Source organism: Coturnix japonica, chromosome 4 (genome assembly GCF_054131305.1).
Source record: "Coturnix japonica strain WE chromosome 4, WE-NBRP24, whole genome shotgun sequence".
Classification (NCBI taxonomy): domain Eukaryota; kingdom Metazoa; phylum Chordata; class Aves; order Galliformes; family Phasianidae; genus Coturnix; species Coturnix japonica.
In genome coordinates, this window is record NC_140666.1 from 74,341,290 (window position 1) to 74,485,468 (window position 144,179).

General features: G+C 36.5%; 1 long non-coding RNA gene across 1 annotated transcript; it reads right to left on the minus strand.

Moving 5' to 3' along the window:
* Window positions 1-29,434: 29,434 nt before the first annotated feature.
* LOC107313890 (uncharacterized) lies at window positions 29,435-79,772 on the minus strand. Its single transcript, XR_001555247.3, has 4 exons — window positions 79,722-79,772; window positions 33,413-33,519; window positions 32,505-32,583; window positions 29,435-29,496 (listed from the first exon to the last, which is right to left on the minus strand). It is a non-coding gene; the product is annotated as an uncharacterized LOC107313890 (long non-coding RNA).
* Window positions 79,773-144,179: the final 64,407 nt, after the last annotated feature.

Here is a 144,179-nt window from a genome sequence, read left to right on the forward strand (position 1 = left end):
AAAGGCACCTATCATCTGAATTAGGCTTTCAATTCTTAGTTACTGACACTTCGCTTTAGAGCTCTTTCTCTGCTTTGTTGTTCAACTTCTACACCTTGCTTTCTAATACACCCGTTCTTATCTTCCCCTTCACTCTTCCCAGTTCAAAACAGGAAAAACAGTACAGGAATTACCATGTTCAAAAGCAGCAGGAACTCTCTTTCAGAAGTAAATAAATAAATAATAAATAATGGGGAAATTTAAATGAATGAAATTATTACCTAATGTGAAATGTGCACTGTACTCCTAAGACCAGTGGTTTTTTTTTACATATGTTCTTTATTATTGAGATTAAAGTTAATAATACAAAATTTTACCATTAAATTACTGTTCACAAGAAATATATTAATTTTCCTCCATCAACCAAAATCCAGAATATGGGTAACTGATAAAGCCAGCAAATGAAGTCATTTTGTCCATAACTGTTGTTTTTTCCTTCTGCAATTTCTTCTGCAATGAAGGAAATCCAATTTCCTTCTGCAGTTCATGATTGGTCAACTACTCTCATTGTTTTGTTTCTTATGTTTGCTGAGTGATTCAATGAATAGTGAATAGCAGATATTTTTCTTTATGCATAAATGCTCTTGTTCTAGTTCAAATCTAAGAAACTCGCAGGTGTTTATGCAATCAAAATCCATTAGTGTTAACTTACATAAACAACTATGACAAAATAATAGGGACATGATCATTTCAAAGAGCTGATTGCAGATCGTTCACTTAGAATTCATGAACACACTGTTGGAGATATTTCAGCATTCCTGACAAGATGTATGGCTGACAGGATTAGATAATCCAGAAAATAAACATTATATGTACCTTGCACTATTGAAGTTGATGAGTGCATTAGCACAATGGTCTAGATTTTCATACATAACTCGAAGACATCATTATGGAATGTGGAATTAAAAATACTGTAGGATCAAGCTTTAATTGGACAGACATTTAGACCAGGATTTAGGATGACTTCTGGAAGAAACATGCTTTTATCTGCTATTTTTAATAACAATACTATTTCTCTGCTAAATAAAAGAAAGTAAGTTTGTTACAACTAGTTAGTTATGGCAGCAAGTGTTTTCATTAATCTGCAGAAAGTCCAAGACAGAAATCTCTAACATTGTTCATATGGAGTCAGTTAATGAGAAAGCATCCAGTTGCAGGCCTGATGAGAATATTCAGCACAAAGCACATCCATTAAATCTATTTTTTTTCTGTCAGTATACGTGGCTTTTCAGACTGCAAGAGGTATTTATTTTTTTTTGTCCGGAAACCCCTCACCTAAGTTACACAGCTTACCTAATACTTCTTTGGCTATTTGTTCTGGTGTGGACTCCCTCAGCCTGGGTCCTTGCCGTAAATGTCAATTCAGGCACTCCCAACAACATGAGTACAGCCAGAAAATCATTACAAGAACTAAATCCAGCAACCTTATCTAATTGCATCACCCCAGTGAACCTTTTCTGTACCCTCAGGTGTATCTAATCTGGTCCAAGGTTTTGAACATATCCAGTTTCTCTAAGCAGTCCCTAACATGTTGTTCCCCTACTCCTTGTTCCTCTTCTCCCTCAACTGTGCTTATATGCAGAAAATTTTGCTTCTGAAAACAGGATCAAAAACAGTATGGAGTGATTCAACCTTTTGTTTGCCATCTGTTTCTCTGATTCTAGCATATTCTCTCATAACTCCTTATGCTCATCACTACTTTTATCAGCAGCTGTGCTCTGGTCATTCTGATTTTGCTCCAAATACTCATGCAGTTCTATGTGTATTCCTCCTTTCTTTCATAGTTTCTGCTTCTTGTGTTCTTGTGTTTCTGTTCATCCAGAGGCTTTCTGCCCAGTCAAGCAACTCTTCTGCCAGAAATTCTCATCTTTTTGCACAAATGAAGTTTATTCTGAACTCTTTGTAAGTTTTCTTTAAAGATAAACCATCTTCTTTATGCAATTTTTTTTCCCTCATGACAGCTTCCAGGGGGAATTCTTCCTAAGAAAGATGAATTTTGGTCAAAGATATTACCTAAACAAAAAAGAAATTTGCTTTTCTGAAGGCCAGAGCCTGACTCTGCTGCTCATCTTTCCTCTTTCCTTCTGACCTTTACCTGAGTCATCTGTGAACAACTGGTCGTGTATACCGTCAGAGTGCTTGACCTCCTCCAGTAGCCAACAGACAATGTAATAGTTTCTAGGATTCTTGCAACATGCCACTATTGTCATTCTAGAAACTGTCTGGGTTTTTCAAATCCCGTGTAAAGCAGCAAGCTTCTCATAGCTCTTTCAAGAAATCTCATCTCCTCTTGGTGAGATGGCCTATAGCATAATATCCCCAGCTCTTGACAAACACATTTCTAGTTACACATGAGGTTCCTAACACAAAATACAAATTCCCTTTCTCCCTTTCCAATCTTCCTGGACTGGCTGCATCCACTAACATTAGCATCCAAATTGTGTATGCTGTTGCACACAGCTTTCATTATTTTGAACTTATTGTGGGTTTATGACTTTGTATGAACCACCAGGCCCTACAACTCAGCACATGGGAGTATAGGTACTTGAGTACAGTCACATATTGGCCTATTTTACACCATTCCTACCCAGAAATGCCTTTGTTTCCTACAACATGATAAAAAATAAAAATAAAATAAAATAAAATAAAATAAAATAAAATAAAATAAAATAAAATAAAATAAAATAAATAAAAAGTCTCCTAAGCCACTTAGATATCTCTCATTCACTTGACTCACCTTTGTCAATATCTGCAGCAATGCATTTCTTCTAGATTTCCCTTTACACTGGATCTCAGTTTATGCTGTCAGATTAGGAGCCAATAGAGAAAAAAGACAAAACAAAAAAGGGAAACCACACCAGTGATGTAAAAAAGTGGTTTACAGGGAAGAAGTAGGATGAAAACAAAGCTTAGACAGCATAAGCATCAAACCACAGCACTATAGCACAGCATTTTGCCCTTAAGTTGTCTTATGTTCTTTAAAAAAAATTAGCAGCTGCTTTGTTGAGTTCAACACAGAAAAAAACAGTTGAAATAACACAGGAAAATGAACTATGTCCCAGTGATGAAGTATTATTCCCTCTGTTAAAAAAGCAAAGGTGATTAAAAAGATTCCAAAAGAAAACTACCAACAGTGAGACATCTGAATATATATAAGTATATATATATTTATGGCTTTAAATGGCTTTAAAATAAGCCATTTCCTTTAAAGCCAACTGACTAGCTAAAGCAGCCTCTTTCTACAGTGTCCCCTTAGGATACAGAAAGGCTAGAAGAAATATTGATTTTTAGATTTGTCCAGAGTACCTCATTTTTGTTTTACTCAATAATAGGAAAACAGCACATACAAAAAATAAAATAAAATAAAAAAATAAAATAAAATAAAATAAAATAAAATAAAATAAAATAAAATAAAATAAAATAAAATAAAATAAAATAAAATAAAAGAGAGAGGGAGGGAGAGGTAAAGAGGAAACTATTTTTTTTTATATTTCCCATGAGAAAATTGAAATATGTCCAGACTGGATGCTACAGTAAGTCTAGTTCAAAGAGACATATATGTCTCAGCCTAATAAGATCCATTTTATTTGACAGTGAAGAAACTTCTGCATCATGTGAGACATAGAAATACCATAATTTGCTCTCCAGAAACTGCTAGCATTATTTTTGGTGCATATTAATGCAGCTCAGTGCTGTCAATGAGGTGATTATTTGCTCCCTAGAGAGCTCATCTCACAGAGTTTTCATTTCATGTGGTGCAAGGCATAAGTTCTGTTCTACAGCTGATTCCAGTAATTCAGTCCCTCAGAGAAACCATCTCCAGTTCTGCTCTTATAATGGTGCAAAAATAACATTTGCATAATTCTTATCTTTTTAGAGGTTAAATCAAATACTTCTGCTTCCTCTACCTGTGAAGTCCTTTTATTCCTGTAGAGATTCATTTGCTATACATACAGGCACTCTTACACTTTTCTGGATACCAAAAGCAGACCACAGTACTGACTTAAGCAGTCAGATCCTCTATGTGAAAAGGGTCCTGGTGCATTTGTGTAAGCAAGTTTACCTACTTTGGCACCCAAATCAGAGCGGTTGAACTTAGCTGAAGTGTGCTTAAACTGGCTTTGATCACATATAATTTTTTTTTTAAACACTGGGATGAATTGAGTTGCTGTATTGACTGGTGGCAATGGGAACATATCTACATTATTGCTTTAATTCAGGAGAATGCATAGAAAGGTTTACAGCCTGTGCTTCAGCTTAAATCACAGAGGAGGCTTGGAGCACACAATCTGGATGTCCTTTGGAAGGAACTGGGATATGTACTCCAAGAGCTCATCTTACACTTCAAACATTAAATTCACCAAGACAAACTATCACTAGCTGAAAAAATCCTTCTGAAATTCATAATGTGAAGACACCAGACACAGCATTGATCAGATCACTCTAAAATCTCACTTTTGTTGGCATGTTGGCATGTATTGCATCTTAATGTAAACATAGCTAAACTGCAGTGAATTTCACAGCTTCTTCTGTTATGAATAAATAATGTTACAGACATTATTCTTTTATTTTGCGCTACTGCAAGATTTTATTGTGTAGCTAATAGCTAGATAAAGCTAGATAAAGCTTTCAACAACTTAAACACTTAAAATATAATGAAATCTAATTTTTTATATTTACATCCCATTTAAGTCCTTCAAATTCTTTTTGTAATCATAACTTGTATTATGAGTGCACTCAGGCCAACATGAAGTTACCTATGACATTTTACCAGCAGTTTTTCTGCTACTCAACAACTGACAGCAGTATTTCCTTTCTGCATACAATGTAAATGCATTGTGACATCTTCCAAAGCCAGCAACCTGTTCTGGAACTGTGTCTGGAGTAAATGTGACAGATCCTGAGGATCCAGTCCTGGACTGCCAAAGCTGGAAGGAAGTACACTTTGCCATGCTATCAGATGTTTTAAAAGGAGCTCAAAGAGGATGTGAAGGCAGTCAGAAAAGCGGTGACCAGGAAGAGCCTTTTTCTTTTCTGCATTTAAGAGATTCTTTTGCAGATAGGATGCCAGATCATTTTCACAGACCCTCTTTTACATACTGCAAAACTAGTAAGATTGGCTACTTACATAACAAGCATTTTGGTAGAGGTATTAGTTCTTATAGATCTAAACTTTGGTAAGTTTGTTTTAATGTTCTGAGGACTAAGAATACAATAAATAAATATTTTTGTCTTAGTTTTCTACCTTGTTAAAGTGAAAAAGCCATTGTGAACATGGTCCCTAGCACAGTTCCAAAGAACTTTCCCGAAGTGATGACAAAGAACAACTAGGATCTGAGAAATTGTGCACAGATGATTATGTTCTTGTGCCATTTTTAAAGAGAGCACTTCTGCGCAAAGGTTGAGTTTTCAGCTTGTTACGGAGCATTTTCATCACTCGAGTTATTAAAATGAAACTGAAATATTGTACCTTAAAATGGCTTTTCTGGAGGCTTTTCATGATTTAGATAAAATATTTTTTTCCTTTTTTTGTCTCCAGACCACTTAATAAGTAGTTTCCACTTTATATTCCATAACAGTAACTTTGTAGTACTATTTCCTCTCAGAGGCATAAGATGCTGCAGTAGTTATGGAAATTAGCTCTGTGTCCCCACTGGTACACATTTTAAAACAGCATTATCACCACAGCTTTGTGGCATATCATTTACAGCCAGTGTTTGTATACCGCTCTGTAAACAGTCCCTTTTAGTCTTCTGCATGCAGAATCTGTAAACACCTTCAGCAAAAGAAACAGTAAAAGTGCCTGGTCACAATGTCATATATACAAATGTGTACATGTCTGCATGTAGCCATTAAACAAATCCTCTATACCTAATTCACATAACTTTGCTTGGTCTCAAGAATGGAACTGATATTTAATATTACAGTCCATTTACAGTAGCTAAGTGTCTTCTTTAGGTATCTTGTTATTTCTGTAGACTTGCACATTAGAGCATCCCATTTGAAGTCATTAGATACAGAAAATACTGCCTGTTCATAAAAGCATTTAAATGAAAGGGCAAACTTGATTCCAGTACATGCTGTATAAATTTAGAACTAGTGCTGTTTGTCTCCATCAGCAAGCACAAAAGATTTACCAAAGAACATTAATCCTAGATCACGAGCACACAAAAATCAACGACACACAAATGGTTTGCTAGCTTTTTGTTGCACAAATCAGATCTCACATAGATGTCAGGGAAAAGTCCTCCCCCTTCACCCTAAAAGCCTCTTTAGAACTAACCCCTTTGAATAATTATCTCCCCATTGTAACACTTAACATAAATGCTATATGGTGATTACTTGTGTGTATATTTCTTCCACTCTCAGAAAAAAAAAGAAAGAAAAGGAGAAAGAAAAAAAAAGGAAACAAAACAGAGTACTTCAAACATTTTATCTTTATTACCTAAAATCCTTGGACAAAAACGCTATGCCCATTATCCTAGTCTGTATTAGTCATAGGGAAAATCTGCTTGGGTTTTTTATCATGCTCATCACTACAGCAGTTTAAGTGACCTGATTAACATGTGTACTCTTGTCACAACAGACAATGTACACGAGCAGTTCATTTAATAGGATTCTCAAAGTACTTTTAATGTATAAATATAAGTACATTGCCATCTATTTATTTCGGGGAGGAAAGGTCACAGAGATATACGGTCTTCACTTACAAACATGAATTAGTCAGTATAGTAAGTACTTTGTGCCATTTGACAGCAGGGATCGTGCACATTAATTTATTTGTTGCCCAGCTACCTCCCAGCTGAGATGGACTTTCTGATGATCTGTATTTGTAGGAAATTCATGGCATAGTTTTAGGCTCAGGTTTCTGAACAGATATGCTTAATTCTACCATGGAAGTATATTGTGTCAGCGTGTAGTTGTCTAAGCCCAGTAGTGCTTCCCAGCTTCTGGTCCTGAGACATGCTCTGGCCACATCCAGCTCACAGGAGCCCCAGTCTCTTGCTTTGTTTCCCATTAGAAGAACTTATATCTGTATTTGTCAGAAGTAAACATCAAGTATAACCTAGCCTGACTGTGGTTCGGACAGTTAAGAGAACACTGCCACAGAACAAAACCTAGAATAGTGCTGCCTGCACTGCGAGCACAAAGTATCCTTATCCCAGCATTCTGTGGAAAATCTACACAGAGTGAAGAGAAAGTTATTTAAGAAAGCAAATAGATTCAAAGTGCACTCTAAGCTCACTGGCTTTCCAAAGCTTACTGTTCAAGGTGTCATAGTCCATGTGAGCCCAAACAAAGACACGGCAATGCAGGAAGATAAGATAGAGTCTCCTAGCTAATCAAAGGCAAGATAGAGCAAAACCAAATGTATGAGTGGCCTCAGTATTCACAAGTCATTGCTATGGAAATTAACTGCTCACGTATTGTGCAAAGAGTGCTATACTCCTCCTAACTAGCAAAAATAGAGTGCAATACCTACAGATGTAGCATACAAATTCTCTGAAATGCAGCTATTCCTCAGTGCTCTGTTGAGACAGTATAATTGGATCTGATGAAAGACTGCCTAAATAATATCCTTGTTATAGAGTTAAATAATATATTACAATGGACTAAGAAAAAATAAATCAAGATAAGGCAAAGCCATTTTCCTTACACCAGCAAAGTTCAGGTGTTTCTGTGCAAACATGCTCATTGTTAAACAGTGTCAGCACATTTGGTTCTGCAAGTTTTTTTTTTTTACTTTGGCTTCTTCTAGTTAGCTCATTAGCGAACAGCTCATATAATCAATAAATTGCCAACTGGGAAGCTAAGAGTTTCTTATCCACAGCTTTGCATGTTTCACCGCTCTCAGAAATATTGATGAAACTGCATCATGTTTTCCTTAAAACAGCATCTCTCTTTTTGCTTCATTTTAGCTTGTGTAACACAGCAATTGGAATATTCTTAATGCTGTAAATAGTCTTACTGTGCCCGAAGTATTTTCTCTACATGCTGAGAAAGCTGAAATAGATTTGCTATCCATTTTATTTTGTTTTTCTAGAAAAATTAATTATCTCTCCTCAGTGCCCTCAAATTAAAGCTGTGGACATACAAGAAAAGTACTTGAAAAAGTCAAGGACTCGAACATGTAGCATGCATATTATTCCAGCAGAATTTTCTGGCCAAGTATATCTTCTCATGCTGAGAAATTCCTCATAAAAGCAAAGCATCCCTCCATTTTTACTGAGGGGTGGGCAAACAGGCACTGTACTGTACAAGTTTTAACACATCCTCCTTTCACATCCTAGCTTACTCAGCACTAATTTGTCCACATCTGAGCTTTCAGAAAGTAGAATGTTTTATTTTTATTTAAAACAAAAGTGAAACAAATTCTATGGCATGTCTCTTAATAAACACCTTTCCCTGTTTCTTTTCCACGTGGTTTTCTCAAATTTTAGAGCAGTCATGATGTAGCTTTACTCAGTTTATTACCAACTACTCATCCAGTGATCACACTTCTCCAAGAACTGAGCTACTAAGAGATTCTCATGCAGAGTACTCCATGCTATAGTATTAATGTATAGAATTTGCCAGAGAAGATTTAGATTAGACATAAGGAAAAAGTTTTTCTCTCAGAGAGTGGTCAGGCACTGGAACGGCTGCCCAGGGAGGTGGTGGAGTTGCCGTCCCTGGCAGTGTTCAAGAGGCATCTGGATGAGGAGCCACCAGATATGGTTTATTAGCTTGTGGTAGCAATGCTAATGGGAGGACAATTGGACTAGATGTAGGTCCTTTCCAACCTAGTGATTCTATGATTCTATCATTCAATGAATGAAGCTCCAGAATTTCCCACACATGTTTGTCCTTCTTTGACTGGAGAATTGTTTGTAACTGTATATAGTTCAATTCTAATTGAATTATAATATAATTTTTATACCAGAGTCTAGCAGCATACTTGCCAAGGTACTCTGAAACCACCAAATAGGAAGCAAAATTAAAACTTACTTCACTTAAAACATTTTGGATAGCCTGTATGACTATGATTGGAAAATGTGAAATAAAACTTTGAGTTCTCTGATAAGTCTCTACAGTCAGTTCAAGACGTTTCACTGTACAAAAGTCCAGAGTGGATCTGGCTAAAATCCCTTACCATCAGGAATGTCCATATGCATATTTTAAAGCAATTTGGCTTTCTCATGGTACAAGCTTAATACCCAGAGCATCTTTCCTCATAATAATTCTGCTTTTCCAGAGGTAGATGCCAAGATCATTACTAATATAGAAGCAGAAGAATCAAAATATTCAATCACATCAAGGTTGATCAAGTCTTAATGATCTCTAAGAGCAACCAATAAAATTGTTTCAGAGGAGAGTATAAAAATGTTACAGACTGGAAATTATTCTCTACAGCTTGTACCTAGTTTCATCCTGGTCTCACATCATTAGAGACAAGTTTAAGCTACAAAACATGAGATATGATGTGACTTACAAAGCTCTTAGAATTAACTGTAGTAACTCTAGATATCCTGCTTATCATTAAAAACATGCAATTTCCCTTTAGTATTGCTAAATTTGTGGTCTCATCATTTTCTGTTGCACTACAGTTCTACCATTTAATTACAGTAAATGTCAACAAGAATTATCAGTTTTCAATTTACTATCTTTTATTACACATGCTTCTGCACTGCTGTCTGTACTGTATGTAGATGATCGTCCTAGTCCTTGTGGAATAGGTTATCCTAATGCTGCTTAGGTTTTCTGTAAAGATATTTATTGTGTAATTATGTAAGAAAGCTTAGTGTCTTGGACAAGACATCTCTATGATTCTAAATATAAGTAAACAAAATAAATGTTTTCATTAATGCTCCTTTTGTTTTTGTATTATAAAGGAGAAGGAAAAGTTCTTAATCTTTCTATGGTAGTCAGAATTTTGCAATTTTATTGTGTCCCCAGTTCCTTTCTAAGGAAAACACACAGCCTCTCAATTTTCTTATGTGATAGCTGTTCCAGATTCACTATAAATGATATTGTCCTTCTCTGAACCCCCTTAAAGTTCTTTAATACCCCTCTGAGATGGGGTGATCAACCCCACACACAGTATTATACAAGAACTCCTATTACTGACTCACAGAAGCATTATAATAATCTCTGTTTTTATTCTTCATCCTACTCCATATGCATACCAATATCTTGCTAACTTTAGTGACTGTAGATGTGCACTGAACTGCCTGTGATTATTATTTCTCTCCTTTTTCTTCATGCAATACTCTTAGCTTAGAATGTTGTAAAGTGCACCAGTAGCTTTAATTTTTAACTTCAATATACATTACTTTGTATTTCTTAATACTAAATTTCATCAGTTACTGAGCATTTTTAAGATGCCTGAAATTTTCCAGTGTCTTCTCTGGTCAAGCAAATTGCTTTCATTTGGCAGAGATAAAGTGACTATTGGGCCAGTTCTGACACACCAGTGATTATGAATAGGATGACAGAACAGTCGCAGTGAAAAGGAATGGACTTTGGTAATAACCTCTCAGTTGTCAGTTAATTAAAAAAAAATGCAACCAACAACAAAAAAGAGTAGTTTCTAAGAAATGCGGGTAAATATATAAATACTTTTCTGGTTATAAAACATAAATGTCACAAATTACCATGTCCCACCTCTGGATATGCTTTCATTTAGCAATATTCAGATCCTTTTTCTTTCTGCCTCTTTGTAATGGCCTTTGCTGAGCTTAGGCATTTTGATCAATTAAAATAGGGGTTTTTTTTAATTTATTTTACTTGGGGAAGTTTAATCTCAAAATGCCACTTTTAGGTAAAGCTTAACACCTCATATTTCTTATTTTGTGAGAGGGAATGAAAGATGTTTGTTTTGTTGGATCATGCTGTTTGCTTTTATTTTTTCTGAAGCTATTTATCACATTCATTATGATAATACATCAATATGCATTGTAGTTTTAAAAACCATTCTCCTGAATTGTTTTTGCTTGGTCTAAGTATGGCATTGTTTAGTTTTGTCTAGAGCTATAGTGCTCAAACTAATTGCATTTACCCTCAAAGATAACTTCTTTCTTTTTCCATCATTCCCTCCTCTAATTTTATGGCTTTTTTTCATGAATGTGTGTGAAGATAGCACTAAACAGCTGGGAATATTAAATTCGAAACTAATTTTGAATACCTTCAGTTTTCACAAGTTTCAGCATAGTGAGATACCTTGCTACATAATCCTTCCTCCAGTAAAACTATGACCATGATTAACTATGGCTTTCAATCACACCAGAATTTCATTCTTGACTTCAGCACAATGTTAAAATATTGAAGCAAAAAGAATTTCAACAAAATCAGTTTGGGTACTGTTATGGAGAAGAGAGAAAAATACAAGTTTTCCAATTATAAAATAATTTTTTCAGCATTTGAAAAGCTCTAAAATAAAACAGAGTGTAGCAGTGATCTAAAAATCTTACAAAAAAATGTAAACAGTGACCCAAATCAAAATTTATTTTCACTCCACTCATTTTCTACGCTCTTTCAAAATCTTATATATAACATACTTCACATACGATTCTTTTGCTGGTAAATAGCTGTAGAATATGAAATATCAGAGACCATAGTATTTATAAAAATACTACTAGTGTAGCCTCTAAAAATATTTTAAAATATATTAAAATAGCAAGAAACAAAGAGCAATGCACAGACAGAGGTGTTAAAATGGGAGACATTTACTATGAAATCTTTTAAAGAAACCATTTTTTTCTTTTTTTTATTATTATTTTGATGTATATTATCTTCTTATGTTTTGTATTAACAGAGAACATATTTTTTCTAACTGCAAATATTTTATAGTATTTATGAAAAGCTTTATTAAAATTTCTTTCATTATTAATAAGCATATATGAACAAACAATCCATGTCAAATGTATTTTGCAAACTGAAAAACCTGTGTCTTACTTCCCATGGTAGACAAACATCACAGCATCTTGCACCTCTGACCCAGTGAATGGCAATAGAGTTAGACTGAGGATGATTTAGCTCCATTGTATGATTATATCAATTTAGTGATTTTAGTGTGGGAAATTAGTTACTTTCAATGACAAAATTTTGCCAGGTGTGTTTGAATGAGAAGGGGACTAGGAATACAAAGCACAGGGAATAAACTTACAAAACTTACAAAAATGAGGGGAGGACGCCTAGAAGCCTGGAAGATACAAATAAATACATCTCCATTTCTCCTGCTGTATTCACCTGATCTGTACACACTGAAAACCTGCACACAAATGAAAACAAGTTCTTAATTATCATTTTGTATAGAGGGATCATGGAGCAGCTCTTAGAAAAGAGGCCTGGTAGATCAGCCAGTTTTTAATTCATATCTTTCATTAGTAAGTACTCTCAGTGGAAGATGGAAGGAAAATCATTACTGACTCTTGAGTACTCTGCACAGGAAAACCTATTTTTTTTCTTACTCAAAATCATGGTCAGTTGAAGTTATTCCTGTATATTCACTTTGATACTTACAAAGACATTAAATGATTATAGGATAAAAGTGCTGTCAGCAAGACAGTCCAGCATTTTCAAGTTCTTTCCCATCTGAGATGAAGCAGTTAGTCTTTTCAATAAGCATAAAAGTTAAGAAAAAAACTACAGCCAGAATGATTTTCCAAGTGAGAGCTGATTAAAATTCAGTACAAACTCACAAAACATGAGCAGCTTATACTGACAGAACAAGTGTTCATCATGGGAGGATACAATGGGATTTCAATGGATCATGGCTTGAATTAGGAAAGACCAACAGGAGCCTGAAGGATGTGGGTTATACCCTACATCAAATGTCACAATGCAATTTCAAAATACTAATGCTGAACTGTCACTGTCAAACATGGTGTCCATATGTGTTTTAAAGCAACTTGTTCCAAAGGAGCATACGTACACTTTATTATTGCTTGCTAATAGATCTCTAGGCTTTTACTCAGAGAAAATATTTGTGGTTTTCTTTCATAAATTCACTGAGATCTCCTGTCATTGTTTTGGCATTCAAGTTTTTTCAGTACTGTTCAGTGCATATTTTTGCCAAATACCTCCCTCATCTCCCTACCCCTGCTGTCCCAATTGCCCTGCAACGGCTCTTATAAAAATTCACTAACTTTAACATATAATTTTAAGTGAGAGATCCAGTGTACAAGAGGTATCCAGAAACTACAGACTGCAAGGAAAATATCCATTTGTGCCATCTTGGAAGTTCCTATATTACGACTGAAGTTGAATATTATAATTTTCTCTAAATAAATAGCTGAGAGATGTCTTAAAAGCTCTCATGACACATGCATACATGTACACCGAGAAGGAAATTTGGCAAGTGTTTCATTAAACTAATAGCAACTTTAAAATGCTTACTACTCCAGAATATATTTATTCCCTTCCTTTTGCTCTGTCCTCTCATTTTAATTTGCTTATTATCCTTTGCCTTCTTCATCTCCTTACTTCACCTCACTGTATTTTCATTTTTCTTCAGTTCATCCTTTTTCCTAAACTTCACATCATTTTGATTACCCCAGTGTGATTTGGCAACATTGCCCCTTAGTGTCTAGAGGATCAGTGGAGGGGAAAAAAAAAAAGAAAGAAAGAAAAAAGAAAAAAAAAAAAAAAAAGATCTGTTGATAAACAGATCAGTAAAGGAAGAAGAATAAATTTTTAGCTAGAAGGGAGTAATTAAAGGAAACATCACTATAAAAGCATTTATAATCTTTCCTTTTTTTTATGTGTTCACTGATAAAAATTCCTCTCCAAAACATGGAAGAAAATTTCTCCATTCCTGTGTCCTTCAAATCTATTTTGAACATATCAGGGTATATTCTTTTCTTAGTTACCTCAAATTTCACTTGTATAGAGTCTCCTGTTTACCAAAAACTGAATTTGGAAAGCTATACTTGTAGAGTCTATTGCCATTATATCATATGCCCACTGCAAGTGGTTCAGCAGCAGTAAAACAGAATGCACAGCTGTGTTTCAATACAAGGGGAATCCATCAACTGGAGACAGTTTTTGCTTTTTACAGTGCTGAAAGCAAAGTCTTTGTGCCAGGCTGACCCTGTCTGGGTGCCTGAGTTCCTACTCAGCTGTTCTCCCCTTTCTCAGTAGGACAGGAGGAGAAATAACAGGGATGCACTCACAGACAAAGGTGAAAAAGATTACTTAACACTTTACCATAAACCAAACAGACCTGACTTGGAGAAGATCAATCCAATATACTGATTACTTAACTAGAGCAGAATGGCAAGAACTGAAGGCAAAACTAGAAACCCCTTCTCCTCACTCTTCTCCTTACTCCCAGCCTCAACTTCAGTCCTCAGTTCCCAGCTCTTCTACCTCCTCCCATCACACGCAGTGCAGAAGGAACAGGGAGTCAGGGCTGAGGTCAGTCCCTAACTTAACTATGCCAATCCTTCCTCCTCACACTTTTCACCTGCTCCACCATAGCATTCTTCCACAGGACAGTCTTTCTTGAACTGAATTCTCTCTAAAGTCACTGGGAACATCTAATTGATTTCTCAGCTTCTGTTTCTATGGAAGCAGTTACTGAAAAAAGTGGTAGCAACCAAAATATGGTGATAATTTTATTAAAATGAGGAAGAAAATGAGAGACCTGTAGGATAAACAATGAGTTCTTTTTTTCCTCTTTTTTTTTTTCCCCCCTGTAACTAAGACACTAGGAAAAGAAAACGTTATATTTTTGACAGGCCTTGACAAGTGTGAATCTTGCTAATAATGAATGAAAGATGGAGTATATAGAAATGTGGGAAAGATTTCCTGGTAAAAGGTCCTCATTTGGTACTGACATTTTATCAACAATATAAGAGTATTAAGTAGGCATTTTCTGCAAATACCTTATGCATCAATAATTGCATTTAATTTGATAGTTATCTGAGTATGAGAGCTTAGGAAAAAAAAGGTATTCACTAGAAAAATATATAATATCCTTAGGGGTCTTTGTGGATAAACAGCTGGACATGAGCCAGCAGTGTGTACTTGCAGCATTGAAGGACAACAGTATCCTGGGCTGCATCAAAAGAGAGGTGGTGGAAGGAGATTGTCCTTCCTTACCCTGCTCTCTACTCTGTCCCTCTGGTGTGAGGTTCCCCACCTGGAGCAGAGCATCCAGGTCTGGGGCCTCCAGCACAAGAAATGTGGAGCTTTTGGAGCAGATCCAGAGGAGGGTCAGGAAGATTACAAGAGTGCTGGAGTACCACTCCCATGAGTACAGGCTGAGGTAATAAGGCTTGTCTAGCCTGGAGAAGGGAAAGTACCTGGAAGACCTTCCAGCATTTGAATGGAGCTTATAAACAGGAGACTGACTTTTTACGCTGTCTGACAGCAATAGGAAAAGGAGGAATAGCACTAAAAGAGGAGAAATTTAGGTTGGGGAAAAAAAAACCTCTTTACTCAAAGAGTAGTGAGAAACCAGAGTAGGCTGCCCAGATTGATTGCAAATGTCCCAGTCCTGGAGACATTTAAGACAAGTTTAGATGGACTTCTGTGCAGACCAATCCAGTGACTGGCAATACTATTCACCACAGGGAGGATATTTAAGGTTTCTTCAAACTTAAGCCATTCTACAACTCTATAGTGAAAAGATCTTAAAATAGCTAGCTGCCTTCTGTCTAGAGGCCATATTCCTCTTCCTTTGGTTTCCCCAATACTCTGAAAAAGAAGTGTCCTATCATCATATAATCAGAGTCTGAATCTTGCCACTCCAGCACAGCACCAGGATGTGTTTTGCCAGGGAGTAGCATTACAGGAGCCTTTTATTCTGAGATGACACAACAAAGTGGGTAACAGAAGAATAAAGTGACGGTTTAGGACAAAGAAGACAGAATGCAGGTTACCTGGCAGAGAAGAAAATGTAGCTCCTATGTAATCTCAATGACAAGGTATTGAGAGATGCCATAGAGGACAAAGGAACGCAAATTACACTGTGTATTTTTCAAAGGTTTTAATTTACAAAGCTCACAAAGTAGGCAAGAAAAACACATTTCTTGTACTTGTCATGATGGAAGCTGGACCTGAGGCAGGATTAACATTGCAAACTAATATCAAAAACCCATAAAAAATCATGAATATTTATTATAACGTATTTCATAAACACACAGAGCCAATAACAGCAATCCTAAATAATCTAATGCTGTTAAATCTACCAACAAGAAATTTACAGAGAGAATGATGCAGCATTTCTATGTAAAATACCCAAATGACATATTCAAATAGGCTGTAAGAATTATTATATTAGGAATAGAGAACAAATGAAATAAATGTCATCCATAACAAAAGACTTGCTAATGTTTCAGCACCAGTGTGCTGCATCCTCTCAGGAAAAAATATTTTAAAAATAAAATAAATTATATTGAGGCATGGAAGAAAGCCCTAATTTAGTCAAAACCTTTATGTAATAAGCAGAAAGCAGACATAGACACGTCATCAAATAATCACCAGATAGATAAACCAAAACAAATCACTTACCAAAGAAAATCCAATAAAGACAGAACTTCTATACAGTGAGGGTTTATCAGGGAAAATACAAGAATGGAAGCAGAACTCTAAAGAAAGAGTTAGTCAGAAAGGGAATGAGAAGGGGATGAGAGCTGAGTTCTGATGAGCTCATGGCACTTTGGAGATCAATTGAAGCAATCAGACCTTCAAAAGGATTCCACCCAGTTATTTGGAGTGGTTACCAAATATTCACCACTTTGGAAAATTTAATCCACAGGGAGGAATAAGAAAATGTCAAAATGTCAAAAGTAGACAGTGCTTTTAATTTCACATTAGCCCAAAAAAAAAAGAAAAATCTAATGAGAGCTCTGACTCTGCACAGAAGGGCCTGTTATACTGTTCAACACTGCTCCAGGAGGGCAAACTCAGATAAGAAAACAAAAATTATTCATTAAGCAGTGAAAGAAACTATCAGCAAGCATATACATAAAAATTTACTCCCTAGAACAGAGAAAAAGATCTAAAATAAAGAAACAAAAGCACCTAATACAACATACAAATGCACGTTGTCCCATGATTTCAGTTTTATATTCCTCTAGATACGCCTACTAGAATATCTGCTTTCTCTGTTCAAAGTCACAGCTTGGATATATCAAAAAAAAACCTAAAATTCAAAATTATCTGTAGTTCTTTTTAATCACAGCATGAAATTATCTGACATCTCTGCTGTTCAAAGAGGTGATTTTTGTTGTGATTTTTTTTCTACAGCTGCATCCTGTTTATTTTGTATTTTGTTCTGCATGACCACCATCCAAAAAAAATATCTGCAGTAAAATTTCTCTGCATGTTAGCTAGTTCAACTTTCAAAGTATTTAAACACATCAGGAAGGAATAAATCTTCACTCATCAGAATCACTGTGTTTTAGCACTTAGAACATAAAGCAAGAAATTGTTTGTGTTACATAACGGATGACTGTTAGATGAATTCGCCTGCAATTGCTGACCAACTGTGTCAAGCCTTTGGAATGGAATTTCTATAAGGAGAAAACTTATTATGCAACTTTAGTATGGTCTATGAACAAACTTCCTATGGAAAGGAAGTCTCAGTTATCTAAACCCTTTGACTGCATCTATGGTTTATATGAATACAGGGAATGAATTATTCTATAGTACATTTCATACTTGTCAGTATATACTTGAACATGTACATATGGTGAAACAGATTCTACATAAACAGTAAATCAATGTGACAAAGCTATTTTGAATTAATATACATTACAGAAAAACTAAGCTGAACTTAGAAGCTAGCTAAGATTTCAGTCAGTGATACATAAGAATATGCATCCTGACATGCCTTTGATTAAGTAACTTCAGCATATTTAGCTGCAGTTCTGAACAAAGAGTCAAATGAAAACTTGCAGTTTTACAGCAATTTAATCTATTCCCAAGACTGCATGAGTGTAATGTGGCAGTTGCCATAGTAACCACATTTTTCCTTGGAACTCGGAGTAGATATAAGCGTGATTTCTCCATCTCAGGGTCTAAGCTATTGTTGTGTTATGATGTTGCAGCAGTAACTCACAGTTGATAGTTTAAAATATATTCACAATTTTCCAAAATATCCCCTTTTTCAATGTTTAATTCTGCCTTGTGTTAGTCTGAATTTGTTTCTTTTCATACATTCATTAAGAGGCATTTCAAAGAAAGAAAAGAAGTTAGACAATTGCAAAAAAAAAAATGGTGAACAAATCCACTTATAATGAATTATACTTAAATTATAATTATACTTTTATAATATACTTTAAACTGTCAACATATTATCATTAAATTTTCATCTCAAAATGTTCTTTGAATTATAGTTTGTGGCAAAGTATCTCAAAAGAGTTGAAATTCTGCTAAAAATCATTACTTATTGATGGTAACTGCAAAGTATTTTCATTTGGTGTCACATTTTCCATGAATTCACTCAATCACAATAGTCTAGAACTGAAGCCATCTTGATAACTTACGCTTCTGTAAGTGCACTGGCAGGCTCTGATGTTCTATTGCCTGTCTTTCTGAATAACTCATATCTATAAAAGGTGCAAATACCATTCTACTCACATAATTGCAAAAGACCAAACGTTCTATGTTTACAAAGGTACAGTAGTACAGGAACAAGAAAATGTGCATTTTTACATTAGCCAATATATCAGTATTTTAATCAGTCAAATTGTAGGGAAATCTGCCATCAGAAGTGTGATGAAATAAATGGAACTGAAACTGAATACATGGTTTCAAGGACTTCAGGAGTGCTAAGTTATCTACATATCCAAGTGAAAAGAACAGGAATTGACGTCAATGGAATTATACCAGCTTTCAGCAGCTGTGAATTTGGCCTCAAGGTGACCTAATATGTCTTTTCCATCTTTCATTTCTGTTTGACAGCTCTCAGCACAACCAAAATATTTACTCTTCTCCACAATTAAACTAAGCAAATACAGAACAAATCGTTCTATATACTGAGGCACTTTTATTTGTAAGAATTGACAAAACAACTTGTGGTTTTCTTGCCTATCATTATTCAATTTCTACCAATAACATTTTTCTAATAAAAATTCCTATAAACTCCTCTAAAGCTAATAGGAATCAATTTAAAATTCTGACAATGTATAATTGTTTAGATTGGACAGAATTACCAGTTCATATCTTACATCTGTGTGAAGTTAATACTTCAACTGTACCTTTTGTCCCTATATATCCAATTGGAAATTCAGTGTTTGAATTTTGCAAAGGATCTTCTTATTTTAAGTTCGTCAGACAGTACTAATCTTACCCACTAGATTTCTATTAGCAAGGAACCAGAAACTGGGGGTTAAAATATGAGTACCACATTCAAACAGGTCTCAGTGGGATCTGTTGATGTAGCTTTAGGGAGGCTTGGACAAATCCTCAGAGTCCCAAGTTGTTTCAAGAGCTTCACTTCTGAAAGCTGGCCATGCCTTCCAAAATACTAATGTACATTTTATGCTGGCTGTGACTGCCTGTTACAAAACACTGCCTCTGAAACAAGCAATACCTTCTTTTATATAACAGGCTACCTGAGGATGCCAGGAGCTGCCAAGGAGGGGAGAATTGGCTTAATGTTTTCTTTGGTCTCATATTATACTCATCACTGGCAGAACTCTTCTAGAAGAGAAATGGACATTTTACCACTCCTGTTTAAACCAAACCATCCCACAGGGAATAGTTGAAGATGTTCTGGTAAACAGAAAGGACAAAAATATCATTCTTTACCTCATGTTTACATATCCCATGCACAATCCAGCTGGGCTGGTCGTGAAAACAGGTTACTCTGGTGCCACCATGGACTATTGTGCTGGATGCTCCAAATAAAGCCATGCACAGGGGCGAAAGTTCTCCACGTCTCATCCTGACTTGCAGCCAGGAGAAGATGAATTGGCAGAGGCACTGCAGAGCCTGCCAGGCTTGATGCATAGACACATCTGCATGTTTTGTCATACATACCACGTGCTTTAACTATACTAGTGTATGCAGAAGATCCAAATGTGCATTCTTATAATGCATGTGTCACAGTGCTTAGTGAAATAATGTTTATATGCCTGTGAAAGTTTTTATCTTTCAGTTTTACCACCTACAAAAATAATGGCATGAATTATGTTGAAAATAATGAACTATTTCATAGATTTATGGCAAGGATTATTTCGCTAAATTTTATGAGTTATCTCAGAGATAACAAGTAGTGCTGGTAGGATACATGATTAAGTTTGGAGCAAATATGAAGACTCGAGAAAGTTTCCTCGCTTTTGGAAAATGAGGATATACTGATCTTGTGCAATGTGACAAAACACTGTTCCCAGTGAGTGATGGATTAGACAGATGTCTTTTCCTGCAAGGAAGGCTGGTGGTGTGCCCTTCCCTAGTTACCATACAAAATTGCATTTTGTAATCTACTCATATGTGCAGTTCAAAGGTCAGACATTTCTTATGTTTCTCAACCAAAGCAAACCACCTGTCATCTTCTTTTTCTATTTGATTTTCTACATAACAGCTTATAACTGCAACAGACCTTGTGACAATTTCCTTCAAGCAAATTTGCTATTTCTTATCTAATCCAAATAGCAGTAATTGTTTACTGTACCAATCCTGTCAAATTTAAAATATGAAGCTACTATTGTCAACAGCATTTTGATTTCCATGTAGACGGAACTGTTTCTTGGTATAAAATTTTCATTCAGCAAGCTGCCTGTTTCCATTACTCAAAGTTAAAGTCCAGATTACATTTTGCTACTACTTTGCTTTACCTCATTCAGGGGGTTTTCCCCTGTTTCTCCTCTTGATTCTTCCTCCTACTCCTAGTATACAATCAAGATTAGGAATGAGAAAACAGAAAATAAAAATACCCTTGTTTCATGCAAAGATCTCTGGGATACTGACAGGTGAGTTAAACTTAAGTTGTCAGAACATTTGTTTTCAGCTTGAACCCATGTCAGTTTTTCTCTAAACTTAAAATGGTATTTCTATAACTCAGGTCATAGTAGTAAATCCTTAGAATATATTCATGAAACCACAACCAATGTCCTAACATAGCTTAATTACTAGTAAATTGATTTCTTCTGTGTCCTTACTAAATGAAATTGAAGTGCAATGATTTATAGTATTACCGTGCGACAACACTTAGTACATTAAATATTACATTATCCATTAAGCTGAGAAGATTTTATTTATACTGCTTTGTTTTTCAGAGATGCGTAATGACCCCCACCAGTAAATAAGTATTATGTCACTCTAATGGATTCCTCATGTAAATTGCAACTCCATCTATAACACAGCTTTCCCCAGCCTGCCCAGTTTTAGTCAAATAAATATTCTTACCAAAGCAAGTAGTCTGTTGTTCCCATTAATCTGTAAAATGGATTAGAGAATCAGATTCCTTGAATGTTAATCTTTTTGCCACATTCTGCTAATATTTTCTGAAGTGTTCAGAGCCCACATATATTAAAGTATTTAGGCTCCCACATGAAATCAAGGGAGTTGTATGATTCCAGCTTACAGGATTTAGGCTTTTATCTCATTTCAAATGTGAGTCAGACACATGGATCAGATTCATGGAACTTTAAGAGAAAATTTTTTGGTCCTGTCTTCTTTCCAATTTGTAGAAATACAAAACAAGTCAATTTCTAAATATTTAAAAGCCATGGTAACAGTAATGTAGAGCTACAACTGGGAAATCAAGAAGTTTGCAAAGAGATAATTTCATATTTTAGCAGAAAGAAGAAAGATTAAGAACAAAACGAAAAGAAGGGCAGGACTGATAATACTATACATAATAATCATACTGTCACTGATATTATTTTGTAGTGAGAATACATTTTCATCAAGTTCTTCACTGTGCGTTTAGTCTGCTGTATTTATCTCTGTTTTCAAGCATAGACAATGTAGACATAATAAAGATGAATCTGTTCTAGAGTCCAGGACAAGTCAAGATTAAATGATATTAATTTGTCTTTCTCATCAGAATGAATACCATATGCTGGTAACTCAAAACAAAGCCTAGTGTAGTCAGTCATGTATTTCATAAGGCCATAAACAGTTATTATGAAAATGGGAGTGAGACTGAATCCCACTCCTTTAGTTTAACCTTTTTATCTTTTTATTAACAGAAAATATATTGGTTTTTTGTTTATGATGCTTTTGCAAAAATATCACTTTACTTACAGAGATATCTATTTGAAATATTAAAAGTATTAACTGCCTCACAACTGAAGCCATCTTCTATGGTATCGTGCTGAGCTATGAGTAACACCCAATATCTTAGAACAAGCACAGTCTAACCATTTTGCTGTACTCGAGGATTACAACAGTTTTGATTGTCACCATACTTAATATACCCTTTTGAATTATCTATTTGCCACTTAGTGATCCTTAATATTCTAATTTAATTTATATAATCTTTACACCGTGAATCAAACAGAAATGTTTAAGCCATTTTACAGTCACAGAGTATTAAGAACAGCAACTCTTATTCTGATGCAGCTGCATCTATTTCCATGTAGCTCATGACATATATTTCAATAGATTTAGTCCCAGCATGACTTTGCTTAGATGATATAAGAATCCAGTCTTAACATAACAAGTGAAAGCATTTATTTTTAATGACTTTTTTTCCAGTATGGACACAAAATGATAATGAGCATCTACACAACAATTAAAAATTACACCGTTTTTTAAACTGATGTAAGATTTACCTTCGGGTTGATGTTTACAGACTACATTGACCTAAACCTTATCTCTTTAAGAGCTTGTTAAAATTCTCTGGCTAGTGCTTTCCTCCTTTTTGTTACCACAGGTTTTCTAATTTCTCAGTCCAATTTCTCAATTTTTTATTCAGCAGGTTTCTAATTTTCCTCCATCACCCATTTAGTTAATACCCAAATACCCAACACAATGTTTCATATATTGGGAGGAAAAAAAAAAAACAAAAAAAAAACAAGAGTGGAAAAGAAAGAGAACTGGACACTCATCTCCTTAATCCACCTGGGAGACTTGGCAGACTTTGGAGCCATAAGAAAACCACCACAGTACCCATTCTTCTGGTTAAATACGACCACTCCTATTCAACCAAATTCTGCTTATATTAGTAACATTTCTTTGATTTTGAGGGACAATTGTCTAGTAAAATCAGATTATATTAGGGAATAATAGGCACAATGCATATTTATGCAATATTATACAACAGCAGTGTATCATGCAATAGACCAAGGAAAAACAATGATTACAACTGAAAGTAACTGTTACATCATAATCCAATAACAGTACACAGACAGACTTCCTTATTAAAATAATCCACAGCCCTGGAAGACACCACATAGTTTGGTTACCTGACTGTCAGGGCTGTGATCACCAGTTTTGCTCTTTGCAGTGAAAGAAGTCTACCTGATATAGTCTGAGAATAGAATAATCTGCTTATCATTAACTAGTACCAATCAACAGTTCTCAATTCTTTCTGTTTGTGAAAGGAAGAGTCCAAATTCTTTACTACTTCATCTTTCTAGCTTATGCTAATAAATAGTAAAATTTACTTATGAAAAACTACTAGACAGAATACCTGCAAATGAACTGGCAGTATGAACAGAGGAGACTGCAACATCAAACACATCAAAAAGAAACTCTTACCTGGCAGTGGTTTTCAAACCTTCTAAAATGCAGGAGGCAAGAGGCAGATACGGAGGAACAAATCCAAGCCCGTTCTGAAGAACCACTTCTTATGGAAAACTGTTGAGAAAAACAAAAAGATTAACAAACATGAATCAGGGATAAAGAGCACAGGAATATTTCTCATTCAGCTTTAATCCATGAATTGCATGCAAACATAAAAAGCTTTGTAGCCAGATATAAGATTAAATTTCCCATATAATTGCATTCCAGATTACTTTTTTCCTCTTTCTCAGGTATTCATCTACAAACTAGGCCTAGGAAGATGACTAAACATTTTTATTTCTATTATTATGCATGCAGTATCCAAGTGCATGCTGTTAATCACAGACCTTGTCAGATCCATACTACACCAAAACTGTAGATCACACATACTCTGATCTACCTATTATTTCACTTTACGTTATTTGATGGAACTTAGTGTTTTGAAAAATATCCATATCCATTCATTTTACAGAAGCAAATCTAAGACTAAATGTATAGACAATGACAATTTGTATGTTGTGTCATAATCCAGATGCCATGTGCAAATTGTCATTATCTATACATTTAGTCTTAAAGCCTACTTCCTATGCTATAAAATAACCAAAAATAATCTGCATGTACTTGTTAGAAATAGTATTAAAAAATACAAAATCCATAGGAAATTGCTATAACTGGAAACTATTTCAGCTTTTTCGTGTTTCTTTCTGTAATAAGTTTTACTGGGGAAATTCAACTTTCCCAAGAAAAGCAGCAGGGAAATAAGGGAAAGGCAGGATTTTTCAATCAAAAAGTCAGGTTTAATATCACTAACCAACATCTCCCTTTTCCTCACATACTTCACATTATCAGTTTACATGAGGACCGTCGTTCAGCCATATTTGCATCTTGTGTAAATTTTGGATATTCCTTTTTTTCTGCACAGCCGCATATATACACAAATACACACACAAACATATCAACCAAAAATACCCAGAAATCAAGGATGTATGTAAACAGGCTTTTTAAATTCTAAAATTATCAGTAGAGTAGATTTCTGATGCATTTCATATGGTTATATTTATATTTGGACAGAGCATTTACAAAATATATATTGTATACTGAATTTTCCACAGATCTATTGAAGTTAGAATGCACTTTTTTATTAACTTACAGTATTAATTGTAAATACTGCAAATATACTGTTTTCTTTCTGTTTATATATTACCAATGAAGAGACACATTACACCACTTGAGCCTAGTGTATATAAGCACTTGTGATGGCAGCAATTCACTGCTGAGACACAGCAGGCATCTTCTAAGAGGCAGATCTTTAGAACTCAGAGCAGGACCTTGCAGAAAGGCTCAGCTAGCATAGAAACAAACACAGTACTGCTGTTTATTAGTGTACTCACTAATAAACAGTGCCCATGCAGAAGCACTCATTACCTCTGACAGAGGGCCACACTAACACAATTATATTGCTTCCAAGAGCCTTGATAGTTACATTCAAGCCTAATTGTAGCATCCCTGTGTGTGCTGGTGCCATGCAAACAATCTAGATGGGAACTTCACCAATTTTGGATACTTATATTCATTAACTTGGAAGAGCAAACCTCATCTATGTCAACAGATGCCACTCACTCCTGTATATCAGTCTACTTACCCCTAGAATTAAATAACCCTACAAATGATCTCAAATATTTCTTTTAATATTGTATTGAGGAACTTCGGCAACCATCACCTTTCTCAGGGAAATTAGCTGATCTTCAGAATTATGTCTATTTGAGTGAAATAGAGTCAATAGGCCACTCTCTATGTGCAAGATAATCCCCCCAAGTATTAGAATTCCTCTCAAACACTTAATTATTGCTTTAAAGATCTCTTGAAGAGTCAGGTGAATTCTGAAGTGTTCTGTTTGCAGAAAAAGATTCATTTTAACTATTTTCTGAATTATTTAAATAATCCTCAGCATAAACCACCACAGTATCTCATCTCATATATCCAGTTTATCATACAATCCTTTCCACACTTTCAAAAAAGGTCTGATAATACCTATGCAGTGCTGTTCAGTGCATGTTCATCAGTCACTGTTTTTCTCCTTTAACTTACCTTTAACTGTAACAAGCATGACCAAGAATCCAAGGTGTCAGAGTCTTAACTTCTGCTTAACTTCTATGAAACCATGCAGCAGGGTAGAGAACAGACTTTGCAATAATTTCCTCGTTTATGAAAAGACTGTAGCGTGAATGCCTATTCATGGACACTGATGATTATATAGTCCCTCATGCCCATTTGCCATCAGAGTTGTAGTACAAACTCATCCTCCCTCAGACACAGGGATGTTTATTCTTAATCTATAAAACTCTAAGAGCTACATCTCCTTATTTCCACTGTTCACTGATTTACTTGTTTCATACTAATATATAACAAATTCTATGTTATGTTGAATATTCTTAATGTACTATGCTACTCATAACACTGCAAGAGGTATGAACCTAGAATTGTAGCATATTAATATGGGAGGAATCACAAAACAAAACAATTTTCCCAAAACTAGTACATCTGATGAAAGATATATGGTGAAGTGCCAGTACAGACAAATTGCAGGCTGACAAGCAACATATTTGCTTCTTTTTCTTGCTTTGTGGCCTCTAGGCAATATATGAATGCAACATCACCAGTCAAGAGAGCAAAATCTGCTGATTACAGACTGTGGCAACATAAGGCATTCAAACATTTCAGCATCTGCTGTTTCTGTATGGTTGCTGAGAGTGATGCATTAGGCTGCATCTCCCCCTTGCTTACCTCTAAACCTAAATGAGTCAGCAGTGACATCTGTGCAGGACATCAAGGAAGTTTCCCTGGATGCCACCTCTACTGAAATCTGAAAAGCAGGTCACAAAGTCACAGTTGAACAATTGCACTGAGTTTCTGTTATATTCAAAATCTGCTCATCTTACTGAACTTACAAGCAGCAGCTACTGCTGAGATATATGGGACAAAAAAAATAAAGGAGGAGGAGGGGGAAATTCAGTGTCATCTGCAGACAGTTCAAGCACTGCTTGGAGATCCTCTCTTGGATTCCCTGTTGCTCTCTCTGTACACAAGGAGAAAAGCTTCTCCCTCTTGGCAAACCACAGAACATTTTGCAATGATTTTTGTTGTTTTGCAGATCTGGAAGTTGGAAGAAAAATCTCTACCCTGCTAGTTTTCACTGATATATGAAAAGCACTGTCACATTAAGTTGACTTGGACTCTGGAGCCTCACAGAAAAAATATCAAGGTCTGGGAAACAGGGTCCCTTGGAAAGAATAACATGTCAGTGGGAAAAGTCTGTCAGGTGGAGACTGATAATTACAGATTGTCAAGGCTATCCAAAGGAACACTATCTAAACACTTCAGCATAGTAATAATTCAGGGAGTAACACTGTTGTACTGATTCAAATGTCCTCATGATAAAACATTTATACCCTATTTACAGTAGTTAGGGGAAAAAAAAGCTTACACTTCTGACTTTTCCTATGGTTTCCAAAAGTTACTGCTCCCAAGGAAGGAAAGTCATTCTAGGAATATCAGCAACATCAGATTTTGTCATATATTTTCTCATGACCTATTACAAAATAAATAAATATGCTAACACCAAGTTCTCTTTCATTTCTCTTTTTCTTGCCTAATTTGACAAGGGGTTAGATGGGCTTCTCTTGTCACAGAGAGAAAGGTAAACTTGAATCCAAATCAAATTTGCGTCAAATAATCAGATCCAAAATTTACCAAAATAACAAAAAATACATAAATATTTTTCACTATCTTTAGTTTCTGTTTACCAGAATATTTTTCTTTTTTTTTAGTAAATTATATTTACACAATCCAAACATTGTTATGTGACTTTGAATAACTTTTCATAGCAGTGATTGATTGAAGGCAATAATATAATCAGGATTTGAAATATATTTTCCCCTATTGATACAACTTATGGATTCTGTCCTTGCTGAACTTTTTGGTCATTCTTTATTCAGGTCACATCAAAGGAAAGAGCAAAATGGACCAGTGAGTAAAAGCACTTTAACAAGCTAAGATAGGACACTCCGTCATTTTGTAATGAAATATTCAAACACACTGCCCACTGGTATCAGCGTATTCATGACTGATTTAAATGATACACTGAAAAATTTGCTTTAATCTTCTGTATAATAAGTCTTAAAAAATTAAAACTGAAATCACAGTTTAAAGAAAAAATATCTAGCAGACATTTCAATCATCTACTTGACTGTGCATTTTCTGATATTAAAGCGGTTGGTTTCAGTATAAAACAGTACAGCTGCAAGTGTAATGCAGTTTATGATCTAGAGTCAATAACTTGTAAGCTACTGAATGACTTCATGGGTATTGAAGTTACTACCTTTCACAGTAAAAAAAATAATGTTCTTAACAATTTTTCACCTGTGAAGAACTTGCTAACAAAATGGGAAAGAATATATTCTGCATATTCTGTCCTTATCCTGTTGTCTACCACTTTAAGCATCATTGTTTAAAATTCAAATGAGAATATTTGGAATATTTACTCATCCAAAATAATGTACCTGACTTTGAATACCCTTCTGCCACTTAATTATTTCTTCTGTAATATACATTTGGCAAACAGAAAGACTTCCGTACCACAGGTTTAACCAATAAAAATATATGAGCATAAAGGACTAAATAGCACATGGACAAAAGAACTACATACAGAACTGATAGCTCAGTCTTTTTCTCTATGAAATATGCCCATTTTAATGAGAATTTTGGACTTCTGTATTTTAATAAATTATTTTCCACTTGAACTACAACTGAAACAGAAAGAAATTATCTATGAAATTTACTATGACCCAGAGAGAATGTGGGTAGACACTTCTTTCCAGTCAGTACATTTCTGAAAGTATTAATTTCTGGGGACAACACAGTCAAACAATTAGCATTTACCTGCATAAATTATATCACTGATATGTATTCATTGTTCCTCCTTTGCTCTAAATTAGAAGTTTTCTGCATGAATGGTTCAAATGGCAATCATTAATAGATATTCAAACATGGAGCTGAAAGACAGAAAGTTATGACTCCATTCAACTAGTCTAATTTGCTCATTTATTTATTAAAATTTAATGGAAGTGAAAACAAATTCTGAGGCCCACAAGCTTAAACTGTCTTCCTCAGAAAATTAATCACATTCAGCTACTTAGTATTTAGTAGAATGTGTGGTTTTTTTTCAAATACAAGAAAGAAGATTACATCAAAAGTAGAGAGAAAAGTATTTCAGAAACAGATTAAAAGTGAGTTAAAACCAAAGGAATCCTATTGGGATACAGAGCTTTTCACTTCTGCATTTGCCAGCTAGCTCAGGGGCAGCCTTGGCTGAAAGCTGTTTACCCAAAGCAATTGCTTCCAACATGAAGTCAGCCAGCAGTGTCTTTCAGTTCTCCTTCTAACACTAACAAAATCTGCTATGTAGTCAGCATCCATGCTAGTAACAGATACAAACACAGAAATCAAGGTCTGAACAGGTAAGAGACAAACCTGACTGATTCCTGACGATGATCTCCACAGATTCAAACAGGGCAAGTGAAAAAGTTGGAATAACTTTTTCAAGCAGCTTTGCAGATGACATACTAAGTCTTTTTCAAGTTTAAAATACAAAACCTGATGAAAGGCTCTGGTACTAAAGCTTTCAATTTCTCAGATTATATGAGATTACTTTTTAAAAAAGATACTGTACCTGTACATAAATCTTCCATCATTTATAGCTCCAAATCATTACATTTCTGATAATAGTACTACCTGAAATAGATGAAAAGAGCGTTATCAGAATGTATAATCAATTATTTGCCTTGGCAATGCAATATTCCATTGAGTAGAATGAGCTTCATTTTCCAAATCTCAAATAATCTTATCTTTAATTTGATTAAAGCATGACTAGGAAAAAGCAGCTCTACATCCTTACATAACTTGGTGGATTTAGGCATATTTTCTGTCTTGGTAACAATGACGTGAACATCTTGTGAAAGAAAGAATGATTACAATAGAAATATTATACGTGTGCCTTTCTGAAAAATTCATTGCAGATCTGAAACAAAGGTTTTAGCTTTCTCATTTTATCTGGCAGTGTGTATTCTTTGTGCACTAAATGCTCAATTATACTTAAAACTATGTTTTCAATTATGTGATTAACTTTATGCATTTGCGTAGCCCCATTTAGCTTCATAGGATTATTCAAGCAGAGAAAAGTTTGCAGAATTATAGAATTACTTGTCGATAAGGGTTGGGTTTTTTTTCAAGGGGGAAAAAATAAAAGAGCCTTTGTTTCACAGTTATTCATTCATTGAGGAATATGTAGTAGCAAGTATTTCAGTTATTTTAATTGCAGCATGTTATAAAATAATGAAGATAATAATTCCCTGGAAACTGTTTATCTCCATTCTGTAATTTTACAAGCTTAGAAATGAAACTGTCTCTTCTAGAATAGTGACATTTCTGAATTGGTTTCTATGAAAGTCATCACTGAATATTACTCTGAATCACAATAAATTGAAGTAAATTATCTGTTAGAATGACAAAGCCCCAAAGTTTCTCAGAAACTGCTACAGAAATACATGGTGATTTTACAGTTTCTGGAGAAACAAAAAGACTTTCAATTTCAGGAATAACATTTGCTTTCTCTTGGACAAAATGTACACTTTCAATGAAAAGAGCAATCTTGGCCAATCAATTTAAATTCAGTCTTTTCTTTACTTTAAAATTTGTGCAGTCATTTTTTTAAAACAGTTTTAAAACAGAAATAAGTCAGTAAGTCTCACAAGGGACTGAATTTTAGTGTTTTCTAATTTACTCTTGTAACATGGATGTATACAACAAAGTATAAGAGGCAATAACATAGATATGAGCAGTAAGAAAAAGCTGACACAAAATGAATATTCCATACTATCTTCATAGCTTCAAACTAATTTATGAGGCTGGGTAAATTTTTACCACATGATTTTTTTTCAAATTTCTTTTCAAAGTGAGGTCATATCCTATTCTTTCATGCAACTGTGCAGTTTAAACTGATGTGGAAACGCTGCCATTTCTTTGAGCTAAACTGTCTCAAGATGTTAGGGAGAATGATTTTGTGTCCATATATTATTTTTTTATCTGCTATTTGCAGTTTTATTCACTCAAGTTCTGTTGTAAACTCTGACTGAGACAACCGTCTTTATATTTTTAAAATATGCTACAAATAATTACAGCTGGAAATCACACACTCACCCATGAAGAAAGCATGGATAAAAATGTGAAAAGGTTGCAGTTAAAACTCAACAGAAAACTAGAAGATCTGTGTTCATTGCTGGTTCTAATGAACATCTTTTCAGACATTTAATCTTTCTATAACTCAACTATAATACATATTGTTATAGCTCTTATCTAGAACACAGTGTTCCTTTAATCAAACTTGCTTTGCTCCTTACTTTCTATATGTAAAAATAACTTCTAACTCAAACTCCACTCTGATCTTTCTAGATCTAGATTCTAGAAAGAAAGCACCATAAGAAAAAGTAGCAGTTTTATTCTCAGAAGCAATGTGCAACAATGTTGTTCTATTTCCCTTCCATATGAATGACATTTTGGACAATGGACAGAACGTTCACCTATCTAAAGTTAATAGTTAAGCTGTTCTTGTCTTCAACACAGAGCATGATTCAACAGAATGTGTCTACAAAGGATCAATTAACTGGATTTTCTGTTTTACTTTTCTTATCTTAATCTTCCTGCAGTAGGTGTAGTAAAATTATTTCTTAATAAGGAGAGTATGAGCTTGAACCTGCTTGCACTGAGCCATACTCCAGGGCTAAGGAGTCCACTGGGAACAGAGCAAAGCCACTGTCAAATTCAAGCTTCAGAATTAATGCCAGAGAGTTATTAAGAGTTAAATGCAAATACACTATCAGGAAAATGCCAAATCTATTTTCAGCCTGATTTGAGGAACTGCACATTTCAAAACTAACTTAATGACTGACAATTCACTGTATCAGTAAAACAAAGAACAATTAAATCAAGAATTATAAGTGATGCTGCTCTTCAGATCAAGACATCTTATTTGGATACATCTCTAAAGTGATTAGGGCCCAAATGGGTTGTGTAATCCCAGTTTTATACTCCTTTATTGACACTTGGCCAAACACTGAATTTTCAGAAAATCAGTCTGTCATTCAAGTATCCAGTTAAAAAATTTCAGTTAGCAATTTATTCATGTCAAGCACATTTTAGTAAGTGCATAATGTGCAGTTCAGTAATACAATGACTTTCATCTTAGTTCTTTTGAAGTTTAATGCATCGTAAACACCTTAATAGAGGTTTTTGATTGGGAAAGGACTAAATGGCCTTCTTATTTCAGCAGCTTCCAATGTGCATATACAGTCTTTCTCTTAGCACTGCTAATGCAAATGATATCACAATCTAATCATTAGAATTGGAAGAAATAGTTTTGTGTAGCAGTAGAATAATGAAGTCAATGTTCATTTCACAAATGGATCTTCAAGTGTTTCACTACAAATTGTGTCATTTTTGCATAAAGACTGACTTTCAAATTAGAGACAGTAACTATTTGTTAACACATACATAATTAAACATACTGTATGTGGGAACTTTAGAGAACGCTGTTGTCAACAATTATACTTGTAAGGAATGCTAATTTTTTTCAACACATCATGAGTATTAATGGATATTTGAGTAATTCTACACACTTTAATGAAAGATTACATGTAGATCTTAATGTAAAGAGAAGCAAATTTGATTGAAGATACGCATCTTACCACTGTCCAACATTCAGACCAAGTGCAACTGTCTGAGAACTAAAACTGTCTCCAAGTCCTCTTCAGCCACACCAGTATACTGCAATGGAAAATATCCTTAGAGATCTGCTGAAGGGCATGAAACTTCCTGTCTAGATAAGAAGTACCAGTACAGCTCATTTTCCACAGTTTCCATCTGATTGGAATCCCCATTAGAAAAGGTCAGGTTTAATTTGAGACAGCTGCTTTCAGAAAGCCTGTAGTACATAGTTCAGGTAAGATAAAGGAAAATGAACGCTGCTTAGCTCACCTGGTAGGAAATCAATCTATTAAACTATGCATATAAAATATGAACTCAAGGGCATGTGGTTTTACTGCATAGCTACTGAATGTTAAGAATATGCAATAAATAAAAGTTGGTCTTAAGTTATGAAAGGAAGAAGATATTTGAAAAATAAGACAGACATTTTTAAGCATATATGAGAGGTCTAGCAAAATTTAACAATAGGTATTATTACTGCAGCTGTCATATCAGGATTTTGAGCTTTTTAATATCCATTTTAAGCAGTTCAAAGATATTTTGCAAAATCCCTGCTATATAATTAGCTTTAAAAATTACACAAGTCAGCATTTTTTCTGTACGGCACAAATGAAGGACAGAACTTTAAAATAATGCCACCTATTATTCACATAATTGAAAATCTCTACCAACATTGTCTTTGTTGTGGAAGCAGCTGCTTGCAAATGCCTTTAGAACAGATTTGGGTCTCTGTGTAAGCTGCTATTGGAATCAGAGCTTTAATAGTATGTGCCCAATGTATACAATTCCTGGGCAGCCCTACCAGAGCAGATAATTTCCTGGCAGCACATTAAGGATGCAATTACCATCATCATCATATCTGCATAGACTTTTCTTCATCCAGACCTACCTTTTTCAGTTTCTATCTGCTCCTTTATTGATCCCAAGTTGTTAGCTGCCTGGGTTTAGCCACACAGATATGATATGTACAATTCCATTGTCTTCTCACAGCTAATGCTGAAAGAAAAGCCCCAGAGAAACTGATTTAGGGGGAAAAAAAAAAAAAAAAAAAAAAAGACAAGGACTAAAAGACTAAAAGACTTCAGGCAAATTTGTATCTGCAGTCTCAGGAAGTTTGGCAGTTCTCTTATGTGCAGAGTGAGTAAGGAAAGACTGTCACCAAACACCTCTGGAATCAATTCTTCATATTCTCTTGGGGATATTCTCAAAATGGATCCTGTTCTTGGGCAATGACCTCAGCACCATAGCACACATCTTGCTTTTGCGGACATCATCAATATTGCCAGGCAGTTTCACTGACATTAGGTCTCAATGAGAATTAGTGACTGTAATTAATACAAAAAGTGTCAGGATGGAGGCCGGCCACAAGCAGTGTCCCTGGGACCGGTGCTCTTCAACATCTTCATCAATGACATAGAAAATGGCATCGAGTTCACCTTCAGCAAGTTTGCAGATAGCCTGGTCTAGTGGTTGGCAACCTTGCACATAGCAGGGGGGTTGAAACTATGAAACAATCATTGTGGCCCTTTTCAACCCAGGTCATTCTGTGATTCTATGATAAGTCCAAGGTGCAGGCATTTGAAACCATCTGACCTATGTTACAGTAGCAGAATGAAGGGAGGTAGGAACAAAGGGCTGTGCGAAGGAATAGCACGCTGCACTTACAATGAATTTCTGCATAAAGCAATCATTCTGCATAAAGGAATTCCTTCTCATTTTTCATTTGTATTGTCACTGATTAAATGATGTTGTTCTACGCATTACTTGAAAGAGGGGAACAATAAGGTAGACAAAAAGACACTGAAAAAAGGCATATAGAAACTGAGGTTTTAAATTTATACTCTGAAAGCATATGTATGCCTACCTAGGATTTGACAGATATTTTTTTCAAATTATATCAAGTATATGTACTTTCTTCACAGGTAGTTCTTTAAAAAACTTACCTATTTAAAGATAACATTTTAAAAAATAAAATATATTGTCCAAGGAAATTTAAGACAAGTAGAAATATTCTTGTCACTCCACACTGGCAGAATGAGAGCAAAATGAAAACTGGGACAGAGGAATAAATCAAGTAATCATTATTTTAAATAAAATGCTGATCTGGTAGAGGAAGCTACTGAAGGTAAATTAGGAGTGAGACAATGTCTCCTGTCTATATGGTCATCCCATTAGCACCAGCAGGAATTTCATTCATGAATGGAGCCTTATTGTCATGGGAATAACAAGAATTAATGATACTGCTTCATACCACTGGTCCATCAAACTACAGCATTTTGCTTTCCAACATATTGAAAGCACCATGTTTCATTATAGGAAAAATTATCCTCTTGATTCAAAGAGCACAGCATTTTATTGAATAGATATTTTCAGTTGTAACACTACCCCTCTCCCCCACCTCATTTCCCACCCCACCCCACCAACCTCCCCCCCCCCCCAAAAAAAAAAAAAAACCCAACAGTATGTTAGTATGAAGCACAAAAGTACCAGCAGCTCTCTGGTGAAGTGATAGTTCCACATGACATCCCCACAAACACTGCAAAACTGCTGACCCTGTACGAGATTTAAAGTCTTATGCTTATAGTCTAAGGATTGAGGTTTAACACATTTTACCTGGATATTGTTTAATATGAGAGACTCAACTATCATATTAGTGAGTACAGTTCTCAGAAATGAAATTGGACTTAGTGGACAAGATTATGAAAAATGCTGAGAGGGATTATGGAAAAAACAGATACAGTCAAATAGAAACATTCACCTACCTCAGCTAAATCAATTGAAGTTAGATGTCCAGTCTACTTTAATGATCTTGAAAATCCTATTAGATACCTCTAAGCATCTAAATATCTTTGCAAACATATCCTTCTGCATATCCATTAATAAGAATCACTGGACTCGAAAGGCTAAATGGACAGCCTCATCTGCAGTACACAGCTGTACTTTTCAAGCAGATTTCATACGATCTGACAATACAGCTGTCCAAGGAAAGATCCCTCTGCCATCAACAGAGGAAGATAGACACCAATCATAAAACCCCACATAAAGTATAAAGCACTCTCTGGAAATACCTTCCTCAGACTTGGTATAAATTGGCCTCTGGAAGACACTTAGAGGGACTTTAAATGACTAGGCTCATAATTCATATCTGCAGTCTGGAAACACAAGGCAGAATTCTTTGTACTGCTCATTTCAGAAGGACTTTTTGTTGTAGCTTTTGCTCTGCCCCAAACAGCAATTAGGTTCATGGCTTAACTGGTACAGTTGTGTAGGCTATCACATTAGAGGAAAAAGATTCAATCGACACATAATTTTAAGGCATCTTCTTTTTTTCTTTTTTCTATTTTACATTGTCTTGCATGCATGAATCCAAGTGAACTGCTACATACCCATGTGTGGAATCACTGGGTGAATGCATCAGGTCACATAAAGGCACAAAGATGCAACCATGCTTTAATATGCATGCTTATTTAGGAAAATATTTTAACATACAGACAGTAAAGTGTTCTCTGTTTCAGAATTACACATTCAGGACAGCTGACTAGTACAATCTGCTATGGAAGTGCACAAGATTTAGTCCCAGATTTGACTAAATTCATGAAATCAAAATATAAAAGAAAAACATATTAATTTGAGGAATGGGCAAATTTCAGATACTACTGGGTGAAAAAACTTCTCAGGTGCTTCTCCAAAATGCTGATTGATGGTGGGAACAGGAAATGTTGAGGTACGTCAGGACAGGGTCAGCAAATTTACAGGCAGAAGGAAATGAAAGGAAATGGTGAATTAGCTTTGAGAAAATGGCAGATATAATGAGGACATGACAGCAATAACAAATAAAATTATTTTTCACAATGTTCCCTATTCTGTGAAGTGCCCAACAATTCATTGTGGAGAGACAAAATGTAGGTGGGAAATGAAGAGCACGCATTCTCATTCTTCCTACAATTTCCATAAAATCTCATTTATTCACTAGTGAACAATTAATGGAGATACCTTTTGCAGCAATTTCATTTCATTGTATCAAGTTTTGCTCAGTTTCTAAGCTTGGAAATGTGACCAACCTGCAAGTAGAATAGCAAGTCAGTTTGTCTGTACTCCACTTGTTTTCTTATCAGTTACTATTACAATAATTATATTTAGCTCCAAAATTAACTTACATGAAATGACCAGTATTTATAATATCAAGATATTTGAATAATGAATGTGCCATTTTTAGTGCAAAAATTAGTTAAATTAGTCTGAAATTACCTGGCAGAAAATAAAAAAAATTCTACAAGTACTGTTTTATAGGTTTTGAAAGCTGCTCATTTTATTTGTAGTATAGGCATTTTTTTTAATTTTTTTTTCCACTCTAGTTGAACCACTTTTAAACACCACAGTGTCCATTAATTTCAAGGGATGTCTAAACAGAGCTATATTATTTATCACTTACTTTTTGGATTTATCAAGACAAATCAGAAAAAGAAAAAGAAAAAAAAAAAAAAAAAAAAATCGAAGGAAAAGCATTCTAATACGAGCTTCCTGAGTGTGTGGAGTAGGAGTTTTTATGCTCACAAAGAAACTCAGGAAACTTTTGATCTGAGAGACTATGAACGTAAATGATCAGAAAGAATGTCATAGAGGATTTGTTTATATTTTTAAAACTGTACGTAAAAATTATTTATAAAGGAAACAAAATGCAGGCAAGAAATGAAAGGCTTTCTTTGATAAATTAAAAATGTTTGCTTTCTGCTATAATATAAGAAAGCTAGATGTAAGAGAAGTGCATTGTGTGTATGTTCAAAGGCTTAACAGCATGAGGTATAGAAGTATTTAAAACGGTAACAGCTCAGAAAATAGTATAGGTCTTGAAATTAAATCATCCTCATAAATAAATCATCAAATAAATATAAAATGACAAATTGGTATTAGTCTAATACAGACTTAGCTGAAGTATTAAGTATTAATATCTTTTTTTTAGATATTTTCCTTTCTTTTTAGAAAGGAAACTTGCTAATAAAAATTGAGTTCAAATAAATGCCCTTAGGTCTAAGTATTTGTGAACCAATTTTCCACTGCTTTTGACCACTAGTAAAAATTCTAGTGATGTCATATCATCCTTAAGATGTCAAGCTACGTTGCAATGCATCTTTGAGGTCTGCTTTACTATTTCTGAAAGGGAAGTGCAGGTTCTATAGCTCTCCATTTACACATTAGCTTTACAGTAGCATCTCAGGGAACGGTTCCCTGTACTCTTAGAAATGGACCTGCACTTTCAGTGGCTGCTGTACATCTCTTCCTTGTCTGGAGGACCATGGGCCATATGACTGTATGCAAAGGTGTGGTCGGCCTGATACATATGAATAAAAGATTGCCTACTTTGCACAATTGGCTGAACCTAAGATTTCACAGGAAATTTTCCTTGAAAGACAGATTAATCTGAGAATATAGGACACTGGATTCAGGAGAATCTCCTCATCATGAAAGTCATATGAATAAGGAAAATCCCAGCTACCTAGTTCTTACCAGAAGAAAATTCTCCTCACAGTATGCTGCTAGAAGGAAATTTTGTATCCTTTGCCTTTTCAACATACTTCATACGAATCATTTTTTCTTCACATACATAGAAATCTTCTGACCCTTCCTGCTACCACTGTCAGGCTTCAAATTGTTTGTTCTGAAACTAGCCTAATTAAGTGGTGAGATTTTTAGGGTGTGAACCTTGTCTAATTGTTGTGTACAGAGTATAAACTACTAATAAAACTAAATTTTATCTCGTGCTTTATTATGACTGAAGCACGGCTGATATGATCAAGGTGAGGCAAATCTCCATGCGTGTTTGTACTTAAAAAATTTCAGACCCTTCTGCCCTCTTTTAGCTACATTTACATTCCCACAAAACAGGAGCAAGCTCAGAGATAATAAATGCCTATCATGTTTAATGAAAATGGACAGGTATATTGAAGATACTACTTCCCTAAGGAAAAAAATACTGCACTGCATTCTCAGCATGTTTGATATATATAGTAGAACAACAGAGAGGGACAGTACTTACAGCTCAAGTCTGTGGGCAGAACAGCTGTCAGAGCTTATATTTTTCCTTTTTCATAATCAAGTATGCATCACATTTATAGGAAGACAGTCTCAACAGTTGTGGTGCTCATACTGCTCCTAAAGATCTTCCAAGTGGATCTTGTGGGTGATACCACAGGTCTAACATCTTATGATCTATAATGGACCCTGAGCCAAAAGCACATATAGAGAGCAGTATTTCCTGAGATTACTGCCTCTAGCAATGTATGGATCAGGGACATCACAAGCCTGGCATTATGTCTATGTGTTAACAGCCCTGGATTTCTTACAAGGTTTTGTTTAATTGCATTTGGCACTTTGGTAACCAATTCACATTCACAATTTCCCGTGAAACTGTCTACCAACTTGCCTACACACTGAACAAAAAAGTCTCCTTTTGCTTGCCTTGTACTGCCACCTATTAGTCTTACATTATACTCCCAGGAGCTTATTAAAAAAATAAATAAATAAAGCTCTCTGTTTTTCCACAAACCACAACCTACAATTCTATTGACCTTGGTCATGTTGTCATGTTCTCTCTCAGTAGCTTTGTCAACAGCTTAGGTCAAAGAATTGGAACTGATTTAAAAGACACTGGATCTTCACTGACTTCAGTGGCCTCTGGACCATCTTGAAAAGAGGTACATGACCCACTAAACATAGGATCATTTACCCTCTGTGCCTAACCCTCTTGAGATACTATATTTCTTGGTAAAAAATGTCAATACATTTCTGAATTTTTAGAGTGATATCAACATGTTAGAGGTAATTCAGATCTTTAAAAATGCTATGAACATTGCAGTAAGACTATTGTTACCAGATTACAATAAGCTTCTGAGATTCACTACCTGAAGAACAGGAGAAAAAAAAAAAAAAAAAGAAAGAGCAAATAACCTGCCTTCACCAGGACATAAGATGTAAGGAAAAGAAAGCACTACAGTAAACAAAATGATGGGGCTGGGGTGGCTCAACACCATTTCCAGGCTAAGTTCCAAGTCATTTCTATAATCAAGTTCCAATCCAAGTACATGTTTGCCTCATTTCCTTTGGATCTGACAAACTTAAGTATAGGAAAGTCAAGGGCTTATTTTTTCATTTTCACTTTGATGAAAGCGTTCTTGCTTTTCATGCAGTTTTCAGATCAGATCAATTGTTTTATTTTTCTAAAATGTCAAAAACAGCATAGCTAGGAGGAAACTTATGTAGGAAAAGAATGAGCTGTTTTTTATATACTTACTGCACAATGTCACTTACTGTTTTCATACGTTCTATTAGTTCTAGTAGATCCCACACTCTGTAAAGCTATATTTCAGAAGGGAAAAACTGCTGTAATTATGGCAAAAGATGTCAGGATATACACCACAACTCTTCTTTGCGCCACAACTCAAGGAGCATGGCAGTACTTTGTCATATACCTCTTAAACATATGTGTTCTGCAGTTTGTCCTACATCAAAAAGCATTCTTAATGCAATGCAAATAGGAATCTAAAAGATAGCATCAGTAGCTGTGAGTCATTTAGTTTGGAAATAAATCCACACTATTCCATCAAAGTAGCACAAACAAAAAAGCACCTTTTGAATTCCAAGGCCAAGTATACAATACTCTATAGGCATGGTGCTTGCTATGCCCTTTACTGGCAGATTGATTTTCGTGTTCTGGCTAAACTAGCAGTTAACAACATTACACTGCTGGTTGGATAGCAATGATGGCCCAATTAGAAAACACAGTCAATGAATAGGTCAGGCAGCTGGGGTCCAGATATTCTAAACAAGACTAGGTCTTTCAGTCTGCAAAACTTTCTGTTGACCTTTTCCTCACCATGAGTGACCCACCACAAAAATATGTCAAGATTTTGTACAGAAACAAAACAGAAAATAAACTGTAGCTTATACAAATAAGTGAACAGCTTAAGAAAATCTGCTGAAGAATTGTTAGCAAAGGAAATAATCAGGTTATATGGAGCTTCCTGATTTCCCAATAAATATGTGCAATGTACTGGTTGTTGGCTTTTGGGGTTGTTTTCAGGCAGGCTGTTCTAATCAGTCATAGAACAATCAGATGTTTTTTTGAATGCTTCTAACTACCAAAACAAGTAAATGGCATGAGTGTGTTATTTAGCTCACTTAGTTTTCCTTATAAGCACAGACCAGTATGATTTTTGGTTTGAAGCTACTTAAGTATTTATAAACATGTATATACAAATAATTCCATATGGATTTGAAATTGTACAGCCTGAAAGCAGTAGAGATTTCTCAACAGATTACACATATAAACCAGATAAATGTAGGGCTCTGGAAAGAGTTATAAAAATCTACAGAGAATGTTGCAAATTACTGTGTTTTTAAACATTAGGAGGGTAGTTCAACTTTTTTCTATCAAATCCAGAGTCCAGTGTTAAAGGTACACTGTTAGCATTAGAGTTGTGAAACACAACATTCACTATGCATAAAGCAAATTTTTTTACAGATAAAGTTTCCACTCCTCCCAAGTCCACACAGATTCCTTAGTATCAAAAGGGCCAACGAATTTCCAGAAAACTAATCTCTTTTACCCAAGGTAAATCTTTTTGTGGTAAACCACAGATTGCCTTAAGCACAGATTTCTAAAACCTCTGTTCTTAACTTTATTGAAAACATTTTTACTATCCCTTTTGTAAAATTTCTCTTATGTTCAGAAGAGCTTCTCCTTACACCTGAAAACCTCACGTGACTGATGTTCCTTCTAACATTATCTAAACCTAACATTGTGTGTAATCTTAAATCTAGGAAGATTTCTTGTTGTGTATGAGCAATAAAAGCTCTCAACATTTATTTTATAGTATCATAGAATCACTAAGGCAGAAAAGACCTCCAAGATCATCCAGTCAAACCACTACCAATATTTCCTCAATAAACCATGTCCCTTGTACCACATATAAATGCTTCTTGAACACAGTCAGGGACAATGATTCAGCCACCCCATAGGGCAGCCCCTTCCAGCCCCTGCCCACTCTTTTGGAGAAGAAATTTTTCCTAATATCTAACCTGAACTTACCATAGCATAACTTGAGTCCATTCTCTCTAGTCCCATCACTAAGTTTTTCGACACCTATTGACTACTTTGTGTGATCTATGCTACGCTGCAGATTTTATAATAGATTGAGTTGTTTTTCTCTTAATTTCCACATTAGTAATAAGGATTGATAACAATAGCAACATTTGTTAATGATCATTAAGTTCCTTCCAAAATTCTGCTAGTGATTTCTGTTGCACATGCAGCAATGTCAGCATGCGAATACAAAATCAAAGCATTAACTGAACTGTACTAATGTATTGAAGATTCTGGTATGCGCGTGACACTGTTCTCTGAACTGCAGTGTGGGCACATCTAAAATCTGCTTGCTCACACTACAGAAACTACTTATTAGCATCTGTTTGTAACACATCATCACCACAGGGAAAGCTAGTTTAAAATCATAAATGTCAAGACATAATTAACTCAAAGGTCAGGTTTAATTACAGTTGTTGAAACTGAAATATACTAATTACCATGACTATGTCAGAAAATGTCTTAAAATGGTTTAAAATGTTTTGTTGATGCTCATACTTTTCTGTAATTGACATCTTTTGTTCTGTGATGGAGATGTTTCAATGAGCATTTCTTACTCTGAATCTGAGAGAGAACAAAACAGAAAATCAAAGAACAAAGCACCACCACAAAGCTCAGCAAAACCTGTTCTCTGCATTATGATATTATTAATTACTTTATTTTAATTGGCACATCAGATAATTATTTAGATAATGAAATTATTTGGAGAGTTTGGTGCATGAATGAAGCAAATTTTACTGTGTGGCTTTAGGTTTAATGACAAAACAAATCAATAAGTGAAACAGACAGTTGAGAAAATAACTCAATAACTGAAAAATTTGCTCTACCTGTAGGCTTTTCCAAGGATTCCACTGGGAATAGTTATTGATTCATGTAAGTATTTTAGTTCTCTCTTTCTCTCAAGGTACAGAAAGTTTGAGTGCTGTGATTTCATTTTCTCTGCAGTTACCTAGAGTTTATTCTCCCTTCCTTGCCACAGCCAGGACCTCCAGCTTACCATTTCTTATGGTTTGTGTACAGTGATAGACATCTTTTTTCCCTAAAGAAACTTCTCCTAGCTTGATAAAATGCAGCTGAGAAAAGGTTAAGGAATACAAAGTTGAAATCCCCACAACAATACAGCTTTTTATTGTAAGGACCCTGTGTAAAAATTCAGAAGAATAAAAGTGAATGTAGCAGACAGCTCTGGACAAAAACATTGCTAGCTGATGAAAAGAGGCTAACAAATGTGCTGATAAAAGAAACAAACTGGTTTATTAAGTTTCCTTCATCCTCCATCTGATTTGCTGAGTCACGACTGGTCCTGTGAATGACCCTGATCCTGTGAAAAGGTGCTGGAACAAACTGCCTAAAATCAGGAAAGGCTTATGCCACTTGGAGGGATATATACCTATAAGTAGGCAGCTCCTTGTCATCTGTCTTTCACAAGTCCCAGTACCTGGAGTTTTGAGTAATGTAGTAGCAAAGAGCTGGAAAGTCTGGCTGTAGTGGAATACACATCAGCTGAAAGACACTGAAGGACAGCCTCAGGCACACTGCATGCATACAGCAGGAAAGTGGTTGGCAGATCAGGAACCATTCACAATTTTTGATATCAAAAAGCAGGAAAAATAAGGAAGTTTGTGCTACCATGCACCTCAGTGAAGGGAACAGAAAACCATTTAATTAAGAGCTCTCTGCCTCCCAGGTACAGACAACATCGAAATCCACATGGACATAATGCATTAAAGCCGGCATCAACCCCACAGAAAATCTCACTTAGGATTTACAGCTGACTCTTAAGAGAAAAGTGAAAATTTACTAAAGGCTTCCATCTGGCAGAATATATCATTAGTATTCAAACTGATCGCAGCAGTGATTTAAATTTAATAATCCAAGTGTAGATACGCATCAAAAAAGAATTCTTCTAAAATATGTCTAATAGCAGTAACTGACTTCTTTATTATAGTCTGCCTGTGAAAAATGCCAGATATCAAAGAACAAGACATCAAATGTTAATTTCAGTGTGTTCTTCTAGCTGAAGCTCACATTAAAATATGCTTGGTGTGATTCAAGGAGAACAGGCTGTACCTGTTTGTACATTTCTTAAAGAAGACTTGGCACATTAGGGCCATAACAAAAAGAGAAGGTTGTATTGGGTGTGAGTGTCCCAGTTTTGGCAGTGGGGGCTGCAGTGGTCTTTGTAAAAAAGGGCCAGAGCTGCCCTGTGTTGGCCACAGCCAATTCCAACCAGGTCCAATGGCACCACAGCATGGCATTGCCAGGTCCTGCAGCCAAGTTGGCAGCACCTCTGTGGAAAATGTATTAGACCATGGAGGACCCATGCTTGAGCAGAGGAAAAGAGTGAGGAGGAAAAATCTGTTAGAAAGATGAGTCTGGGAAAAGGGGGTTGGGGCATGGAGGAATGTGTTTAAGTTTTAGCCTTTGTTTTCCATCCTTATACTCTAACAATATATTATATTTATTTTCCCTAAGTCGAATCTGAGTGAGAGCAGCTTGGTGGGTATCAGCTAAGGTCAACCCACCACAGAAGTGCTACCAAATCTCATAAACTTGTAGGAGACACATCTTCTCAAAGAGTACTTTTGTGTCCCATGTGAGAATTAGACCTAGCAGGCAGCATATCAATCCCTAATTAAAGCATTCCCTTTATTTAATACTATTACAACACCAAGCTTTTTACTATTCTTGTTTAATTAATCTTATGACACAATAGCTTTACTTTCAAGTTACAGTGATGAAGTTTCATGCGGTAGGTAGCATCTGCTTCTCCTTGTCATATTATTATAAAAGCATTTTTGACATGTTTCTCAAATATCAACTTTCATGTGTTAATACTGGATTCAAGAAAAACTCACATAAAGCCAAGGTGACAACACAGTGCACTGGCAGAATAATCATTCTGTTAATTTTTACTAGTGGAAACAAAGAGCAATCCAAAAATCCCATACAAATTCGTGGTTATATCATTCTAGATAAACAAATAGATGCACACAGACAGTAAAAAAAAAATACAGTTTGCTTAGGGAAAAAAAAAATAAACATGAAAATGAAGGCAAAGGGCAAGCATCACTAACTGAAATTGTTGGAGAAAAAGAAAGTTGTATTCATTATAAGAACAAACAGAAATTGACTACTCGCTGCCATACTTGCAGTGCAAATCAACTCTTTTTACACCTTCCTAATAGCAGATTAAGGTGCACCTTGACTCTGCAGATTGGTGATTTGCCACAATGATCTGATTTTTGTCTTTTGTTGTTGTGCTTTTTCTTTTTTCCTTTTTTTCTTTTATCTTTTTTCTAAGTTCAACAGGAAAACGACACTAGAATGCTCTGAATATGCTTTTGGTAAGAAGCCAACTTACTTAGACTGTCTAAATTGTACCAGGTTTTTTAAACGTTCCACAGCCCTGCTGCAGGAAGGAAGACAGTAGCTCTGCATCAGCAGTGTAATAACAAGTGATCAATATCAAGACATTTACTCCTTTGTCACTTCTATCTCAGCAGGGGTGAGCACAGCTTGTGTCTGAAGGAGAAAGGCATTCAGACTCATTAGATGTCTGTACAAAGCATCTTGGATACATCTAATGGAGGGCTGGGGTGGGGGTGCCTGTGTGATGGAGTCTGAGACTCCCTACCTCTACCCCTGCTTCTTCCCCCTAAGTACCTGCAAGTGCTCAGTACAAAAATAAGGAGTACATATTTTCATTTTTAGTATTTTTCCTGAGCCCTCCTTTTTTTTTCCTACCATGGAATATAGTTTTAGTTACACCAGAGGCGTAACTATGAGGAAGATCTACCAGAAAAAACAGGCTTTGACCTTAATTTACAAACTCTGAAGACATAACCAGAAAGTTATGAACTCCTTCCATCTCTCCTTCAAAGTGAAACACTGTGTGAAATGACTACTTCAGAAAGTCTTGATTTTATTTTTAAAATTTCAATTTAAAAGTCATATAAAATGAATTCCTTTTAAAAATTCCTTTTACAACATATTCTTCCAGTTGATACATTCTCAACTCATGAGAAGTTCTAATTTTTATTATAAATGAGAATGATTTGTTGGATTCTTCACGAAAACAACAAACAGGAGTTTGGGTTATTTGGGTTTTTTTAGCTGTATGTCAAAGTCAGAGAAAAAAACTTAGCAATTCTAATTCCTCAGCAGTCACTGTTCTACAATAAAGCAGTCTACAGCAGCACTGATGATGTTCAGACTATTCCACATATATATCTCAGCTTAAAAATCACAAAGTTTCCACACAGACTTTGAACTCAAAAGCTCATTATCTTATACAAAATAGACATTGAAAGCTGAGGCATTGTTAGGGAGATAATGGATGATGTTACAACGGGAAGAGCAAGAGTTTAAAGAACACAGGACTGCCAGGAATACATGGAGAATGCAGTCATTCTAGCTAATAATATCAAGTTCTTAAAGCTACTGAAAATGTTCCTTGCAGTGGCAGATTTCTGCTTTGCACAATTCAGAGCTTCTCTGGCAGACCCACACAGCAGTGCCAGGAGGCCAAACTTCACAGTGAAGACACGCCCTAAATGGCTCTGCAGGAGCTAGTTAAGGTTTGAAGACACTGGGCTATGTTTGAATTAGTAAGCTCATTTGCAATAATATATATATATTATATATATAGATATATATCATTGGAAATGTTTTCCAATTCCCCATAAACTTTAAAAAATCATTATTGGTTTATTAACTCAAGCACAGAACTACATAAATGAAACAATGCTGCTCCATCCAAACTGCAGCTTCTAGAACTACTTCTAATGCAGTACACCTAAATTTATGTTCAAACGTGTGACCACGTATATCTTCCTTTACAAAAACTCATTAAAAGATAAAAGAAAATAAAGAACAATGATAGAAGTTTAGGGGTTTAGGGTTGATTATAAGTAGGCATATGGAGTTCAGCCTTGATAACTGCCATAACTTTTTCACAAATCTTTGTCAGCCCTTTATAAAATCTTATTGCATATATGTACCTTTCCTTAAACTCCCAAAGCTTTTTGAATCAATAAATCTCATATTTCCTTGAAAAAACAGTGTTTATGACTAACCATCAGAGCTATGGGGGAAAATCATCCTTTTGCAGCTTAGAAATTGCAAGACAAATAAACAGAACTGAGCACGCATTGTGTTAAAATAAAATATCAAGGTTTCTTGCCTTCAGTGCAATTATTAGACATGTGGTACCACTCATACAGAGGCAAGGTCTGTTTTTTCTTTTGTAAGATCAGAAATGCAACAATGCTTCGTTTAAAACAACAACAAAAATAAAAAACATTAAAGCAAAGCAATACAGGTGAATGCTTCTGGCATACATATATAAAATTAGAAAAATCTGATACTGGATAAATGGACATAATCTACTTAACCTCAACACCCAGTGACACTTGGTGAAGTAACATAAACATATGCAATACAAGTACCATTTGAAGCCCGCATAGTGTGATACAATGCTGTAATACTAAAATATGCAGTGTAAGGAAACATAACATTGCTCCACTGGAAAAGTCTAAAAGATACAGAAGGCTGTCAACAAACCAACAAAATAACCATCAAGGAGCCAAAACCAACCTTCTTTGGTCTATTTGTTGCAGCTAAATGTCAGTAATCTATACAGGAACACAGAGCCAGATTCATCAGAGCTTATTTTATTGACTCATTAATGTAGCTTTGAATAAATGAGATTTTGTGTGTAGATTTAGTTTGAACGATAATTGTGAGGATCAACAGTGTGAAATACATCTAAACCTGGGACTACTGCCACTGAATAAATGAAGGAATCATCACTAGTCAGTCTTTAAAGGACAGTGTTTTCCTGATCATACCACAAAATACCAGCAATAATTTCTGCCATAGATGGAAAAATTCCATCATTTACAAGCACTAGAAGATTTTGCCATTTTACTGAGCCAAAAAAATTTTAAAAAAATTAAATTTAAATTATTAAATAAAAAAAAAATGGGAGATTTTTTTAAGCTGAAAATAATAGCAGATAATGGATAATGTCAGGAAAGTGTTGTGAAGTGTTCCCATACCATAGGCAACCATGTCTGTATTTTTAGAATAATATAAGTTTTTTAAATTCTTGACATTCATTTGAATGCGAATCACAACCCTAGAGTAAGACTATCTAATACAGGAATGGCTCCTCTGGTCTGGGAGGAAATTAGAAGCTCAAAGAACTTTAGAAGTCCTCTACTCCAGAACATCTTTTTAAAACATATTGTTAAGAAATGTGGGCTAGAATGGCATTTAGTCTTGAATTTGGATGGGTCTCTGCTGTAGATAGCTCCTAATCCGAGCATCTAGATCACAAGATATCAAAACCAATTTGATTAAATAACGCTTTTCTGAAAACAGTTTTCACTACAGGTTGAAAAACAACATAAATTGGAGCTGGGTGGGCTGGGGGCAGTGTGGAAACAGCATAGCACTTGCAGGTCAGTTTTGAATACTGGAAGTTACTGGGTCAACACTGGATTTTCTGATGTGAGACAGAGCAATCCTCTACAGAGAAACCATTAGCCTGGAGAGTACTATCTGGGTAAGGAACTCTCCCCAGGTCAGACTTGAAACACTGAGAGCTTTTACCTGCCCCTCTCGGTCTGAGGTGATTTTCTTTCTGTTGCTGACATGACTCCACTCCATACCAAGAATTTATTGCTCAAGATCTCTGACTTCCCAGATCTTACATGACTTCCTGTCCAGTGGGCTATACAAAAGCCCCCCCCCCTTATTTTTCCCTTTTTCCCCATTGCAAAAGAAATGCTGTTCCAAAACAAAGATTTTCGTTTAGATTCAGTGTGAAGTAAGAAAGCTTTTGTTACCTAGATCCAACAATTATCAGTTTAAAATTTTCTTACTATAATAAAAATTGCAAAGTATCTACATTAAAACATTCTTCAGTAGAATGTTCACCTGTAGATTTTTTCTGATGTCAGTCAGCCAAAAATCATGTGAATAAGGGAGAGACAAAGAAACAATACTAAGCATTCCAAGAAAAAGCCATAAATAATTGAAAAAATCTTATTCTGAATATAATTGTGTTAATAAGCTAGAGAAGATTTTTAATAGGTAACAAAGCTGAATATATATGCATGATTTGTACTTCTGTGAAAGCATCCATTGTCTAAATTAAAATCAGCCTGATTTTACAATTATAATTGTGTCCTGATCTTTGTCATTCCAGTAACATTTTTAATAGCTTCATTGTTTACCTTGGATCACCAAACATACCCAGGTCAAACTTTTGATAGAAGCATTCCCACTAAATGCCTTTAAAGAAATAAATGGTTATTAAAAATACTGAACGCATCAGAATCAGTTGGCTGTGATAAATTTGAAACTACAGCATTTATATTACATGTAAAATTTGATTATAGCAAATAGAATGAAAATACTTTACAACCACCATTGTTGTTTTTTACTGAGAACAAAGTTATAATTTTATATTTGAGTAAATAAAACTGATTAACCTAGCTAGTAAAGCATGTTAGTATGTATCTAATGCCCAAAATATTACACAGGAGACATCATACAGTCACTAATGAATGGTGATTACAGTGGCAAGGAAAATAAACTGAAAAGTGAAATTCTCAGAATGACCTATTCCCTCTCAGTCTCCTGACTTGCTCATACTCAGTTCTGCCCTTTATGAAGAGTGACGCCTGTGCTGCAGTTAATGGAATTGCAAGAGAATTTGCACAAGCTAAGTTGGTATTTAAATTGTAGTCTGCCCAATACAATATTGCATCATCTTCCTCACTCTGTCATGAGTGGTACCATAGACAAGAAACCAACCTTTAAGCCTCTCTCTGTCCCCTTAATATATAACTCACTATTTTGCTGTAAGTGGATACTTATTTGTCAATTTACTTGTACTTGGATTTCTGTTTTTCTATAACAAAGATGGGTTTTTTTGTGATCCCCAAAGAAAAATGAAAATCAGTGAATTCATCTGGACTAATACATGTGTGCACAGATAAGCATATATGTGTGTGTAGCTGAGTTGCAGTTGTGGTTGGACTTAAGATGTAAAAGTATTCTATTATAACTCTATTATTTTAAGAAGCACTACTGGAGTTCCAACATGCTGCCTATGGAAGGAAATGTGGTAATGAATATTATTTTCAAGATTAGATTTGTCTCTTTGTTGCAGTTGTGTTTTTGTTTTTGGTTGGGTTTTTTTTGTTTGTTTGTTTTTGTTTGTTTTGTTGTTGTTGGTTTTTTTTGGCTGTTGTTGGTTTGTTTCTTTGTTGATGATGGGCTTTTTTGTTTTTTGTTTTGTTTTGTTTTTGTTGCATAAAACAAGCGTGTTCATTGTGCTCAGACACAATACATTGAACTGGTGTCTTGCCAGGTACTGTGTTGAATGTGAAAAGCAGGAAATGAGTTTGTGGAGCAATTACGCATGAAATGTCTTTTAAATATATTTGTTCATTACTACTGATAAAAAGGTTAGTCTTTAGATGATTCATTCATTTGTACCAGACACTAATATTTCTAACTGTCCAAAACATAACATCTCCTGTTGAAAATTACATTCTTATGGTTATTTAGAGAAAATGATTTCTGAATATGAAGTTGTGTCATTATGTTTATATAGTTACATGTAATCTCTAAAATAATAACACAATAAACCGTAACATTCATACACTATTTTTTGCTCCAGCCTAATGTTTAGCAATCAATGATGCTAATGAAGTAGACCTTCCAATCACACAGCAAGTATTACTGTTTAACCCATGGGAGTACTGAGGTGAAGAGAAACAAAAAGACAAATAGCTCAAGGGTTTCTTTTCTCTAGGGAAAGAATTCAAAGTTCCTCACCCACTCTCCTGAAGTGAGATACTGAAGCTAAGCGCTTTTCTGTAGCATCCAAATTATTTGCTGATATTTGTCATTGTGAAGTGGAAGGTACCATAAGGAAAGCATGTCCATTACTCCATAGCACTGGATATTCACAGATAAGTAGAACACAATTTAGATGTCATTGAAACCTATTTGAAATCTCTAGTGGTAAAAATACAGCCATTATTAAAAGAGCCAAATTTCATCCTCATAATCCTCAATAAGGTGGTAGCATTTACATGGTTCTGTAAGAGACGCATGCCTGATCTCTCAGAATCACTGGGAACTGGTGACAAACTACAAAGATCCTGATGGAGATGTAGTTACACTTGTAGATTGGTATTGTTACAGTAAATAATACCTATAGATCTACTGCCTGACAGAGTGCCTGATAAGTCTCTCATCTCTCCTAGAACAGCCTCAATACTCTGCAAGATGGTTACCTAGTAATAAATTGCCTCTTCCTCGTAGAGTTCTTTAGGCCAGTTTTTGACTTTACATATTAATTTGTGTTCCTCTGCCTTGTTTTCTCATAGAGAAATAAATATTGATGATTGTGCAATAAATACTGTTTAATAAATACTGATGATTGTTCTTAACTTTCAAAAACTATTTTTATCATTCTTTTATCCAGTAACTGCAATTATTTGGTTTTATTTCTCTTCTCCATATATTCCTAAACTGCAAATATCACCAGATCACATCTCTGTTTTGTGAACACCATAGCTGAAAGCAAAATAATCACATCACAAGTTTGCTGAATTAGTAATCACAGGTATGTAATGAATATCTAAAGTTGCTACACCACTCCAAAATTACTATGGAGAAATAAAATTAAAGCTTCCGTTGACTTTCCACTCTTTATGATCCTTTCTCATTTACCTTAAGAATTAATGGCACCGAGTTCCCAAAACAACTGACCATCTCTCTTTGAAGAGCTAAGCAATTTGCTATTTGTAAGCAAAGTGGAACATTAGTTTCTCCTAATTTTAATTGATACACCACCATGCAGACGATGCTAATGGTAGCTTGATTTCTAGATTAAGATCAACAGACCCAAGCTGAACAGTATTATTTTTTACAACTAAAATGATCAAAAATACATAGAATAATGATTTAAGAATGACAGCATTCAAACCATAAGAGAGTCTGTTTCCTTCTCTTGCTATAACAACAACTAAACATTCATCTGTAACAGGAGTTGGATTGATTTTGTCTGCTTGATATAATGATTTCTGAACAGCTGGCAAATTGGAATGATTTGCCATTTGTGTACAGATACTATTGACAGATCCTGGGATCTTGCTGAAGGGTAGGTTTCCAAATGACTTTGTCAAAACTGATGGAACAGTTTCTAGTGCTGGGAAACAAATATTGGATTTTGTTCTGGAAACTGTCGGTATTTCAAGCAAGTATTTTTCAAGGAACTTTAAAGTTACTTCTTGATTTTTACCCCTCTTGCCAGTGGCAACTCTCATTAAGATACCTTTATAGATACAAATTTCCTTCCAAAGTTTGTAAATCAAATTGATAGGATATGCTTATACAAAATTATATTCCTATGCACTAAAAGAAGGAAACTGTAGGACAAAAGTTCTTTGAGTATTCCCTTGAAGATTTAGTGAATAAATTTGAACCTATAGACTTTAAGGATTGTTTACAATGTCAACTTAAACAATAATCCATTGACTTTATTGAGCATACTACATTTTATACCAATAAGCATGTCAAAATCAAGTCTTACGCTTGACTGTCTGAATAGAGGAATTGGGACAACCAAAACAAAGGCCTTGGTTCAGAAAGTCTCTAACTTCAGTGTCTTCATTTCTAAATTCTAAAAGAATAAAAATCATCCCTTCCTCTTTCCATTTAATTGCATCTCTTCCCCACTAGATTGTCTCCTAAAAAATTAAGTAGTACAAAATACAAGCCAATGTGCTTCTTCAGGTCCTCAATTAATACACAGATACACCTCCCTTCATATCAAATACTCAGTTTTAAAAAGGCACACAGTAAGGAGTCCCTACTGTTTCACCAGACAGGGCACCTTGCAACATACTCACACTCCACATGCACATACACAATGTACTTTTATTCAGGAGAAGAGAATTCCCAAACAGAATGTAATTAATGTTACATGCCAAACCAATTAGTGAAGTGCCATTGGAGGCACAGCCGTTGCATCTACAGCTCCAATCTTCTGGGCCAAGATCCGGAAATTATACCACTTGAAAGCGCTTAACAGGAAATAATGAGCATTTTGATGGTACCAGAGACATAATTCATATCAGCCATGTAATGTGCGAACATAATTAAGCAGTCAATATACTTTGGTGTAATGGCTGTTTTTTAAGCTCTTCTCTCCCACTCTAATCATTACAAAGAGAAGTTAAAGAAATCAAAGGTATTTAAGCATCACAGGGATTAGCAAGCTCCTAGTCAAGCATACAGGAGCATGTTGTGAGGAGGTCAACATTACATAAAGCTTGTTATTCTCATAGAGAAGAATCAAGAGAACAGAGAAGCCACAGCAAAAGTAGGACAGTTTTCAAAGGAAGAGAGTAAAGGAGAAATGGAGAGAAAGAAAAGGAAGAGAGGAAGGAAGAGAGGGAGGAAAAGAGAGAGGGAGAAAGGGAGGGACGAAAGGAAGGAGTATTGGAGGGAGAAAGGGAGGGAGGGAGGAAATAAGGAAAGGTATCTGCAAGATTTCCTTAACACAGAAATGAAAATTAATATTTTTTTTTTGTTTGTTTGTGTGGAAGGCACTAAATTTAAACAATGCCTATAGTATACCTTTAGTGGGATACAGATGATCACTTATATTGCCTCGTAATACAAGCATAAAGAGACAGTGGGTGAAATTAAAAGGAAGTAATATGAGTATAAAGAATAATAGGTTTTATGAACTATATCATTACCATAACTGCCTCTGCCCTTTAAGATATTACTAAAGAAAATAGCTTGGTAAGATTAAATGAATTGCAAAGGTCACCACACCTCATGTTTATAGTATAAATTAATAACTAGCTTAAATAATGAATAAATTATTCTTACTCTGCCCCTTTGTGTACGAAATAAAACTAATAGATAGGATTATGCGTGACTGTGCCTTACCCCCTCTGAAACAACAAAAATAGACTGTTGTTAGAGAAAATTACCCATGCAAACTATTCCTGAGTAGAAATCCCTGCATTCCTAAACTGAAATACAGAATCTATCTCAGTAAGTTAGGGAGCCTTCAGTGCTTGGGTGGTGTCCAGACTGCACTCATTTTGTTGGAGCTGTAATAATTGAGCCAGTCAAGAAAAGTATGATTTTTACACTAGTTCTGCCTGGATAAAAACTACAAAAAGTCTTAAGCTATTTACATATTAAAAGATCATGGCATTAACACTTTTTTAATGCTTTCTGACTTGTGAGGTTTACCATAATGTTTATGACTATACTGCTTTTCAGAAAGCAGATCTAAAAGCAGCTCTATTGTACTCTATGACCTACAGTCTACTTTTCTGAACACTCACACACACTGACTTCTGTAGCTCAATTTACAGGCTTGAGTGTGTTATGTGTAGTTATTCTAAGAGGCCGACTGCTTGACTTGGTTGTCCAGTGTCAATTACAATGCACATCAACATTTCTACAAATAAACTATTCAGATCTGACTGTAACTTTGTCTCTCCTAGTCATAATAAAGGGATAGCAAGACCCACAGCTACTGTAGTGAAACACTACAAAACTCAATTTCTTTCCCCTAAATATATTTCAGACCTCTTTCTAGCAAGGTTGTACCCAACCTGCACTTTAAAATATAGATGTACACTACACATAAAGTTCTTTTCTGTAACAGCATCTTTATTTCAGCAAAGAAAATTAGAGTTACCATTAAAAACTGTTTATATGCTGTTTATGAAGAAATCACTAGACGTTGTCAGCCTAGCATGCTTGCTTTACTGTGCATAGAAATGAGAAGAGTAATCCTGTGAAATATCCTCCTGTACGCCTGAAAGTACTGTAAGATAACAGTCAGCAATGAGCAGTCAGGTGCTCCTGCCTTAGATATTTCTCTCAAGATAAAATTAAGATTGTGAATGTAAGGAAGTTCACTGCAGGAAAAAAACAAAAAAAAAAACCAAAAAACAAAAAAAAAAAAAAAAAAAAAAAAAAACACTGAGGACACTGCATTCAACTACACTCTTAGTTTAACCTATTATTTTTCCTTCAATCCCACTAACATGAACAGTCATATCCTCAGCTTCTTCTTAATAAGAGTTCTTACTTTATTCTTGGTAAATCGAAAACTTCCATATTCCTCTATCTTGAAGTACGTGCAAGTTCATTACAACAAATTGCTAACATTTTCTTTTTTTCTGAACAGACTGAAAAGAGAGGCATCAGACAGTTGGAGAAACAGCAGTTTAAAAAAGAAAAGAAAGAAAAAACAATGAAAGAGCATGATAATTCATTCTTATGTCAAAGACTGCGAGGAAGAGAGAAAATGTGATAAATTAATCCATTCTAATAAGGAGAGATTGTAATAAGAATAGAGACTCATTCAATTAATCCACTCTTAATATAATCCTATAAGAATGATATGGACCTCCCTGGATACCATATCTCAAGATATGACAGTTCTTTCTCTCTTAGCCAGCAGTTCCTGATTATGGAAAAGCAATTAGGCAGAACTGACTAATAGAGTGGTATTTGAGAGATAATCAGAACATAACACAGAAAGGACCAGTCTAAAAATGTACCAGATTAGTATATATGAACTTTTTAAAGAGCTAGGTCTAGTGTAGGACAAGTGTATTGACTCACAGCTTGATTCAGATTCTGATTGAGAAAAGATTCGTTTTTTACACCTTCTGAAAATATTATGGTTGAAAAATGCTCTATTCAGATTAAATGGTCTATCTATGTACAATAAAATTTGTAAGAAATAGGAGAAACTGTTTTTCATGCTCATTAGATATGACTCAAGGCCAATAGCAGAGACATAAGAATGCTCTACAGACTTTTACTACATGTTAGTTTTCCACTGAGCAGTGTGTTGAGAATAAAATGCCTGGACCACTGAAAAATGGCAAAATGCAATAAGTCCAGGTACAGCATATCCTACAGTACTTCCAAAAAAGCAGACTGTAGTGGGATTTTGATATATTCTCCTCAAGACACAATGAAATCCAATTGATTAGCCCACCATTAACCAAAGTACAAAACTGTTGGAATCTGCCTTTTTCTCCCCAGCTGTTGCACTGACTCAGGATTCATTACAGTGTATCATAATTTACAATCTGGCTAATTATCACCTGATTATTTTCCTTTGAAGTTTGATGACATATGATAAGCATGATCTTTTGGAATCCTTTTTCTCAGCACATTTTACACTGTGCAGTATTTAACAATGAGGGACGACATCTCCACTTCCCTTCTTTTTTAATTCACATATTGAAATAAACATCAAATGTGTTGTATCTACTCAAGTTCATCCAGATGAGTTTCTATCACTTCATACAGTGAATACAACATAAGCTGAAATTCTCGATAAAACTTCAGTCTTCTTCATTGTTTGTTTCAGCTGTTCTACAGCCAGTTTTCCCACCTTCTTAGTGGTAATTTCCCCTTTAAAAATATCACAAATTCTGATGCACTCACTGATATTTATGATGGTTATTACTGGAAGGCAATCTTCTATACCATAACAACTTTGTATATACAAACTATTTTTACATAATTTGGTATGCATCTCATACATAAGTTTAACATACACATTTATGTTAAGTCACAGAAGTTTGTTTTTTTTTACTTCGGTACAAGAAAAATAGAAAATCAACAGTGTCAGAGACACTGAAAGAAAGAATAATATTTTGATGATGGCTTGGGGTTTCCTAGAAATTTATTTCCTTGTGATTTTCAGATATTTCACAGCATAGATTACCCTATGGAACATGGCTAACCACCTATTTTCATCACCAACTAGCATTGCTACATTTATTACTGTTCTCACTTAGATCTTTCAGTAGCATTTGACATCAGTTGACATTGCTCGTCATGGGATTTTCCTGGAGCATCTGGAATCTTGTGCTGGCCTAAAAATCATTACTCTACACTGCCCAAAGCAGTCAGTTTTAATCTTTTTAATTTATATGTCTTCAGTGCAGTGGGCTTTGCTACTAAGCTCATTTTTTGTCCCCGGGCTCTTAAAGTCTGCAGACTGCTGTTGGCCATAGTGTTTAAGTAACAGAGGATTTGCCACAGCAATTAGTTAAACAGCAACATCTTAAAAGTGTTCTCTAAAGAATGATAGAAAATCAAATTTAAAATTATAACACAATTTGTATTCAGCAGTATATGAACACATGGATGGCCATTTATTATTTATCTTTCAGTGAATATTGCATGCTTTACTACTATTATTTTCCAGCTATCAATAAATTAATTTTTATTATTGTAATTATATAATAGTTTGTTTTTTTAATTAATGGTGGTTTGGGGAAAAAAAAAAAAGAAAAAAAAAAAGCTTAGCTATGTTATTTGTGCAGTAACTATGATATGTAGTTCATCCATGCATCTCAAAACAGGGAAATTCTGACATATTCTTTACATAATTAAAAATACTTTTGTGAACAATAGAAAACTGTAACAAACAGTTACCCTTATTTGCACATAAAAATTCATGCAGATATAAATGCTAGTATTGTTATGAATTATATCTTGCCAGATACTCCAGAAAACAAAGCCACTGCCTCTTTAACAATTACTTTAGAGTGCACTAATTTGGCAAAAACAGCTGGCTTTGATTCATGTTTGTCATGGTCACTAATTCTGCTTTGGAGATTTAAGCTTAGTGAATCTGTGTTGGAGTTCCAGACATAGCTTTTGATAGTGTCACAGGCAAGAGGTCACTGCAGAAATGGATAAGGATTTGGACTGATAGCTTTTCATATTGTTTATCAATTTAAGAGACACTTTGGTTGAGATTTACATTAAGAGTGGGGAAGTAGCTAGAAAGAGCAGGGCACTGGGATGAAGGTAAGGAAGGTAAATGGGTTTTTGAGCAGAAAGGCTGGAAAACATATTAGGACATGATAGTACAAAAATACTTAATCACACTAAAATAGCACAGCAATGAAGAGAATCAAAGTTACAAGTAAGGCAGCAGCATGATTACAGAGTCTAGAGCTGGATTACCTTTATCTCCCAGTTCCTTTTTCAGTTTTCCTCATTCCTCATTTTAAGAAAATATGGTATTTCCAGCTGGAGAAATTCCCTCTATGTGTAAGTACTACACATCTAAGTACAGAGATCTCTCATACCTTAAAGGTCTTTAAACAAAAGTAGATGTAGATCAAGTCAGAGATCTGTAAAAGGCAGCATTCTGATTTGGGGTAAAATGCCCAAACACAGGATATCAACACACCAAACCATTTCCATTTCAGAAATATGAGCTTGCAATACACCATTTTGCTAGAAAATTACTCTCTACACCTAGCATTTTGTTCTTTCTTCTTTTTAACTAATGTGAAAGCAGGAAGCCTATGGTAGGTATGAATAAGTTACAACTGCTTGCCCCTTGGCATAAACTGTCTAGAGATCTATATTCAGGTTCTTTTCATAAAATACTGATCAATCAGGCTTGAATATAACAGCCCTTAGAAATTATTCACTGTTGAGCATCTTCATTATAGTACCAAGAAATGCTGCTGAACTGAATCAAATCTGTCCACACAAAGATAACTTTTTGCTCTTGATTGCATAACAGATTGATTATTATAATTGTCTGCTTGCTGTTCTTCCTGCCTTCCTGCTGAACAGAGACCAAGTAACTCCAAGCTGCAGCAGAAATGCTGACCTGCAAAAAGTAACCCAGTGTATTAGCTCTTCTCTTAATACCTTGTATTGGCTTCTACTCAAGCGTCTGATTAATGTCATACAACACTATCATCTGCCACAAAAACATCTATGGCTCCAGATTTTGTAGCCAATTAAATGTGTTTTTTCACGTTTCCTGCCAAGCTCTAAGATTTGATGATGTAATTCACCACTCCTGTAATTTCAGATGATTGTTGATTACTCAATTTCTGAAGTTAGCTACTGCAAGGTCTTTTTACATTTATTATGCACCTTTGCAACTCAGCGCCTTTTGACATTAGTAAGATGGATGCAATAAGCAACTTTAAGGCAAAGTTTAATTCATTCTGCCTGAAACAGATTTTAATTAGATATCATTTGAGATTTTTTTTCAATTATTTCTTAGAGCTTCTGGTCATTGAACTCTGTGCTGTGCCCTAGTATGATAATGAGAAGTATGCCTTAGAAGTTGAAATGCTAAAATACTAAGTGTAAAATATTTTCTTAATATTATTCTTAGAACCACGAGAATTCTATCATTTCCCTTTTGGAAATTATTTCATTAAGTTTTATAAAGGCATTGTAATAGGGGAAAAAAAAAAAAAAAAAAAAAAAGTGTGAGCTCTTCAAATCTGAAGACAGAATGTTATTCAAATGGCAGTATAAAACATTTTTCTTTAAGCAGAAGATGCTGGAATCAAAAGATACAAACAGTGGAGGTGACAAATAGATATGAAAATAAAAAATAAAAATAAAAAAGCAAACACAAAAATTGCCAAAGAAAAACAAACAACTAAAAAGAAAAAAGTTGAGTTGTAAAGAAATCTTCCTGCCTATTTCACTAACTTTGTGCATTCCGGAATCAAAGGTCACATAGTTCCTTTTTGTCTAGGACCATCAATGTACAAATTCTGTACATTTTCTCTTGCAATTAGACTAGTGAGAACTGTAGCACAATACAATGAAATTAGAGGATGAGAGGAGGTGTTTTTGAATACCTACTGATCCAAACTTGTCATTTTCAGTACTTATTCTACTTTAAAAATCTTTTTTTGATCACAAGCATGTTACCTTCTCTAGCAATGTTGTGTAACTGAAATCAGAGATTCCATAATGGAAATAAAATCAACCTATTGTAAGGCTACTGTCACTAAGACTTCATTTTAGTAGCTCATTATAACTGCAGAAGCTAAAGAAAGGTGCAGAGAGGTAATGTTGTGATAGACTGTCTTTGCCTTCAGCAGTCTCTCCTATATGAAAGAAGCTGTCCTCAGGAGAGATGAATCTCAATAATAAACAGGTAATAAAAGCAAACAGTTTCATCCAAATAGCTAGAAAAAGAATCTTACTTTATGCAAGAAGTAGGTGTCATCAGTACAATCCTCCCACTGGAAAAACGCACACACACCTCTTTAATGAGCTTCTCACATTGCTGTCACAGGCACCCACAGCTTTCTATGATAAAATATTAACTCTCTACCATGCTCTAGATCATGTGTTCATATACTGTTTTGGTGTCAGTGCTCTGAAAGCAATGAAAGAAAAAATTATTTGCACAGAAATGATCCAGACCAGGAAGACAGACTACAGCATGAAGCAGGACTTCTCCATCTCTGACTTCCATTATTCAGATACAAAATCTTTCCAGCAGTGTTGCTCATTTCTGCTCCCACCATTATGTACAAAAATAGACAGGTATTCAATAAAAACCAGAAAATTGTAAAAAAGCTGCTTTTGTAGTCACTCATAGAAAGAAGGAAAGCAGTGCCTTTCTGGAAATGTTTGTTTTACAGTGTTACTAAGTCCTTTTATGTTAACCTTGCAGATAATGTGCATTTTTGCCTCCATTTGGAATATAATCAGAAGTATAAAATTCACTTCTATAAAGCATACCACAGTGATGGAACATATAGGTAGGCTGAAAACTTTCATTTTTCAAATACAAATTTTCTGTCTCCAAGAATGATTGGAGTACTGTGGTCAAGATGTCAAGGTGTTAAATATTTTGCTGAAGATTTTGTGCCAGAAAAGAGATTAGAGAAAAAAGAATTGTTTTACTGAAAAAACACTGAGAAAATAATATCAATCTTTCTTGTCCAATAAGCATCATATACACAAAAAGAGAACTTGGTCTGTAACCATTATCACTCAATAAGAAAGGAAGGTATTCTTATAAGTGCAGGGAAATCATTTTCAGTGTGTATTTATTTAAGGTTATTTAAGTCCTCCATCCCATTTTTCTTAGCTGTTAGACAAGATGATAACTAAAGCTTTGGGATGTTATATGTAAGAAAAGATACAGAATAAAAGCAGAGTTACTTGGACTTATCAAAAACAAATTGTCAAATTTATGAAAAAAATAAAATTAATATTTCTGATTAAACTCCTTATCAGAAGAAGCAGTTGCTAATTATGATAGCAACAGCAGTTTAATTGACATTGGAGTTTAATATCTTTGATTTCATACTCCTTACAAATAATAAATTGGAAAAAATAAAAAATCAGGCATTTGGTTGGAATTGATTAACATTTAGATGTGATCAATCCAAGACATGAAGTATCATTAATCCAGGTAGTGACCCCTGGTTATATTTCTCAATTGCTCACAGATCCACAAAGCTTGTAGTATTATCAACAGTGGCATAAGTAAAATCAGTGACACAAACATCTTGGAAGACTGAAAAAAACATTTATGCTCAATTTATGATGCACAGTGGGCCAACAGTTTAGCTTTCTCTAGATCAGCTGCATAAGTCTCCCTCATTTGAGAAATCAACTGTCAGAGAACTATCGCAATTAAGAGGTTTTCACACTTGAGTTCAACTACATATTTAGGTTTCTGACATATTTAAAATTAGAGTCCTGCATTTTTTTTACCAGTGTTATGAAAGCAAGTAATCCATTAATCTTTTAACATACAGCTTGCTAAAGATGGATTACTCACACTCTTTCCTGTGAAAGTAATGATATTTGGAAATTCACAGCCAAAATCATTTGTCTATTCAGAAGGAAGTATCCTCAAATGCATCAGTATTTAAAGAAAGATTTCCTTCTCATTATGTAATACTGAGAAACAGCACCAAATTCCTCTACAAACTTCCAGCTGCAGGCATCTAGGTCATGATAGAAAGCTTTAGTAAAAAGTATCAGCACTGCAGCAAGAAAAAACAAACCATGCAAGTCCTAAGAGCTCACTCAACTAAACAACAGTTTCTAAGATTATACTCAGAAAGTACTGGAGAATTTAAAACGCAGATTGAACAGCCAGTGATGAAGACACAAGACAGGCCTTCTATAACAAATTAAAAGGAAACCAAAACACATTATCAAAAAGTTCATTATCCTGAACTCACTACGACCTTGAGAATATTGCCTTTAAAAACAGAACAGAAAAAAATTCAGAATAGTTCACTTTGTTGATAATATTAAGGCTTTTCTTTGAAACTTTATCTATGCTACTTTAGCATATCCCTATAGAGTGGCAAATTCATTCTGTACACTACAGTGCTACTAATGAATTTTGAGTCTCAATCTGATATTGATTCCAATATTTCTTAATAACACTGAGCCATGCAGAGTTTAATTTAAGCTATCTAAAGAATTCATAGCTGAAAAAATACTTGGTGATGAAGACAATAATAAAAGATTTGGATGAACATAAAATTCATTCTATTATTTGCCAGGAATAAATTAATTTGTGTCCAGATCCTTTGTGGGCCAGTACTGCTATGGAAAGATGTCAAAACTTGTCCCGCAATCCCTATAACTAAAAAGAAAATAAAAGGACTTTCTTCTTACCTCACTCAGATACCAGAAGAACGATCACAGTGTGACTAGTCAATGAATTGATGGTCTCACATGTATCACTAACTTGTGTAGCATTAAGATGTATTATGAAAAGAGACTGTTGGAACTCTTCTAATCTTGGGGGAACATATCAAATCTAATGGGGGGAAAAAAGTAGCAAATAAATTCTTTCTCACTCCATAACTCATTTCCCAAAGCAGAGATTGCAAAGATAGTAAAAGATTGTCAGGTCTTGAAAGCATGGAATCAGGCAAGTTCTCTCTGAGAACAGTGTCTGCCCTTCAGTTCAGTTCAGTAAATAAAATGAAGGTTGAAACAGATCATCTTCAAATGTCTTGGAATTATATCCTGCTCCATTGAAGCCAGTCACCCTAAGAACATTAAGATACTTCAAAATCACTAATGAATTTGATGCAATAGCCACTCTGCTCCTGTACTAGTACTTCTGATCCACTTAGAATAAGATAATACTTAGATGACAGTTCAGATAGGGCAGAGTTAAGAAATAATTTTCTTAATAATTTTCTTTCAGAGTAAGGATTTTATTGCCTAAAGCACCACTAAACTCAGAAAAAAAAGTCATAGTCATACCACAGAGCTGCTCTGAAAACAATGCCTCTTATTATAATATTCTGCTACATTTTGTTGCTGTGTGACAGGTGGCAGCGGAGGGGCAGTCTGACTAAGCATCTGATATGTAACTGCCTATGAGGCGAACGCATGTAATTGAATTCCTATATCCAGAAAAAATAGCACCCACCAGCATTCATCAATTCTTGCTGAACATTTATGAAGATCTGGATGTCACTACATGTCAGCGCAGTGAGGTGGTGGTTGGTACATGTCAGCAGTAGCAACGATGTGAAAGGCAAGCCACGCTGCAGACAGACAAGCAGACATTCACAAGTATGGCATGCAGACTCTTGTTCATCGCTGATGGACGCTCATAGGTAACTGTTGTGACTACATCAAAAAAATAGTGTTTTGTAGCTGATAATTGGCTCTACCAAATGGTGTTATCTGTCGCAGTGTCCATGGAAATAAGTATGAGGCATTACTTTCATAGCTTTACTGGAAATACAAGATGTACTATCCAAAGTCTATGTGATTCTCACTCTATAAGGGCACTATTGAGATTTCACCTAACCTTAGAAATGATGGCAACCAGTGCAGCCATTAAGCTTATGCTCTTTTACAGTCTGTAAAAGGGGTTGTTTCACAGCTACTTGGTCCTTTCCCTCTTATCTTTCAGTAGTCAAAAATCTTATACAGTTCATCTTCAGGATACAAGAAACTCCCCCAAAGAATCTGTCATTAAGAGCTACAAAGCATGAACAATTGGATGCAAATTACCTTTTCTATCATCTGCACTTACACATCCCCATTACCACAGTGCCTGAGCACCTCACAATCTTAAATGCACTTATTCTCATAAAACAAGAGAAGCACTACTGTCAGCACTTTCTTCGTAGAAAACAGAGACACAGAAAGTTTGTGGGACCTTCTGAGAAGTCAGTGACAGAAGCTAGCACTCTTCATTTCACTCCGTTGTTTTTGTTGGTTGTTTGGGTTTTTTTGTTTTGTTTTGTTTTGTTTTTTTGTCCCAACAGAAGTATTCAGATAGAAACAGACTAAATATAAAGTTATCTGACATTAATCTGCATATGTGTGTATGTGATGCACAGAGCCTAGTAAAATTGTGCCCTGACCTAGTTAGGGGCTCCAGATGTTTCTGTAGGCTAAATAATTATGATAGCAATTATGTTAATTTAGAATAAAGTTACTGAAGCCAATCAAGTTATTCCAGCGTTACATCAATCCAAGATGAGAACTGAACACTGAGTGACATATCCACTAACGTTTTTGGATCTTTTTAGAGTGTTCATAACCCACACGATGTGTTCAATTGCCTCCTTATATCTAATGTGTGTCGAGAGTAACGGAAAACTGCTGTCCAAGCAGAAAGCTTCTCATTCAATAAACTCTATCCTCTGAAGTACGAGCATTATAAGAGGAGAAAAGCTTCTTTAAGCTTTCTTTTGTTATCTCAAATGTTCTAGAACTGTGTAAAATTGTTTAGAGGTTACAGCGGCATTTCTGCTTTTACAGCTCATTTAACTATGCAATTAGACATTACAATAGATATGGAAGATTTAAAATTAGATATGCTTATCTTCAGTGCATGGGTCAGTACTTTTAACTTTAAAACAAATTAACATTTTTCTTCTCTTTCCCCTACTCTCTCTACCTCAAAATGAGGGTGTTTATCTTAACTCAGCAATTCTCATGACTTCCATCAGGTGGAAGGAGGGAAAGGAATAGGTTTTCTAGATTTAAAATGAAAGCACTGCTGTAGAGCAATTGCAAGATAGCCAGGCCAATAATGCATTTTGTAAATGTGGAGGGAAATATGTATGAATAAAAAATTTCCAAGATAGAAAGGTGAACAGTCTGTCCAATGACTGGTAATTCAATGCTGGAAATTACATCACCCTGAACAGATATACAATATTATATTTCTATTTAAAATAGAGAAACTCAGTGTCAGCACAGTGGGGGACCAAGTAGCAGAGGAATATTGCATCTTTAATAGGATTTTGAATTCAAATGCGCTGAGGAAAACTGCTTAAAATTGTATCTGAATAATAAACAGATAACATTTTCATTTAAAAAACAAACCAGCTGCTGGATCAACACCTAGCTATATAATCCATTCTTTTATGAAGAGGATAAGAAAATAAACCCTGGAAATAGAAATGAAAATTCTCAGCCATAAGGCCTTCTTCAGGCTATGGAAGAAAAATATAACAAGGTTAACTTTGTTCTTTTTGTCTGCAGCCCGAAGAAAGTCTCAAAGCCACACTGTCGCTTCTCATCACAGTATCTATTTCTAGCAGAAAAGAGTGAGGTTTGAGAGTAGGGGAGGGAGAAGTTTAAGCTTTTTTTTATTATTGCTATTTTCATGTGCTCTCAGATTATCATTACTTGTACTTAACAGGGTCTATCATCTTGGATTATCTAATGTGAGAATGTATACTTACTAGTAAACATGAACAGTATAATGGGCCTGGAGAATATCCACGTTTCTGGGAGATTAAGAATTCTACTGAATTCAGAAAGAGCATTTAGAATGACCAACATGAAACATGAGTAAAACAGGATGAAATGTGCCTTTCATCATCTCAAGGCTTGGTCTAAGGCTCATCAAAAATGACAGAAATTGAATGGACTTTTTTTTTAATTCATTGGATGTAGGATCAGTTATTTATCTCTTATTATGAATCATTTCCAATGATCTGTTTTGTCACTAATGAACTCTTTATCCTCATTGGTTTCAGGGCATCATCAGAAACAGATCATCTTTTCTACATGCAAAATGAAAAATAAATCCCTGAAGCATCACTGGTTGTAAAGCAATACAGAAAGCACATTTTTAGGATATTTGAGCTCTTACTGAAAGAATTAGACACAAATTTGCAAATAGCAATGTTTTGATTTTCCAGCCAAATAAAGGGCTGAATTCTCAGCCTTGCCCAGGCCCCATTTCACTTGAAGAATTGAGTCAAAATAAAGTCAAAACCTGGTACTTAAGTTGCAAGTATTGAAATAGATCACAGCTGCTCTCTCAGAGACAGCCAACAGCTAGGTAACAAAGTAAAGATGAGAGATGTATATACAAAATGCCTCTTAGATGGTGATCCACATCTCCATCGGGGATAGTGGCCAGTATCACCAATGGAGTACAAAATTACTCAAGCACTTAACCATCAAACGAAATGGACATCTTAAGACCCAAAACAAGTCCCTTAATGTGATTAGTGGAGTTTGACAGCAGTACTGAAATCAACACAAAGGATCACCAAAGAATCCTTAGAGTCAGAAGGGACCTCTGATGGCCCTTAGTAGTCCAAATCCCCTGCAACGAACAGGGACACCACAGCTAGATCAGGCTGCACTTGCCTTGTCCAGCCTTGCCTTAAAAGTCTCCATCCAGGGGCAGGGCACCCTCCACATCTCTAGGCAACCTGTTCCAGTACCTCACCACCCTTACTCTAAAAGATTTTTTCATTATACCCTCCCTGAGCTTGAAGCCATTTCCATTTGTTCTGTCACTCAGACCCTGCTAAAGAGTCCATTCCCTTTCCTGTAGTTGCCCTTTAAATAGTGAAAGGTTGCTATCAGGTCATCTCCAAACCTTCTCCAGGCTGAAAAGCCCCACTCTCTTTCAGCCCATTCACATAGGAGTGGTGCTCCATTCCATGGATCCATTCAATCATTGCTTAGATTTTCAGCTGTTGTTCTACTTTAACAGGTCTTTCAGGAACTGAATTTATTTGAGTTATTTGGAATCTAATCCATGCTTAAAATCTGAATTAACTTTATTATTATTTGATTAAAAGTAAAAGGAACTATTTTTCCTCTATCAGACCTTATTTGAGCTATGGCTAGTAAAGTGTTAAGAGCTAGAAAATGGGAAATGCAGAGGAAACAGCTTTTTCTCATCATTTCCTTTTCCAATAAACAACCTGATAATTTTTAAAAACTTTTCATTTCAATGAAATATTTTATGTCTGCATCCAGTCAGCTGTGACATCATATCATAGGCTGGTAAGCATATTTGGAAGAAACAGTTTGCAAATACTCTGAAGATAAACACCTAATTGTGAGTGCATTAAACTTCAATCTGCAGCGTTGTAAAAACACAAAATATTTTCATTTTAAGGACTGATATAGCTCTTGGTGTTCTTGCTATCATTGCTCACCTAGCTTTGCTAAGTTGTTGAATTAAAATTTAATGAAGGACCAAGTTTGAAATTCTGCCCCACTGCACAAAGCTTATAAATACCCTACAACTATACTGCATTGTCGTGATAAATTATACATGTAATGGTGCTGAAAGTTATGTAAATTCCAAAAAACTTTAATAAAGTTGTACACTAACTGACATCGACTGGGTAGTGTTGCAGACAAAAATTTGCCAACTGATTCTGAGCTGCAGTAAAAGAGATATATGTATTCTCTTTGTTTGCTTATTTTTTTTTTCCCCTGGAAGAATAAAATGAAAATCACCAAATTATCCTCCCTTCACAACTGTCTGAATATTAATTGCAAGCTTGAAGGGCAACAAAGCATAGAGCATCGACAGGACTAGTAATTAATCTGAAAGTTTCAGACTCTGACCTAGTGTATACACAGTGCTGCAGTGATAACTCAGAGAATATATTCATCTTTATTGCTGATGGTCTATGATCTGGCTTGTAGATACAGTCAGAATCAAATTTTTCAGACTACAGACACATTAGCACACAGACCTTTAAAAGTTATCCCTAAGCCAAAATGTCACTATGAAAAGGAAAATTCTATGCAGTCTGTAAATAATTATGATGCTTAAGTATGAATGAGGAATATTCTTACCTTCTCATCTATTTTTTAAAATAAAATTAAACACTGTGTTTCAACTGTAAAATGAAACTGTATCTTAAGCACCATGCCAGTCACTGTTTTTTTTCAGTGCATTATCCATTGTAACATAAATGAAATTTGGTAACAGGGAGATCACAGAATGCTAACCAAACTCTCTGTCTTTGGAAATTCATTGCACTTGTAATTGCATTTATCTACAGCATCTGATGATAAGAATCATTTTCCGTTACTCTGATTGTTTGCACAAGGTTCAATCCTTTGCTGCACATTGTGTTATGAAAGGAGTTCTGCTGAAATTACTCTCTCAGGAAAGCATTCCCAAAAGGGCTAATAAATGACAATGAGGACAGATACCAAGACTTCTAGTTTTCTTAAGACTAATTTCTTCAGAGAAAAAATGTATTTTCTTGTATAACTGGAAACAAAGCTCAAACTGTTATAAACAACACAGTTACCTTAAAGCATGCAGTGTGTCCGAAATGATGATGGTTAAATATTGGCTGCACTGTGCATGTTGCTGCTTGGGTAGAAAAGAAGAGAAAGATAAGACATGGCTTGAATGTACAATACAAGTCAATAATTTCTCTTTTGCGGATGTTTCTAAAACGTACTAGAGAACTTGATTCTTAATTTACATCATATTCTGAAGAACTGTTCGATTTCCAAAAATTGAGAACTAAACTCTGTAATCAGCTTGATTACACACACACTAAATTTGAATATGTCCATATTTGGTTCACTTCTTCTACCTCATCTGGCTAAATACAACACATACAATTTGGAATCCATAGCTATATCCAAGAAATGCACAGAGGACATAAATCTCTCTCACACACAAAACACACTTTACCTTTTCACAACCTCTCAAAAATTAAAGGGAAAGCTCAGATACACTTAAGAATCAGCAAAACTATTACCACATTAACTGGTTCAAGGTTCAGTTGGGTATTGTATATGTGATTGGATTGAGGCACACAAGAATGAGACTGCTGACTCAAAAATATAGCAGTGAGTGTTAAGCATTCTAAACCCAGCCTTTTGTGTTCCAGGTTATCTAGGGTACAGAGAATTTTGTATTTGCCATCTTAAAAAGTCTGATGTCACCAAAGATCTTCAAAATAACAATCATTAAATGATGAAAAAAATAGATAAAAGAAATGACACAAAAGCACCTGTCAGATCAGTTCAACAAACCAACCACAGATCAGTGATAAGAAGATATAGATCTCAGACTGAAAGCATCCCAGTTTGTTCATATTCAGGCACTACTTAATCTGCCTTATTATAAAACTAGAGAAAAACAGTTCAAGTTCAAAACATAACATTTCCTACAAAAATAATAAGCGGATGCATATTTTTGGGTGGATTCATTTCTCTTGATGGAAAAGAAAAATAGTAAAGATGGCCAAACATCACAGATAGTCCTAAATGAATGATTATATAATTCCTATTAATAGCATTACACACAAACTTCACTTTCAGCAGAATATTCTTTAATGTGATGTGCCAATAGAAAAAATTTCTGTGAAGATCTCCCTTGCTCCTTGTTGGGTAATGGCATATTGAAGCAATTATCCCCTCATTCTCTGTGGTGGCCAGAAGGGAGTTTAAGGCTAAAACCTACAGTTGCCCTTTCTTTGCCCACTCCCATGGGCAAATGAACTATACAAGCCACTAAACCTTTTCATCCCTAACTTCCCACTTCTCTGGGAAAGCTACATTCACCTCACCCTCCCAAGACCTGGAGTTAGGGTGGAGCATTTCAACAGTCCAGGACTGCAAAAACAGAAATTCAAAGAGCATTACTCTCACCTCCTGAAACCCAGCTACAGCTACCAGCAACTCAGTGACCTCCGACCTGAGATACCATATATTAAAGCACCAACAAATCAGTAGGATACCTCAGTACTGTAACACCTCAGGTGATTTTTTCTAAGTTTCAAGACCTGAAGTACAAAAAATAACTTTTGATAACTAAGTGTCAAAAACAATCAGAGTAAGAACTACGCAGTGTAAGTGGTAAATGTTTTTCCATAAATGCTCAACATCTAGCATAAATTCTCAGATGGTTAACAATACCTTAGCCTCCACATCAAGCCAAACAAAATTGTCTCTCTACAGTTAAATACATATTCATTTCTGGAGAGCCCAGGAACTGAATGTAATAATTTTGGTGGATGTAAATATTCTCATTTCTTCTCAGTGACTTCAGTAACTATTTCAGTTTGTTTATAAAATAAAATAAAAAAAAAGCTTCTCTCCCTTTATTTCTTTGACTTGCACATTTATGTGCACCCATTATGACATTAAAGCATTTTATAGAAGCAGGACTAAGAGAAATTTCAGACACTCTAAAGATTTGAGGGATGGCACAGCACAAGAAAAAAAACAGGAGTTAAGCCCCCTTCCAAATACAAAATTAGTGCAATTGAGACCTCTATTGCCATGTAGGAGTAGACTTTAGTGCTTGTTTTGCAAGGAGAAGGTTTTTCCTCTGTCAGCTTTTGACTCATCTTTCATTTTCTTTGCTTTCTCACAAGTGCCTCAGAACAAAATATTTTATTTCACAGTGAATGGAACCTTTTGTGTCAAACCAAATGAAATGTTTCACTCTTTCATTTCAGCAAGATATATTCCATTCATTATTATTTGAATAATTCTCTCCCTTTCCTTTCCTTTCCTTTCCTTTCCTTTCCTTTCCTTTCCTTTCCTTTCCTTTCCTTTCCTTTCCTTTCCTTTCCTTTCCTTTCCTTTCCTTTCCTTTCCTTTCCTTTCCTTTCCTTTCCTTTCCTTTCCTTTCCTTTCCTTTCCTTTCCTTTCCTTTCCTTTCCTTTCCTTTCCTTTCCTTTCCTTTCCCTTTTCCCTCCCCTTAATTTTATAGTCTTATTTGGCAAGGAAATACCTGACACTACTGCACTGGGTATCAGACATTCCTATGTCTTACTGGATGATTTCTATCCAATTTGACAGTCACAAGTTCAAAGCTACTATGTGAGTTTTGTGAATATTTGTCTCATGGGATAGTGGAGACCATATTAGTGTGAAGAAAGGGCAGAGAGGAGCTAGTATTTGACAGCTACCAAGTACTGGACAACACATAATTACTGACTGGTCAGCATTCACACATTGTTCTCCAGACCAGACATGGCAAGTATGCAGAGAATAAGCCTTTCTAGTAGGATGAAACTAAAGGGATCTGACAGCAGGATGGTCCTCAGGACCACAAAAGATATCTAGAAATACCTCATAGAGGAATTTGAAGTACTTGCAGTGACAGCAGGAGACATAAGGCATAAACCCATAATAAAATATGCCTCTGTTACACCCTTTCCTGTAGAACTATTTGTTTTAAATTGACTGCTAAAACAGAATCAGCAATTCAAGTAACATCACTTTCAAACTCCATCCAACTTAATTTTTTTTTTTTAAATGAACAATTATCACCTGGGAAATGTAGGAGTTTGCATTTCAGAGTAATGTCTCAGACTCTGATTTAATCTCTACAGACATTATGGGTAAGACAGATAAGGTCCCCTGCAGGGCTATTGTATTTGCAGAAGCAACAAATAAAATGTGGCATTCCAGAAGTCTATGGCACTGTGCTTCTTCATAAATTCAAATGAGCTTTCAGATCATCCTGATCCTCCTTCCCATTAAGCATTATTGTATTAATTAAGGGATTGGCCTTCATTCAGTAAAATTTCCAACTCTTTATTTATCCATCTCTTAATAAAAAGTTGAGTCTAGCTTTGATTAAGAAGGCCACCAACCGCCAAGTATGAAATACATCTTGAGGGCACAAGGCTAAAGCCAAGTTCATGGCTTGAATCCACCGTATCATACACACCAGATTATTAAAGACAGTTCTCTGTGTATGCCTCTGTATTATCCAACCTACAGAGGAATTATGTAAGAGTGTAGGCTGTCTTTTTGAAAAACATTTTCAGACCCCGTATAGACTGAGGTGTAATTAAGGTCCTGAATCGGTATGTTCTGAAACTGAGAAAAATAAGTAAATAAAAAAATAACCTCTATTCTTCTCTGAAACACAATAAGAATTATTTTTAAATTGTCTTCCTTTTCATGCAGATCCTCCCAAGATGCCACCGTATACCTACAGACTGTAACATCTATAGATTCTTAGCTTAGTTATGAACACAGTTACAATTAAGTATTCTCACACTAGGCAACATATTACATTTCTTTATCAGTACTCTTTATAATATTTAGAGTGCTACTCAATGCAAACAAGGAATGATATGTTGCCACCTGAATATCTCTTTTGAGCTAAAAGCCAAGAACAAAAAATAGCAAATAAATATTTTTCATGATATAAATGTATAAACTCAAGTGACTAATTGAGTGGCTAACATAGAAAAACACACTCCTAAGTTGAAATTGATTGTATTTTTTTCAAACATTGCTGGAGTTTTCCTGGGGTTTAACCTGTCATTTGCATAGGTTAATTTTAAATGGCAGTACAAATTTAGCTTGAAAAGATAATTACAATATTTCACCTCCTTTCATCTCAGGTTATGTAAATGAGACTTTAATCTTTTTGCAGTTCATATTATATTAATAAGAAAAAAAAATCTCGATTTGTGTTATGCTGTCAATCACTTGATCGCAGTGGACACAAATGAACGCAAGTGTACAAATCATGCTAATTTCCAACTACCTTCATATGTCTTTTTTTATATCTATAAGGTTGTGGAACCTATTCCAGATAAGGAACTGAATAAAGGGATAGTTTTAACAGATATCTTGTTAGATTTCTGGGTCGCTTCTATCAGTAATAAACTATTTCATCTATCTGTTAAGCAGGCTATTTCTAAATATGCAGTTATTGTCAAAGGCTCCACAGTTCTGTTCTGTGTCAATCACCTCCCACACATATATTGATAGTTACTACAATTCTTCTTTATGCCATTCCTTTACATTGTCCAGGGTGAGAGTCAGGCACAAACTGTTCCACTCTGGTTTCTCACTTTCCTTTTCATACAGTTTTTTGATGGTATTTCACCACTTTGTGCTCATGTATATTGAACCGTCCTTCACAGATGTTCTAAGAATAGTGCAACTCAACTGGTCTTATACCAAGTACATGAAATGAATGAGAACAGATCCAGTTCCCAAAAAGCACCACCAGGCTTGATGTTTTGCTGTTATATTTTACCTACAGGTAAAACTTTGTTTCTCATTTTGCAAAGAAGAAACGAAAAATTGGTTCTGGTCTTGTGGTCATCAACACATCAGAGCAGGAACCAGTGCCAGGTAGTTAGAGATTTTCTTACTATCAAAACATAGATGAAGCCCAATTACTTCATAAGAAGTATAGTGGAAATTCTTCCTTACAGGAACACTGTAAACAGCCTGCTGTCTTTTCTGCATCACTTCGGAGCAACCCTTATAACTTCAAAACAATTCCAGGCAGTGAAAAAATTGTCTCACTTAGTCCTACCTTTGTGAGTTGCAACTACATGAGGTTCCCTCCAGCCCAACAAGATTTTAAACTAACTCCTGATACTCATTGTCCAGATTTTGAAAACATGGCTTATTGTTAAAAGGAAATGGTGGGCTTTCTAGCAGCTTTGTAAGATAATCAACACTTGAAAAAGAGATCATATTAGGTAAAAGTTGATGTAAATAAAAATAACTTTCATCAGTAGAAAATTTGGCTTATTGTTTATGTATGAATATTCCCTAAGCCAGCCTTCTTCCACTAAACTATCTTCTGCAAATTCTGAGTGTTTTTGTTTTATAGGTTTCAAGGAAAAAAGTAAGAAAAAAAGTGCTGGAATGACAAAAACTTTTTCTACTACCTGATCTGTATTGAAACTAAAGTCACAAAGCACATCCTCACAAGTTTTGAATCAGAAGTTTTAGATTACCATCAGGTATTGTGGTTTACAGATGTCCAAACTCCATCCTTTAATATTTACTTATTACAGTGCTCTTCCAAAGTAAGCTATCTTAAATTCTTCATAGTGGTTTTCTAAGGTAAGTAATGTAATAAGATATAACATGACATTGTGTTTCCTGACAACATAAAAGGAGATTTCACTTAATTATTTTTCTTCAGTTCTCTCCCACACACATACAAATGCATATATTCTTCCTCCCACATTTTCATAAATGTACCAGGTAGAATTACTACACTAACATGAAAAATCAAATAACTAAGTCCTCTGTTTTTCAACTAGATCACCCAGATTCCTGTGCATCACCTTTGGTGTTCTAAATTGTTAGATACTTTACCCCATTAAAATCAATAGGTTTACCACTGATAATACATTTGCAAAAATAAACAACATTCTCCCATTGAGAATCTGTATCACATTATTTATTATCCTGTCTCATTTTCACTGCTACTTGCATGAAAGCAATGACAATTTTGAAAAACTAAGTAGGGTTGTTGTTAGCTGCTACTCAAATAAAACCTTTCTCCTAGAGGCTAAATCATATTTGTGCATTAGATTTTGTCTTTTAGCCCTGCAAAATATCCTAGTTTGTAAAAAACGAAAATTCCACGTAGTCTAAAAATTACCTTTGCCTTCTCCTACAAGGTAAAACAAAGTACAAAAAACTAAAAGTTCAGCTTTGGTAATGACACTAAAATATTCAGGAATGTAAAAAGGAGAGAGAGAGCTAGAACTTAACTTCATGGCTTGCAGTGAAAATGTTTTACAGTAAAAGGTTGTTTTACACTTGGGAATTAATCTGCTCTCTGTTTTTAATGTGTTACATAGTCAGCTCCAGAGCAGTAAAATGGTAATTCTAGTACTGAAAGCATTTTAGTTATTTGTTTTTTCTCCAAAGAACAAATTACCGGTTTTCACCTGGGAAAAGCTCTCAGCTGAAAGACTCGAATTTTCTGTGGATCAGGTTTTGCAAAGCAGCATTCATCCTTAGTTTACCTTTTTTTGTTGTTATTTTCTTAAGAAAAAAAATATTGTTGCTTAAAATTACATCAAAAGGCAATCCTGTAAAGTAAAATCTTTTTTGCAACAGAGAATAAGAAAAAAAATAACAATTTGAACACCTCATTCATATGAGAAGATTCCCTTTTTATAAATAAAAATCTATACATACTTCTAATGTTTATCACATAAGTTCTTTTCTTAAAGCCAATCTGACTGTAGCTAGTGAATTGAATAAATTCACAGTAAGCAGCTGTCACTTCAGTAAACTAATATCCATTAAACAAAATGGTCATAAGCGCATCAATTTAATGTAAATAGCAAGAATGTCATTGAAATAGAAAGTTGTCAGAGGATCAATGTCCCCTGCCTTGAAAATAAACATTGTTGTTTTGACTCAGCACTTATCTAGCAGCAGGAGACCATTATCTTGTGATAACATCCTATCCTATTGACATTATCTGTTAACTAGAGATACTCAGTGAAATATCAGCTTTTTTTCATTTTGGATAAAATGCACACTCACTTTACATCTGCTGCACATAATTATTGGGTATGTGCATTTCCCACAAACCTGAGTGGCTTAAAAAGTACGGCAGTGATTAAAAAAAACAGTTTACAAAATATACTGCTATTCATATGTCCATTGAATATTCCTACATGAGCAAAAGGTAGTGAAGCCATAAGAATTATGTCTATCTCCACATTACTTTCTGCTACTACCAAATATTTTCCTGGCTATTATTCTGCCATTTACTTGTCACATCAAATTGAGATATGGTTTTTCCTTATCTTAACTACCTCCCTAATATCCATTCCAACTGTCATAAAGTCTAGGGTTTTTTTGGCAGAGGAGGGTGGGTAGTGGGGAGTGTTCTTTGTTCTGATGATGCAAGTAAATCGGGTGTGACTAATGCTTTGAATGATAAAGCAAGGATTACTGATCTTAAAATGAAATCTTCCAGCCAGTAAGATATATACACATCCCTTAGAAGTCACTAAATCATTGGAGCACTGTTGGACCTGATGCATTTACTACATCCACTTCCCCTTCACAATTTCATTACTAGCCAATTGAAAGTTCTCTCAGAAAAGGCTACATCACAGAGCCATGCTGACTTATTTATTGCAGTTAACCACACCTGCCTATAGGATTTTGTCCTAGCTCATTCAGTACTATGCAGATTTGAGCTTTTCTGGAATTAACTAACAGTGCAATCTACCAGATTTTGCCTTTTCTTCAAATCACCATGTCTATTTGAGATTTGAGATTTTCTTAAGTTTACACACTCCTTTCTTCTGTCCTTCCCTACTACTTAACCAAATTTTTGATCCACCTTGTTAGCTTTTTCCACTTTATATGGAATTCATAAGCAGTAGTAAGGGTATTAAAAGAAATGTCATTTTAGGAGTATCTTTCAGAACACTGAATTTCCGAAGACTCTAGAACATATGTTCATATTCATGGCAAGTTTTATCAAAAATGCTATGAAGAGGAGTGAAGTAGCATACAGTCCTACACAAATTTTTCACAGGCATAAAAAGATTTCTAATTTTGATGAAAGTTACCTGCAGATTACTGTACTAAACAAAAGGGGAATTAGCAACACAGTAACTGCTTGGAAAATCTATAATGAAATCTCCATTTAGGAGATCTGTTTTTTTATTAACACTCCTGAAGGAAAAAACAATCTAGCTAGCTTCTTACTATTAAAAAATACTAATGAAAGATGTGGCATGTTGTATAAGCTTATTCAACTGTCCCTGATTATTGATTTTATAAAGCGTCCTGTAAAAGTGAGGAGAAAGAAACTACTTGGGTCAGATTCTTAAGCTGAATAACTAAAATTTACTCAAAACCAACATGATAAACTCTCCACTGAGAGATATCCAGAAAACTACTTGCAGAACTCTATATCTCTTCTTCCTTCCTCCAAAGAACAGAACTTTCCTGCCTTTCAAGCTCAGCTGAAATGAGCTATATTGTGATGATCTGAGGTTCCCCATAGCTTAGTGACATTTTATCAATATCACATAACATGAAAGAAGAGGTATAGGCCTACTGGCTGCATCTCACCAACACATCCATGCTTAGACATCTCTTACTTGGACTGATTCAGTTAAAGCTCTCCAAGAATCTTAAAAGAGGGCATGAAAATGGGATAGAGACAAGAATACAAATACTTCCCAGTGTCTGTGAAGGAATGGTACACATTCTGTCTCTTAGAGCCTCCACCAAAGTATTGCTTCTTGGCCAAAATAGAAATCACTGGTAAAAATGAGGTATCCTGTCCATACAGAAATTTCATAGAAAACAACAATTCAAAAAAAAGTTTTATCTTATAAAGGCAAGGGAAAAAGGGTGGGTGGGTGATACTAGAACTGACCCACACTTGATAGTTATACTGCCCTGTTCCAGTGTATCCACTTCTCTCAGCAATGCACTGAGGAAATCAACAAAAGTGAGTGATAAATAAATGTGAGAAGAGCATTTAGATCTTTCCCACTTCACAGAATAACAGAGGGTCTAGAAATGGTAAATTTCCACTGTCCCACACATTAGGATACTTTAAGACTGTAAAAGCTAATTTATTCATTCCTCATGGATCTTACTACCTCAAAGGTATGAAAGAGAAGGAGAAAAATGTAGATTAAATCTATTGCAATTGCATATATGCTAGAAATTAGGGGTAAATTGTATTTGCCATTTGAAAGAGCACACAGTAGCAGCTGCAGATAAGTACGAAAAATAGTCCTTGGCTGTTTTTTGCTGAGTATCTCAGAGCTCACAGCAAAGTTTAGCCAGTGAGTAGTTGTTAACAAGTGCTAATATACTTAGAGAGGTCATGGCTGTATCTTTGGTGCATATAGGGTTTTCATTGCTATTGTTATTTGGTAAATTTATTAGAGCATTATATACTTTAAAAAAAATTTAAAAAAAAAAAAAACAACTGAAAGAAGGAATAAAGACAGAAGTATATATTGCACATATTGGGATTGTAGAGAAAGATTCCTGTAAAAATACTGACATTTGTGTTTGGATGAGAAAGTAAAGGGAAGAAAAAAAAAAATGTTTTGGAGTTACTAGGCTTCATGGTGGGCTCTGAACAAGATTTTTTAATCATGTTATGCTTCCCTCCCAGAGTAATTGCTTCTCAGGAAGCCCAGTTCTACAACAGTCAGTGGTTAAAAGCCTTGGCAATTCATTTGGCTGCAAATATTTTCTGTAGTCTGTTCAGACCAGGGATTTCAGCCAGCACTTTCCACATGAGGTTAATGTCTTTGCCAAATAGGTTGCTACCTACTTAGAGACAGGTATCTCAAAATCTTTCTTGGATTTGTTCTATTCTGTCAAATTAAAAATGTATTTAGCCACATCAAGGGGAAGCCTGAGTTTGTATCACAGTGATTGGAGTACTTTAAGATGTAAGAAATTGAAGTATTTGTTCAATGGAGGTTTGATTAGTTATTCAAGATGGAACAATCCCAAACAGGGAAATGTATCCCTGGAAACAGCGCATGGCAGCACTCAAATGATTGAAGTCTGTAATTAGGATGAATTGAAACAAATTCAGGTAACATCATCCACAGTAAATGCTCTCACTCTGAGTATTTCCTATTTTTGTGTACACATATGGTTCTCCCTGTTTTTTTATGAATGACTTTGAAAGGTCACATTTTGACATTTAAAAGGAACCAAAACAAAGAAAATTCCTCAGCTTATAATCAAGCTCCATTAGTTCCTAAAATCTGCCATAGCTCCAAACCACACTTTCTCAACAGCAAAACTCTCCATCCTGTTTCAGCAAGTTTACGATTTCAGTGGTTCTGCAACATTTCTGTTCAGTAATCAATCACAATTACTAGCTATATACAATAAACATAGCAGAAGAGATTAATATGGGACAACCAGGAGTAGCATGCTAATTAGCGATATGCTGAAACAGCATTTGCACATGGCTCACTGAAACTGTGATTTTTCCATTGGCACAATAGTTTCACACCAAGTACTCCACCTTACAAATGATACACCACTTTATTAACTGGCCTTTTATATCAACATGGTCTGGGAGTCTGGTTTGCCCATCAAGTTTGATTAACTTTATTCTTCGTATTATATGCAGCCTTTCACCACGTTTCTTAAATATCACTAGATACTTACAACTTAGAAATTCAAACGAGGAGATGGTAAGTGTGATTATTATTCCTAATAAGGTAGGATGCACAGTCAAATCCAAGTAGCCTTCTGTTATACTTTATATTAATCATCTCTTCCTCCACTATCAGGACATTTTGAAACATATTTTAGGGAACATTGAATCATTCTTGAGAAAGAAGATCAGAACAACAGTAAATAATCAAAACTCCAGGATCAGTGGCAAATCTTAACCTCTGTCACCCCAGGAAACACTGACAACAATATCCAGTGATGCAAATAAAGTTGAGTATGTGTGGGCTTTTTTTAATTAATCATTTCCCAGGAAAGGAAAAAAAAAAAAAAAAAAAAAAAAAAAGCTGATCTTGAAATAATTAAATGGAACAGCACCAGACAAGTAGCTGCATCCCAAAGGCCTTTGTAGAATAAAGAATCAAGTACTAATAGCTCAATGGCTACATAAGCAAAATAGTGACCCTTATGCAATCAATAGTTACATACACTATAACATTTTCCTTGAAATAAGCGATAATGCCCTGAATTTCTCAAATGTATCAAAAGAGTGCCAGAGCTGTCTTGTGGCAGGACTTCACACAGTATCTGCAGGATTGGTACTGTTGGATTATGTCCTAAACTGTGCTATGTTATTCCATTTTGCTCTTCCACCAATTACACTAATAGGTTATATTCATGACGGTGAATTTGAGCTCAGGACTTTGTTGTCCTTGGTGTTCCTAAAAGAATATGCTCTACCAAATGAACAACTCCTGTTTGAAACATTACAGGAGACAAAAAGAATTATTGATAATAAATAAAATTATTTTATAGAAGCTCTTTCAAAATGAATTTATTTTTGTAAAAAAAAAAAAATTGTGTTGGATCAAAAGTGTGCTCTAAGTAATATTTTCATCTGTTGAATCAAGGTAGATGGAAAGAAGATTCTTACTATTTTTAATTCCTCTCCTAGGATTCCCTTCTTTTTTCCCTTCAGAAAAAGAAAAACTCAGAACTCATTTTTACTACTTACCCTGCCCATCTTTTGTAGGTGAAGTGGTAGAGGGAGAGATTTCCCCTAAAATTAAAAACATGGGAAAAATAAAAATATTGAAAAAAAATCAAAATCTAAACAGTAACATTCTATTTATATTCTACATTTTTAATTGAAAGTATATCAGCCTTCTCTACAGGAAAGATATAAATGAAGAAAATTCAGCTACTGAGTCTAAAATAACCCTGCTATTTCATATTAATGAAACAAAACATACTAACTTTAAGCACCATGGTGAAAGGGTGCTGGACACTATAGGCATGGTTCATCATTCATTGATACTAAATATATGTATTGTCTGAACCACGGGCAGAATAAACGTGACCTGGATCAAGTGCAAACACACAATTACATAGTTTTCCAGCCACCCACACAACAAGTAATACAATACTTATGCCAAATCTATGCCTGCTGTGGGAGTACAGATGCTAAATGACTGAACAAGAACTGCTGAGACAGCAGAGTGAGCTGGTACTGTTTCTGTGCTTTGCTTTTGAGCAATTTTTCATTTCATGTTCTCTACTCACAAGCCAGATCTACCATTTCACAGAGCCACAGCCTGAGGCACTTTGCTCCTCACATCAGATAGCACACACATAATCACTAAATTATTACTCTTCAGCATCTACCAAGATGGTCATCTTTGGAGAGTAGAGATATCTGGTCCTAGGGCACCATTCAGTGTCTCACTCTTTTTACTGTGGCTGTTAATAAGGGGCACTTACAATCAGTTCTGACAGAGATTTTTGAGCTACTGATGCCCATCAACTGGAAAGTGGACTGGAAGCAAAGCAGCTGACAGAATTCAAGCAGCAGTTTGTTAGTAGATGTCTTTCAGAATCTAATTTCATTCCAAGGTCATCTTGGCCCCTTCTAATATTCCTCCTATACTATTTACAAACCAAAAGCCTTGTACAAGTTTGTTCAGTGTGCTGTGGTCATCTGTAGTAGTAACTGCCCTTTTTCATCAAACTGAATGCAAAAATTAACCTACTTCCTTGCAATACTACCATCTCCCTCATCTTTCCCTAAAAAAAGAAACAAGCTTTTCTAGTGATAGAATTAATTGGAAATAAATCATACAATTTCTTAGTACATTTAAACACAAATGCAAGACTTGGCCTTCTGCTGAGTAGCCAGACTGTAGGCAATTTCTTGTATATGAGTAAGCTTATTCGAAGGGTCCTTCTTCATGGTTTGCAGTGCATGAAATACACAGTTTCAGCAGCTCTCTACCTGATACAGAATTTGAGCAATAGTTCATGGATTAAAGTTTCTTCAATTCATTATTTGTACTCAGAAATACCCAGTCATTCCCAGAATGTGTCTGCCTACTGAACTATAAGCACAACCATCAGGGCATTCTAAAAAGATAAGCTAAATACAAAAGAAAATACAGAAAATGGCTTCAGTTGTATAATATTAGGCTCTTATCAGAATTGGAGGTATAAATTCATCTCTTCTAAATTTTAAGTGCTGAAGAGTAAAAAATATATTACTACTGTAGCTATAGCATTTCTGTAATACTGCATTAGTTTTCATATAATTTCATATAATTTTCATACAGCAGTCACCAGACGTCTGCTTAAGCAGCTGTTATAATTATTTTTTCCTGAGAAACATACATCAACTACAACAGATGACCTTTTGAAAATGCCTGAACAGAAATAAACAGAGGAGTGATTTCAAAGTACACAGCCTCTAAGGCTTAAAGATTCGCTGTTTTACCTGCCAAACTCATGATTTTAGCTGCCAAACTTATGATGGGCAAATCCTACTTAATGGCTAACTCCCGTCTATATTTCCACAATGTCAGCAAAGCACAAAAAAGCATCCATTCCCTTGAGAAAGTAGGGACAAGGTCCATTTATCATCAGAGTCATAAAAAACACCTTGAGTAAAGAAAACCAAAATAGTAACACTAAAGTAGATCAACTTAGTAGTCTGATTCTGCCCTATAACTATTCTCAGCATGAAATGATGGGAACTCAAAGCAACACATTATTTCCTGAACTGAAGATGACTTTTCCAAAACTCCTTCATTAGTCTTCAAGACAAGAGAAACAATATTTCCTTTGTCTATTTTTTTCAGAAACAAGACTACTGAAATACAGACCATGAAATACAGACCATGAAGTTTATTTTCAGTTTACTCCTCTCAAGAGGTTCTGGATGTCACACTAAAAGAGTATCAGAGATTTTTTCAAAGATGAAGAGTTACCCCCTTATTCAGTGAATACCTAACACCTAATTGTTTATAAGATATATGTTGAACATATATTTTAATAGATTTTTTTTCTGTTTTTATAGTTGAATTATACATTGTGCTCTTAGTAGTTTGGTGGTGGTTGTTGTTGTTGTTGTTGTTGTTTCTCAGCCATAAGAGCATCTATTAGCTATGGTGTTACTAGTTGTTTTATTGCCCAAAGCATTCAAAAGTGCTCTGGCCTGTATTAAAAAATTTAAAAGTCTGAATTAATTTAATACAAATTGATTGAGTCACACAAAGATTTTGAAAATCACAGTCTCCTTACCAGTTTAGGAGTCTACCTTTAGTCAGAGAGGATGTAAAACAATTACAAAAATACAATGAATAACAGAGAGTGATGAAATTAATTAAGGTTTGTTGAATGTTGAGATATATATAAGGATAAAACATATAAGGAAAATGGTTTTTTTTACAGTAAGGACAGTGAAGCACTGGAACAGATTGTCCAGAGATATTGTGGATGCCCCATCTCTGAAGGCACTCAAAGTCAATCTGGACCAGGTTATGAGAAGCTGGATTCAGCTGTAGGGGTTTCTGTTCATTTGCAGAGGAGCTGGACTAGGTGGCCTTTAAGGGTCCAGTAATTCTCTGATATATGCAGAAGACAGTTGACACTTTTCTACCACAAAGATATTGCTGAAGTTTAAAAGTAAGTGGACAACCAGGGTTTCAGTATTACTAGCACATTTCACAGAGAATATTCTCTTCCTTTGTCCATCCAACAATGGGAAAGATTAAAAGGAAATATTTTTCAATTCTGGAATAATATTTATGATCATAACCATGGAGATATAAATGTTATTTTGACTCAGAGAAGCCAGGAGATTTAGGGCTAGAGATACTGTCTACAGTATAGGAAATGGAGATTCAATCTCCTGATGGAAAACCAAAATAGGCACTTGATTTAAGTTTCCTGCATTACCACTAAACTGGAAGCATGAGTAATAAGGGATATCACTGTATCTGTGTTAATTTATTCATGAAAATCACTCTGAAGGCATTCAATCAACAAAGGTAACTGATCACATGGGAGTGAGCAAATCATTTCTAATTCAGGATTAATGGCAGACAGCCCCACTTCCTTTCCCAAAAATATAAAGAGACGTCTGCAGTCTCACAGACAGTACCTATTTACCAACTTGGATATGAAATTTGGAACTAGATCTAATTAAAAATATGCACTGTTCAAAAATATAAACTTGTCTTTGAGTACGTGCATTGCACTGACAGCACTGTGAGCTGGATGTCACATTTAAAATAGCTTTAGATATTTCACTTGGCACTAGATTTTACACAGCTATATTTCTATAAAAATAAGATGTTTTCAAATATTTTTATAAAGATTTTATTGCTATGATAGAATTTCTGTAACCTGCACCACGTCTTTACTATCTTGAGGAAGAGCGCTATAAAACTGCTGGCTTTAAAAATCAATTTATTCTGAAGTCATTCTCCACTGTCAATTACAACCTTGCTCACTGCTACCTTAAGTTTAGTACTTGCATTTCTCTAGGAGTTCCTGAAAATGCTTTTTTTTTTTTTTTTCCATTCTCAATTATAGGTTTCAGAAAGAAAACTACGCTGACAAACTGACACTAGAGGGACCTTTCAGCAAGTTATCCCAGAAAGGGTCAGCTTTAGTCTCTGAAGTACTTAGAAATGTATTGCACATGCCTCTGCCATCATAATAACTGAGAACACTGCTCCTGGGTATAAAATCCATGGTCTTCTCTGATATTAGTCTTCATAGTGCTCAAAACATTGTATATTGAATGCCATTTATGATGTACCAGTTGGAAATGGAAGAATCAGGAATAGTAGGTGTTGAGGGTCTTACAAAACCAACAAGCCTCTTCACCCCTCCCCCTCAAAAAAACAACCCACATCACACCTCACACATCCACAGACAAAATGGAATATATAAAATCTAAAAATGTAGTATTCTACCAAGGTGGTATTTACAGAACTCCAGTGATAATAGGTAGGAAGATGACAAAGATCTGTACTAGATAGAAAGAAAAAGCTTTTTCACATTGTGTAACATCAGCTGCAGTACTCTTCATTGGAGGTCGAAGCCTTTCAGCCATCACAAAATTTTTGCAGTTGATGAAGGTGATACGCATAGAAAAGCCTACATTCAGCAGTTCATCCTTGCACAATTTTCCAATCACTCTAAGAAATATGTCAGCCCACATCTAGCCAGAAAAATAAAAGATAATATACCTATATCTCAAGATTTATCTTGCAAGCCTGTAATAGGACTAGCATTTATAGGAAGATCCTCAGTCCTATAGTTCAGTGCCCTCTTTGCTTTGCAGAAAGCCCTGTCTGCAACAAATACCTCTTTTCCTCCATTCCCCCTCTCTATGTCAAACCTGAGAAAATTTCCAGGAAAGATTTTCAATAAAACTTCAACATCTGTTTCCCCTTTTCTCTGTTTAGCATGCCTCCACACAAGACTAGCTGTACATTGGGCTGCAAAGTTGAGCTCACTTGTTAGTATTTTGTTGACAAAGGCATAATAAATAGTTTAGAGGAATTTGTTTAAGAAGTAATGTACACATTTAATTTTCATACTCAAATACTATGCTTCTGAAAAAGTCATTCCAAAGATTTCAGATTGTCTCCAGAATAGTAAATGACATCAAACTTGTAAAGAGTATCAGCTTTGCATTTGTCATGAAAGACCAACTGAGGCATAAACCAACAAAAAAAAAAAAAAAAAAAAAAGAAAAAAAAAAGAGGCAAATGAAGGAGAATCTACTTCCTGCAGACTCCTGTTGGGGAGATTTGTGTTTTTCTTTTTTTTTAGGGGGATGGGCAATTTGCAACATATGTGAAGACAGAATATAAGTCCAAAAGGCTACTCCCTTAAAATTTTTAATTCTTACCTGTGTTGTGTGGTGCAGTGTTCCATGATGCTCAACAGTATAAGTGAATTTTCACTCAGTTGTTATGAGCATGAGTCCACAGCATCCAGAGGTTTATTTCTTCTTTCAGAGCTTAAGTCACAACAGGAAAAGAAAATTCTGATACTGAATTGTTCCAGCTCATATTTATTTTTGTTCTCAAAGTATTCCAAACTATTACATATTTTTATAATGTAGAAAAGCAAATAAGCAAGAGAAAACCAGCTAAGAAAAAAATATGCCATAGGGAAAAAAAAAATAAAAGATTAAATTAGAAAAAACAACTACTACAAACTGAATTACTAACTGACTTTAATAATACAACTTAATGACTCTGAAAAGATCATTGCAGTTAATAGACTTTATGTAAAGAATTAAGCAAAGTAGTTGTCTCATGTTTCATCTGCTTAGCACTAGAACCCAAGATCAAACATTCTTCCTACCTAGCATTTTTTCCCTTGAGAAATTTATGTGGCAAGAGAAATGAAAGCAGAGAGGCCTGAAAAGAAACTATGTGTTAGCAATTATAATATTTCTCTCTATGTCACTGTTTTATTTGGTGAAGGCTTGTGGATAGAAAGGTAAGCAAGGAAAAACACAAGCTGTTCTACTACAGGCACCACCTGAAGAGGCAGAGAAATCAGTGAATACATAGCAGTAAAGAGAAAAAGGAAATTAGGTCTCTGACAAAATTTTGATATGATTGTCTTCCTGTTACTTATGATGGAGAAAAAAAAAGAAGAAAAAAAAATGTGAACTGATGCAACTTATAAGGCAGTGACTTTCAATAGTCATAGTTAATTAAGCATGTCTTTATGAAAGAATTTTCTTAGAGAATTCTCTTACTCAACAAATCAACAGAGATGCATTCTTGGCCCCAACAAATTTTAAAGTAATTAAGAACCTCAAGTTGCAGTGCTCAAGCAACCTGAGCCCATCACAGATCCAGTGCACCCTTTTACTTTCTGACAAAAAAAAACGCTCTTTTCTATGTGAGTGCAAGAAAGGAGAGCAGAGTATGGAACCAATATGTGTAAGTGCAAAAATTTTAATTATACAGATAGAAAAAGATCAAGTTGTGGCCCATTGACCCTGGATATGTAACAATGCCGTTCAGAATTGCCCATTACTGTTGACAACCTTACTTCCAAAAATACAACTAACATTTCCAGAGGTCTCTTTTGTAGAAGTAATTACATTAACTTTCATATTCCGGATTCTCTTACTATTTATTAACTATCTACTGCCTGACACTTTTTGAATAGAGGCTGTTGTGGGATTCCACTGTGCTGTGGAAGTCTTTCCTCTGCTGTTCACAATAATGTACATTGACATGAGGCAGGGGCAGATGCTTCCAAAAACTCCATACCTGGAGAATCCAAAACACAGCATAGAGGCGAGGCTGACAAATCAGTAGTTTCCTGGGTTGTCCTTTCTACCTGTCTTAAAAATGGCTGTGGCATTACCTTTTCCCAGTCACAATGGACTTCACCTGACTAGCGTGACTTTTCAAGTATCATTGGTTGAGGCTTGATGACTACATCAGCTAATATCCTCAGGACTCTGGGATGCATATTGTCAGGGCCCATAGGTTTGTGGATGTTCAGGTTCCTCAGGAGGTCACAAACCTGATCTTTGCTTACAGCAAAGGTCATTGTTGACTCATTCCCCACCTTCCAAACCATCCACTCCAGGGGTGTGTGAAGAACAGTGGCCAGTGAAGACTCAGGCACAAGATTTATTGAGTACCTCAGCTTTCTCCTTGTCATTTATTACTAGTCTGCCTGTATTGCTCACAGGAGGGTACATCTTCTTGGACTTTCTTTTTCTGGTTGACACACCTGTAAAAGCCTTTCTTGTTCTTCACACTTCTTGCCAAATTCAGTTCCCACTCAGCCTTGGCCTTCCCTACAGCAGCATCCCTGTACTCTTCCTGGGGTACCTGTCAGTGCTTCCACTGCCTGTGCACATCCTTTTTGTTCTCCAGTTCTGGTCCTGCTTCAGTGATGCCAGTCCCTTCCTGACTTCCTTTACCTGGTGATGGATAGCTCTTGTGCCCTAAGGAAACTTCCACAAAAATATGTCAGTGCTGCTTTGCTCATTTTTCCTTAAGGGCAGATTCACAGGGAGGTTGTTGGCTAACTCCTTGAAGAGATGGAAGATGGCTTTCCTGAAATGTAGCATCCTGATTTTACTCTTTATCTGTCCCATATACCCCAGGAGTATTTCATGCTCGCTATAGCCAAGTCAGCATCCAATCCTGATATCACTATGTCACATTTCAGCCTGGTTTCCTTGACAAGGGGGTGAAAAGACTCACTAATCCAAACCCCAGGAAAGACTGGCAGGGGGAAGAGTTAAGGAAAAGACAAGGAGATAGGCCTGGATGAGGAAAACAGTGGCAATGAGATAAAGGGGGGGAAGAAAAAAAAAAAACTCACAGTGCGCTGAATGATGTTATGATGTGGAATACCAATGAAAAACCATGAAACACTAATCAGTCCACAATGACTCCAGTACAGACTGCTCCTTAGTGGGATGTCTACTACTGGCCTCAAGAAGTTATCTTTCATGCATTCCATGAGCCTCCTGGTTTGCCCAAGGCTCACCATGCTACTTTTCCAGCAGCTGTCAGGGCAGCCAAAGATGCAGAAAGTCCCTTGAAGTTCCGTGTGTCTCTGAATTTTAACTCTTTTTTTCTCCATTCATAACCTTAAGCAAAAGCAAATCTTTCAAAAATTGTTAAAATAACAAATGTTTACCATTATAGTTTGTCTGGCCAAATAATGAATTGTATGAAAATGATGGTGTATACCATTTCTCAAGAGAATCATCCAGATTATGTATATGTATCAGTGGAAAAAGTTCTATTTTATTCTTCATTTGTAAATGACAAAATCTAGTCACAATAAAATAAGTAACTCAGTAATAAGATCAGATTTATTTCTCAGTTGTTTTTGTTTGTTTGTTTTTATATTTTTCAGCCACTGTGACAGCTGGCTTACAGTCTCCACATCTAAAAGCAAACCTGAGCTTTGAGATTGTTCTGTAGACAGTAACTTCCAGCCTCACCACATATACATCCCATACGCTTGGGAGAAGCACCCAACTCCAAAAACAGTAACAGCGTCCTAAACCGCATCCTCCTAAACAGAAACATCAGTCATGCTTTTCAAATAGATGGTCCTACGTGCTCTTTGTGAAGGTGCTCTCACTGGGAAAAGGAGACAATCTCAAAGTTCAGTACCCTGAGAGGATGAAGCCTCGAATAACACTGTTTAGAGCAAGTTTTTTTTAAGTGGGAAAATCTATATATTACTGTAAAACTTACTGCCATTAGGTTCCTACATATGTTGGTGCTGTCATGAGCTATGCTTCTAAAAAGCTACAGCTGTCTATAAAGGCTGGCAATCATTTTCATTTCAGTGAATGCTCTGGGGAAAAAAAATATATACTCTCTGATGGAGCTTTATTTTTGTTCTTACTTTGTTGTTCTTAATTTAAAATGAGAGTCATTTCAACAGAAAATATCTGATTGCTCTTTGAATGCTGAGAAACATAACAGAACAGATTAGTGGGGTGGTTTGCTGGTACTGATGCCTGTTGCTGGAATCTGTTGTCATGAAAGTGTTTTCAAAAAGCAAGTAGAATCTGTCAAGTCCTCAGCATTAGTCTCTTCCTCTCTAACAGTATTTCCACAGATTAATTAATTCAAATGTCATTCTCTTATAGCTGCATGCACTCTACAGAAGAGTACTTGGTAGCTGCTGTGTGTTTTAGATCAAACAAAGCACTGCAGGGATACAATCATAGCTCCCGTAAATTACTATTGCAGTGGAATGCTACAAAATAGCTTTCCCAGATGTATTCTGGAAGGAAAAAAAAAACAAAAAACAAAAAAAAAAAAAAAAAACAAAAAAACCATATTTTTAGAGCAAAAGATTTGCCATAGCCCTTTCATCACCTCTAATGGCAATCTGTAGTTCCTTTCCACATGCATTCTGAAGACAAAAGACCTTTCAGATGGGACTCCCACTTGGAACATTATACCTAGAAGAAAACACTTGGTGTCAGAGCATTCACACCTATCAGTCATGTACAAGGCACGTACTTTATATATTTTCTTGAGCAGCTTACAGGGTTCATTCGCAGCAGTGACCCTTGAAAATCATAACCAAAATTAATCCCCACATTCTAACCATCTAAAAAGCATTCAGTAGCATAAAAAAATTTCTTCTTACTCTCTTCAGGTGAATCCACATGCACTTCCATAGAACCAAAGTGGGTATTCTCCCTTAGGCAACTGCACAGCAGAGGAATAACATGGCTGTGCTGAACTGTTTGAACAAAAATGCCAGGGAACAATTCATTATGCTCAAATGCTGCAAGTGGCTTCACACAACATTTCTGTTCCTTATTGACTTTGAGTCTTTCTTCTCTCTCATCACTGGTTTTTCTTGCTGTAATATCCATCCTCCAAGAAATATGAGCATGGTCTCATTTTTTATTTATTTTTTTTCTTTCTAATCCTTGTCATGAATTCTAAATCCATGGTTCTAAAAATTCCCTTCCAAACCATGTAATGATTTTCTCTTTACATTTTCTCCTGCTATGATTAGAGTGCAAATAAATTGTCCACTGGCATCTAAGAGTAAAAGACACCAAGCATAAAACCTGCATGTGTAAATCAGTCAACATATGAACAAGTAGCAAATTTGCACTGAAAACCCCATTCATATTTAAACCTCATATAAAGCATGTTGGAATATTAGATTTATTTCAACAAAAAACCTTCCTTGTACAATATAATTACTGTAGAAGCCAGAGGGATAAAAAGTCTTCTGAATTCTTCCTATTCTCTGAGAAACCACCAAACTAATAGTTAAAAGGGGTTGAGCGTTTTCTAGGCTAATATAGGGAAGCATTATGACAATCCTGCTCCTGAGCTTCTCCGAGCTAAAATCAGCTTGGGTATATTAAAATAATGTCACATAATTTTCCTCATGAAACTATCATTTCACTGTTACCTGGAGGGATACTCTAAGATACACTATAGTACTATAAATGTAAATATTCTGTACACCAAGTGTTCTGTGAGGATGGAAACTTAATGATGTTTATTATACAACATCACTGTTGGAGTCTGGTTTGTATTAGCATTTCTGTGATAACCCAACCCACTGTTTCCCAGAGGTTTATAACTCAGCTGTAAAAATTTACTACAAGCTGAAATTTAACGTATCAAATCTCACCTCAGGAGCATTCTTTTATTATTATTATTATTTTTAATGCAGGCAACTACCTGCATGTGTTGAGATAGGAAATGTGTATGGCAATGTTAAACATATATTTTGGTTTTCAATTTAATGAATAGCACCAATAAAAATCTACAGTTGTAGCCTGACCTAAAGGAGTCACAAGGAAAAAAGATGAACAATGAAAATATAACAAAGTAACTGACAGGAATAAAACATAGTGAAAATTGCCAAGATCCTGAATTTCCTTAATGTGTGCTTATTTTTCTGTGTTGCAAAGACCATCCTGTTCTGTTTGAGGACACTGCACTGATTTTGCTGGCACAGCTACAGATTCGGTCCTTGAGTTATTGATATGCTTTTAAAATACAGGATACAGAGTAATACAAGCTGAGCCATAAAATATTTTCTCCTTCTCAAGCATACTTCTTCCTCCCCCAAAGCTCAGCATTTCCATCCTGCAGAATTAGCTCACTCTGGCAGTCATCAGGTCCAGCTCAAATCTCAAGTAGCCCTATAGGGATCAAAGCCTTCCAGTTCTTTTCTAGTGCCTATAAATTTGAGGGTTAGTGCTCAAGAGGTCTTTTGTTTGCTCAGATCATATCTGGTACAACTAAGGTAGACGTAGCTCTTTATATATACTCTGTACCTGTACTGTGAATCTTTGGTTCCTGCTTTTATTTCCATTGATTTTTCTTTATTATTGCTGCTGTATACATTTTACCTTCTTGACTATAAATGAGTGTTATTGCCAAGTTATTAGAGTTGTTCAAGGAAACTATTCTTTATTCTGTAAGATTCTGGGAATTGTCTGAGCCCAGAACTTTATATACACTTTTTGCTCAAAATAAAAAAGTACTGTAGCACAGCCAGAACTGGGAAATTTTGAAGGGAAATGTATGCTAATTCAAGTCTCAGATCTCAAAACCACCTTACTGTTTGTTCTCCAAAAATCAAATTACCTCTGTGAAGCTTCATTTTTTTGCCCAGAATGCTAAAAGAAGACAAAGTATTTTCTCATCAGCTATAACTATTTATACTGCAATTGAACATACAATTAAATATGAAGCAAGATTTGGAAGCTAAATACAGGAAATGGCTCAGTAATCAAAATCTTGCATTTCTGGGAACAATGTAGGCTCCAAATAAAAGGACACTGTTTGCTAGTGGTTTAACGTTGTCAAAAACTCAGCATTATGCAACTGCAAATAGACAATACACTGAACAGTGTATTAATAAATACATAGAATCATCATAGAATCATATAATTACCCAGGTTGGAAAAAATCTTGAAGATCATCAGGTCCAACTGCAGCCTAACCACAGTACCCTAACTCTAACAACCCTCTGCTAAATCATATCCCCGAGCACAGCATCCAAACGGCTCTTAAACACATCCAGGGATGGCAATTCATCCATCTCCCTGGATAACATGAGATAGAGAAAACAGTCGAGAACATTAAGTAAAATGAAAATTTCCAAGTATAAGCACTTTGTTTCTTATTAAGTAGTATGACCAACAGGCCAAGGTAGTACAGCCAAAACAATAGAAGCCTTTTGGATGTGTTCAAGTGATAAGAAATTATTCAACTGCAAAATACTCTCTATGACCACATTATATATCGATGTGCATTAAAACTAAATAAATAAAATAAAAACACACCCAAGCTATGAGCAGACATATGAAAATCAGGGCAAGACATAGATATCTAATTGAAGGTATAGTAAGTTATTGCAATAAAAACAGATGACCACTCAATGAAGTAACCATAAAGTTGGGCGGAAGAAAAGGACAACAGAATCATAGGGGTTGGAAGGGACCTCCAGAGATAATCAAGTCCAACCCCACAGCTTCTAGGATCACGGTCAGACAACCAGCTGGAGATGGCTACCTTCTGAAAGACTTTAATTTCACTTGGTGATCAGTTACATGTTATTTCTGTCCTTGAAGTTCCTGGTTCTTACACTACAGCAATAAGACAGAATTTTGTTCCACTCAGGTAAAACTACTGCATACAATTCATGTTACAGAAATGTCAAGGATTTGTTGCACCAGAGTCATTCAAAAGGCAGACAGAGTAGATTTGACAAAGCAGTGCCTGCACATAAACATTATAGACAGGTTTGCCAAAAGCGCTCTTGTAAAACCTTTGGTGATGTACATGTCGTATCCTTCTCCTACAGTCCATTCCTGCTTCCTGGGTGGCCCTGAGCTCAATGCTTAGACTGTCAGATGAGTAGCCCTTCCAAAAGAGAGAGGAAAGCACAAAGCTTCAAGAAAAATAGAAATTCAAAACCTGTCTTTCCCTAAAGAATTTCATTCTAGAAAAGCTGCATATCAGCTCTCCAGTCTAAAGTCTTCCCAGCTTTATCGAAGTAGCTACTTCCAAGTTTCAGAAGGTCTTTTTTCTAATATTTCTCATTCTCTTACAGTTCTCTTTGCAGATGCACTGAATGATAGTGTTATATAACTCAGCCTGGAGGACTCTCATGGAAATCAATTTGACTAATGCACACACAGCATAAAAGGGGATATTCAAAAGCAAAGTGGATATTTTTTCCCCCGGTCTAGAGAACAAGAGCTATCATTTGAGATAGAGTTTCTATGTGGAAGTTAGAGAAAAGTGATGGTTTCCCCATGGATTAATATTTCCTGACTTTGCTCTTCACACAAAGGTTACAACTACTTACGCTATATGCAAGCTATGCATAATAATTAGAAACAGGGCACACAGTCTAAATCATCACACTTGTTAGCATTTCAATGCAGATACCATTTTAATCCTTGAATTTCTAATGTCAACAGTAGCTGCTTAGAGTTGTCATTGAATTTTTTAATTTCTCTGCCTTCATACCGCATCTTATTGATTACAATTTGGCATATCTTCTAGGTTTTTGTATCCTTGCAGAAGATTGTCTGCATCTGAGAAATGGTAACCTAGGATGTTATACAAGAGAGGAGTTATATTTGAATGAAAAGCATTGATGCTACTTAAGATCCTATTCAGTGGGATTATATAATATAATAAAGGTCAGCAGTGATAGACACCATTATGCTAGCATGCAAAAGGATGTACGGTAGTAGATGATGTGAGCGGTTTATTTATTATAAAAACAGGCCATGGTTTAGGAATGAGTCTCAGATAGGAATAGACAGACAGTGACAGTGGATTATCATAAGCTTATGGGAAAATCCATTTTCATATCAGATGAAACAATCATTTTAAAACCAGAGTCAGAATCCCAAATCCTCACAGAGCAAAGAAAATACCTGAGGAGCTTTAGAAAGAAGTTTTCAGAAAGGCTGTGAGCTGGTGTGGTTGTTTCCATCTCCAGGTTTCTTTGAAGTGGATCTATCCATTCATATTCTCACAATGAAAACTGTTCACAATGACTTTTGCACTCTATGCATCAGAACACAAGGTTCAGTATTTGCTATGCTGTGCTTTCATAACAACTAACTAAATCAGGATGTTCCCTGTTAATTAAAAACAAGCATTTAGTATCTTTCCTGATCAATAATTGCCCTCATCACCCTTCTCCAGATTTTCTCTGATTTGGGAAAGAAAGGAGTAAAAGTTCTTCTTTGCAGTTTCCTTATAGAAGGTGATGAGTTTTAGAAGGTACTTAAGGTCCTGTACAAGTCAGTTCTGAAGCCCAGTTCATGCATTACTGATGAGATTTCACTGAAATGTAAATCTGAGTTCCCTTGGTTTTATATGAAACAACATTTACTAAGTCCAATGAATCATTTTAAAAGTTCAAATTTTTAAGAGAAATGTGTAGTGTGGTAAAAATTATTAATAAAAAATAAACACATGTCCAAGCAAATAAAGCTTCTGTGCTATAAAGCTTCACATTTGTCTACATTAATTTTTAATGCATTTGTAAAAAACAGCCCAGCTATGTGAAGTATATCCACAGAAGTGTCCTGCAACCTCCTAGCACTTACAATCACAGTATGGGTCCAAAGAGGTTTCACAGAGATGCATCATTCATGCTTGACAGATAAGAGGATTTTGACATCATACATTAAAACCTTATACAGTCACAGACAGGATCATAAGTTCAAGAAGAACTTACTGGTTATCTTTAAAATTAAATATTTACCTATCATTTCATTGATTAAAACACACAAAAATTGCAGCAGTTGTTGGAGTTTGAGAGTAAGACAACTTAGCGATGATATGCTGAAAGTGGCTACACAATAGGAGAGACTTAAAAATAAATAAGGAAATAAAATTATGGTGCTAATCATCATGATTTCCTGAAAAAAATTTCTTCTTCCTGCAAGTCATGTATTTCCAGCATATGAAATCAGAAAATGCACCTTGAAGGACCCCCATGTGCACTGCTATAACTGGTGTATACCCATTCTATTGTGAGCAAACCATGGTGCATATTTACTTGGGTATAAAAAAAAAAAAAAAAAAAAAAAAAAAAAAAAGTCTAATAAGCCACATAGGCTATTTTCTTCCATTTCTGATTTACTGAGATACATATCTTTTAAAAACAGTATGAATTTAGAATATAGGCAGGATATAATTGCTCTATTACTTGTTCACATGTGTTTGTAGAAGGTTAATTCAGAAATACGACTGTTGTTCCTGCACATGTGTCCAGGCAGGAACACCATCATATGTCAGTGCTATGGGAAACAACTCAACTAAATCGACAGTGTATTTCAGGTTTCTCTTAACAACTCATATAATACAGAAGGGGGTGTGTTGGTATGAGATGATACACAGAGTAAATTTGATCCCAAATAAGCACATTATGGTAAAAAAAGAACCTTGTAGAAATGCAAGCTTTATATTTGGTATCCCTTGCAAGGTTAAAAGGAGGAAAGAAAAGAAAAAAAAAGGCAGAGGGGAAGTGGATCTAAGCACAGTCTCAGGCTTATTACAGACAAACACACAAACCCAGTTACAGCCTGAATTTGAAACATTACATTTCTGTTATTAAACAAAAGCTTAATTCTCTAAATTTCTGAGGAAAATTGCAGTAAATATGTAAAAATAAATTACATTTAACAAAGAAGCGAAAAGGATGTGAAGAGCCATTTGAAGCAGCAGTCGTGAAAAAAAAACAGCCAAAATAAAATAGATTTCCCAAGTGGAATAAATTTTTGTGGCAAATAAAATTTAAAAAGGATATGAGAAAGAAATTAAATAGATTTGAAATTATGAGTGCACAAGAAAACACAAGACAATAAACTTCAAGCCAATCTCTTGGGGAAGGATTAAAAGGATTTTAAACAAAGTGCAGAGTACTCTGTAGAAATGGTATCATTTTCCAAAAAATAAAGCAATCTAACTTTTCACTAAAACAGGTGCAGTTTGAATTGGTAAGCTAAGTATTGTTTTTGATCTTTCAGCTGATTTCTGCCTAGCTAGTTAATTCTAGCATTTACTTTTGATTGACACTCAACAGTTCCATGAAGTTTGCCAACAGGATGTCTTTACCATATATAAAAGCTCAGAAATCTCTGGAAGTCAGGAAACAGTTCAAGGACTGTTTAGAAATACTCAAAAAACTAAAGAGGTTCCAAATGGGACAAAAACATTTTTCCAGTCAAAGGAGTCCAGAGGGATTGACAGGTAACTCCTGTGGTTGGCAGCTCCCACCCTAGAGAAGCAGGGCATATCACTGTATCTCCAAAACTGGACACAATAAGCAGAGAGTTGAACTACTAGCACGTCATGTGCTCTACTATCAGTTTACTATTGTGGAGAACTTAAATCAAGATTTTCAGTTATGCTGGAAAAATTACATCAGAAAATGAGATGCATATGGGTGTATTTCTTCTAACTTCAATATACACAGTAACACAGCAATGGAGGTGCAGCAACAGACTGGCAACGATATAATTTCAACTTTCTTGAAGTTTTCTTTTGATAATTATCCCATGTTGTTGCATGTGCAACTGGGAAAATATAAGGGTTGCTCCAAAAGTAATGCCTCCTGTTTATTATATTGGCCCATAACAGAGATAGATGGTGGAATGGAAGTAGAGGCAGAACCTTCCTATCAATATGCTGTTACTTTCTGTTGTTATGTGACAGATGGCAGCAAAGGGGAAGTCTGACAAAATGGCACCTGACAGGGAATTGTGTATGAAGAAAAGGTGAGTCATTGAACTCCTCCATGCAGAAAAAATATAGCACCCACTGATATTCATCAATGCTTGCTGAACATTTATGGAACCCAAACCATGGCTGTGAGCACGGTGAAAAGGTGGGTGACATGTTCCATTATGTGGTGGCAGCAGGTCTTCTCCGCTGTGGTACAGGTTTGGTTGTTTTTACAAGCATAGTATGCAAGCTTTTGTTCAACACTGGCAAAGATGTATAACTAACAGTAGTCACTCTGTTGAAAAAAATAGTGTTTTGTGATTGCGAATTTGCTCTGTCAAATAGTGTTACTGTATTTTTTGTGTCTGCTGTAGTTTCTATGGAAATAAGTAGGAGAAATTACTTTCAGAGCAACCTATGTTTAAGCATATTCATTTTATTCCTAGTATGTTACAATCACACCTATATTTTACTTTGTAGTTAGACCTCACAGAAGTACCTCTAAGGCTGATTATGATGGGAAACATCCCAGGAAAATGTCATTCAATCTTTGCATCTCCTCTTCTATTTCTCCCTGCCTTACTTATCTTCCTTCTGAAATTTTCTGCTTCACATCAGAAGTTGACTGTTACTTTAAAGAAACAGGAATCAAGGTCAAGGGAGGAAGAGAGCAGGCCATATTAAAACCTGTGTCAAAATGCTTTGAGAGGAAGAAGGAAACACGACATCTAACAGTCAAAGATGGAGAAGTTGGAGGTAGGTAAGCAATAAATTCTGGATAAATCAATGGAAGGGAAGCAAGATATATAAGTCTGAGGAACAGAATGAAGCCAGAATTTTTATATAAAATGTTTGAGATGTATTGTAGTAGGTTGTTCATTAAATCCTTGTTTTTTCTCAATTCTGTCATCTTCTAAGTACCATTTCAAATTGAACTCAGGTTTAAGAAAATGTCTGCAAAGCTCTTCAGCTACAACAGGTAGATACTTTTAGTAATGACAAAAAAAAAATCTTGTACATTGAGGTGTTTCATACATTTAAAACTTTCTTCCTTTTATGGAGTATGCTTTAAATTCTTTGAGTTCCCAGAGCTATGGAGAGACCTTTCTAACTATGAATGTGAAGGAATAAAAACAAGTCTTTAACTTGCAACACTTCAAATTAGATTTAAGAATAGATGTAATTTAGAATATTCCATTATTGAATATGCATTTTCAGTAGCTGGCACAGCCACTGAATGAAACAAAGATTTGGCCAAGAAATTTAGAGAAGCTAAAAAGATCCTCTCAGAAAAAAAACTCAACATACAGATGTTCTAGAATTCATCTGGAAGGAACACTGTTTCAATGTGCATTTCTGCAGGTTAAAAAAAAAAAAAATGCTTTTTTTTCTTCTAGGTTTGCTAAACCTGCTCATTAGTATGGGCCTTTTGCCCGCTGCCAGAAGATGTTCCAGGAACACTAGCAACTTGAAATCTTATGTCAGTGAAACAGGGAGTACATAAAGAGGCAATAGGAAAAGGCAACAGGGAAGCTGAAGGGAAGTACTTTGAAGGATTAAAGTAGTTATCCCCCAAGAAGGCAACAAAGCCCACAGCCCAGATGAAATGCCTCTACATGAATGCACACAGCTTGGGAAACAAGCAGAAGGAGCTGGAAGCCACCGTCATTCTAGATAACCGTGACATAACCACTTGTAGATAGCAAGCTGGACAAGAGTCAGCAACATGCACTCATAGCCCAGAAAGCCATCTGTGCCCTGGGCTGCATCAAAAGAAACATGACCAGCAGGTCAAGGGAGGTTATCCTGCCCCTCTACTCTGCACTGGTGAGATCTCAACCAGAATACTGCATCCACACATGGAGTCCTTGATAAAGGAGAGACATAGACCTGTAGGAGCACATCCAGAGGAGGATCGCAAAAATGATCCAAGAAGTGGAACACCACCCCTATCAGTACAGGCTGAGAGAGCTGAGGCTGTGCAGCCTGGAGAAAGAAAGCTCCAAGGAGAACTCAGAGTCCTTTCAGTATTCAAAGGAAGGCTGTAAGAAAGAAGTGGATTCTTTAGCAGGGTCCATTGTGATAGGACTGGGGAAATGCTTTTAAATGAAAAGCAGGGAGATTTAGACTAGATATAAGAAAAAAAAAATAACAATAAGCATAGCAAAGCACTAGAAAAGATTGCCCAGAGAAGTGGTGACACTCCCTAGAGACATCCAAGGTCAGGCTGGTGGGGCTCTGAGCAAACTGATCTAGCTGTAGATGTCTCTGTTCATTTCAGGGCAGCTGGACCAGATGACTTCTAAGGGTCCTATCAACTCAGTTCTGTGATTCTCTTTCTCTTCATCAGCACAAGGATCATGAATAAAATGAGAAAGCACCAAGATAATAAAGCCACAGTTTTGTCCAGCTCTTCAAATAAATGCAGACAATTCAGGCAGTGCAAAATCAGTAGCCCAGGCTTCAACTAGAACTGAAAGCAGCAAAGCAGAGGATTAGATGTCAGTGTTATGAGCAGAGAGAACTGCAGTTCTGCCAGTTTTCTGACCATCTGGACTTGAATGGAGCAGGGAAACAGGCTTTGGAGTAGAAGATAATAGCAGCTTACCCTAGACTCACAGCACAGTGATAAATATTAAACATACCATTTAAACAAAGCAAATGGGCAACAAGTGTAGCTAACCTCCACAGAGAAGCAGCACTTCTGGTATCTCTATGAAAAGCTGGAGATCAGCTTCCCAGTGATATCGATTCAAAGAGATTCCACTATTTTTTCCAGCAGACCAAGCAGTGACTGAAAACTTCTCCAATCTTAAATTGATTGCTTCAAAGTTAATGGCTCCTATTTGTTTCCATGTTTCCACAACTGATGCAAAGAGCACAATAACACTATTCGATAGAGCAAATTCTCAGCTACAAAAAGTTGTTTTTCAACAGTCACCACTATTAGCTATGCATTTTTGTCAGTGACAAACAGGAATCTGCATGCCATGCTCATAACAATTGTCACCAATGACCCAGCACTGTAACCACTTCTGAAGTGGACTGCCTACCAATGGTAGAAGAAAGAACAGTATAGAGAGTTCAAACTTTGGATTATATTTAATCATCCATATCGTGCATGAATCCAGCACATTTTTGGCAGCTTTCTTCTGATTCTGTGGAATTTCATCTTCAAGGAAAATAAAATAAATAAATAAATAAATAAATAAATCCTTGAATTAGCAACAGGTCAGTTTGAGAGTGAAATTTACTGCCCTCCTCTCCTTAACACACTCTCACAGATGAAATTAAAATGACAGGCAACACCCATTTAGCCTGCCTAGAAGCAAAGGCAGTAATAATAATAAGAATTTTCCTTGGATTTAATAATTACAAGACTTCTTCCATTGGATTCTCTCCACAGATTTGACATGACATTACTACACAGATTACATTAGTCAAGACTCTTGTTACAGCCACTAAGACAAGAAACACAAAACTAGAGAACTAAGTTTTGGGATTTCATGACAGTACAATCTTTTTCTGAACAGATTTAGAGATGGTTATGCAAGGATCACAGGATAATTAAGCATGGAAGTGACATCAGGAGGTCTCTAGTCCAACTTTCTGCTCAAAAAGCAGGGTTAACTCTGAAGACAGACAAGATTTTCAAGACTTGATTCAGAGAACTCCAGGGATGAAGACTGAAAAACCTCTCAAGTAAGCCTGTGCCAGTGTCTGACTGTCTTAATGGGAATACAATTTATCCTTAGATTCAGTCTAAACATTTCAGTTTATGCTCATTGCCTCTCACCTTCCCACCATGCAAACAGCTCCATCTTCTCTACATCCTCTTTGTAGATACTGGGAGTAGCTGTTAGGTACCTCCAAAGCCATTCCTTCCCCAAGCTAAACAAGCCTACATTCCTCAGTTTCTGCTCATAGGGTATGTGCTCCTGGCTCTATCTTTGAAGAAGTCCAAATTTATCTTCTAGGCAGAAAAAGAATACATCACAATTTCCTCAATTTCTCCACTAATGTATGGAAGAGATACAACAGAAGACTTAGAAATGAGATGACATATATTATTTGATAGCAGTGCTATGATCTATGTTGATGCAGTTACAGACCAAAATGCTATATTTATGAAAAAAAAGAAAAAAGAAAAGCCTGCTATAGCATGTAATCTGGGAGATAATCTGTAGGATCATAAGGAAATTCTGCTTGGAGGGAGGTCACCTGGTAAAACCTCTTGTCCAAAACAGTGTTAGCTATGAAGTAAGAGTTTTATTTCTTCATTCATTGGTGACAGATGAAGAATTCGAACCTGATTGAAAAAAATCAATTTCTTGCTGCCTCTTTCTTCATTACAGGACTCTAAGGAACAAATATATTTCATTATGAGCATAAGATTTATAAGGAAAGAGCCATCTGTAGTAGAGCATGCTGCTCCTGTTTACATTCATCTCATCAGTTTGTTTACAGTGAACCCTCCTGAACCTCTTCTTGCTAGATAAGATGCCTTCCTTTTGTGTTAAGCAGGCTTATGCTTAAAGTCAGAATGAGCAGATGGAAAGAAAAGTTTTAACAACAACAGTGCTCTTCCATTGTACTTATGATGACAAAACAGTACGAAGTGTCAGCAGTAGGCAGAATCTGCTGCCTTCTACACTATTAGGTACATTGCTGGTTTTCTTAAATCCAGAGTGGGCTGTTTCTGAGCAACATGAAACATGTAGAAAAGCTTTTTTTAAAAAAAACAAAAAACAAAAAAAAAAAAAAAAAAACAGCAAATTGAGAACAAAATGCAAAAGAATGTTTTCAAATCTATGTCCTATTATTTTGTATATAACAGATTTTTAAAAAGGCAGTCAATCCACCACCTTGGTTGAGAGGCATTGCACAATACAGTTCATCTGCCTCATCAATCTCCTTGTTTTTCAGTCAGGGAAATCTTAGGCTCAGACAGGAAGAGAGACTAATGCATCAACCTGGCAGTGCAACCTGCTTCTGGCTGAATTCCTCAGTGTTAAATTCAGACACAGCAGTTTGCACAGCAGTTTCTGGGCTCTGTTTCTAGATCTTCCTGACCTCATGTGATTGCCAGAGGACTCCTGGGAACTCTCTAAGGAGCATCAAGATTCCTACTGCTGCCAGAGAAGAATATCTGCAGGAAGCTATCACTTCTAGCAACCTCTAGCAGTGTTTAAAAATTTCTTCCAGCTGTTCTTAATCAAAAGATGCTTCATGCACTAGTTTTAACCTCACATCATTAGATTAGGGAGGGTCCAGCACCCTTTCAGCAGGTATCTGGGAGAGGACTATAGAGAAGTCTGTGAAGAAGGGGGCCAAAAACTCCACATGTGCCTACGCAGCAACAGTGACATGATATAGAACACAATCCCCACCACCAACTGCAGAAACTAGCCCTGACATCCTATTTAATGGCTGAGGACAACTTGGAAGTGACAGAACCCACCAACCAGGTGGGGCAAAAGTATTTTTGCCAACAGGATGATAAGCCCAGTGAAGAGAGATCTAAACAGGGAACACAGCAGGTCAGGGATAGATGGTAGCACCCAATCCAGAGAGGAACTGACAGACCAGGTTGGCAATTAAAGAATGCAGTAATTACTTAGTGTACCCCAGGGACTGACACCAGGACTAGTGTTGATTAATCTCTTCATTAACAATCCAAATGACTCCCTTGAGTGCACCAGACTTGACTTCTTGTACTGGATTTGGCTGAGATGGAGTTAACTTTCTCCACAGCAGCCCATATAGTGCTATGCTTTTCACTTTAATCTAGAACAGCATGGGCATCACACCAGTGTTTTGGCTATTGCTGAGCAGTGCTGGCCAAGCACCAACACTCACTCCAGGTCCAAAAGACAGTAAACAAGGCATTAGGTAGGGAGGAGGCATGGTCAAGAGACCAGCCCTAAACCAAACTAGTATTCCTTACTGCATGATGTCACACTCAGCAATAAAAGTTGAAGAAAAGGAAGAAGTGAGGGGGAGACTCCCATTAGAAAAGCAATGGTCTGCCCAAGTAACCAGTAGGAATACTGAGGCCCTGCTTCCCAAAACATGATGAACATCGTTTGTTGACAGGAAGCAGAGAATAACTGCTTCCTTCACCCTTTCTCCTTTTAATTAATCCACTCATCATTTCTAACAATTTCATCATATTTTCTGCCCCTATTCTTTTGAAGAGCTGGATGATATGAGCACAGTGGACCTGAACTGCCCATCATTGTGAAAACACCACAGCTCACACTGAAGGAGAGATATGGACATTCTGAAGCAAGTCCACTGAAGAGCTATGAAGTCAGTTAAGATGCTGCAATATCTGTCATAGAGAGAAAGACAGAGAGCTGAGACTATTTATCCTGAAGAAGAGGTGGCTCGGGAGGAACTTATCCATGTGGATAAATAACCGATGGTGAAAGTAAAGAAAATGGCACCAGACTCTTCCCAGTGGAACCAGCAGCAGGTTGAGAGGTGACAGCCACATGTTCAAATACGGAGCATTTGTCAGAAAAGGGGAAAAACAATATTGTGAGGGCAATTAATTCCATCTTTTCAGGTAAACTATTGCAGTGGAGTCTCAGTCCTTAGAGACATTCAAAATTGCATTTCACACAGCCTTAAGCAGCGTGCTGTAGCTGACCCTGATTGAAGTACGGGGTGGGCCTGATCATCTCCAGAAGCCCCTTCTCACCCCAATGCTGCTGTGGGTGTGATCCACTTGGTTATCTTTCTAAACAAGTGAGCAAAGTGCAGAAACCTTTAAACATGGCATGTGAACACTTGTGGTCACTAGATAAGCACACTGCTCTGTTTTAGCTATCTTACAAGTGTATCCAGTTCCATAACGGAAGAGGATCATGACCTATAAGCCCTGGAGTACTGTAGGAACATATGTACACACACTCTGCCTGAAACGCTGACAGAGTAGATTCTTTTAGTTAAAAAGCCTAAGCAATAACAGAGATGTTATAATTAGCTATGGATTCAGAGATATATTTGCTGGTAGTGGAATGCACAGGAAGAATTACTCTGATTTGCAGTAATTTGCTACCGAGGGTTTCAAACATTTCAAAATCTGACAAGTTCATAATGGAGCAGCAGAGGTGAGGAAGCTCCCCAGGAAGGTTTTATGTGTTGGAGTATTTTTGCAGTATTTTTGCCTTCTTTCTCCACTGCAATTACATATAATACTGTACTTGATACCAAAAGATCTGACAAGAATGACAATATATTCACAACGACTGAGGATGTAAAAAAGCTGTGCAGTTCACAAAACATTCCTAGTTTTCAGACTGTTTCAGAAGGATTTGGGGAAAAAAATAATAATAAATAAATAAATAGCCCTCCCAAATCCCACTTCATTGTAACACACTGACTCTGACATTTGCAAAAGAAAGCCAGAATGAAGGTTCAGTCTGCTGCTCTGAGACAGACCAAACAGAGCCTTGAAGGTTGGTTTCCAGAGTCCCAGTCAATGCCTTATGGCCTAATTCCATGATTCTATGTTAAGCAAAAAGAAAAAAAGAAAAAAAATGTCACTAGGGTTAATACAGCTTAGATCCTGTTAAAATATAAACTACTAAGACACAGTCTGAGTTCTAATGTAAGCACAACTGAGCTTCTTCACAGACACCCACCATTATCATTTTCTAAGAGTCTATGGAAAACAGAAAAATAAGGGAAAAAAAATTGAAAACTAAAGAGAGGTATTTTTAGATAGTAGGTTGTTTGTTTAATGAGCGCATTGCACAGGATGATTATAATGTTAACAGCATTCCTTTTTAGGAGAGCAAGGCATTCTGCGATGATGAATTAGGTTAATTTTAAAAGCAAAGCCAAAATGAGAAGTAGCTTTAAAAAAAAAAAAAAAATCAATACGTTATAACACAACTCCCTTTAGTGAATCTTGCACCACTGTACACTTATATGATACAAATATATATACACATGCACAATCATGTGATATCACTGCAGTTTGCACAGCTATCTTTAAGCTAATAAAATAGTTGTTACTGTTAGCATAATCAGAACTCTGAACAGTGAGACCAGAAAACAAGCATCAAAAGATTACTCAAGACTCTTTGTTAACCTCAACCAAGACCTGTGCTTCAAAACAGCACTAATAGCTATATTTCAGATTGAAAGTTCAAAACTAACTTGGTACCTTGGTACATGGCTTAGCAATGGAAAATCACAGAAAAAGTATTCTAACATGTAAATCCTCCATGCACAGACAAAGAAAAGGAGTGTACTGTGGAGGGGCCATAATCTCCTACACCATTTCTGCGGTCATCTAAGAAATTTTTGATCTGCTTGCTTGAATGTTCACTTCACAATGGTTCAGCTGATGCTGTCTCACCTGGCTAACAAGAGGTCACAGCAGGGGTCAGGGAGTCTAAACTACCAACATATCTTTCTCAGATATTTGAGGCCCATCAGCCAAAACATCCTCTAGGCTCCCTTCTCCTTCCATTTCTCTTTGGTCAGTCTCTGCTTCTCTCCCAAGACTAGGAGGAAAAAAGCCCAGAGGTATCTTGAGGGATCCCAGGACATGGCAAGACCTCTGAAATTCAAGATCTTCAGTCTAGCTTCTCTCCAGACAGGAGAGAGGAAAACTGTCTAACTGTTGTCTAACTGTCTCAACCACCGGCAGTAATTGTCTGTTAGATTTCATTTCTTATTTGCTAAGCTCAGTCTGTCGATTTCCAGCCACACACTACCCTTGTTTACTGTTAGGATATGAATACTCCCTGCTCAACAGAAGCAGGAACATGTAAGCCCTGCTCTCGCCCCACAGCATCCAGCCCTCTGCAGCTCAGCACCCTGCAGCCTCATCAGCACGTGGCTCTGCCTGAGCCCACGCATCCACCCGAGTCACAGGACATTCACTGCAGGCACAGCTGCACTCACAGGTTTGAAAGCTTCAGGCAGAAGCTGGCTCAGAGCAAACACCTGACTATGCAGATACTCTGCAGCCCCTGAGTCGTGCCTGTAGAGCTCTCTGTTCAGATTAGTTTTCTAACTTTTTCAGAATTTTCTTAGAATAATTTATATAACAAGTTGAGATGGCACTTGAGCTAGGTGCAGATGCATACCTCCATATACAGAGGCTGCATAGAGTACAGAACTGAAAGCAGCACTCATCCTCTGCAATTGGGTGTTAGCTGTTCTGAGGTGAGCATATTTTTAGCACCATCTCAGTATTCCCAATGCCGAGATACCTTCATGGCAAAGTTTTATCAAAATCATTGTTTCCACAAAATGTTCCAGCTTTAACAACATAGAGCTTCCTGACAACAACAAACACACAACAAGCATCCCAGAAAGCTGAACAGTGCTACCATCGTCTTAAAATAAGTAAAGCCATCAATATCTGAAATAGTAAACTGCAGTCAGATGCATTTGGGGGTGGGGGGAGGGTGGAAAGGAAAATGGCAACAATCTTGCTCACAAGCGAAGCACAAAAAACGTTTGCATTTATTGTCTGACTATTTTATATGCTAATCAGTGTAAGCCTATTGTTAAAAGACATAAAGTCATCTCAGCCATGCACTGCACATTTTCTTGTTGCAAAGAACTGAATGGGTCATTCTTATCTACCTTCTCACGGTTTATATATCTTGTTGATATTAGGAAAGCACATTTTTCATTTCATTGAAAGAGACGTATAACAAAGCTATGTTTCTGTCAGCTTATCAGATTAATCTGACTGGTTCTGAACTATTCAGAAAGAAAAATTCTGTTGGAATTAGTATTATTACCTTCTCCTAATGTCCTTAACAAGATAAATCAGTAAAGAATTCAAACACTTTGGCAAGCACATAAACCCGGCAGGAAAATGGACGTTAACATGGCAGCAGAAGCAGTCTCTCATGCTCAGGAGACACTATAGGGCTGTCCTGGAACAAAACTCTATTTCTGGATGGACCCAAGTCAGATAAAATCAGTTGAGAGGGGAAAAAATAAATAAATAAATAACAAGAATGCCAGAAAAGAGAAATTTCATCAACATTTCCTATGAAAAAACAAACACCAAAAAAAAAATAGCAAACCTACCATCACAGATAGCTGCAGAGACAGAGGCTGATTAACCAAAAAAATACAGCATCTGATCCTGTGTCTAGCTAGATTCAGAAAAGCAAAGTCCATTTATTTAGATGAACAAGACGACAATGATACAATCTGTTTAGAACAAGAAAGTAATTTTCAGTTGCATGTCCAGTTTCAGCAAGTGCAGTTGCTGGGGGAAAAACAGGAATCAAATCACACTTTCTGCTAAATACATATTTAATTGCTTATGTTTTTTTTATATTTTGTTTTGTACCAGACTGTTTACTCAGTTCATGATGATGTGGAATTAGTGTTGCAAAGTTTTCCACCTTCCTTATCCAGTCTTAAAGTGCCCCCTGCTGTAGACTCACATTAAAATCCCAGCACAGTAAAACTCTGGGCTGAGCACAGAGAATATTCTGGCAAATTTTATTTCATGTGAGAACATTTCATTACCTCCCTCCAGTTGATTTCATCAGATTTTAGTGGATGAAGTGAATTCTGCTTCTCTGGGAATGTAAATTAATAAAAGCAAATCCAGTACAGTCCTAGGCTGGCAAAACGCCGGTCCTTTCTACCTTTCTAACACATAGAGCTGCAGCAGAGGAGCATCAGCCCTCACTAACAGCTCCAACTGCAGGGATGCTCACAGCGCAACCAGTCCAACACAGTGGGCCCAGATTCCCACAGAGGACATTCAGTCCCCAGCCCTCCCTTCCTCTGCTCACCAAGAACAGACAGGACCTTATGATTTCATTTAGATTTAGGGAAAAAAAAAAAAAAAAAAAAAAAAAAAGACTTAAAGAACACAGATTTACTTCTCCTGAGGTTTTGGGAGCAAAATGTCAGGGCCTGATATCCATCCACAGGGTTACAGCTGGCTGAATCAGAGCAAACAGCTCCAGAGACAGATATTGCTGAAAGCCACAGGCAGACACAGCACTCTACATTGCTGTAACACTTTGTGTTCTCCTCAAGGGTGAACAAATCACCAGCATTTTGTGACACAGCAAAAAGAGGACAAAGATAGATTATCTGCACTTTAATCAAAAAGATGAAGAGATATATGGCTTAATCGAAAACCTGTCAAGAACTATATGAAAATAATCTGGAATTACCTGAACTTTTGGTTGTCTAACTTTAGCTTCAGCCACAAACTACCCCCTCACTTCCAAAGCAAAACTGTACATTCAGGGCAAGCTCTGATTTTCTGTTCCTGATAATGATAACACTGCAGTGTTTCTCAGATCCTTGAATATTACTCCCAATGCACAAGGATATACCTATTTTTGCAACATGTTGTGATAAGGTAATTTCTTCTTCTGGGTTTTCTGCAAAGGAGCTATACTGCAATGAGGAAGTCAGTGCAGACAAAATGTTACATTTCCAGCTGCACAGTAAAAATAAATACATTCATAAATACATTCATAAATGCAATGATAAAAATAATAATAAAAATGAGAGTCCGTTAGTCATCACTGTCACACATAAACCCAAAAACAAGTGGAGATCAATGAATGTATCTATCCAGCTGGCAAAAAGCAGTGGCCTGATCTGCACAAAATTAGGGAAGAATCATCTCTGGTATGGTTTCCAACTTCATTCCCCCAACCCTCAGCCCAGACAAGTCACTTCAATCTTGCCTATTCTTAATTTACACTGCTGAGAATATTTATAGATAGAAGACTCTGCACATATATGTCGAGAATATTTAAATTCCTCCCTGATTTCCCTTCTCTTTAGGATTAAATCTACATTCATACTATGACTCTATGTTTTGTGGCTTTAATTTATACCTTCATTACTTAGAGAGCTATTTTGGCTTGACACTATGTCTACTTGGATTCTGTTAGATCTCCAACAGTTGTTCCAGATCAGCATAAGAATTGATTTCACATCCGTTTTATCACCAGAAATAATGAAGAGAAAAAAATGTTTTAGTTGGTGCGTGGTCCATGGGAAGTGGCTTTGTCTTTGTATTTGAGTTTCTACATCATTGTTGCCTTCGCACTGACTTATCATGATTCACCTTTTACATTCACATAGAACTAATTACAAGAAACACTGCAGAGAAAATAATGAACAACATTCTTATACGCAGCTACACGACTTTTAGTGCTCTGTTTAAAATTTGTCTACTGCAGATTCCAAGTATTTTAAGAAGTCAACAGATTACAGATAAGACCTAAAAGATCATTAGTCCATCTGGTCAAACCAAGACAATGGGACCTTGTACTGCAAGATTTGAAAATACTCCATCATGCCACAGCAAGAAGTGCTATGTAGTAATGGATTAATTTATTTACATTTACTACAAACAGCTTGTTCTCTCATTCTCTTCCCTGTAACCAAATTATATATGCAAAGTAGGGTCTGGTAGAATTGTTTTTCTCTGCATAAATATATATGTGCTGCTGAGTGTGTATATTAGAGAAGTCAAGGTCAAAAAAAAAAAAGTACTCTTACCATTTCAGGCAGCAGAAACCACTGCAGATTCTATAAGATATTATTAAGAAGACACTGTTTAAAAAGACCTTACATTTATACTGAGGAGTAACACTTACCTAGGGAGCCAAAGAGTCCATGTTTGAGGGCTTTCTTCTGAAACTTGGTGGAGTGCTGAATAAACTCAGGTTTTAAACATCTTCATAGGTTGGGTAAGGGCAGGGGAAGTGTTAAACTGAGTCAAGTAGGTGGGGAACAGAATCTTGTACAAACATGCTGTTTGTAAGAGAACTCTCAAGCTCTCCAGACCAGTCTTGCCCTCAGAATAGGATTATCAGCAGCACTGACTCAGACCATCCACAGAAAACCCCTCAAAAGATGGTTGCCAGTCTGGGTTTTGCACTGCCCTCCTGGCAAGACAAGACAGCTGGCCAAAACCTCCATGAGCAGAAGTTATGTCTATTGCCTCTTGTAACCTCCAAAATCTCTTCTTAAATTACTGGTAGGCTACAACTATTCAGGTCACCTGTAGCCTCTATATGTCTACACACAAGCTCGTCTCCTTCAAAGTGCACATTCACCGTACTGTGGCCCACTCAGACACTCAATAAGTTACGTATCTATTTCATTGAAACACACTGTGCTCTGAGATAGAACTTCTTTCACATCCAAACATGCTTGCTTTCTATAAACTCTAATGCTGTAGTTAGGCATCATTTACTGGACAAGAAATTGTAGAGGGTCTTCCAGATCTCATTATGAAGGAACTCAGACAGTTTACTCTCCCCACCGACAATACTGCACTGTAGCTGAAAATACCTCGAAGCACAGATTATACGTGCACTGCATCTTCTTTACTTTCATGCATCTTCTTTACTTTCATCCATATTTCTGCTTTTAAGACCTGTTTCTGGATCGTACTGATGCAACTCCTACCATCTTGTATGTCTGAACAATGTCCCAAAGTTGTACATTGAATTTCCACTATCTCAGCTCAACTCTTTCTAAACATTGTCAGATTGTATGATGCCACAGTCAACTACATCTTCTTAATGGAGTTCCGCATAAATTTTAAATAGGTCTGGAAGACAATCGACCCTGTCAAACTAGCCAAGTGAGAGAACATCTTCACAGCATAGTATTCTTGATATTAATGTTTACCTTGGAGGAAGTTCTGGATTAACAATTGAAATCTAAAGTAGACATGTCAATACAATAGATACAATTTCAATATTAAACTGAAATGATAAAATACTCTCCAGCTCAGTGAAGGAGCAGCAGTACCTGGACTACAAAGTGACCCTCCAACACCACCTAGAACTAAGACTAACATCTCCATATTGAACATCTTATGTAAGTAACTTCTCTTCCAGCCACTGGTGTAAAAATTGCTTTTAATCTTTGGGCATCTTGACTTTAGAAAGCCATCCAAGTAGCTTTAGTCTACATGTGTCAGCTTCCCTCTGACCTGAGCGACACCTTATTTTCTTCAGTCAAACCTAAAGATTTGATCCAATGCATTCAGTTCACTGGCTGTTTTGACATCTGCATTCAGAGAAACAAGCCTTTCCAGGATGGTTCTGTAATCACAGCAAAATAAACAAATGAAAAATCACAGGCTCTGAGAAAGAAATTTCTCAAAACACAGACAAGATTTATGAGTCAACACATCTCAAGACTTCAGGAAAGAGCTGAAAGATGAACTTCTATTGTTAAGTTGTGCATTTTATTTTATGGTTACCATTTTGTAATTTTATACATGCATGGAAACAAATGAGAAAACAGTATTTTACTTTTATCTTCCTAAAGAAAAACTGTTTATTCCTGGATTTGAAAGTTTTCTGGCTACCCAGAGGCAGTGATAAAACCTATTATCTACTGTACCTGCCAATATTTTTGTGCAGATAACACTAGAATTATGAAGGTTTTGGCTTTGTTTTAATCTAGCAACTGTTCCTGAGGATTTCCATCACTTTTACACAAATTTGTTTTCCTTGCATTGTTGCACAATAGCAACATTTTCCAGTTTTTTCTCCAATAAAGTTGCACAGAAGACCGCAGCAGGAAATTCTACATGCCCCATTGGGCTAGCAATCATTAAATATACAACATCCTAATGAAAGGCAGTTTACAGTACCAGCAAAGAACTTTTCACACACTGACAACCAATTTCTCAGCTTTTGAAAGCTGCATAAAAAGGCTTCCAGCTGCAGTACGGTGTTTGCAACTGAACAAAAACTTATCCTTGGCAAATGTCTTCACAAAAATAACTACAGTAGAATAATGAAGTGGTTAACAACAGAATCACATCAACAGCAAAAACAAACATGAAAACAATGCTCCTTAGCTCCCCTTTCCCACTTCAGTCTGACATGGCTCTCTGTTCAACATCACGTATCAATCTCCAGCTCTTCAGCACAGACAAATGTGACAAGAAACTGGCCCCAGTTACATTCAGATCTCCCACATCTCAGCATTCAATAGCACACAACCTCCGCCTAGCTAAGCAGAAGCATGGCTCAAGAAAAGTGGCTAACCATCATAATATCTGGAGATTCAACTATATTTTAGATAAAAAAAAGAATATTAGTTCACAAGTGAGTCTCATCTCAGATATACTAGAACAGGAGGAACTAGCTTTATTTTCCCCTTTGCCTTCTTTCCCCTTTGGCCACACACTGACTCTTCATAGCCCTCAGAGCCACAGTTATGCAGTATTAGCAACTGAGAGTAGAAGTCTTCCCAAAATGATTGTGTTTCACTCTCCTGTGACTGCATCAAAGTCTTTATCATAAATCCTCCATCTGAGCCCTACCTGAAACATACATTGGCACTCAGGGAAGAAACTTAATGGTACTTGTGTAACAAGTCCTCATGAGGGTGAACCTATCATGCTGCACTCTCTGGAAGAATTAATCCCCTCAGCCAAAGCCAGTGTTGCGAGACACAGCAAACTGCAAGTTTCTCAGAGGAGAAAGCGAATTTGCAGCTATGTGATATGTCTTAATACAGAGCCAAAGGGGAGGGCATGCATCTGACCTATTTTGAAATACAAAGTGAAGAAAATACTCAGCAAGAAAACACGAGCTTTACTTTGAGTTCAGGCAGGCCAAAGTGGCCCTATTATTTACCACACAAGATGCTAAAGAGAAAGTTCTCAGTTTTGTTACAGACTTTCAGTAATACTCCATCCCTAATTAGTAGATGATACTTCCAATAGCCTAACACTGTGATTAATGCTCTTCTCTTTATTTTTCCTCCAGGTCATCAGCCAGTTCAAACTATGTATCTTAAGAGATGATCTTATTCAATACTTTGGCTATGTTTTATTAAATTATTTGTCACTGACTCCAGAAATAAGTAACATATCATTCATACATCAATAAGTTTTGATCAGAAAAAAATGGATATTGGAAAGCAATGAAGGGGCAGAGTGTTTTTAAAATTCAATGTAGTTTTAGTTGTATAGTTCTACAATAGATAAATGGGCTTTTCCTGCCCTCAAAATTTTAATCTGCACTCCACCAAAGAAAGGAAAAATAAGACTAATGCAGGAATGGTACATTGCAAAGAGAAAAAAAATAATGTTTTCCCTATTTCTTTAAGTCTGCCCCTATGAACTCCACATTAAAAAAGGGGGGGGGGGGGGGAACTCTTTTAAGCACCTTGACTTAAATGCTTCTGTTCTGCCCTTGCTGTATTTTTAAACATAAGAAAAAAAATTGTTATGTGGCGCATTTGTAATTTGGAAAGAAAGAAAGAAAGAAAGAAAGAAAGAAAGAAAGAAAGAAAGAAAGAAAGAAAGAAAGAAAGAAAGAAAGAAAGAAAGAAAGAAAGAAAGAAAGAAAGAAAGAAAGAAAGAAAGAAAGAAAGAAAGAAAGAAAGAAAGAAAGAAAGAAAGAAAGAAAGAAAGAAAGAAAGAAAGAAAGAAAGAAAGAAAGAAAGAAAGAAAGAAAGAAAGAAAGAAAGAAAGAAAGAAAGAAAGAAAGAAAGAAAGAAAGAAAGAAAGAAAGAAAGAAAGAAAGAAAGGAAGGAAGGAAGGAAGGAAGGAAGGAAGGAAGGAAGGAAGGAAGGGAAAAATCAATTGCAGCTTGTGTTTTTTCCTTCCATTTTCACAAGTAATCTTTTACTGAAATGTGACTTTTGCACATCTGTTAAGCTTATTGACCTGGTCATAAAAGAATGAGATGACAATAAAAGCACCGGTATCTAACACTAGAAATGCCTAAGGTATCAAAAGTTTGCCAGGAGCCTGCCTGCAGTAACATCTATGAAGATATTCTTTCACAAAAAAACCCGAAATGTTTGCTCCTTCTCATCCCTGATTTTAATAAGATTCACTGACTGAGACAGCTACCCGTGCAGAGCACTTATGATCCCCTCAGACTTTCACTGACCTTCAGGGAATTATAAAAGAAGAAACTGATTTCAGTGCCTGGAGAGGGGGAGGGAGCAAAGCAAACCCTTTCTCACAGGGTAAAGGTAAATACTTCCAACATAAAGCACTCCAACGTTATGAAAGAATTCCTAACAGCAGGGAAGAAAGCATCAAATCAACTGCTGTCATTTTAAATATTTCCAACAAAGGAGGAAATATACTTTAGTGCAATGAGATATCCAGCAGTAGATTTTAATGTAGCATGCTTAAGAATTAATCTCTACATTCAGCCCTGCACTACTACAGCTGAGTCAGCACCATTCTTTTAAATGACCTGATACTGTAATCCCATTATTAATATCATGAAAATGACTTTCCTCTTTGCTGTTTTGTGCTGTCAGTGGAAAGCCACAGCACTAAAATGCATTAGCTCTCACAGGTCTCCTCTAGGATTATTTGCATCAATACAAACTGAATTAATCATGGAGACATTTGAATAATCACCACTCAGATGTCAGTGCCAGAACTACGTTGGTACCCGTGGTTTGCTTCTGTAAAATGTTGCATTTTATTTGTGTTATAATTGTCTGGCTTGTGTATACTTTACAGTTCTCTATCAGGGTGAGATCTTGCAATGTACTTCATTATTATTTTCTTATTTCTTGGCATATTATATACAAACTGTCTGCTTTGTGTTTTCTACTCAGCAAGTCTAAATTTTTAAGAGGCAGAAGTTTAAATTTATGCATCTGAAGAGGGAATTCATTACAGGGAATCATACAAACATAATGGAGAACCTCGTTATTTTTGCAAGACACTGATATCATCTTACACAGCTACAGCTTTAACTGCAGAGAGCCTGGTAGGGTACCAGAGGATCGTTTTGGTAACAGCAAAGTTTAACCCATATTTCCTAACAGAAAAAATCCACGAACAAAATGCCCAGCTCTTAGCCAGCTGAGCCAGTAAATAGTGGTTCAAGGCAAATTATGAAGCCTGTTTAGAAACCTAAATTCTAAGACTTCAGTGTTTGCTGCAGCAAATTAGTAAGCATTCTGTTTGCAAAAAAGCTTTCATAGCCAGGGTCAGAATCCTGCTAAGAGTGCATGCAGTTTGTTGGCATTTGCATTCTGCCAAATATACGTATATATTTTTAAATGAGATATGTTATGAAAAAAAGGCAACACAATTTTTCACAAAACAAAGAGCATATTACAAGCTCAGCAGACATGATATACTATTGAAGAAGTAGCACATCCAAGTTGCCCAGAGAGGCGGTAGCTGCTCTGTCCCTGTGGACATTCAAGGTCAGGCTGGACAAGACTCTGAGCACCCTGATCGAGCTGTAATTGTCCCTGTTCACTGCAGGGGAGTTGGACCAGTTGACCTCTAAATGTTCCTTCCCACTCAAAAGATTTTATGATTCTACGGTTCTAAGTTATTTCACATTCAAAAATTATGCATTAATACATATGAAAGGGACCTAATTGGGACAAAAATAGCAATAACACAGTGTTACACAGAATCTGGAGTCAAACGAGTGACTTGTACAGAAAACGGTCACAGAAACATATGTCTCTATTAATGTTAAACATGTCTGAAGGAAATTTTGAGTTATTAAAGAAAAATATCATCGTCAAAGAGAATTCAGAATAACTGGAGAGGCACACAGGTGCTCTTGGCTCTGGAGGAAGCCAAGAAGCGGCAGTCACTGTTCCATCAGTTGTGCCCCTGCTACTGAGTCCCTCCTATCTACCTACAGCCCTCCTGGTTCAGCAGGTTTGCAGCAGGAGCACCTTGTCTAGACACCAATTTCCATGCCACAAACATCCCCTGAGCAAAAATATGGAAGCAATAACAGAATCACCATAGCAGAAAGAACAAAACTGGAAAAGCAAAAAGCAACAATGTATTAAAAATCGAGAAAACATTCAACCAAAACAAACATTGACTTTCAGTGAACTAAATATATTCATCTCTGCCAAGAAGAGGGCAAGACCCATCATTTATGAGGGGCAAGGCCTCTCATGGAAGCACAACAGCCAATTTACAAAAACATTTGTCTGGGCTATTTCCTCATTAATTTTCTTCTGAAATGTTTTTCTTCTTTGTATGTGGAAAATAATGCTTTACAAAACTCCACACAGGGGGGAAAAAAAAAAGAAAAAAAATCAACTATTTAATCCTACCCTGTTCCTGTACAGATCCAGTTACCATAACAACTTGCTGCAGCTCTTCTCATAACAGGCTTAGGGTAGCTTGCCCACAAAACCATTCTGTGACTAGAACTACTGTCAGTATACTATTTCACATCCATGCAGCCTCTCTGCTGCCAAAAGTCAAATCTATTTCATTTTCAGTGTAAATGTAATTCACAATATTTTGAGATTTCATGGCTAGAAAGCTCAGGCAACAAGAAATGTTAGCATTCACTTCACTTTTATCACTAAACATAGCATGGGAGTTGCCACTGGAAAAGTCAGCATTTACCATGCTGATGGTCATCAAATACAGCATTCCACTATGCTTATAACAGGAAATAGATAATATTTTAAATGCATAATTCAATTTGTAATTGAACTTTTAGCCATTTCACTGGTTCACACTTATACCAAACTTGTATTTCTTTTTCATTTCTGTATTTCACAATGACATGTTTAAGACTGCATTACTCAACAATTGTCAAGTATCTTTTATTCCTTCTCTTTGAGAAGGTGCTGCAGTGGACAAAAAAGCTATGGAGAATGATTGTGAAATCTGCCAAAATCCCTTGGATATAGTTGTAGACTTTTCAGTAGTGTTCAAACATTTTATTGAGCTTCATTTCACAATGCAGACATTGTCTCCTGTAATTTATTATTAAATATCATTTTCTGTCAGCCTAATTTCTGTACGAAATATTAGTACAAAAGCTAAGATACAGCTTGATGTCAAAATACTGGGGCTGAAAGAAGTATTCTCAAAACATCTTTTAGATATTTTGAGTTCTAATAATTCTTTAATGAAATTATGTTGCCTTTTCATGATAATTATTCGCAGTTCCTGAGTTCAAGAGAAAAATTTCACTTCTAACCTAACCCGCTATTTGGCTTTTCCAGCTGAGCACACTGAAGCAAGGTGGTGGGCAAATGCAACCAGCTCTTCTCTTTACTTGCAGAGAAAATAAATGATTTACTAAAAATAAAAATAAATTGCTTTTAAAAAAATAAGAAATAAAAAATAAAATAAAAAAATTAAAACAACCACCACTCCTTTTTCAACAAGATAAACCTCAGAGCAATCGGCTTCAAATTTTCCCCTGCGTGGGAAGGCTCAAAACCTCACTTTAAGCAGGTCACGAACAAGACCATTATTCTTGTTGCAGATGGTCCAGCTACATCCAGACTCCCAACAAAATTCTCTTCCTCTGGCTTGGCCCTTTGAAGCCAGCTGTGTTCCAGTTCTGTCTGTTTTGGGTGCACAGACGGGCAAATTCTAAACAAAAACAGACGTCTGATAGATTCAAGATTCAGTAATATCTCACAGTTACAGGAGAAGTGGTGACCTTTCTAACGCTAAAAGATAAATATCACAAGACTTGGGTGAATGTCTGTGCTCTCTGGATAATCCCTCTTCCCCATGAGAGGACATTCTCAAACTCTCACCTCTATGCTTGTGCACGTGGGAAGTAGGATGATGCTGGACATTTCCTAAACTAAGTCCTTTCTCACTGAGGACTGTTTCTACCTTCTGAAATCTTCAGATGTGAGGAGTGATACTTTATGAAGCTTGATGTTTAAAGCATTCCTAAATCACATTGAACAACATGACATATTTGGACCTGATTCAATATGTAAAGACTACGTTTATTTAGTTTGTAATCTCCTCTCAATCATAGGAATTATTTTAAAAATACTACAGGAAAATGTCTGCTGTGTTAGAAATGCATACAAGTTGCTAGACTAACACAGAAGCTAATCTTACCTATGGAAAGGATTTTGTCTCTTAAAAACTAATGAAAAGCAGCAAGTATTTTTGCATGTAAGCATCCAAGTGATTCCAGTCAAATTGATTAGCATTTCCTGAGCAGAAGTGGCAGACTAGCAAACATGCTTTGCTGATGTCAGCTCAGCTCTGACATCAATAAAGTCCCTGCTGCAAACTTACAAAGGACAGGAAAGTACAATGAGCAGTTTGAGCCCCACTAAAATGCTGAAAATTGCATGGCCTAATAAGAACAGCAAAGTGGATATGAAAAGCAATGGTTTTCAACTTACAATGAAGAAATGTAAGCTAAAATTCAAGTGTACCTGCAGCTTCCTTGGAAAAGCAGCAATATCAAATTCTTGGAAACTCATCAATTTGTACAATGTGCCCTTAGCTTAATACTGCAGATTCTTCAACATGCACAATTAAACAGCCTTCCACGGAAGAAAATACAGTGTGAAAGACCAAGACAATGCAATGAAAAAACATTAGTGCAAGCTAAAGTTACCAGAGCTTTACAATTTCACTTACCTCCAATATATTTAAAGCCAATTTACTAGGTTTTTTACTGTATAGCAACTACTACCTTGTTTCTATATAAAGGCAGAAGTGTGATCCGTGGCAATCTCTAGACACTCAACTTTGATGAGGGAGAAAATAAATGCTCCTTTAGGACCACATAGCAAAAACCAGAGCTGTTATCCAAGATAGCCTAAGAACAACTCACAACTAGAATAGGCATAGTCCCAGACCTCAGAGAAGTGCAATATTTGGATAAACAAGAGGGAACTGTGAGATTTCATCTCAAGAAATGGTGAAAGCTAAAGAGAATTTTAGTTATTAATAGCCTTAGAAGGTTTGAAAACAAAGCAGTGCAAAGAAATTGCTTATTGTCCAGAAAAACTAGAGTTTCACACATGCCCTTCTTTGTATGTCTTTCATACATACAGCTGGGACAGCAGCAGGGAAGTGCTTTCATTGTCATGATACTCCTCACAATGGGACTGGCCCAAAAAAGCACCAGAGCAGGTAGTCATTTCTGAAACCTAGAACGCTGCAGGCATTAATGTCCTAAGAAGTTCTAACAGCTGTGCATTTTCAAGAGACACAAAACCAGGTGCAAAGGTACATTCATGGATACATGCAAGGTCTGCTCTAATGCCATAACATGCCAAACATGTTTGTCCAAGGGAGATTATCCTTAATGCTCTTCTAAACACAAGGTTCATGCTGTATTTCTCAACAAGCAGCTGGATATTGCATCAATTCATAATATGCTGTGTAGCACCACTTGCAAATTACTTCCAAGGAAATGAGTACTTAGGAATTTACTGGAGACCTGATTAGATGGTGAAATGAATCAGTGTTAGAACTGCAATAGACTTTGATCAGTTTAAAAATGGCTTGTTTGAACGTCTGAAATCATTTAGCAAGGTGCAAATGGGAGCGATATAATACAATGTTGAGAGCAATTAGACTGAAGTTCATTTTGTAGTGTCTATTGAGTACATTATTTTTATCTGGTTTAGAAACATTATAATACTTGCATAATAGATGCGACACCCATTATCCTTGAATGTTATTATAGGTGTGTTTTCAGAAATATTCATACTAGGTAAAAGCTAGTATTAGGTGGAAATGGTATTTGCTCATAACTTGATCTTTCTCCAAGAGAAAGCTGAAGATTTCAGTGGATCAAATACTTATTCTGCCTCCCAAGTTCGTTAGGCATTTATCCAAAGTTCTGCCAGGGCAATCAATGCCAGTGGAAATGAAACTGTAAGACTCAGATCTACAGGGTATTTAGATCAAATTGGTTAAGAAAAATCCCACAAAACACATTAAATAGAAAGCTATATAAAATACAACTTATAAAAGCCTTATAAAATACAACTAATCTAGAAGTTATACCTCCCATTTCTTTTAGCATTACAATATTACTTTTAAAATACAGCTACGTAAAATGAATGTCCTTCTGAAAGACTCCATTCAGAGAACACAGTAATCAAAGTTCAGGATTTTTCCATTTATGACATTAATTTTATATATGTGAAATGCAATTTGATTCCCCACCCCTGCCCTCTCCCCAGCAATCCTGATGAAATCCCTATCAATTTGCAATAAAGAACAGTTGAGAAGAACTGATCTTTTAATGGTAGAACATACAAAAATAAACATATTAACTGTAAATGTCCAAACATCAAGATACATAGTCCAAAGAGTGACTTACAGTTTGACAAAGGGGTTTCTAAAATCTTGTTGTTCCATGGTGTTTAATATCCTCTTTCATTACAGTAGATGGCATTAAGAGCCTGATCCAAACCATTTCATACTCAACAGCAGTCTTTCTCTTGTCATTAATAATCTTCAGATCAGATGCCTAAGCACAGAAGTCTAAATATACCAAATTAACAGTGCCACTTGGAGAACTGTGGTATGACTCTCTCAATATGATTTATGTGGAAAAATAATAATAATAATAATAATAATAATAATAATAATAATAATAATAATAATAATAATAATAATAATAATAATTTAAAAAGCAGAAACAGACCGATAGGTGGGCAAATGGGGTTGTTAAGTCTTTGTGTTAATGGCTGTGCTCACAATTAACCAGTTCTCATATGCAACAGTTGCCAATAAATGGACCATCTCAGACTTTAAAGTAGTTAAAGGGTAGTGATATGGAAGCACTTTTATCTGCACTTCTATACAAAAAAAAAAAAACAATTAAAAAATTAAAGGGCATTGAAATATGTTCATAAACAGAAATTCTGTAGCAGAAAACAAGTTACCAAATCAAAACATTCTGCTCAGATAATCATCTTTTTTGTCCCCATGGTGTCCCTACCACTCCAGCTAAATAGGTAAAGCTTCCCTCAAGCAAAGCATCAAGAATTCAGAGCAGTGACACCAAAATCCTCCACACTCATTCTGCATATGGACTCAAACCAAATCAGAGGGCAACTGCCTGTTCCTCGAAGTAGGTTTCCACAGACAGCTTTTGCTGTTCCTCAGGCAACAGTAACAAGGAATTTTGCTCTGGCATATCAGGCAGGGCACCCACAGAGGCTGTGCTAACAGATCAGAGGGAAGTGGTATATAGGCAGCACTCCTCTGCACATAATGTTATAAAAGTGCTACAGCTGCAATGTAAGTTATGTCTCTCTCTGAAAGAGAATCTTTAGAATAAAAATCTTAACTATCTGCTGAATCAGCTTTAAATAAATGACTTCTCGGCCCTAATGCCAAATTTCTGCTCACGAGCTTAGGTTTTATTTGTCAAGAAAATTGAAAACTGCTGTTCCCCTGTTAGCACCACAGCTCTCAAACTACTGCTTCTTATTCAAAACTTTAAAAACTCAGTTTGCCTGAATATGTCATTGTGGAGCACTAAATCTCAATTTTTACTGAGATTCATTCATTTTTCTTTTACAACACAATATTTTTAGAGCCACACAGCAAGTGTGGTCTTTTTCATGTCTTATAAAGCACAGAGTATGCCAATAATCAATAAAAAATAAAATAATAAAATGTTTAGAGATTGCATCAAGCTAATCAGAGATTTTCCCAGCATCCTATGTATTGCTGATATTTGACACTGATACTTTCCTTCTGAAGGATGTGTAAGCACAGAGTGCACAGCAAAACAAGGGAATTCAGCTCCTGAATTACCTCCAGTTCCCATAAAGCAGCCAAGAAAAAGATCAAGTGGAATTACCCCCAGAATATCTCAGTTAGAAATTATTACTCTGAAACAAAATGTTTCATTTATCTTGTCCAAAATATAAAATTGAATAATTCTGTTGTTGTTTTGTTTGTTTGTTTTTTCATAAAAAACTGACCATGTTCCAAAAGCAGCAAGGGTCACATCTTTCTTCTGTAGACAGCCATATGAAAAAAGTTAACAAGCTTGTAAATGTTCCCTACCCATCCTAAATACATTGGTTGCTCTTAAAGTAATGTATCCTATTTATTTGCGTGGAAACTATAACAGATAAAAATAGTACAATAACACCATCTGGTAGAGCAAATTCTCTGCATAAAACACTACTTTTTCAACATGGTCACACCAATTGCTGTGCATTTTCACCAGCAACAACCAAGATCCTGCTTGCTGTGCTCACAGAAATCTGCATGGCTGTCCAGAACGTGGCTTCTCTTTCATGCCTCTGCTGAAAGGCACCACCACTGCCTCACTGTACTCACAGCCACTGTTTGTTCTCCATAAATGCTCAGCAAGTGTCAGTGAATGTCGGTGGCTGCCATTTTTATTTTTTTGTATGGAGCAACTCAGTGATACACCTTTGCTTCATATGTTCTTCCACATCAAGCACCATCTTGTCAGACTGCCCTCTGCTGCCATCTGTCACACAGCTACAAAACATAATGGAATATCGGTGGGAAGATTCAGCCTCCACTGCCATACCACCAACCTCTGCCTCTGACATCATGGGGCAGCACAATAAACAGGAGAGAATGGAGCAGTCCTTTTGTATTCATTGTTCTGGAAAAGAAGGATACTTAATTATCAGTATTTTGTTTTATACAATCTTCCTCCAAGACTGCTTAGAACCAATAAGAGGCCATCTTCTGCCCATTTTGAAAGAGAAGTAGTTAAGCAAAAGCCAACAACAGAGAAAGCAGGATGCTTTGATAAAAAGAGTTAAATAGATGCTCCCAGAGGACCCTCCTAGAAGATGTGGATATTTTATTGCACCACTGTTATGTGGCAAAACTATTCTTTTTGCTTGTAAATTAAGTTAATGTGTTTGCATCAATACTTAGGGATTTGAATAATAAAACAGAATTCAATTTCCAGCACACTTCTATACCTTGGGAGGATCAAGTGCCTTGTACCAGAACACATTCTGCAGATTGTTAGCTAGTTATGAGTGATTTCCCTGTTCACACAACTCTGTGCTTGAAGGAGAATGGGAAGGAAGGGAGCAGAGCAGGGTGGCAGCTGCATTGCTCCCAGGGTCCTAAAAGCTGAGCTCTTGTGTAGGCTCCCAGCACCACCAACTCACACGGTAAGGCTGAAAGACAAGCAAAATTACGGCTGGTCAATTCAAAATAGCTCTGATCTGAATAGATTGTGCAGAGCTAAGGGGAATAACACCAGGTGGTGAGAAGCAGCATCAAAGGGCCTTAGCTATGAACCAGACAAGAAAGTGGGAACCAGTGCTGTTCCTCACCTTGCATGCTGCAGCCTCCTTTTGCTGATTCACTCTCCAGTTTGATCTCCCATGCGCTCTGCCAGTGGCAACTCCTTGCATTTGGGCATTGATCTCACCCTCCAAGTAGCTCCACAGAGAACTTCCCTGTGAATGACCCAAGTGATGCAAAGCAGGTCAAGAGACCGCTCCAGCCTTGCTGTGAACCAGCACAATGCGTCATTAATGTACAGCTCAGGAAGGTTCATCACCCCAAGCAGTGATTCTTAGTGTTCCTACAGTCCCTAGTTGCTTTCTTACCCCTTAAGTTGTTGCACCCAAAGCTAAAGAGGAAAAAGGCATTGTATCTATCTTCTCACTGCAGCGGCTCTGAAACAACTCACAGCCCTAAAGAGCAGAACAAGCAGCTTTTCTCCCACCTCTATGGTAAGAGACGGGAAACTTGTATAATTAGTTAATTTAGATCACATAATGAAATTTGTTTTATGTTCTGACATTAAAGGATGTAAGAGTCATTTAAAACCTGGAAGGCAAATTCACTGTCAGTGCAAACAGCTGACTTCAGTGACATTCAGCTTGTTTATGCAAGCAGTGAATTTGGCCTGCTTGTACTTTCTGCTCAATGCTTCTGTCAAACAATGCAGAGCAAACAATATTTGGCTTCATCTCACTCTGGGCAGATCAACTCTTTGCACCCAGGACTTTTTTTTGCCCGCCAGTTTGAATTTTCCCCCGGTCCAGGCTTTGATGTACCTTTACAACAGCAGCAAAACACATTTCATGCCAAGGAGCAATTTGCAGGCACAGCACTAGACATTTCAGAGCATCGCTAGTTATTCATACAGTATTTTTTGGCAGCTTTTCGAAATACAATACCATTGAACTGTCGTCTCTCACAGTAACAAGTATTTTCATACATTTGTCTTTCCTGTGAATATTTCTTGCTTTTTACCACAACAGAGAGCTCTTACCAGCAACACACACATTTTAAATCCTATAGCTTGTTTTTAACGGTGCTAATTCTAAATCAATCGTAATGAAAGCTATCTCGACACACGTACAAAACATCTCTTGCAGGTAACAGAAGAGGGAGGCAATAAAAAAAAACTTCACATCATCCCCCACTGCATACTTCAGCTGACCTACCTTCCCTCAGGGAAAGAACGCAATGCCTGATAAATCATATGCATGCTGTGAAAGCCAAGGCTCATCTGTCTGTTCCTGCTTTAACTGTACAAAAATACAGAAAAGATGTCTCCTTAATTTGGATAATAATTTCGCATGAGAAAAGGTTTCCATAAGAAGACAAAGGCCATGTTCAGTTCATTCATTTGAAGCTTTTAAAACCAAACTAAGGAAGCTCTGTATTTTGTAATTTACGAGTAGCTTCACCATTAAGATACAGTAAATTCTGTAAAAGAAAAAATGCATAACTTACACTCATATTTTAACAGCAGCATTACCAGCAAGAAAAAGCTGTTCATAGTAGATTTACTCAATGAGAAGGCTTTGTGTCACAGGCTGTATTTTGGAGTATGAGAGGATACCTATTCTCCATTGAGCTGCCTTTTAAAACCTACCTCTGTATTTCCTGCAGAGCTGTTCAAGGACAGTTTCACCACAGGATTTAAATTCTCTTGATGTTCAACTATTAGTAGCCAGTTCCTCAAGGCCAACAGCCATAGGACACCACTTTTAGCTTTCCAGTTTTCCTTAGTCTCTGCTTTCTTGTGTTTTAACATCAGACAGGCTCAGCCATTGCCTTCAGCTACATTTTCTGCACAGAAATCAGACCTCAAAATCTTCTGGAAGATGACTATCTCTTCAAACCAAAAACACCCCACCTCACTCCCCCTTCTCAAAAATTAATCTCATCGGACTTTTCAGCATCCTCATAGTTGAGCTTTTAGGAAAACAGTGATTCACATCCAGTGTTGGGGCTGGAAGCACCTCCAGAAGATCCAGCAGAAAGTTCCAGCTCAACAGCATAGGTCCACAGGTCCCCTGTGTCCTGGGGGGCAGGATATCCCTGCTGGGCCAGAAAGGGACATCCTTCTCCCATCTGCTCCTGCCCCAGAACTTCTTTAGGAAACAGAGAAAAGGATAACCACTGCCAATTCACTACTCTGCTCCTGCCCCCTCATATACCATCCCCAGCTGCCAAGCAATTTGATATTCATTTGGCAGCAAGCATCTTGTTCTCTCAGAGAAAGTAAACTAATTGCCTTCATTATTACTGTTGTTTCTCGTATCCCATTTGTGCTTTGTGCCACTTGGCTCTTTTGATCATTCATCTTAAATACACGCAGGTTTCAATCCATTTAGATTTATCAGTCTTGTGCTCTGCAGATTATTCCTCTTTCCATAAAGCAGGTTTTCTGACAGAAGGATAGTATTCAGATGTGCAAGGAGTCAGCGTCTCTCCCTTTGCCCCTTTATTTACTTTCTGCCTCCCCTCACAGATCTGCTAATAAAAAATACAGATGCAAAAAATGTAAACATATTTTATGAGATAATAACAACTGCAGAAACACACAGAAGTTACATGTATTCACATAGCAATTCAGCGGCAAAGTCAGAGAAACTTCCCATCTCTTGCTCTGAAGCCCAGTCTCGAAAAAGCGCTATATTTCCACCTTTACGTCAGTTTCATTTATGACTTTTTCCTCATTTCAGTTGCTTAAAATACTTTCAATAGTGAAAGGGGAAAAAAAAAAAAAAAGAGAGAAAAAAAAAAAAGGAAAAAAATAATAAAATAAAACTGTGATGAGCTTTCTTTCCTTTATTTTTCCTGGTTTAGTTTTAAATTAAAAAGAACCCGACATGATCCCTAAATCCTATATTTCAAAATTCAGGTTTGATTAAAAAAAAAGGAGAAAGAGAGAGAAAGAGAGAGAAAGAGAGAGGGGATCAAATGGACAGCAGAACTTGTGGAAGTTTTTTGATTTAGAATGATAGGCAATTTTTATTAAAAATTGAAGGAAAATCTCCATGATTATTTCTAACAGTTATTTGCTTAAGATAGGTAAATATCAAATACAGTTGACTCCGATTTGATATACAGAACAATAACTACAGAAAAATAATCAAAACCTAAAGATTAAGTTTTCAGGATCTTCTAATATTGAAAAAGAGCACTTTTGGCTAACTATTTGATAGATGAAAGAGATATATATACCCAACATGATCAGAGTAGATAGTGTCGTGACTAGGTAGCATTCAAGCTGTCATTTAACAGACTCGGATAGCAAAAAAAAATACAGCCAGCAATGCAGCTGAATGCACAATTTATTTCCAGTCTCTTTTCTCATATTAAAGACTATTTCTCTGTCACAGCAGCAACATTCATTATATTTGGAGCAGTGAAACAGTAAAACATCATCATGCTGTAATTGGCCTGGGGGATGCTGGCATTAGGAAGTGTCAGTTCTTACACTCAGAGGAAGACTGGAGCTCATTTCTCCAGTGATCCCCGCCTCAAAACAGCTTTGCAGCCAAGATCTCCTACACCTTGTCACAGCTATTAAGTCTGTCATCAGGCTTAAATATCCCAAAAACACAAGTAAACTCAGAATGAAGTCAGCCATTCCTGCTGTATTCTAGCTGGCTTGTAATAAATTGTATTTTTTTTTAATGAGCAATTACAATTAAATCATTTTTGATGAAACATTTAACGAGTGACAACATAGGAACAAAACCAGCAGCATAATTCAATTTGTTTTCTCACTAAACATACATTGTTGATCAGTATTTTTCAGATCAAGGCCTTCTACCCTTGTGTCTTGTAAGAGAGAGAGGACATTTCTCTAACCTCATTAAGTTCATAACAAAGACCAGAAGGAATACTGTCTTCAGCTTTCAAAAGATGACATATGGTGTGTTCCACAGGATTGTCAGAACTAATCTCTGAAATCTTCACCTTAAATTGGCTGACAACTGTGCTAAGCTAAATTTATTTTTGTATTAACCCTTACGAATGCAAGCACTTTCTAGGCTGCTAGCAAATAGTAAAAGAAGTAACCTTTGCAATTCCACTTTCTTGCTCATCCCAAAGTCTCGTGGCAGCATATACATGGCAGTCCTCACAACATATAGTATATCATTTTAAAGAGAGGAATACGGGGTAAGAAATAAAGCAAATGATATGGCAAGATAAGATGATAAGTGCCAGAACAAATCTATGGAGATGATTTCCTAAGTCCTAGATCATAGCTGCAGATGGTCATACCCTTAAGGATCTATTTTCTAAACATTTGCCAGAACCACTCCAATATTGGCACCAGCCAGTTTGCAAACTTCTGAAAACAATCATTTTTATATTCATTGCATAGTTGTCCAGAAAAATTAGCTAATTTTAACTAGTCTACTCTCCTCACCACATATAAACAGATAAAATACCACTCTGCACTTCACAGAATCCATGAGAGAAGCTGATTAAATACTAAGATAGTCCATTATTAGAGCCAGCAGTCATGTAGACAGGATATGACTTTAGAGAAAGTTTCTTTATGAACTGCAGAGTGATCAGGTAAAACTTCCCCTTATATCATTTCAGATGGACTCTCCCAGCTTTTGTTGGAGGTTCTTTTTCATGTTATGCTGAGTAGCACGTGAAACGATCCAGTGCTATCTAAAAAGATCAGTAAGATCAGCAAACACATGAAAAATCAGTTTCAACAACACATCCAGACTTATCTTTCTCAGCAACTAGACAATGTAGGCATTTTTTGGCTTGTAGCAGGGAAAAGGATAGCTTACATCTCTAGAAATCATTTCCCTTTGATCATTTCTTGATCAGACACAACAGACTCCCTCTGCTCCAACTAGAGAAGCTGCATTACCCTTCCCAGATTTCCTTCTCACTAGGGCACATTGCAACATATTGATATTACAAGGTGAGATATTTTTCCCCTAAAGCTTTTGACTAGAGAAAAATAAAAGCCATTTTGGAAGCAAGGAATATGTGTTGTCCCCAAGCTGTTTTTGTCCCCTCATTGGTAAGCTGGAGTTTCCTGCGTGGTGTTATTTCTAAACCTGGCTCCTCACAGCATCTTCCTAGCTGTATTTTCATAAACAGGTACATCTCATAGTTATATTTGATTTGCATGTTCACTGTGCTTAACTGCAGTGTCAAAAATCACAGCCCATCTGGGTATGGCTCTTTTCTTTATCTGACTACTGTTTATTATGGCTAACAAGAATTCGCCTCTGCATTCCCCCCAAATTGTGAATCTACTTATTCAATCATAAAACATAAAGATCGTTTCAGAGATTATCTCAGATTCAGCTGAAAGCACAGACAAAAAGCATAGGCATTCATTTCACAAACAAAGAACCTTCATCTAGTGGTGTGCAGACAACACCAACCTACGCACAGGTTTTGGGAGACATCTCTCAAATTCTCAGTGAATAAAGAGTCTTCAGAGCCAGAGACACTCTCTGTCACGCACTGAAAATTAATCTTGCAAGCTCCTCTAGGCACAGAAGAAGGAACAAAGAAAACATTCAACTCCCTTTTACATCGCATACACACGATACACTACTGAAGGAGCAAAAATAACACCAGGATAAACCCCTCATCTAGCAGCTCATCACCTCCATTGGAGCTGCTAAAGGAAAGGCTTTATGTCAGCATCATATTGATTGCAGATGGAAATCATTTAACCATTTTCCCTCACACAGCTTCTTGCCATGATTCTGCAAGCATTTTTATGATATAAAAGTTACCTGCTCAACAACAGAAAAGAGGCTTTAGCTTCAACAGTCCTGAAAATTAGGCAGCTAAGTCCCTTGTGCCACAGCCTATATTCAAAACTGAAGGCACTGAAGGGAATTAGAAGTGTATATCTACCATTTAAAATGATTTTTGTTGATTTTATGGCTGGGAAGGAGGTAGTGTTCTACTTTACAGACATATATTCATAATAGCATAGATATATCTAGGTTTCTTTTCAAATGTATTTCAGTTGTTCTGTAAAAATGAATGGTGACCCTGCGCAGTAGGGTAGCATAAGCTCAGTATCTGCAGATCTTCTTACAGAGCTCTGTGGAGGCATTCTCAAAAGAAATGTTGTCATTACAACTCAAATTCACACTGCCAGAATACATGAAGGATTAACACCTGAGGGTGCTGCACGGTTGCAAGATCAGACAAAGCAGTTAGCCTATAATTAATATATCACTACACTAACAACCATATGCATATGTGTATAGGCTGAACATAAGACACATGAATTGAACGTGTATATTTCACATAATACTAATTTACAAGCAATGCAAGGTAATATACAATATAAATAAATCTCTGCTATTGATCAGGACTTCCAGCTAAACATCATAGAAAGTCATAGGTCATGCCTGTGCTATGGCATGGATAAGCTCTAACACAGTTTGTCAGCCTGACAGCACAGTATCTGCAAGCATTTGGAAGTCAGCAGGTCCTAGGTTATCAAACACCTTTGAATCCAAACTTGTTTTACAGCAGTTGTATTGGCAAAAGTGTTTGGCTTTGAAACCAGTCAGCCTCTCTAGGGCAACAAACTTTCTGTTGCCTTTAGTCACATCTACTAAAGCAGGCAGAAATAGTCCTTTCTGGAGCAGGTTCACAGAAAGGTATGCCAGTTCATTTTCAAGTGAAATATAAACCTGCTTTCCCAAGCAATGCAATGAAACAGCAGAGGCAAGGGTAGTGTTTACTGCTGGCTTTTTGTAGGATGACAATTATAAGGTGAAGTTACAGAGTTGACCGTGGTCTTGATGCCTCTGAGCAATTTGGGTACAGTCTCCAAAAAGGGCAGATAGCAGTCAGATCCTTTTTAACAGCAGATGTAGGCCATAGCTTACACAGTCTTCCCTACTGGTTTCAGCACTCCAACTGGTTTTACAGTACAAATCTCCTGGCCATTTTCCAGTTGGCTCAGGCTCCTCAAATATGTTTAGTCCTACCTCTTCAGAAGTGGAAGCAGCAATCTGGATCAAAAGTAGTCTAATTTGAACCTATAACTGCTGAAAACAGAGACAGACTAGCACAACAAGACACTCTTACCATTCCCTCACCATTGATTGACTTTTCCCACACTTTTTTGTTTAAGGAATTATCTTTGTGACTACCATTCAGGAGCCCCCCACAATATACCATACACCCCCAACAAGGCCATCCCCACATCCCAGCCTTTCCATTTAAAATTTTTAACTAAATCCTACCATTTAAATAATTGTGACATTAACATGCCGCCCGCCACCATGTACCTTATTCTTCTGGTATCCTCACCACATCTGTTTCACTTACAGCATCTCTGACACGAGACCCAATTATTGCTTTGTGTTTCCACTTCAACATGATTGAGCTCTACTCATAAGCATTTAAGATAATAATTGCATACTTGTATAAATTGCGAGAGACAATTCAGGCACAAATACTTTTCTTCAGTTCATGTAAAAATCTCATTTTATTTTGGCTATTATTTGGAAAAGAAGATACAGCATTGAGGACAATAAGAATTACCAAAAGAATTGAGGTCTCTGTCTAAAAATGTCAGGACCCAGCTCAAGTTGTTATGCCTACACCCACTCCTGCCTGAACCAACTCTCAGTAATGGCTGAAAATAATCAAATGAAGCTCATGAAATAATCTAAGATTTACAAGACATCAGCATTACTGAATCTAAACCAGAACCTACATAATTTGGCTTCAAATATCACAATAGCAATCAATTCCCTAATATTTATCTGGGGAAAAATATATTAGGAGGTCCAGTTTTGCCATATATGCCAGCTTATAAAAATGGGATGCAAGCTTTCCAGAGGGGTTATGATGGAATGTATTACTGCATTATAGTTTCAAACCCATTTCTAGTTGTATCACAACTGATTACTTGAGCTCTTCAACAGAAATACCATGAAGAGTTCTGCTGCTTCATTTGCTGTTGTTACTTCCTCGAAGCAAAGGAATTGACAAACTGTGGGTATTTTGATTTATGTAAATGTGAAACTTCGCAAAATGATGATGAGACAATTAAGGTGATGCAGATTGTTAAATTAACCTGCCTCAGCAGCCCATGAGAAAGGAAATCTAGGCCATCAAAATCAGCTTTAATTGTTTCAAGTGGATGAAAAACAGCAATTCAGAATTGATCATATAGCTCACAGTTAATGTGTGGCACACCTGGAATGAAGTTCTGAAGATCTCAAAGCTTTTTTTTCATAGCAATTGTTTAGAAAGATGGGGTTTATACCACATGTTAGCATCTTAGAAACGCCAGATAAAAACCCGCATCTCTTAATGTATTATTGCACTGAACACTCCACTATTTTCAGAGAACAGAAGAATATTTTTTTAATCTACAGCATCTCAGGAAACTAAACCATGAAAAATTGCATGAGAAAGCGTAACTGTGCCCCCTGGTGTGCATTAGTAACAGCATCATCTAACAGGTCTCGCACGCTTTTCTGCTGGCTTACTTTTCAGTTTTTGAAACTTTTCATGGAATTTGCTAACTCCGGGAATAATTCCATACTGAGTAGCAGAAATCTGACAGATATGAGGCAGCAGAGGGAGATTCACCGTAGGCCAGCTCTCCCAGCCCCGCTGCTCACGAGCGCTGTTTACCCATGACACCCTCCAACGTTGCTCACAGGCACAGGAAATTTAAAAGTTGAATTCAAGTTGAAGGGAAGAAGAAAGTACAGCCTGCCTACAGCACATGACTCATTCAATGTCTCTACCCCCAGGCCAGTAATGTTGGGGAATACTGCCACAGGCAGTGTTTAGTGCATTCTTTAATATGCTTAGCATACATTTTTATATATTTTTTTTTAAGTTTCTTTTTCCTGTTTCTTAAATAGAGTATTAGAAACTGAGATTTTATATTTTTTTAAATTAAAAACAATTAAGAAAAGTCTCCAAAACTCCATAGGCATTTTAAGTAGCAAGGAGTAGTTGCAGTGACAGCCTGTGGTCTTTTATAACACAGGGCAATAAGGTAAAGCTGGGAGTCATGACACTGGCTGCAGTATATCTGCTCTGTCCACAGGCAAATATTCCCCAGAATGGAGATAGCCGTGATCTTCAAACAAATTTGCTCCCATTTCAGAGCCACACAACTAGAAACTACTTCGATGAAGTCACTAGTGAATGCCATGGATTATCCCTGTTTTTAAACAAGGATCCCTGCTTTTAAACAGCTCATTTTTGAAGGACCACAGGGAAGAGCAGAGCGCATGAAGGCATGGTTGGGTACTACAGCAGACTTCTCTTTTCTCTTAGTAAACAAGATAGTTTTCCTGCTTTCACAAAAATAATGGGGAGGAAGGATTTCTAGTGTAGAAAATATGACAATGGCATGAAAATCTCTCATCTAATACCAAATAGAAAAAAATAAGGAAGGTTTTAGTGTGCAAAGCAGGAAATATATTTTTTTCCTCCACTCCCCACCACACCATAGATTTATATTCTTGGTGTGAAGCCATGTGTGTTGCTTCAGGAGCTTTATTTGAGATGTGCAGACCCACAGAAACACGAGTTAAATCATGCCAGATAGGTTGGTTTCAGGGCTTACCCCAGGCTGCTTTCAAGCTCCTCCGGTTTCACTTTCCCCCTTTCATGGCCAGCAACCTTTACAGAACAGAGAAGAATCTAGAAGGAGAAAATCCCTGAAGCTTACAGAGGCAAAAAAAATCAACAAGATGGCAAGACTTAGATCTGCAGAAGAGCAGACAGAGCGTTATCGCCAGAAATGGAGGAGTCTGAGAGAGGTTTCAGCCATCCTAAATATCAGGAAAGATAGGCTTCTTTGCTGTCTAAAACCCTTTCACTCCAATTACAACAAACAAATGTCAGTTTAAGAATTTATACAGAGGAAAGGCACGGATAGCATCTTTCTAATCAGATCTTGAAATGATTGGATTGTTGGTTTTTTTTCCATGTTGATTCAAGAACTAACAGAGGCTTCTGCGTAAAACATCAGGCATTCACATGTATTATTTAAAAGACTTGAGAAATCTTACAAAACTGCTATGCTGGAATCCTGGTAAATTGGTATTGAACTATCCCAAGAGAAGCTTACAGTCCTTGTGCAAGGTGTGATGGAGCGAGTTTTAGCATATTGAAAACACTTTTAAAATCCCATTCTTGTGCTGTTTGCAGAAAAACAATACAAATAACCCCCTCCATTTATAATCTGTTAAGAGTTTTATTTAGCTAAGCATAATTTAAGTTGGAATAGCCTTCTTTCCACATAATTTGCTATTTCTCCCCATTCTCCCACCATCTCCAAAGTCCATTTTTAAGTGAATCAAGAGCAATACTTTTCCCTTGAAATAGATTATATATGTAAAAAAAAGTCATCGTTACAATTCTGTGAAGTAAGACTGTGATCATCTCTCAGGGAAAAGTTCTTGTGAGAACTAAAATTGGGAAACCGTTCAGCTTTCAGGTGGCATCTTCACTCAAACGGCTGTACTTCAAAAAATGAAAGTTCCATATTCTCAGAAAATTCTGGTTTTTAGAAGACACATTCAAGGACACTCAATCCCCTGCTGCCACATTAACCCTCCTTTTTTCAAGGGACTTCAGCTCCCAATACATGCCACCCCCCTCATCTCAGCGTTCCTGTTTTCAGTCATTAATGATGGCAGTGTTAATTATGCTTTGAGAAGAGATGAATGATGCATCTGCATGGATTTTGAAACTGTATTTTAGCCAGAAAGTGATCCTTCTCACCTGACACCTCGCTGGGTCTAGGCTGAAGAAAAATGATCTTTTGTATCAGACAAGGAAGGACAGCTGGCAGTTTTTCACCATATCCTGCGACTCCTCTTTTCCTTATGAGGGAAAGGATACACTTGTTATACCCCACAAGTCTTTGCTTTTTATTTACCCCTGGAGGCTGATCTTTTCAGTTTTACCTTCCCTAAAAGAGCTGTAAATTGAGATAAACTGCGTACCTGTTACACAAAACAAATCCTATTCTCACTTTCCTTTAAAGCTAAACCCTCTCTCTTAAAATGCAAACAGAGACACAGCCACCTGCTCTCTTTTCTCTGAGATGAAGAAAACAAATCAGCTCAAAAATACATAAGCTGATCAGACATTCCAGGACATTCATTGTATGAAAAGAGGGCAGGAAACGGTAGCAAAATGGCTGTCTGATTCTCTGGTATGCCTTAAATGCAGAACAGACTTGTCAGGTTGTCAGTGGCTGCAGGGCGAAGATGAGATCCTCTCCTTCAAAACAAGGAAAATGGATGTTTCAGAAGCAGCATATTTTAAGGGCAAAGCTATATGGTAATTTTAGCTAGGTATTTATTGTAGGTAAATCGACAATGCTGAAATGTTAAATTTGATGACTCAACCATATTCACAGAATCATTAATTTTGGAAAAGACCACTAAAATTGAGTCCAACCATGAAACCATCAGCGTCATACCACTAAAACTATGTCATTAATGCTATGTCTACATATTTGTTGAGCACCTCTGGGAATGGTGATACTACCAGCAGCTCCCTGGGTTGTCTATTCCAGTGGTCACCAATATTTCTGGAAGAAATTTCTCCTAATGTCCAACCTGAAGCCCTTCCCCAGCACAACTCAAGGCCATTACCTCTTGTCCTAGAATATCTGTATTCTAGCATGCAAGTTACACTGAAACATCTTCTAATCCAAAAATATTTTGTTGTCTCAGGGCACCTCCCCTTCTTTTTGGAGTCTATATTTAAAATCTAATTGGCAAAACAAAGAGAGTTTTCCCCATGCTTCAGCTTGCACCATGCAGACTGCCAGCTCAAGAGGAACCAGAGAATGAGCACCACCACAGATGCACGCAGCTTAACAAAACTTCCAGGAAGTCTAACACATTGACAGGAAGAAATATGGAATAAATCTGTTTCAAAGAAGTTTCAGAGTGGTAAAAAGAAGAAGCGAATTCAACCTCATTACACTGTTCCACAGCAGTGGTTCCACATTTGCCCATGGTATGTGTGCCCACGGCAACCTATACACCTACAAGAAACGTGTTTATTCATCTCCACTCACTTCAGAATCTCTTTAGCACTTGCTGTATTCTTTTTTAACAACTGGATATTCTCCTTTCCCCAACTTCTTCTATGCTGATCTGAGGTGCAGCACAGACTATGCCTTTCTTCAGATAACATTTTAGACATATACTCACTTTAAATTATTTTTTTTTTCCCTGTCAGCTGGTAAAAACTTACTTTGAAGTCTCTCTGTAGGTCTAAAGTCATCAGACCTAGAGATCATTACATTGCATGTTCTAAAGTACCCTTAAACAATCAGAGGTTTCTCACATCTTCTCTTCCTCTGTAGGTCACGCCAGATACATTCTTACAACCATCCATAGACAGTTCTGTGCTTCTCTCAAAATATAACTGCCATGGAAAAGCAAGCTTCAAATTGGATTAAAAAAAAAAAAAATAGGATGTCTGCAAACTGACTTTTCTCTTTTGATGAGAAGGCAAATACTTTTTACTAAGTTGTCTCCAGGCTTTCTCGAGTGAAACTACATCGAGGAGCCAGCTGTAGCCTCTGGGAGCAGCCCTGGCTGGTTTTCCCACAGGCCCAGCACGGCACCACAGCAGGGCTGCTCACCCGGGCCGGCAGCACACTGCTTTCAAGAGGCAAAGCAAAATGGCTGCAATCAGTGTTTGATTCATGTCTGAAACAGCATTGCTAAAGAAAAAGGAGGGGAACACTGGTAGAAAGAAAGGTCAAGGCACACTGGGGAAGCAAAGACTAAAGACAGGTTTGTTGTCCCCTTTTCTTAATGCCCTGTTAATGAGGGTGGAATAGGTAACGCTAATGTTTGAAGCTTAAATAAAATCGAGTAACACTAGGTGAAATAGCAGGTGTGAAGGTTTTGCTTATACTTTCTCCGTGATAAAACACATTCAAAGTCAAAAGCTTCTTGTAAGACAACTTCATTAACACTCAAAAGATGTAAAAAACATGCATTTTTTCTAGCAACTACAAAGGTAGTAACCCTCAGCTCCTGAGCATCACGTTATGCTACTTGATAACAACTCCCTCTGGAAAACACATTAAACAATATTAGCATAGAGTTTCCCACTTCAGAGAATAGAATCTGCTCATGGTGACTGGAGCAAGCAAGCAAGAAAAATGATGTCTCAGAAGGTGACCTCTGAACAGTTTTACAGAGAGGCAATAATATTCTATTCTCCCAAAATAGAACATTACAAGAATTGCAGTAACAGGCTAAAGACGATTAGTTCAATTGTCCTATAGCAAGGAGAACATATTTTGTTTAAGAAACTAAGAATTAAGAAATATGATTACATTAAGCAGAATTCAGTCCTGTATGACCTTTCCCATTGACAATGCAGCATGAGTAATCTGTAGAAACACTAGTCTTGTCATACCAAGCACTGCAAAGCAACATTAATGCTGTAGACCTTCAAGGCTCCCTAATGATAAATGGTAACATTGCAGTGGCACTAGTTAGCATGCAGAGTGCCAAAATCCCTCAAGAGATAAAATATTCCCACAAATACGTATCACTCATTACAGCTTTGCAAAGTAAACACAACAGATTTCTTACAAACAAGCTGAGCAATTGAAGGCAGTCTTCAATTTTATTCAGTAATTGAGTTGATTATTTTTTTTAGAACAGTAAGAGTACAAATTTGTAGAGATTTTAGCCAACTAAAAACTGCTTTTATAGTTTATAGAGATGCTAACATTGTAAGCCATAAGAATTTACACTTAAAAGTTGAAGCTCAAAAGCAGGCAAACTATTATTTTTATATTTGATTTTTTTTGCCATCTTTTCCCAAATTTAAATATTCACACTTCCCTGATTCCCCCCAATCAAAAATTAAACAAACTTCCTTTTGATTTTCACATTTCTAAAAGAGAACCCTGCGCCTGAGCAGTCTCCTGCAACAATCCCAGTCCAGGCACCTCTGCCCAGACTAAACGACAGAACAAGCACAGACAACTGGGTACCCTTTCCTATCCACCCCCCAGTGACTGCCTAACAGACACAGCCTTATTTGGCAGCCTTCGATGTCACCTAGCATCCTTCTAGCACCGATGGTCCACTGTTAGTCCTTGTGGGTTGTTTACTTCCTCCCAACATTCCTTCTGCCCCAAAGATTCCTGTGGAATTCAAGGATAATCAAAAAGTCTCTGCAAACACAGACAAAGAACATCTTGATGCTTTGTCATATTTTAGGCACTCCATTGTTGTTTCTTTTGCCTTGTTAAAGCAGACCAGCCTTAGATCATGTCTCCCCATCTACAATACTACATCAAAATTATCATCCGCAATATCTAAAGACCACTGTGGCACTACAGTCATGCAATAACAAGTAAAACACACTTCAGAAATACCAGAGCATAAGTTACCGTGGGAGTTTTGCACACTCCCTCATTGCTTTCCATGTGCTCAGGCACGGACCACATTCAGAGTAAAGGGTGATATCAGCTTAAAGCACAAGGCAGATTATACTGTAATAATCACAGAATCACATAATTATCAAGATTGGAAAAGACCTAGAAGATCATCTAGTCCAACCATTACCAATACTTCCCGGCTAAATCATATTCCTCAACACAACATCCAAACGTTTCTTGAACACAATACTTTCCTTAAAGGAGCCTTTTCTTTAAGGCAGCCTTAAAGGAAAATATAAGTCAAGCTGGTCCACAAACAAAAGGCAAGCATTTAGTCAACAATAGTAGCTTCTGGGAGAATTAAATTCACCACCGTGCAAAGAAGGGAAAATCCTGGAGTAGCACTAAGTTACAACACTTAGAATTTCCATGACAGCAACCCTACTACAAAAAAATAGAACAAGCATTCAATGCTATCCGAGTGTCTTACCTAAGTAGCTTTTGTCTAAGAGTAGCAGTGACTCCTTGGTCACAGGTGACAGGGAGGTGAAAAATGTGGGCAATTAAAGTATGCTAAACAGAACTGGTATTAGAGCTGAATAAAAAGGAAAAAAGGCATATTTTCATGTCTGTTCTCCTGAAGTGTCTGATATATCTGAAAGCATTTACTGCTTTTTCCCCCATAAACTAGCATTCAGAGAGTCACAAAGACATTAGAGGTTATTGTTACATTGGGTACCAAAGAAATTATGTCCAGTGTTACAAAATGAAATTATTTGAACTGGAAAATCTAGGACATAGCTTCACTCGAAGTGTTAACCTAGATAACCATCAGACCAGCTTAGCTCTACCAGGCTTATGCAATGACCCTGACAGACAGAGTCTACACCTGTTCAGCACATACATATTTTAGCTTGAGAGCCGTTTCCCTACAAATGCATCTTAAGTGTCTCAGATCCCTGTATGACACGCACGTTATGTTAGAATTTGAGAAAATTTTCCATATACAAGGAATTTAACATAACACTGTAGGGAAAGGTTAACACTTCCCTCAACCTCAGTCCTTCCTGGGAATTAATATATATGTGACAATTGATACACATTCCCAGAAAGACAATCCAAGTACCAGTGTTAACATAGCAATTATTCTTTAGAGTAAACATTCTGCAGCTGCTAATTGAGTCAGACAGCATTTATGAAGGAAAAAAAAAAAAAAAAGCCACAACCTTTTTCTCTCAGAAACACAGCTTAAGAATTCTATCTGCTTACTCAGAAATTTGACACTATTGGAAAAATAAAGCGACTTACGAAGCAAGAACTATTCATAGTGAGGAAGTATGTGTCATTAACCAGTTTTTTTTGTTGTTGTTGTTTCTTACTCTGTTCTTCACATGCTGCAAATAGAACAATTCTGCCATCTAGAGTAAAATCGGGGACCAAGAAGGAAAGATTTAGTGAACACACACTATCTGCCTGACTAACTTCAAAGTGGAAGAGAGACCTTTCATAGCAGATAATTAATGCCAATATTATGGTTGTATTTTATTTTTATTTTTTTTAAATAATCCTATGAAATTTTAGTAGGCTGCTCACTATTCAAATCAGCAGGACTGCCAGGGATATGATAAATACAATTGAGACTATTAACGTTTTTATTGGTCCTTTCCTTACAAGGGCCTCCAAACATTTCCAAAACATCAGAGTAGTTAATCATTTCCTCACACAAACAGGACAGAATTTCTTTCACAAGGTTTTAAACTATGAAATGGTTTATTTGTGCAGACTGAGTAACTGTAACCCCACTGAGCATGAACGTGATTACAGATCATAAACACATTGTATTTCCAGATCTTTCTATTTTATAGGCAAAAAAAATGCTTCCAATGGGTACATAGAAAAACTGCCCATTAGCTGGGAGGGGAAGGTTGAGAACATGGCAAGGCAAAGCAACTCCTTACAGAGAGATAACAAACTGTTGTTTAATTTATATAGAATGTAGGATTTTAGCATCTTATTAATATGAATTAGTGCATCTTAGTCTAGTTCTGCTGCTCACAAGGGTGAAGAACTAATCTATCCTTGGATATGAATCTGTGGTTTTTAAAGATTTAGATAAATATAAAGCAATAAATCACCCTATTCTGAGGGTGGAAAGGACATACACTGAGCTCTTCCACGAACAGTTAAGTCAAAGCACCAAATAGCACATCATATTTTGTCCTTTTCTGACTGAAGTACATTTATCATCATGGCAGATGAAGATTTACTTCCAACTAAGCAGACTAAATATATGATTTTCTTTCCTCTAAGTTCTCAGACAGAGAACACCCATAGAAGCATATGTAGGGTTAATTCCCCCATCTCACCAAGAACTGGCTGAAAAGGCCAGGAGTGTTTTCAGGATAAAGCACCTGTTCTTTTCACAGTTCTTTTCCTTCAACATCTGCTTTTCCTTGAGACTAGACAGTGAGATAGCTGGACCTTGACATGACCCACCACAGCCATCCTGATATGGTTGCTTTTACAACAGGAAAGCACCAGAGATGAGTTGTTGCTAGAAAAATAGCCTATGTTTACTAGAAATAATGTTGCACTGGATACACATAATACATATCATCTGAGGATCTTAGTGCTTGGCAAACATTAATTAAGCTCTGCACTGCTGTTATGATTCACAGAATGCCATTATCACACCCAAGGGACAGGGGAAAGAAAGGTATTAAAGCAAAACACAGGGAAGCAAGCCCTTGAAAGAACATGACTCTGGTTCCATCTCAGATCAGCATACACACGTTCCAGGATAAAGCATGTAAAAAAATAAGGATATCTCAAAACAAAGCATTTGACTTTCACATGGCTTATGAAGTATGGGTAATCTAAAAAGTAGAGCATTTTCTTCTGGTCTTTTTCTTTTTCCTAGCCACTTGTGGGATTATATTACCATTTCCTAGTCCTATTGATATTTGGTTAGTTTGATCACTTCTTGCCCCAAGAACATTCACTTGCCTACTCAAATCTACTGTTCCTGACCTACTTCCAATTATTTGTCCTTCAACTATCACAACTCCTCCAAACACTCTATTCCTCATGTTCTTTCACTTGATATTTCTCCCCATAGTGAATGAACAACCTTTGCCACACTGGTACAGCCATACATGCTTCCTTCAGAGCAGGCTGCTTTCTATTTTCAGGAGCAGGGAGAAAGCAGGCAAAATAGGTCTCAAGAACAGGAAGTAACAATTGACATTCACTTCCTTCCAGTACTACCTTTCTTATCACCAACACAGAGAACAGGAACTTGAAGGACACTTCCTCAAAGTTTCGCTAACTGGTTTGTTTTCTGAGGGATCTTAATGTTATTGGTCACTATATCAGCAGGAAATCAGTAAGACTTTCTCCCTGTAGAACAAATTAGAGATCCGCATGCAGTTGCAGGGCTAAGACCTCACTGGAGAAGACTCCAATGAGACAGCCCACCCAGCACAAGTGCTGTAATGGGTCGATACACTCACAAGCACATTTCAGCAACTGCTAGTTTTGGTCACAAATTATTTCAGCATTTAGACTGCTACATACAAAATCAACTCCATCACAACCAGACCCAGTAGAGTGGATGGGGTGTGGAGGCTGGAGGCAGCCTTGGCTGTAGTGAATATGTGATGGAAAGCTAAGAATCCAGACAGAAGAAAACAATGCAAACACCAGGTTCCTGGACTTCAGGAAAACAGACTTTGGCCTATTCACATAAGAAAAATCAAATGGAAAAATCACATGTAGCATTGTCTTGAAAAAGAAAAGGGATTCAGGATAACTTTGATTTTTCAAGGATCACATCCTCCAAACTCAAGAATGGTCCAACCAAGTGTGCCAAAAGTCAAGCAGATGTAGGAGAATATCTATGCCAATGAGCAGGGAACTCCTAACAAATTTCAACTAATTAAAGGCAGCTCTGCACGAGTTGGCAGCAGGGACAGGTGACCAAGACAAAACAGACACTGTCCAAGCAGTGATGGGGTTAGGTATGCCAAAGATCACCTGGGATTGGAACTGGAGAAGGACATGCAAAGCAACAAAAGACTTCTACAGTGATGTGACTGAAAACTTGGAGGAGCATGGGCTTACTACTGAATTGAGTATACAGTATACAGCAACCACTAGCACTAATAAGGTCAAGGTACTCAACTCCCTTCTATGCCACAGTCCTTACTTCCAAGACCTACCTTTCAGGAATCCCACATCCCCAAAACCACTGGGAACTTGTGGAACAAGGATAATCCTTTCCTCAGTGGAGAAGGGATGCACATATAAGTGCTGAGAAGCCTAGGCAACAGTATTACAAAGTCATTATCTTTGAAAGGCCGTGGAGACTGAGGAAGGTTACTGATGACTAGAAGACAACAAGTCACTCATTTTGTAGTAGGGCAAAGAGGAAGACCCAAGGCTTTTGCCTCCAACCCTGGCAAGGTGATGGAAAAAAATAATCCTGAAAGCCATTTCCAAATACATCATGTGATTAACCAGAATGAATTCACAGAGTAGGAATCATGCCTGCACAGCTTGAGAGCTTACCACAGTTAAGTATTGTGGGTGAAAGGAGAGCAGTGGGTACAGTTTATTTTTACATACTTTTGACAGCCTCTCATAACCTTATGATATAAATATTGACAATTTACAGACTAGCTAAATTGACAGTAAAGTGGTTTGAGCCAGGCTCAACTAGTGATCAGCAGCACAAAGCCCAGCAGGAGGCCAATCACAGGTGGTATGCCCTTGGAGTTGATAACTAGGGCAAGAGCTGATTAAACTCATTAACAACCTGGATGATGGTACAGAGCACACCATCAGCAAATTTGCAGATGATATGTGAATGAGGAGGACAAGGAGCTGATACACCAGAGGGAATGCTGCTGTTCAGAGGAACATAAGCAGGCTGGATAAATTACCTAACAAACTCCACAAAGTTCAGCAAGGGGGAATGCCAGGTTGCATCTAGGGAAGAATAACTGCACACATTAGTACAAGCTGGGGATCAGAGAGTGTTTTGTGCATCTCCATAGATAGAGACACACAAAAATCGAACTGAACACATCAGTAAGAACCTGTTGTAGGTGACCTTGCTTTGAGCACAGGATTAGGCAATCTGAATCTCTTCCAATCTTAACACTTTCTGTGATTCATGTTCTTGTGACTGACTAAACATTTTAAAGGGAGACTATTACCTCAGCATGTTCCAAAGTCAACATATGGAAATGTTTGACATTTTCAGAAAACATATGGTAAATGTAACCCACAAGCGGGTTAACTGATCCAACATCTTGCCTAAGTAAGATCGCCGAGTACTCCTGGAAGGCTATGCAGGCTTATTGGGCATGTTGCATACCAAGGAAGTCAAGCTGCAAGAATCTTTTATAGAAAAGGAAACAAACTCCTAGACAGGGAACCTGCTTTAACAGTACAGTACACACATCTTCAGCTCACTAACAGCAATGACAGGATAAGCCTGCACATCCCCTTTTCTGTAAATTAATGGAGTACAGAAGTTTTAAAATAACTGGAAACACTGACGTGAAATAAATATAGAGCACTGTTGAAAGTCTCTGAGATGGTTCCATGACACTTACACTTAATATTCTCAGAGAGTGTCTTTTCCTTCCCACATCATCTGTCACTTTCTTAAGCTCCCTGCTTAAGATGAAGGAAGGTCAAGTCTGCTTTTTATTTTATACTCTCCTTTTACTTTTCATTCTACCTTCCACTTTTTTCTCTCTAGTGTGTCCTGAAAGACAGAATGGAGTTTCATGTGGCTTTGAAAATCAAACCTTCTCTTTGCAGTAGAAAATGCTTAGCTTTCAGAAGAGTTTCACCCCTTCATCTGGTGAATTACTAATGGCTGAATCTCAGAATAGCACTTTCAATTAACAGAAGCTTAACATTCATTCAATCCCCTGCTGGAAGCAATTCACTATTACCTTTATTTTATAGAACAATTGAAGTGTTTAATTAAAGTCACAAAGCAAATGATTGACAGGAAGGACTAGATTAAGCATAATAATTTCTTCTGGTGTGAAACTATATACTTACATTCATTAAAACAAAAATCCAAAGGCACTGTGCCTTTGTTGATAGTTACCTTTGAAGGACCAGAAGACAACAGAAATCTTTCACTTCAAAGTGTCAGACAAAACAATAGCATTTCTCCACTTGAAAGATTTGTTGCCTTACTCTGGTGTTAGTGGGAATTTACATTAAACTTCAGCCACATATATAGGCTATTCTGAGAATAATTCATCTCCGTAGAAACTTCAACAGATACAAAGAGCACAATAAGACTATTTGATAAATTCTCAGCTACAAAACTTTTTCAATATAGCCATTACCATTTTAACTAGCAATGAACATGAGCCTGTGTGTGGCAATCAAAAATCCTCACCAGCAGAGGTTCCCAACTTTCAACTCCTGTGACAGCACTGTTACTATAGGACAATATTGCCTGTGTTGTCCCATCTTTCATCTACCTTAACAGATGGAAGCCAGAAAGCACCAAATCTGGGCTATATAGAGGGTGTGGTGGGACAGTCCAGCCAAGACTATCAATCTGTTTCACTGTCTTCAGACTGGTATGGGGCTGGGCATTATTGTGTTGCAAGATAAAGGTCTTCTCAGACCTGGCTATGGAAGTTTGAGCCTTCATGTTAATCAGGTCACAGTGGGTGATTTGTCAGTGTTCCAGGAAATCCAGGAGGATCACCCCTTTCCTGTCCCAAGAGACAGTGCACATCAGTTTACCCACTGAGGGCTGTGTCTTGTACTTTTTCTTTGATGGGAAATTCACATGTCGAAACTCCACAGACTGCTGTTTCGACTATGGCTCAGAGCAGTGACAACACAACTAGATACCAGTAACAACACGCAACGGTTCCATAGGTCCTGACAAACTTGCATATGGTGTTGTTTCTACTCCTGCGTGAGCATTCATGGGACTCACCTGGTGAAAACTTTGAGATATTGCAATGTTGTCACCATTGATCCCAGTACACTGAAACCAATATTCAACTCCCTGGTCACAAACTGTCAGTTCATGCAGATGAGCTGGTAGAGATGCACTTCAGTTTGTGGCGTGACAGCTGTGCACAGCCATCTAGAATGTGACGTGCTTCACAATGCTATTGCCTCTGATGCTGTGGACTGACGTCATAGAATAGGAGGTGTGACTTCCAGAGCAGTCCTGGTACATTTCATACTCGTATGTATGTAGATATAAAATTACATGCACAATTTTAGCCGAAGTAGAGTTCAAAGCAGGCAACATGAATTTCTATTTTTTTCCCCTTGACTTATTACTGTGAGATCTGCTGCACTAGATAATAGCTAATTCATTAGACTGAACTCAGCTGAGCTGCTGTGGGTTGGGCCCTATTAAGTGAGGGCCTCAAAACAGACAAATCATAAGCAGTAACAGTCTAGGCAGAGTGATCAAATAGGGACATGGAGTGTGCTGGGAAAGCTCATCTGGGGCTGGCTGCTGCT